The 140,912-nt window shown below is 35.3% G+C and overlaps 5 protein-coding genes across 9 annotated transcripts; all 5 read left to right on the top strand.

Moving 5' to 3' along the window:
- The first annotated feature begins 14,138 nt into the window (after window positions 1-14,138).
- Window positions 14,139-27,329, top strand: LOC121728743 (protein yellow). Its single transcript, XM_042116986.1, has 4 exons — window positions 14,139-14,180; window positions 14,618-14,852; window positions 25,009-25,197; window positions 26,310-27,329. Exons 2-4 carry the CDS (start codon window positions 14,630-14,632, stop codon window positions 27,326-27,328), a joined length of 1,431 nt encoding a protein of 476 aa, XP_041972920.1. The 5' UTR covers window positions 14,139-14,180; window positions 14,618-14,629; the 3' UTR covers window position 27,329.
- Window positions 27,330-28,296: 967 nt separating this feature from the next.
- Window positions 28,297-46,175, top strand: LOC121728744 (proton-coupled amino acid transporter-like protein pathetic). Its single transcript, XM_042116987.1, has 8 exons — window positions 28,297-28,582; window positions 30,126-30,276; window positions 30,528-30,649; window positions 33,556-33,640; window positions 33,960-34,204; window positions 35,211-35,423; window positions 45,267-45,436; window positions 45,923-46,175. Exons 1-8 carry the CDS (start codon window positions 28,500-28,502, stop codon window positions 46,171-46,173), a joined length of 1,320 nt encoding a protein of 439 aa, XP_041972921.1. The 5' UTR covers window positions 28,297-28,499; the 3' UTR covers window positions 46,174-46,175.
- A 1,000-nt stretch (window positions 46,176-47,175) lies between these two features.
- Window positions 47,176-61,919, top strand: LOC121728745 (proton-coupled amino acid transporter-like protein pathetic). 2 transcript variants are annotated; one of them, XM_042116988.1, is made up of 8 exons: window positions 47,176-47,345; window positions 53,669-53,819; window positions 54,713-54,834; window positions 57,750-57,834; window positions 58,248-58,492; window positions 60,121-60,333; window positions 60,732-60,901; window positions 61,611-61,919. In XM_042116988.1, exons 1-8 carry the CDS (start codon window positions 47,272-47,274, stop codon window positions 61,853-61,855), a joined length of 1,305 nt encoding a protein of 434 aa, XP_041972922.1. In that variant the 5' UTR covers window positions 47,176-47,271; the 3' UTR covers window positions 61,856-61,919. The 2 variants fall into 2 exon arrangements, with proteins under 2 accessions (XP_041972922.1, XP_041972923.1); XM_042116989.1 differs by lacking the exon at window positions 60,121-60,333.
- A 5,513-nt stretch (window positions 61,920-67,432) lies between these two features.
- LOC121728636 (NADH-cytochrome b5 reductase 2) lies at window positions 67,433-94,975 on the top strand. Of its 4 annotated transcripts, XM_042116856.1 has the most exons (14): window positions 67,433-67,585; window positions 75,715-75,840; window positions 76,311-76,461; window positions 77,971-78,092; window positions 82,077-82,161; window positions 82,326-82,570; window positions 82,990-83,202; window positions 83,647-83,816; window positions 84,667-84,851; window positions 90,177-90,393; window positions 91,402-91,520; window positions 91,676-91,880; window positions 92,481-92,675; window positions 94,671-94,975. In XM_042116856.1, exons 1-14 carry the CDS (start codon window positions 67,548-67,550, stop codon window positions 94,841-94,843), a joined length of 2,244 nt encoding a protein of 747 aa, XP_041972790.1. In that variant the 5' UTR covers window positions 67,433-67,547; the 3' UTR covers window positions 94,844-94,975. The 4 variants fall into 4 exon arrangements, with proteins under 4 accessions (XP_041972790.1, XP_041972788.1, XP_041972789.1 ...); XM_042116854.1 differs by lacking the exons at window positions 67,433-67,585; window positions 75,715-75,840; window positions 76,311-76,461; ... (4 more) ...; window positions 83,647-83,816; window positions 84,667-84,851 and adding an exon at window positions 89,362-89,603; XM_042116855.1 differs by lacking the exons at window positions 67,433-67,585; window positions 75,715-75,840; window positions 76,311-76,461; ... (4 more) ...; window positions 83,647-83,816; window positions 84,667-84,851 and adding an exon at window positions 89,772-89,816.
- A 20,016-nt stretch (window positions 94,976-114,991) lies between these two features.
- Window positions 114,992-121,424, top strand: LOC121729047. Its single transcript, XM_042117435.1, has 5 exons — window positions 114,992-115,112; window positions 115,478-116,160; window positions 116,195-116,323; window positions 119,551-119,696; window positions 121,070-121,424. The coding sequence occupies exons 1-5, from the start codon at window positions 114,992-114,994 to the stop codon at window positions 121,422-121,424; spliced, it is 1,434 nt and encodes a 477-aa protein (XP_041973369.1).
- Window positions 121,425-140,912: the final 19,488 nt, after the last annotated feature.

Below are 140,912 nucleotides of genomic sequence, written 5' to 3' on the forward strand. Positions count from 1 at the left end.
TGTTTAACGACTTTCTGATAAGGTGCCGGATAGCTTATCCAGCACTCATCAGGAAATGCTGAAACAGGTCTCTGATAATAATTTCCATAAATTGCTTGCGATTTGCGTATGTAAAGCATAACGTCTGATAATTTCCATAAAATATGCTTGCGAATGTAACGCATAACGAGATAACTTATAGGTAACGAAAATCCACATCCTCCTATTAAACCTTAACAATCTTATCAACTTTTGTATTGGTTTCGGAAAATAAAAGTGTTTGCAAGATTGTCCTTTCGTAAGATGAATATAAGCAGCATATATTTTGTTTGTACATTAATAAATCTCAAATATTAAATAAAATGTATATCTGAAAACTAGAAAAATTATTTTCGCAGTAGGTCAAGTTAAAACTGGTGATACTGCATGATAATTTTTATAGTACTTTTACTCTTTAAATATTCATTCTGTACCCACATCCAGCGTCTATCTCGTATTTCTTTCTTATGTGAAATGTTTACAGAATATAAACTTCAAACCTGTTCAATATTATAAGAAAACGTTTACCAAAAAGCAACCTCTTAATATAATATGTACAATCGAGGAAATTGATTCCCAGGCAGTTGACGGACCTACGTCATTTGGTCGGCTTATCTCAATTCAATGTTAGCTGTGATCTGTTGGATGGGTTTGACTTAACGCGACCAAATTACTTAGGCCCGCCATCTGCCTAAGAATCAACTTCCCTGATATTATATAATATTGTACAATTCCGACAAAATCTCATTACATTTAAGTTTTAACTTCACTTTCAAGATCAGTGAGCTCTTTATTTTAAGCTTAATTACGCAAAAATTAATTTGTTCGCCTTTATTGTTAAGAATAAAAAATACCTACTTCTACATTTTCATAACGTGGTGCAACAACTTATATATTATTTAGCTCTGTGTTCGCTGATTCGTCGAACAAAAATTTAAAGTAATTAACCCCAATATACCGACAAAAATTCGGAGGCGGAGCTTAGCACAGACACAATCGTCTATTATGTGGACATATATACCATTAACTAGAGGAAATCGTAATAAAACGGATAGAAAATTACTTATTGATAAAGGCTTTCAGCGAATGGCGTAAGTTTTAAGACAGCGACTAAAGCAAAATTAACGGTTTTATAATTCATTTTTATACTTGAAAATAATCCCCGAATTGTTTAATTTTTTAAACATAATTAATATGCTACATTATATTTCCGAGGGTCCAACCTATCGAAAACACGATATCTTAAAATTCTCTCGATAGAACTCTCCCAAAGATGCATCTAATATTCACGAATTTGTCATATATTCCCAAAACCATGCATTAAACTGAGTTAATATTTTAGCACATTGTATAAAATTTTATCACTAAGGGTAGTTTTAAAACGTTGTATATAATATATATTTATCGAGTTATTAAGAATAAACTAACTTGGCGATGATTCCGCGTCGTCCTTTTTCACCTGGCATATGAAAGACGGCCGTGAGTGTGAACAGAGAAGGACGATGTTTGATCTTTTGCTTTATTCGCCTAATATGAAATATATAATATTAAATATTCCTTAATATTCGCCTAATATTCACTTAATATGAAACGACTTTCATCGAACACCTACCTGTCTATGTTGTAATTAATTATGTCATTACACGAGTGGAATTTTCCACAGTATGAAGGATATTAGTTACTGGTGTTTAATCAAGTAAATATGTATCAAGGATATTAGTTACCACATAAATGCGAAAAATTATGGTTCAAGTTTAATCATTTCACAACTTATACCGCAAGTAAGTGAAAAAAGTAAAGACATGATGAAATAATAATAGTATTTCAAAAATATAAAACCGACTTTAAATGTGTACGTAGTTAATTGAGAATTAAAATTCCCTATCTCAAAAACTACTGAACCGATTTCGATGAAACTTACTGCATTCTCTAAGTTGAACAATACCTAGTACAACAAAAAAAAGAATTACCTAAATCGATCTTGTAGTTCCGGAGATATACGAACACAAACATAAAAACATACAAACATAGTATACACTCTTTAAGATTGACACACTTGTACAGACGCTCATATATACGAAAAATGGGAAGTTCTACAAATATTACATACATAGGGGTCGAATTCATAATCTCCTTTTTTTGAAGTCGGTTACAAAATATAATAGTACCCAAACTACGAGAATATACTTGGAAACGGCTGAATATTTTCATCCTTTTAAATTTCCACTTGGACAATATCACTAAAAAAAGTTTATAACCGTTTTTTTAGAAGTCACATAAAAATGAAATCACACAGTGTGTGATACCCCTTACGAGGATCACAAAAGAGAACCGCCTTAAGACTGATCCGAGTAAATTTAAAACGTTCCCACGTATAATATATTCGGTACATTTCCTCATTCGTCTTCTCTTAAACCTGTAACTATAATAATATATACGAAAAATAATAAGTGTGTCTGACGTCTGTCTCTTTCAAATTAATTTAAGTAAAGTTGTTTATAATACTAATTATTTTATGATAGTAGCCAAGATAAATTATAAATAAAGTATATTACACTTTAGCTGCTGTCTAATAGTTTAAAAAAAACTTATCTTTTTTTTAAGGAGGAGTTTGTCTCTACTCTTTAGACTCTAGAGTCTAGCTAAATCAAAAATGATAGTGAATAAGAAGGGGTTCCGAAATAAAACCCAGTGTACAGAGCCAGTACTCGTGACGACTGAATTCAACGCCACATTCCATTGCTGAGTCATAATATTCTGTCATGTACTATCAAAGAAGTTGATTCATAGGCAAATGGCAGACTTACGTAATTTGGTCGCGTTATGTCAAAACCACTTTCTGTCGCGCACTGTAAAACTCTGGAACAATCTGTCACCAGCAGTATTTCCGGACCTATACGACCTGCAAACCTTCAAAAAAAGAGCGTATTCCCTCAGCAACATACCTGCAGCTCTTCTGATGTTGCGAGTGTCCATGGGCGACGGTAATTGCTTTCAATCAGGCGACCCGTTTGCTCGTTTGCCCATTATTTCATTAAAATAAAAAAAAATAAAAAAAAAAACAGCCGACAGAATACAAATAACACTTAATTGATATACTAGATGATGCTCGCAACGCCAAAAATCGTTTATCGCGCGGGAACCGTACATTTTCCGAGATAAAAAGTATCCTATGTCCTTTCCCGGGACTCAAAGTATCTCCATGCCTATTTTCAGCAAAATCGGTTCAGCGGTTTGGGCGTGAAGAGGTAACAGACAGACAGATAGACAGAAAAACACACTTTCGCATTTATAATATTAGTATGGATTACCCGACCAGATGACGTGGGCCCGCCATCTGCCTATGAATCAACTTGTCTGATTGCTGATATAGTATAGTAGTATATTAGTAGTATATTATGTCATATTTGCAATAATAACATCCCAACAAAGTCATTCGCGTCAATGCACCTGCCAATGGCATCAACAGTGTGTAGACTGTACTCGTAGTTGATTCTTGACGTCTTAAGTATTGGCCAGTATACTGGATTATATTTCAGAAGTTCAGAACTACTGCCATAAAACGTCAGAAACCTGGTAATATTAGCCTTCCTGAGTTGAATTAAAAAATAATTACACCACAGAGTTTGCGGGCAACAACTAGTGTCATATATTATTTTTTTATGTATTTAAATTAATTAAAGTTCACTATCTGTCCACGATCAGTGATTTGACAAACAATAGGGTAAAACCTGGATAGTTGTGAGAATTTAAAATACTCTGAATTAAGCAAATAAAGCGATTGAATTTCTTATTTAAGGGGTTTTTCAAAAATAGGTTTTACGAAGATATAGGTTATTGCGAAAAATTATTGTTTCATAATCTTCGTAAAATATTAGTTTTATATAAATTTAGCTAATTCCGTAAAGCCTAAATTATAATAAATGATTGGGGCATATACTTAGTATTAAGGCAAATATACGGCGGCGGCTACTACCTTAATAATTGTAATTTCGTAATGTTCTTTAAAATGGCAAATTCCAGTACATGTGACTGTTATCCCAATAATTATTATTTGAACGCCTACATGGTTCAGTGTTTGGAGCGCGGCTCTTGACTCGGAGGTTGTGGGTCCGATACCCGCGTTGAAAACGTTTTATTTCCAAGTTTGGTTAGGACAATAGCTGGCTAATCACCTGATTGGCTGACAAGTAAGATGACCCATGCATCGGTTTCTGAAGTGCTCTTGTGTACTGCGCACACACTCAAGCACTATAAAAAAATTAATCCTGCGTAACTGGCCCGATTTCAACGAAACCGGCTACCGTCACTGAAACCTGTGTATGGGTTTTATATTATTTCAAACAAGTTTATTTAACAATAAATTGCCGTTAAGGTGTGGATTAGACGATTTATATGGTACAAACTAAAAACCTATTAACACATAGTTAAAGTTAAAATTTGAAAAATAAACCTAGTTGCCAAGAATACATTCACAAACATACTTGACTATAATAATTGCTGTACAACAATAGTTTGAACGTAATAATTTTAAGGAAAACATGGATTTAAATTTTAAGTGCTTCAAATCGTATCATAGATCTTACTTATTTAATGTTTATATACTAATTCTAAGTAACAGTTTGGTGTTCACAAAATATAATTGCAGTTAATTGGGCTTTTCCTTAATAATGCTACTTGAAATGACTAACTCGTTTCCGGTGCCTTGTAACAATTAATTTAAAGATAAAAGGCAGTAAGATTTGAACCATCACGATATAGTCTAAAGTTAAACTCTCGGTCTTACCCATAAAGTTAATATACCTAGCGGAATAGAGCAACAATCTCGAGCTGTCAAACGAAACCAAAATTGGTTTTCATCTGTGTGAAAAATATGTGTACTTATACACTTACACAAGCATGATTGAACATGAATTCTATGAGATTAAATTGTCAACGTGCGGCACGTGCCGACTGGACGTCAAAAAAAGATTGCTGCTGTCATGTATCACACGTCTCTGTTTACCACGCAGTGTTACTGATAGTGACATCTCTCTTGCTCAGGCCTTTGTTTCTCTATTCCGCTAGGTATATTAACTTTATGGTCTTACCACAAAAGATTTAAACACCTGTTGAACAGTTGATTAGAGAAAAATTCAGTACAAAATGGTCTCAAAACAACTGTTCAACAGATGTTTAGTTTTTGTGGTAAGACCGTCTATCACTAAATAGTTACAACAACATAATATGAACAAATAGGTTGGCAAAGGCTACTTATATTTTTAAGATGGAAGCTTTAGCCTTGATATGAATGTAATGCACAGATATAATTTCTAGACAGTATAGATGTCACAGTCGGATTGTATAGTCCGCCGTATTATAACAGTAGCTAGCTAGCTATAACTATACTACTATCAAAAACAGGGCCACTTCGATGACATACACGTAGATACGTATTATATTACGTAGATATTATGTAGTTATCACACTCCTTGAAATTGCTTAAATTTCAAGGAGTGTGATAACTACATAATATCTACAAGTTTCTAAAGTGTTTGCTTGATTTTAATAAAAACTAGCTGTCCCGGCAAACGTTGTTTTGCCATAAAATGATTTTCCCTGTTTTCCGGTTTTTTTCTTGAAGTTTTTTCTGATTTTTTTTTTCTATAGACCTCACGGAGCCCGAGACCTTTCCAACGAATGCAAAACCGTGGAAATCGGTTCGTGCGTTTTCGAGTTATAGTGTCAGGAAGGAAAACTCAACTTATTTTTATATATTAGATTAGATTTGAGTTTATTTTATAAATATTATTGATCAGTGCGTATAGTAAATTAAATAAACAATTTATTATATTACCATCATCTAGTAGTGATTCAAAGTATCTAAATTTCATTACATCGGTCTAGCCGTTAAAGCGTGATGAGATGACATACAGACAGACAGTACAGTTTCACATTCATAATATTAGTGTCTATTTTGGCCATTTTATACCTATTTTATCAGGACGAGCGAAGGGTGCCCTAGTATATCCCACAGGCCACAACCTTTACATTTTGTGGTACACTTTACGGAAAAAACTATCATGCCTGTTGATTTGTGCTTAAACATTATTTTTTTTAGCCTATTTTAATGCCACTGCTGGGCAAAGGCCTCCCCCAAGGTCTTCCATTGTGCTCGCTCCTGCGCCACCGCTGGCCAGCCTGGCTGGTATGCTTCCAGCTCATCGCGCTATCTTTCCTAGGCCAGCCACGGCGGCGGCGTCCATCTTCCGTTGCCCACTCTGTTGAGATCTTTGTCGACTTTACTCCTACGTCCTTGATTCCCATTTTTGAGCGCTCAGCGCAGTATGCTGTTTCTCATTTTACCGAGAAGTTTAACTCCTAGCATATTGTGCTCCATCGTTCTTTGGCATACCCCGAGTTGGGACTTTTGCAAATCGGTCAATGACCAAGTTTGTGCACCGTAAGTTAGGACGGGCAGAGTGCACATGTCAACTAGTCTTCGCTTCAGGAAGATAGGTAAATCCCCCTTCATTAGCGTCTTCATGGACCAGTAGCTCCTCCAGGCGTTTTCGATTCTGCGATCGACTCCCTTCCCATGTCAATTTTCAAAGGGGACTAACTGGCCCAAGTAGATGTACTCGTCCACATATTGCATATTATCTTGCTCGTCTAATTCGACCCTACGCTTCGTGCTATTGGTCATTATTTTAGTTTTGGACCTATTTATTGCTAGTCCCACCGCAGCGCTCAGCTCGTGGAGCATTCTTTGTAGTTCCGCGGCTGTGGCAGCGAACAAGACAATGTCGTCAGCAAAACGAAGGTTTGTTAACCTTTTCTTGCCAACTGCAATGTCCATTGCCGTTCAGGGACCTTCCAGTTTCCTAAAGACTTCTTCAAGGACGCAGGTAAAAAGTTTGGGACAGAGCGGGTCACCCTGCTTGACGCCCTTGAGTGCTTTAACACAGTAATTTTTATTTAAACGTAGATGTGTTATCATCAGTCAGTCAAGGTGTGATGACGCGAGCCCTCACAAAGCTCGGCTTTTAGCTAGTACAGCTATCGATGGAGGAGTTTTTATACTTACTGGTAAACTACCTAATAAAGTATATCTGTAGTATCTAAACTAAAACAATATATTAACTTTACAAAAAACATATTTTTTTGAGGAGGGGAAATGCATTATGCATCCCCGGCCCCCTCGGGGGAACGGGCAGGAGTTTGGTAGCTGTATGTTCGACTCCCTCCGGCTCAGTGCGCCGGAGGTTTTACCGACTAAAGGAGTGAGCACACTGAGACGGGCCGTGCCGGGGCTCAGCGTGCCGGGGCTCATCGCAAAAATCCGCCTCCATACAATTTGTATGAAAGCGCATGCGCGTATCGCACACTAACAAAATTTTTCACGCGCGTACAATAAATTTTCAACGCCTCGGCTTCTGTGACTAAACGTTCAAAGCCTATTGTAACGAACGCATCATCGGCTACGTCTATGATGTTCAGTAATTAATTATTTTATTTTATTATCAACTTCAGTATTTTTATGCTCCATTCATCAGTTTATCTTTTTCATGACAAATCTTCATTAGTCATGATTCATGAAAAAGATAATAATAATAATAATATCTATGGACGCTTCACACCACGTCTGTCTGGCCCCGTGGTAAGTACCTGAAGGACTTGTGTTACAGGTACCAGACAACGGAAATATATTTAATATTTTTATACTATGCATATATTTAAGATTTTTATTATATGATACACAATTTACACATATTTAATACACATCCATGACCCAGGAACTTTGGAAACTTTTTATTCCGTCGGCGGGATTCGAACCCACGACCCCCGGCTTGAGCTACCAACGCGCTTACCACTGAGCCACAGAGGTCGTCAAATAAGAAGTTTATTTTCGTCATGATTTTCGCCTGTGGACTAAAAGCTCTGATACGTCTATTTAGTTATTATCTAATGAGAAATGTAGCGGGGCCGTAACAAGGCCACGGTAGACAGTCGATCGGATTACTCCATACAACGTGTTGCACGCGATTATGCCCGTGCACACATTGCCATGATAGGTCAGCGAGCACTAGCGTAGGTGGTACTTTTGATTTTAACATAATAATTAATAGGAAAATCACCGGTTACAATTATCGTCAAGCAAAGTTTTTAAAACTAAGGATCAAAGATTTAAATTGTAAAAAAAATTAAAAACTATAATTTTTAACATCAATTATTCAAACCTATACAAGAAAATACTAGAAAATGGTCGCCAAATAACACCCCACCAGAGTTTACGATTATTCGACATCGCGTTCGATATAATATTATAAAAATACTGACTATATATTGTTTCACTTGTATGTGAACATTTGATATATTTATTCAATGAACAGCCTCTCTAATTCAGCTGATTATGATATGATAAAAGGCTGCCGTGACCTCGATGACTAAATATTAGCTACGGCCTGTTCAGAATCGTTTTGCCTAGGAACTTATACTTTGAAAGTGGCCCTTATATCGTTGGTATAGAGGTGCTTTAATATTATACTAGATGTCCCGCGCGGCTTCGCCCGCGTAAATTAGGAATTTTACAGAAACCGTACATTTTCCCTTAAAAATATTTCCCCCGTTTTTCCCACATTTTCCTGAGTTTCATCGGTCGTATTATTAGTCTTAGCGTGATAATATAATATAACCTATAGTCTTACTCGATAAATGATCTATCTAACACTGAGATAAGTTTTTAAATCGGACCTGTAGTTCCTGAGATTGACGCGTTCAAGCAAACATACTCTTCAGGTTTATAATATTAGGTAGGTACCTATAGTTTTTTTTTAATTATCGCTTGACAAACTCGAGTCTCGATCTAAAAGACTATGAAATGGTATAATATGGTAGTGATGATGATGATGATGATGAATGGAATTTGTATAGTAGCATATGCTTTCTGTTCTTAAAACAACGCCGAAACTCCCAAACTTGTATCTATAAAGAATCAGGAGTTCTCTCAGCACCTTCCGAACTACGGTATACAGGTATATCTCGGTGCAAAATCTAACTTCTTGGTAGCATATGCTTAGAATACTTCTCACGAAACCGAAGTCACCACATGTTTCCCTATAAGTTTTGAGGAGTTCCCTCGATTACTTATATATCCTTCATCATATCACCACTTTTGTGAATATTATACCAAATTGGGATGATACCCTATACACCAAAAGAAACATTTTGAAAATCGGTTAACAAACGGCGGAGTAATCGTTGAATATAAGAAAACGAACATAACACCTCCCCCATTTTGAAAGTCGGTTAAAATTGTAGCCTATGTGTTATTCTGATGTATAAGCTATATTATTGTAAAGTTTCATTAAAATCCGTTCAGTAGCTTTTGTGTGAAAGAGTAACAAACATCCATACATCCACACATCCATACATCCAAACAAACTTTCGCCTTTATAATATTAGTAGGATAGGATTAGTAGGATTCGTTTAGAGTAAAGTAATAACCTACCATATAAATACCATGAGCCCGTTTGTTCGCAGTATGTTAATTAAGTTAATCAACTAAGGACATATTTAGGAAAATTACTTTTGTTTTTGTATATTTTATCCTTTACTTCATACTTTATATACATAGTAGTATAATGTATTTATACTATTACAGTAGTATCGATACATTATACTAACTCTACATTTAAGTATGTTGAAGAAGCCATGTAGCACACCATGACAGCTTTATAGTTTTTTTTTTATAATTTTAGAGGATAAAATCAATAATTGACACGCGCGCGCGTTTAAGTCTAAATTATGACACTAAAAATTATCTTCACTAGAGGTACTGTAATGTCCATTGTCCTGTTATATTGAGGCAAATATAATATTTTTGAAGTAACTAATAATAATTGAATACATTTTGTTCCTGTATATACTTTCAATTTGAATTTTCAGTAGTCTTTTCGGTCTTATTTATATATAACTAGCTGTCCTGGTGAACTTCGTGTCACTTTAAAACCTTCCCTGGACATCTACGAATATTTTAAGACTAAAATTAGCCCAATCCGTTCAACCGTTTTCGAGTTTTAGCGTTACTAACACAATTGAAAATCCATTTTTATATATAAAAGTGTTGTTTTTAGACTTTTTGAGGAAATTTAATTAATTTTTTTTTTTAATTTTTCTCTGCGTAAGAACCATCCTCGTACTTCAAGGAATATTTTAAAAAAAGAATTAGCGAAATCGGTCCAACCGTTCTCGAGTTTTGCGCTTAGCAACACATTCAGCGACTCATTTTTATATTAAAGATTGGAATTTTGGAATCGGCTCCAACGATTTTCATGAAATTTAGTATATTTGGTTTAGTAAATTTAGTATATAAGTTTTTTAGTAAATTTAGTATATATGGTTTCGGGGGCGATAAATCGATCAAGCTAGGAATCATTTTTAGAAAATGTCATTTTATTCGTGTTTTATCGAATACCGAGCAAAGCTCGGTCAAATAGCTAGTTATAATAATATGCTAATCAGACTCAAAGGTGACTGATTGACTGACATAGTGATGATCTATCAACACACAGCCCAAACCACTGGACGGATCGGAATGAAATTTTGGCATGCAGGTAGATGTTATGACCAAGGCATCCGCTAAGAAAGGATTTTGATGAATTCCACCCCTAAGGGGATGAAAGATTGTATACAATAATACATCTTAACGCGAGCGAAGCCGCGGGAAAACTAGTGTTATACATTATTTTAAGACTTTTTCTAAATGAACATAATTTAAATGAGTGGAGTCACGTTTTTTAGGGTTCCGTAGCCAAATGGCAAGAAACGGAACCCTTATAGATTCGTCATGTCTGTCTGTGTGTCTGTCTGTCTGTGTGTCTGTCTGTCTGTCTGTCCGTATGTCACAGCCACTTTTCTCCGAAACTAGAGCTATACTATTGAAACTTGGTAAGTAGATGTAGTCTGTGAACCGCATTAAGATTTTGATACAAAAATGGAAAAATTATGAAAAATTTTAGGGGTACCCATAGGTACAACTGTAGCAAACATTTTTTTTTTTCATCTAAGCTATGCGTCTGGGATATCTATGAATAGGTCATAAAAATCACTTTGAGATTTCTAATATAATTTTTTTCTAACCTGAATGGTTTGCGAGAGAGACTCTTCCAAAGTTGTAAAATGTGTCCCCCCCCCCCCCCTCTAACTTCTAAAGTAGGGGCATGATAAGTCTAAAAAAATAATCATATGATATACATTACTATAAATACTACCAACGAAAATTGATTTGAACGAGATCTAGCTAGTAGTTTTTTCTATACGTCATAAATGGTAAACCTTAAATTACTTTCATTAAATCAACTGAAACATAAAAATAAATAAAAAACCTTTTAATTTCACAAAAAATAAACCTTGTCGTTGTTGCGGAATCCTTCATGGGCGAGTCCAACTCGCACTTGGCCGGTTTTATTTATAAATCATTAGTGTATCAATTTTATTTGAAAGGGTTTTGTGGAACTTTTAAATACGATTATAGCTAGGAACTTTTTTTCAATAAACTATGACGCAATAATTTTCTTATACCAATATTTGTATGTATCAGGAATTTATTAATCACTGAGAAATTTTGACATTGATCGAGCGAGACAATGTAAAAGGCTGACAAGTCAAACTGCTCCAAATAAGCGGATTATTTTTAGGAAAGAATATTAGATTAGCTTGAACTGTAATAAGAGATTTTGCTACTGGCGTAAAACGAAATATAATACTGTCATCGGATATATTATACGAGTACAACTCTATAATAAGGCACCATTGGCGCGTGACCAATATATGAAAACTTTAGGCAACATTCATCCACTAATAAATGAACGAAACAAAAGAACGACAGAAAGTGGGACTGAATTTACTGTTCATATTTTGTTGCTGTAAGTTTTTTTTTATAAAGTTGTATTAACTGTACTAAGTCTTTCTCAAGACTCACAAGAAGGATTAGTGTAAAAACGAAAAATTTCATATAGGTAATACAGAGGAAAGGTTTGTTTGTATGCTTATAATAGTCCCCGAAACTAGGGCGTATAATTAAGAAATTTTTCCCAAGTATGGAATAGACTGTGGAGTAAAAAATAGGCTACTTTCTCTGGATTCTTTCGGAAATCGTGCACGATGCATAGATGTATATCTATTAGTTACAGATAAATAATAAAACTATTCTTCATCCTAAACTCTTACCCAAGCGAAGCCGGGGCGAATCAGTAGTGAATGAATACAGAAATTTATTTGGCATTATGTAGAGCAGGCGTCCGTCTTACCTAACAGTAATTGAATATAATAATCATAATGATGTATTCAATGGATTTGCTAATTGATTTTATATTGAACTGTCATTTCCCACACTTCATTATAATGCGTGAATATATCTATAATAAACCTTTTTTTAACCGACTTCCAAAAAGTAGGAGGTTATGTTTATATGTTCGGCTGTGATATTTTTTTATATGTTCAACGATTGCTCCGCCATTTGTGTACCGATTTTCAAAATTTTTGTTTTGTTACATTAGGTTTCACTCCAATTTGGTCCCATTTTCAGAAACGTGGTGATCTGACGATGGGATTCATGAGTAATCGAGGGAACTCCTCAAAATTTATATGGAAACATATTATGGTGATTTTGGTTTTATGAGAAGTATCCTAAGCATATGCTACCAAAACTCAAGATTTTGCACCAAGGTATACTATGGTTCCGAAGATACTAAGAGAATTCCGGATTCCTTATAGATACGAGTTTGGGGGTTTAGGCGCTGTTTTAAGAACTGACAGCATATGCAAATTACATTCATCATCATTACCACGTCAGGGTCAGCAGTTCCAAAAGATTCAAATATTCTGTCAGAGAACTGAAGATTCAGCTATCTGGTACCGACTTCAAAATAATGAAGATTAAGTACAGAAATAGTTGAGGTTTAGCCGAATTGCGAAAAAGGCACTATTAGATAGGAAAAATTATTTAATACTTTTTAGTTCATATTATTATTATAAGGATGTTTTTATTGTTTTTACCTTGGGAGTCGGTTTAAATTTTTTGTTAAAATAATTGTAAAAAACAAGAAACAATTACGTAGTTAATTTGCTGTTTTCAGGGTTCCGTACACGAAATTAAAAAAATAATCAACACACAGACGAATCCAATGAAACTAGTATCTGATCACAGGACTTTGTCATAGGGTTATATGGCTCTAAACAAATGGCTCGTCACACACACACACACTGATAATAATATGATCCTCGCTCCGTTGTCCAAACTTTGCATGTATACCAAAAGCCTACAAGTAAATACTTGTAGGCTTTGGTATAAGTACATAAACTTAATATTTTTTTACAACTAAAATATGTAATATATAAATAATATTAAAAAGATTAAAGACTAGCTGCCCTATAATATAGGGTAGCTAGAGTCTAGTATAATATTATACTAGACTCTAGAGGTAAACTAGTAAATACTCGATACTAAAAAGTAGAATACGATGAGCTATTGTATTTTTATATTTTTACGGAACCTTGCATTTTTTTTAATTCTTGCGATCGCGACTCGCACTTGGACGGCTTTTACAGGTCAGTCTCTAATGTTAATAAAATGTGTTTTTTTCCTCAATAAAAGACGAAGATTATTATGACCGCACTAAAAAAAATAAATTAGCCTGCAAAAATTATAATCACGGATCGAAGACTTTTGGAAAAAGGAAGATGTTATCTTCCTTTTTCCAAAAGTCGATTAAAATATGAGAACGTAAATCGATTAAAAAAAACAAATTCACCTACAAATAACTTACAGTCTGCAAAAAGATTTAAAGTTCATATTGAAAGCAAGTTGACAGAATTTCAGGGTTTTTCATAAAGTGCAGTTCTTTATTTTTAATAATTGAATTCTTCAACCCCCTTTCTACGGCACTGGGGTCATTCTGTTCCCCTAATTATATTAATTAATTGTTATACTTGTTGCACAATATTTACCGATGTGGTGTATCGCGGTTATGTTCGTAATAGTATTCGTGCGATCTCGTAATTTGTTCCTAAACACCGGTATACGAAAGGCGAGTAGGAGGTGGGAGTTTAAAACTGTTAGGGTGAGTTGGTTCAATTCAGTGTTCCTCGGATTATCGACACGCACTTAACGCGGTGCAAGTGTACGTAACTAATAATAATTAAAGCAAACCGAATACATGCTTTAAGCTTTGAATATTAATTAATATAATTCGAACAACTAGAACCATAGAAATGGCTTAGGTTTTCTGAAATAAAATGAGGTTTTATCAATGCGATAGTGCGTTTATCCGTCTGCCCAATTAAGAAGAATTTTGTTATGCAGCATGCTTTGAGCCCCGCAGACCGTAGGAGTGGACTTATCATGGAAAATGTACTGACGATTCCTGCGCAATTTTTAATGCGCGAGTGTTGCGGGCTCAAAACCAAGTTAATAGGATAGTTTTCTTCACAAAAAATACGTTAACCTGCGGGATAAAAAAATGATTCATTACTTAAAACCACTAAAATTAGTCTACCACTAAAAGCATCAACAAATTGACATCGAAGTGAGAAGTGAAATCGTGAATTTTTGTTGCAGATTTTTCACGAGATGAAAGAGTTTCTTGTACTATGTGGGCTGGTAGCTCTGAGCTCGGGGGCCGTCAAGCTAACCGAGCACTACTCCTGGAACATGCTGGACTGGGATTACCCCGATCCGTACTCCAAGCAGCAGGCCTACCAGACCGGGGAGCTCATCCCACAGAACGCCCTTCCAGTCGGGATTGAACGCTGGAGGAACAAGCTATTCGTTAGCGTACCCAGATGGCGTCCAGGTAAGTCATTAACTTTCAATGATAATTGAAGACGTAAGTGGAAGAACAAGACAAGTAACATTTTATAACACACGGACAATAACTAATATTTTCTGTATAATTTTAACTAATCTTGGAACTGACCTACTTCATCATTTGGCTAATATACTGGTCTAAACATAAAATACTCAATTTTTTTTTTATTTCAAATCATTTTCCGGCCCTAATATAATAATGGAGGCTCCATTTATGCAAAAAAAATATTTATTTTATTCGTATTTTTAACTATTATTTACCTGCTTCTTCCACTCACGTCTTTAATTGTGTACCAAATGTCAGGTCTCGGAACTAAGTCAAATCAATTAATGATATTATGTCTCAAGATAAAATCTCGCGAGCAGTTTAGTGTAAATGCCTCAAAAAATATTTAATTGTTATAATTGATTTATTAACATTGACTCTGAAAATTAATGTCATGTCATGTCAAAATAAAATACGATTATGACAGTTTCAAAAAGTTTTAGAAAGGCTAACAAAACACTGAAGAGTAAGCTACAGAGATAATCATTAATTGATGCAAAAATAATTACTACCTTATCTGCGTTTCCTTTTTCCTAATATTTTGTATCTAAAACAACTGATACATGAAAAGCTCTTATGTCCTATTAAAACTGCATTAAATACCTACTAAATGTTACTAGTAATATAGTATTAACTAGTTTTGTTAGCGTGAAGTTTAATTTATCAATAATTTATACGTTTATACTTTCGTACTGCATAATCATGCACACTATACAAAACAGATAGGTATTAACATAAAAATCGGAAGCTTAATTTGTCAAACTATTAACCGGTTTTTCCATGATAAATTATGAGTTTAATATTAATTAAATTTTTCTATTTGTCTCTCTATTTGTCAATATATATTTGTCATACTAGCTGGCTTCAGATCATTAAGAAATAAATGACCATAAAGTAATTACTTTGTACTAGTATGTTTTAAAAAGATTTACAGTTATTATTCTTAATAAAAAAACTTTTTAAATCCTATGCAAAGTTATGAAAAATACATAAAATTAAAATATAATATTACACATGCGAAAATGTGTCTGTTTGTCTGTCTGTCTGTAAGTCTGTTTCCTCTTCACGCCCAAATCGCTCATCCGATTTTGCTGAAATTTGGTATAGAGATACTTTAAGTCCCGAGAAAGGACATAGAATACTTTTTATCCCAGAAAAAAGTACTGTTCTCGCGCAATAAACGAATTTTGGACGCAACGCAGTTGCGGGCGTCACCTAGTTTTAAATAAATAATATAAATTATACGGACGGGAGGCCGTAAGCGCGCGCGCGGTGTCACCGGACCGCAGCCGAACTGCCCTAGTGGACAAGTGGCAAGCGATTATTGGAAACCTAACAAATTAATATATGCGATTTGCCATATTAAGCCATCGCTTCGCTAGCGAATACTAATGTCAAATCCCATGGGCGTGCATAAGGGGGGAGGGGGTCCCCCCCCAATTACTATCCATCTTATACGAGGTACATGTATTTTTTTTTTCTATTTACAATATATTAATTATTATTATATTGTGGAGCGTGTCCGTAGGCAGAGTAGGTATTTAGGCCGCTGCAGAACCCTTCATGGGCGAGTCCAACTCGCACTTGGCCGATTTTTTACGTTAGGGACCCCCCCCCCCCCCCCCTTATCAAAGCTACTCGTATATATACGCCAGTGTCAAATCCCATACATTTTGTGGCGTTGGCGTTTACGATAATCGCTTGCCGCTTGTCTAGGCCCTGTGACGTGCAAGGGACATACTACGAGTAGGTTCAATTCAGCATGCATTTCTAAATTTGCATTGAATTGACAGACATCAATTGCATAAGACGTAACCATAAAGTTAATATACCTATAACTTTATGGACGCAACGCCGTTTATTAATAATTGTCAGACGTGACGCCTGTACGAAAAATCAAAGTGACTTTAATTTAAAGCCGGCCGTGCCTTTAGCCACGTGGACCTACGTTACGTTAACGACTGGTTAATGTAAGTGCTGTGACCTCTAGCCGCCGATAATTACGGAAGTCTGTGATCCAGATACTGATAAGCGATAATAGATCATAGTCACCTATATGATTATGCCATTGTCATATTAATATACTTTCAAATATTGTGCAGATATTGATTTTGGAGGTCATGTGTTTCTTTATCCGTCTTTGTATCTTAAAGTTTCGAATGTGGAAAAACCCGGAACATTAACATTAATATAAAAATTTAAAAAATGAGAGGTGTCAATTATTGACACGGGAAGTTATTTCTTATTTTCAAAAAACCTGTATGTAACATATTATTATACTAATAATTAATAATAAAAATAAAAATATATTAATAATCAAAAATTATTTAAAAAAACACCTATGAATACTAACGCCCAGGAATACTAACAACGCGTCGGTTTATTCTCAAAAAATGTCATCTAGTTGACGCACAGGAATACTATCAACGCCCTCTGCCCCTACCATGCAGGTATTAATAAAAAAGTGTCGAACTCAAATATCGTTCTGTCTAGCCTATCTAGCCTTTACGTCAGGCGCGGTCCGAAGAGGGGGTCACAGGGGACATGAACCCCCCCCCCCCCCCCAAAATCTAAGGTCAAATTGAAAAATTGAAAAATCTTGCCAAATAATAAAAGGTAATTTCTAGCTATCCCCTAACCACCACAGCGTCCAACCTTGACAGCTGTCAACCCAGAACCATCCGAGGGCGCAGATAAAAAATATACAGGTTGTAACAAAAATAAGTGATAATACTTTAGGGTGTACTTTACGTGTTTAGTGTAATGACTAGTGAGTGAAATTTGGGGCCCCCCCAAATTTCAGCCTGCGACTGCGCTTGCTTTACGTCGAACGCGCGATAAGGAATTTCGTTCCAAAAATACTTTCCTAAAGAGACAAAAATGTTCAATGCTAATCCATTTAAAAAACAGAAAAAAAAGCTTTTCAGGAAAATAAAAGCTATTCAATGGATTTATTATTGATCTTTACTAAAACCTAGCTTGTGTGTAGCGGGTTTAAGAGTTTTGTCAATTGCATTAGTTTTTTCAATAGCTTCAAACTTTAGTAAAAATATCCGGACGGATGTGGAAGAGTTTCAGTAAACAAAGTGACTCACGATGAGTCACAGTTATAAATATAGTTTAAAGTTCAATGGCGGTACGTGTGACGTAACAGCCAGCTGTTTCAACCGAGTTCGTGAAAGAACGACGTAACAGTTGCATTGTGCAGTAACAAAATTATTACGCGTACCTTTATGCGTATTCATTAACGAAATAATAATCTCCTTTTTAGGGTTCCGTAGCCAAATGGCAAAAAACGGAACCCTTATAGATTTGTCGTGTCTGTCTGTCCGTTCGTATGTCATAGCCACTTTTCTCCGAAACTATATGAAACTTGGTAAGTAGATCATGTAGTCTGTGAACCGCATTAAGATTTTGATACAAAAATGGAAAAAAATTTAAAAAATTTAGGGGTCCCAATAGGTACAACTGAAACAATTTTTTTTTTCATTTAACCCATGCGTGTGGGGTATCTAATATCATTTTTTTCTAACCTGAATAGTTTGCGAGGAGAGTCTTCCAAAGTGGTAAAATGTGTGTCCGCCCCCTCTAACTTCTAAAGTATATGATAATTATAAAAAAAATATGTGATGTAAATTACTATAAAAACTACAAACGAAAATTGGTTTGAACGAGATCTAGCTAGTCGTTTTTTTTGACGTCATAAATGGTAAGCCTTAATTTAACATTCATTAAATCAACTGAAATATATAAATAAATCAAAAACCTTTTAATTTCATAGAAATAAACGTTATTGCTGCTGCGAAACCCTTCATGGGTGAGTCCAACTCGCACTTGGCCGGTTTTTTATATTTTTTGTCTGTTTTATACGCGAAGTATGAAATCATGCTGGAACCCTATAATATATTACCGTGTCTACTCTCCCTTTAGTCTAATAAAATCAATTACAGACTTAGGAGTTTATGAGACTAATGCCTGTTTTCACCAACTGTCTCCTAACGCTAAGTGTTTTCTACTTAAGATCGAAGAGATATTTGTCAAATACATTTAAAAAAAAAGTAATGTTTTGCAAAAGTTCTTACGCCCTAAGGAGAACGTGACACACAAAAATTCGTGAAATCTTGAAGGATATGTACCCTTAATGGCCGCTACCACTACCACTTAGCGTTAGGAGGCGGTTGGTGAAAACAGGCATTAGAAGACTTTTTCTAATAATTATAATAATATTAGTTTAGATTTAACAAAAAAAAATTACGATTTATATTAAATTAAAATCAGGCATACAAATTTCAAATATTTTCAAAGCTTTTTTTTTTACTTAAATTTTTTGTCTGAACATTTAAGTACGCGCAAAATTTTATCCATTAATTGCATAGACTTTTACATAAAAGCTGTCGGTAGAAAAATGCGATCTCTGCTGAAAAAAACTGTTCATTATTCGTCTGAGAATATGGCTTCATTTACTCTGGTTTTCAATATATGGGCGTTTACCTGTATTTCATAATTTATTACAATACATTAGATGTTTACAGTAAATTATAGGAAATTGTGTAATTTTGCCGCACGAATACACAGACATAACACAGCCCACGCCCGCAAGTAAAATGCCGACACACTTCAGTTTTTCATGTGAATTAGCATACGAAAATACGCGTTAAAAATATAATATAACCTTGTTATCTCTTAGCCTATTTTCTATTTATAATATAATCTCGAATAGATATTATGCTACATCTCTTAGCATACATAATATTTTCACTTTATTAAAATTTCTCAATACTTTGTACAAGAATAGTTTTATTTCAATATTAAAAGTATTAAAATGGAACTTCACATTTTTTTATTGCATACTTTACTTATGAAAATCAATACCTGTTATGATAGTAATTTATTACAATAAATTACGAGTATGTACGGTAAAATATTGTAATTGGCACCCACAATATACACCTACGATCACGGAAAGTACTCTTGCATAACTGGTACTTGACAAAACTTCAGACCATTAAATAGGTTGGCTTAATTTGTAGGTAGTGGCGCTCTTACTACCGGTTTACATAAAATAAAATATATATTGAAACACAAAGGAGTTGACATAAAATCAGTGTGTCGTGCACGTGTGACGTGGAGTACTTAAAACTTATTCAATATTTTCTATCAATTTAAATGTGAAAAGTATGATAGATATTTTGTCACTCTTCAATTAACCTATAAACGAACAATGATGACATTTTGTATGGTATTAGCTTATACATTAAATCAACGAAATTATACCTAAAGTATTCCCTTGGTATGCTCCTACCTACCTACCTACTGCACTCACGCGGGTGCGGCTGTATTTGAAAAGAATGAAAACTATAAAAAAACACTGACCACTACATTTTTAGATGTAGGTTAAAACAAGACGCCGCTTTCGTAACTACTAAACAGAAAATGTGTGAAAACGTTCATTTTTAACCCCCGACAAAAAAGAGGGGTGTTATAAGTTTGACGTGTCTGTCTGTCTGTCTGTCTGTCTGTCTGTCTGTCTGTCTGTTTGTCTGTGGCATCGTAGCATCCAAACGGGTGGACCGATTTTGATCTAGTTTTTTTTTGTATGAAAGCTGACATGATCGAGAGTGTTCTTAGCTATAATTCATCATCATCAGCCTGCTCAGTTCTGGACAATCAGGGTTTATCTGGTTCATGAAAGGCCGTTAGCAACTTGTAGTCGTTTGATAGGTTTTATATTTCATTCTAGTTCGAGATATCTGTGAATATGCAATATACGTATACACATAATAATGGAAAGTTGATCTGGTGCTGCAGCATCACCTGGTAATCAATAGGATATCCAACTCCTCGCCAACTAAGAGCAGAGGTTTCGTGTTTGGGCTCATTTTAATTGTGACAACCAGTAAGAAGTAGATAAAGTATAAACAGTAAATATTTACATGCTGCTGCTGCAGCATCACCTGGATTCTATAGGAACCGAGCTTCGTATGAACCCAAAGTGGAGGTTTCATGTTTGGGCTCATTTTAACGGCCTCATCGAAAAGGATATTGATGAGACAATCATGAGAATATGATTCTGTTGATAGGAATTATTCTGCACTATAGTCTATAACCAACAAAAGTTTAAAAAGTATGAAATAAAATTAAATTAAGAAATTTAAAAAAAACCCCGCCAAAACAACTTTAAAAAGTAATGAAATAATATTTACTGCCTTTAAGTTCAAATAATTCCTAACTTTTGTAAAGTAATATTTTAGTCCATAATTGTTCTAGATGTTTAATTTCACTTAACAAGTTTAAGGATCAATTCACAGCGATCTGAATCGAGATAGGTAATCAGCGACTTGGCGGTTGTAGGTTGCAGTTTACTTGGCGGTCCCCCGACACACCGTGACAACAACTATGGACTAAAATATTACTTTACAAAAGTTAGGAATTATTTGAACTTAAAGGCAGTAAATATTATTTCATTACTTTTTAAAGTTGTTTTAGCGGGGGTTTTTTTAAATTTCTTAATTTAATTTTATTAAATTACATTAATACTATTAAAATCAATTAATATAAATATTAAAGCCCCTTATATTAATAAAGATATTCATATAAATTGAGTGTTTCCTATTTTTATAAGGCGTTCAATATAATTTATATTTCCTGCCTACATAGTAGTTCTTAATGAAAAACTAAATGCAAATTAATTAATGCTTTTAAAGATATATTATTTTAAATGTATTCGTTTACTTTTTTTCAGTTTTTATTTCTCATACTTTTTCCAACGTCTGCCCAAAATTAGAGCTCGTTTAATGATACTTACGAGATTAGACATGAACTCGTAGTTTGAAATGACTAGTGATTGGACAGTACTAGTCATTGGACAGAGCACAAAAACACAATATTTATTAAAGTAGCTTTAAAAATAACCTGTTTTTCTTGCAAATCAGACATTATATTACTTTTAAAACATGTAGTTTTTAGAATAACCTTCATAAATATTATTGTGTTTTTGTGCTTTGTCCAATGACTGGTACTGTCCAATCACTAGTCATTTACCTAACATAAACTTTATGTATATTATATTTATATTTTATATTATACATAAAGTTTATGTAAATGCAAATTACCAAACATTTGAACTGGGGAAGTATCAGGTCTAGATTAATTTTATTTTAATCTTAAAGCTTTTTAAATTATTATATTTATTATTTAAGGTAAATTTACCCAGTGTCTACACATACCATGCCGAAGTTACGCGGCCGAAGTTCCGCATGATTACGTCAGCAATATCTAACGCATACTATTGTTTGCGAAATTACGTCGCGCTATATTTAGCGCGACGTAATTTCGGCATGGTGTGTCATCGGTAATTCAAAATGCATTGCAGGCGTAAACATGCGGAACTTCAGCCGCGTTTTTAGCCTAGTGTGTTTAGACACCATGGGTCGATTAGCACTGCAACGTGACGCGTAGATGCATTTGTATGGATTTAACAGATTTGCAAGCCCTCTCAACTCTCACGCAATTATTGAAGTCTGTCAATTCCAAGTCAATTCAGTACAAATTTAGAAATGCATCTACGCGTCGTGTTGCGATCTAAATTGACCCTGCCACTTATATTATTGCAATAAATAGAGTTCGTCTATGCTATTAATTCGGTTCTGACTTCTGTCCCATTGTTTTTATTTATGTAGCAAGTTTTTTTGTATATTGATATGTTTATTTGTATAAGTCGTAGGATGATTAAATAAATCGAATTATCGCGAAAATTCTAGGGACTTCGCGAAAACACGGATAATTAGACAATTGTGATTACTTTTTCAACTTTACTTACAAAAGGTAGTGTTTTCGCGAAAACGCGAGTCGCCTTAGTAAGATTGCGAAACGAATCGTTAGTTATTATCGAAAAAAATCACTGATTGGTTGGTTTAAGCGCCCCACAGCAACATCTTCTCTGATTGGTTGCAGACTTGACGCTTTAAATGTCAATTCATTGTCACGCGTTGTTTTTGTAAGCGAGCTAGCAGTTTTTAAATTGCAGTTGGACTTGAAAAATAGTGCGAAAAGTTATCTAAAAGTGTGTCTGTAAATACAAAATGACTGATACAAGTGAAATTAGTGCTGAAAGTTCAACTAAGGTTATAGTTGAGATGAGAAAAAGGTTAAATAAAAAGCAAAGTTCCTATGAAGAGGCATTGTCATTCTTACCCTTTAAAATTCTATGGTGTAATACCTCAAAGATACATAGGAAAAGATAGTAACCAATCAGAATAAGAGTTAGCCAGTAAGTAAAAATCAAGCCAATCAGCGATAAGAATGTGCAATGTTACTAAGGCAGCTCGCGTTTTCCCAAAAAACCTAACTTTTTTTAGAAAAATTGAAAAATATAAACAGCATTATCTAATTTTACGTGTTTTTGCGAAATCACTAGAATTTTCCGAAAATCAATAGGTGCGCATTGTAATGCTCGGTTCCCCTCCCTCACTGATGTAATGCTCGACTCTGTAACGTTACATTACAAGCGAATGCTCCCGGTGAGTGAGCACCTTATGATGGCGATTGGCGATAGTTTAGATAACAATTACGTAAGCGTCGATTATAATAAGTGCGGGAAGGAGGAAATAATTACCTGCCTGATGCGGCTGGCGAAATCATCTGACATGCAATAGTTTATCTTTTTCTTCGCTAGACACGCCTATTCAGATTCATTTTACCGCTCACAGGACCTTTATGCTAACAACATATGAGTCACTCTCGTAGAAACCGCGAGGTTCTAAAATGTGATCGGTGGTCTACATTGTATATCACGTGCCTTTAATTGAATAATGTTACCTTTATATTTGTATCAGTACCTATAGATTAATAAAGTATTTAAGTAAAGGGTAAACCCGCTTGAAAAAGTTCGTCAAGACGTAGAAGGTTTTTCCGATGATAACAAAAGAAGGATTTTAACAAAACAGAAGAATAACCGGTATACGATACACAAACCGATGAAACTATTTTATAACCATTCGTTTAGATTTTTTTTCATTTTACTGCTTTAGGTATATTAGAAGTGGTTCCACGAGGATGCTTATAACAAAAACACTTGTTAGGTTGAGTTGCACCAACTAACTTTAACTATAACTGTAACTTTAACTTTAACTACAATGCAAAATGTCAAATCTTTAATTAAAGTTAAAAATGGACGCCATCAAGACGCCATAATTATTTAACCATAACCATAGAGCTCGTCAAGGTTTTAAATGGACGTGGCGAAAAAAGGAACTAACGCTGTCATCATACAAAAACACAATTTTTGACAGTTCTCCTTTACAAGCAGCGCCCCCGCCCACGTTCATTTATAACCTTGTTGGACCAACTGTCATCTGTCAATTTCTCCAGTCAAAGTTGAGGTTAAAGTTAAAGTTAAATTTAGCCTTAACTATAACCATAACTTTAACTTCAACTTTAACCACGCATCTGGTGCAACCCAACCTTAGATTTATGTGACCTTAGTAACTCTAGATTCTAGAATATTGCTTACACAAGTAAATTCTTGTTACTTACCTAAATTCCTAATCCCCTTGAGTAACTCAGCGCAACGCAAGCGCTATTTCACGCGGGTTTGCTATGGAGGCTATTCTTTTATCTGATCAAACCGACCCATCCAGCATTACTTAAGAGGGCGACTAAAGCAAAAAAAATGTTCTTATATTTAATTTTCATACTTGATACTAAGCAATGAATTGTTTCATTTTTTAAACATAGATATTTGCGAGGGTCCGCAGTAGTAAAACACGATATCTTAATTTTTTTTCTCGACGGAAAAAAATTACAAAGGTGCATCTAAATTTCACAAATATTTCTTTTTTTTTTTAAACGGTGTATTTTTTTAAATCGATAATTTAATAAATAATATAAAATTCTATTACCGAGGGACTGTAGGTACTAGCGGATTTTTAAAATATTGTTATCGAGTTATTAAGAAAAACTTACTTGGCGATGATTCCGCGTTGTTCTTTTTCACCTTAAAAAATACGGACGGAAGAATGAAAAGAGAAGGACTACGTTTGAATTTTTTTTATTCGCCTTCTTAAGAGCAAAATAATATGATTGTCCACTATTTCAGGTATTCCCGGGACTTTGAACTACATTCCCCTGGACGCTCCCTACGACCCGTCCCCCAAGCTGATCCCGTACCCGAGCTTCGCGGGCAACCAGCTGGGCGACTGCGACAACGGCCTGACCACCGTCTACCGGATTAAGGCGGACAAGTGTGACCGTCTCTGGGTCCTGGATGTGGGCACCTACGGATATGGTAAATAAATATTATATATTATAAATACTTCCATACAGTGCTCCCAAAGTGATAATGCGCATAGAAATTTTCGTAATTTTTCGGCAACGGTCGTATTTCCCGAGCGTTGGAAGACGTCGCTGCAAGCGCTGTTTTAAACTTAACTTTAAGAAAAACAGCGCTTTTAGCGACGTAGAGGCGCCTGACGTTGCTTGGACGTTACCATGGTAACGCCACGATGGCTTCCCGGTGACCGGCGACAGGGGACAGCCACCGGCTATATGATATTTACTTCTATTTTCTTTGAGCAAGGTGTAAAATGCAAGTTTCATAGATTCGGGTGTTTTCGTGATTACGACAATTAGCGAAGATTTCCATGTGCATTATTAATTTGGGAGTACTGTACTTATATTATATTTGCGAAAGTGTGTCTGTATGTTACCTCTTCACGACCAAACCGCTCAACCGATTCTGCTGTTTCATGTTTGGTATAGTAATTAAACTTTTAGTCCCGGGAAAGGACAGGATACTTTTTATCCAGAAACAATGCACGGTTCCTGTGTGATGAAGGAATTTTTGCGCAAATCAGTTGTGAGCGTTATCTATACAGGTGTTACAAAACTAAGTGACAATACTTTAGGGTGTGTACGTATTCCTCGTAGAGAGTTCACTGTGAAAGTAGCAGCGCTAAAAGGTCATTTTTTTCACTTTTGTATGGGGAAATGATGCTCGGGCCTATGCTCATGCAAAAGTGAAAAAAAATTTAGTCTTTCAGCGCTGCTACTTTCACAGTAAACTCTCTACAAGGAACACGTACACAGTACATACCCTAAAATATTATCACTTAGTTTTGTTACTGTTACTGTATACAGTCGAATTGAGAAACCTTCTCCTTTTTGGAAGTCGGTTATAAAATAAGAATTAAAAAGCACTATAGCAAAGTAGCAGCGCTGAAAGACTAATTTTTTTCACTTTTGTGCAAACTTATGACGCTAGGGCGCTTGCCCATACAAAAGTTATATAAATATAGTTGAGGCTTAAGCCAATTTTAAAAAGGCATTTATATGAATATTAATAATATTGATTTTACTGTGGAAGTCGGTTTTTATTTTTTGATAAATTTTTTTTTTCAGATCCGAACGTTACAAACGTGTGTCCGTATGCGTTAAACGTATACGACCTCAACACCGACACCAGAATACGCAGGTACGTGTTCCGGCCCGAGGACATCGTTCCCGCCACCTTCATAGCCAACATCGCGCTGGACGAGGGCAGCACCTGCGACGACACCTTTGCCTACTTCTCCGACGAGCTGGGCTATGGCCTCATCGCATACTCCTGGGAGCTCAACAGGTCGTGGCGGTTCAAGCACAGCTACTTCATGCCCGACCCCCTCGTCGGAGACTTCAACATCGCCGGCCTCAACTTCCAGTGGGACGCCGAGGGCATCTTCGGGATAACCGCGTCACCCCGCGGCTCGGACGGGTTCAGGAACCTCTACTTCAGCCCTCTGACCAGCCACACCGAGTTCGCGGTGTCGACCCGCGTCCTAAGAAATGAGACCAAGGTCGGCGATTCGTACAAGGACTTCAAGGTCGTGGGCGTCCGCGGCCCCAACTCGCACACGACCGCCAAGGTCATGGACGACAGCGGCGTCCAGCTGTTCAGCTTGATCGACCAGAACGCCATCGGCTGCTGGAACTCGGCCCTGCAGTACAAACCCCAGAACATCGCCGTAGCCGATAAGGACGATGTCGGCCTAATTTTCCCTAGCGACGTCAAAATCGATGAGACTAGAACCGTGTGGGTAATTTCTGATAAGATGCCCGTATTTTTGGAATCCGACCTCGATTACACCGATGTCAACTTTAGAATATTTTCGGCGCCCCTGGATGCACTCGTTCGCGGGACCGTGTGCGAGCCGTCCGTTCCGTTCACTCCACCTCCCCAGTATTCCAACAATTTTGATATCATGTCCGTACTGAATCCCCAGTATCAACAGTTTTCTCTCCCAAACCCGAACCTGCAGCTCTCACAAAACTTGGTGCCGCAGTTCCCGAGCCAATATTTTGCGAGCCAATTCCCGAAGCCTAGCTACATAACCCGAAACAGAAACCGATGGTCGTTAAAGCAGAATTATCTAAAAAAATAATAATTAGTAGCACTCGTACGTATCTACTTAAGAGGATACACCAGGCGTTGTAATAAAAGAACTGAAAATCTTCGATTCGTTGTCCGCTGATTCCTTCTTCAAAACTTAACCGATTTAAGTACTTTTTCATTAAGAATTAAAGCAAGGCTTGAGCTGTGTTCCTATGTTTTATTTTTTTTGTATATTTTAGCCAGTTTTGTTTTCGGGGTGTTTGAACACAGAGGAAAATCTTGCCATTTTTTTAGGTTTTTGGGCGTTCTTATCTTTTTTAATAATAAAATTATGAAAAAAAAGAAAACATAGGGACATGCTAATAGTGGCCATAGATATTCAGGAAAAAAATCATAAGTCTACCGGCATTATCCAGGGAGGAAACAGTGGACAGCGTTTGTATGGAAAAACGGCGGTGTGGACTCCTCTTAAATGTTAGTGAATGTATACTGATACTTAATAGTTAAAACCGTATGAGTATTGAGAAGTCTATTGTGGTAATGTCGTGGTACAATTCCGATTGTAATGTTTTTGTAAGTGATAAAAATAGATATTTAAATGTATGGCGTGTAAGTTATTGTTGAAAAATAAAATAAAACATTTATGACGTAGCAAACATAAAATATCATTTAATTTTTATTTCACCTTGCTTTATTTTTAAACAAAATTTTATTAACCAACACGAAGTATCAAGTAAGCGAACATCGAACAAGTTTGCGTTCGCAGGATGTCAAGGCTTCGCCATTATGATCTCGGATCCTCGTTACAAATTTAAGCCTTAATCCTTAGACGATATGATTCTCTTTTGTATTTTGTGTACAATAAGGCAATGGAAAAAATATATTTTTTGAAGCAAACCTGTTGTCCTTAGAGATTTGAATGCTATGATTTTTGGTAGACGTGTGTTTAACGCCACCGTGTGTCGTCGCTGACGTCGAGGACTACGAACATCTGCAGAAAGGAGGTGGTGTGGAGCCTTATCTGTGTTATCGAGTACACCTCGTATTAACATTGACGAAACAATTAGATCAAGTTAAGTTTTCCGGTTGTGTAACTACGATACAATATATTCTTCATTAAGCCTCTGAATCGGATCTCTAGCGAGCTCCACAAAGTGTTTCCTTTGTTTTGTGATGTTTAAATAGTGCTATATTATAATAAGTTTATATTTTTAATTAAGATGAGTGTTCTTAATAATATGACCGACAAAGATGACAAAGAGTATGAACCCTATGATCATAGGATTGTGGAAAAACCCTGTTCGTAAGTTTTTATTCATTTATTTTATATTTATTGTTTCCCAATAACCGGTATTATCACAAATACAGAATTGTTTAATCTCATTTTAGAGAGAATATCGCATAATCATAGCCACATAGAAGCATAATATCGCACCCACCACTGTAGCACTTTGAGAAATATAATACCAAATGAAAGGGCTTGAAAAGTTGAACATTTTATTTTATGATGATCTAAGCCATGGAAGAAAAAAGTTATTGAGGGTAGAAGGTGAAAAATATACAAAAAACACCCTGTGTTATGCGAATGCAGTACAGGGTGTTTTTTTTTTGGTAAAATAAAAGATCCTGTATTATTGCACCATTCATATATTTAATATTATAAAGCGAAAGAGTATGTTTGTTTGTTTGAACGCACTAATCTCAGGAACTACTGGTTCGATTTGAAAAATTCTTTCAGTGTTAGATATCCCATTTATCGAGGAATAGGCTATAGGCAATATTTTATTACGCTAAGACTAATAGGAGCGAAGAAATAGAGGAAAATGTGGAAAAAACAGAGGAAAATTATTTGGAAGGGCTTAATCTCAGTAACTACTGATCCGAGTTGAAAAACTATTTCATTGTTAGATGCCTATTTATCGAGGAAGGCTATAGGTTATATTTTATTACGCTAAGACTAATAGGAGCGGAGAAATAGAGAAAAATGTGGAAAAAACAGGGGAAATTATTTGAAAGGGCTTATCTCATGAACTACTGCAGCATTTTTTCTGTTATTTGGCACGAATAAGAAGTAGACCACGTGAAGGATCATATGCTATTTTTGTGGACTAATTTGTCTATAAAATATCTAATTTATGCGGGCGAAGCCGCGCGGAACGTATAGTTGCTAATTATTATTATTTACATATTTTCTCAAAAGGGATAATAGTACGGATAGGAGATGGAAATGTTAAATTTTTTGCATTTTATTGTTTTCTAATTTATGTTTTAAAAATATAAAACACGAGACTTTCCTTAAGTTTGCCATATGAAATTAATTTAAAGAAATTATTCCTTGCTACGAACTTTCTGAAGTGGTACAATAACGCAAGCTATTTTTTAATGAAACAATCACTTTAATGGAACAAATTTCCAAACTAATAGTACACGACAAAATCAAGGAAAGGTATTTTCAGCATTATATTATTGTTTCCTCATAAATTATATTTTTTAAACGTATTACAACCTCCTTATGTTTGTCATATATACGAAATGGTTCCTTACTAGCAACACTATAAGTTGACGCAATAACACAGGGTATTTTTATGTAATTTTTTTTACCTTCTGTCCTCATTATCTTTTTCTGCCACGGTTTAGAGATTTTTCATCTACAATAAAATGTTCAACTTTTTAATCCCTTTCATTTGTTATATGGATGTGCTACAGCTTGGGTACGGGTTCCATACAAAAATGCCCCTTCTCCTTTCATTAAATCCTACAATTAAAAATAATAATTCAAAAATAATGGTTTATAAAAAATGAAGTATTAACAAGGAACTCTTAATTTAAATGAGCAATTTTTTTAGAAACGTGAGAGCTACCGCAAATTTAATAAAGGCTTCCCTTGGATCGGGACTTCTGGCGGGACCTCTAGCCTTCTCTAACTCCGGTTGGGGAGTGGGGCTACTTGGTACCATTATAGTTGGCTTCATCTGTGGTCACTGCATACATATATTAGTGAGTATAATATTTAAGTATATAATATAATTGTCATCAAATAATGCAGTAGTAGTATAATATTTAGGTATCTTATAATTGAAAAATTGAATGCAAGAAAATCACCACAACCACACCACGTGGTTGCGACGTGGTGTGGTTGTGGTACGTGTGGGTTGGCCCTTAGATTCAAAAATATGGTCCGAATTCGTTTTCATAAAGTAGTATTTTAGAGTGAATATTTAAAAAAATATTTGATGTAATTTTTTAAGGTTAAAACATCATACGGTTGCTGTAAAATAGAGAGGAAGCCGCAGCTCGGATACGCAGAGACGTGCAAAACAGTTTTTGAGAATGGTCCCCAGTGTTTACGGCGGTTTGCGAATGCAGCAAGGTAAGTTCTTTGTTATGCTTAAAAATATACGGTCTTACCACAAAAGATTAAACATCTGTTGAATAGTTGTTTAGAGACCTTTTTGTACTGAATTTTTCTCTAATCAACTGTTCAACTGGTATTTAAATCTTTTGTAGTAAGAACGATACTGTTTATTCTTAGTCCTTACAAATATCTACATAATATTATATTGTCAACAACTACTGAAAGGCTGCAAGTCCTTGAATGTACCATCATTGTATTTTGGAGGACCGTAGCGTGACAACTGTTTTTTTGTCTGTTTCGTCTTACAAATTTAGCATTTACTAGTTTAGCAACTCTGACTACTATACCCGGTTTGACGACTAGAGACGAGTCTAATTATATCTCTCAAACACAAAATTTAAAAAGAATTTCTAGACATTGTAAAGGAAAACTAACTTACGTACATACAAACTTACGTAAATACATTATAATGTATCTGCATTTTAGTACATACAGAAAAACATAATTCTTGACTGCTGGCGTAGAGTATGATGAGCTTCTACCAGATCTATATATATAAAACTTAGCTCAGGGTGACTGACTGACTGATTGACATAGTGATCTATCAACGCACAGCCCAAACCATTGGACGGATTGGGCTGAAATTTGGCCGGCAGGTAGATGTTATGACGTAGGCATCCGCTAAGAAAGGATTTTGACAAATTCCAACTCCAAGGGGTTAAAATAGGGGATGAAAGTTTGTATAAAATAATCTTTCTAACGCGAGCGAAGCCGTGGGCAAAAGCTCGTTAAGAATAAGATAAAACGAGAAAGCAATGCCGGCATTTTCAATTATTCTTACGAATTCTCCATAAAAAATGACTTTTAAATGTAAACATTTAACACTAACGTAACAGGTATATTATATTTAAAGTAATAGAGTTGTTAAAACCATTTAAAATGTCTTATAATGACGTGTTTAACCTAAGTCTAATATTACTCTGGTAATAGTCACGAATTAGAAGTAGCAAAACAGGTTTGCTTAGATTTTTCCTTATTTAATGTAGAGTGAAAATAAAAAATAAGAAAAAATATGAGCAAACAAAAAAACTATAACTGCATCCATCCATACTACAAAATTTTGTAAGTGTGTAGCTATCTGTTACCTCTTCTCGCCCAAACCGCTGACTCGATTTTGCTGAAATTTTGTATGGAGATATTTTTAGTCACGAGAAAGGACATAGGATACTTTTTATCCCGGAAAATGTACGGTTTCCATGTGATAAACGAATTTTGGTGCAACAGAGTTGCGGATATGTCTAGTAACAATGATAAACCTAAAAATAAAGTTGTAAACTTAGTACTTCTTACTAAATTTTTTTTCTTCTATAAAATCAAAGACGGCTGTAATCTCTTCCTAGATAAACATTAAGTCACTATTATGATAATGTAATCTTTATCTGTATTGCTAATCTATCTGCACAATGTTTAAGTATAGCTGTAATTGTTGTTTATTACACGAACACTGGAAAGTTAGAGCTAGGTTTGGCAGAATTATAATATTCGAAATGACAAAGCTTAGATATTTTATTTGTTATTGACACCAAAACTATAAACTGCTCTTGATTAGCTGACATAACTTTTCAGATCACACGCTTAGACCCGAATAATTTATAAAACCATTTTTAATTTGCAAACATACTTACGTAGTGATCTAAAAAAGTCTAATGTACCTAAATAAAACAAAAAACTTTCGGTCTACAATGTTTGATTTCAGACTAAACCTACCAAACGTACCAAACCAAATTAGTTAACAAAGAGTAAAGCCATTATTACACCACATATTTTCAGAGCTCGTATCGGTGGTTAGGGTAGGTTCCTTGTGAGGATACTTGCATTACTCCCTAAATACACTGGCCCTCAAATTGGGTAAAAATTTCTGAATACAGTCATAATAGGACATGCAGACCGGTTATCTTACAAAAGTGACTCATGCTCAAATAGTTAATTGCCGATTTACCTAAAAGTGTTTTGTATTAACCCTCCGTGTACGAGGTGGGGTATGACATACCCCAGCGCTAAAAAAAATCCAACCCCAAGGGATTAAAATAGGGGATGAAAGTTTGTATATAATAATACTTGTTAACGCGAGTGAAGCCGCGGGCAAAAGCTCGTTAAGTATAATATTAGTATATCAAGGACAGCTAGCAAAACCTTGAAAATAAGAAAGGGGAAGGCTTGTATGAATTTGATTTTTATTACTGCCAGGAATCAAATTAACATAACAACAATCGTGGGATCGGTTTTAGAGAATACAAACTTACCGGACACGTTTTTCATCACGTTTATTCAAATGCTTAGTAATAATCATCTAAATTATAGATACTAATAATAAAGAGGAAAAGTTGCTTATTCAATACGATAAAAAAACTACTAGACTGATTTTGATGAAATTTGTCGTACTTAGATATATTATTATAGAGTAGCCGCTTTTCACGTTTTTACTTTTAGGCGCTTTGCAGACGACGGGGCGGGGCGGGCCGGTCAATTTCGCCGCGAACGATATACACTAAGGGAATCCTTAGATATTACCAACGCACACGGCGGGCAAAAAGACCACACCGCTGGTGCCCGGCGGGCACTGGCGGCGCATGTCCGCGGCTGCCCGCCGTGGATTATTTACACAAACCAGTTTACAGCAGTAACGCAGACAGCGTATGCTTTGTGTACGCGGCGCGGGCAGCCGCAGACATCGACGGGCGTACGCAGCGAAATTGACAGGCCCGCCCCGCCGCGTCTCGCTCGGCGCTTTGCGGACGACGCGTCGTCTGCAAAGCGCCGAGCATTATGTTTTAAAAATCAAATCGATAAACAATAACTTATTAGGGTTGCATGTGGAAACCCATTTGGATTATATTTTTTTATTTGACTGTTTGTTCCAGTATATTCGCCGAATTCGCTCTAATATGCACTTATGTAGGCGTTTGTTGCATTTACACCGTCCTTATATCAGATTCTGTTAAGCAGGTATGTAAATCGACCATAAATTAGTATAATGTTGAATAATTAATTTAAATTTTAAAAAATAGGTCATTGTTGGAAAATATTTAAGAGGGAGTGGTTTCTTGGTATCTAGAATGCTATGTCTAGAAGATTATTTTAGTAATAAAAGATGTAATAATTTTATTACATATCAATGACATTGTTTTGACTTTAACCTTGTTATTTTAAGTAAACAACAAGTAGAAATCAAATAGCTAAAAACAATCGTGTATCAACATCATGCTTATCATACCTCCAATATTATCATAATATATACCCCTAACAAATTAGTTCATGTTTTCAGTTGATGGACACATACGTACCGGGGGTAGAGATTTCTGTGGAACAATACTGCCTCATCATACTGATACCGCTATGTCTGATGTGCCAAATAAAATACTTGAAGTGGCTAGCCATATTCTCTCTCCTGGCGAATGTATTTCTGATGCTAACGTACCTCCTATGCTTGTACTATGCGTTCCAAGGTGACATTACGATTGCAGACAAAAAAATCGCTGGAAGCTTGGCCAGATTTCCGGCATTTATATCGTAAGTATAAAGTATTTCCCAACAGCCATGAATTCCGATCGTGTCACAAATCGTGTAATCGATCACTAGATTTACTTGCTCCGTGATCTAGAGCAAAATTAGACTTAAATGTAGATATATAAATCGAATCTAATATTAAATATTCATGAGTCATGACATTATATTTTACAGTCGTAAACAAGTTCCATTTTTGCTCGTCCGTGTAACCTAGCACCTTTAAAGTCTTCTTAAAAAGAAGACTTTAAAGCAACTAGATTTAGAATTCAATCGATAGAACAGTGGGATGATTTAAGCTAAGGCCAAACCTACGCGACCAGGCGATTGCGAAGCGGAGCGTCAAGTTGTTAAATGTGTTTTTTGTATACAGGGTGTAACAAAATTAGTGATAATACTTTAGGGTGTGTACGTGTTCTTTGTAGAGAGTTAACTGTGAAAGTAGCAGCTCTGAAAGACGAATTTTTTTTTTACTTTTGTATGGGCAAGGGTCCGAGCGTCACGAGTTTCCCCATACAAAAGTAAAAAAAAATTTGGTCTTTCAGCGCTGCTACTTTCACAGTGAACTCTCTACAAGGAACACGTACACACCCTTAAGTATTATCACTTATTTTTGTTACACCTTGTATAGGTCAAACCTACGCGACCAGGCGACTGCGAAGCGACTGCGAGCTGCGTCAAGTTGTCAAATGTGTGTTTTGTATACAAAAAACATATTTAACAACTTGACGCTCCGCTTCGCAGTCGCCTGGTCGCGTAGGTTTGGCCTAAGCTTTACAATTCACAAATCCTATCAGAAATTTAGGCGCGTCCATTGGTTAACGCTAAGCATATTATTTATTGGCTGTCGCGCGGTGAAGATGTCGAATCTTAATCGAATTGTAAATTTTTTAATCAGTCCTTTAAAGGCCTTTGTAGGTATACTAGAGCTTTGGATGAAAAGAGGCGACTAGTTCACGCAAACTAACAAAAAATTAATACAGTCTGCTAACCTAAATTTTGATTCCAATAGGACAGTGATATTCGCCATGGAGGGTATAGGAGTTGTAATGCCAGTGGAAAACGAGATGAAGACGCCCAGGAAATTTTTAGGGTTCCCCAGCGTGCTGGTGGTGGCCATGTCCGTCATAGTGTTCTCCTACAGCACCCTCGGCCTCTTGGGCTACTTGAGATACGGCGATATACTGCGAGGTTCGATCACACTCAACCTGCCTATGGATGAATGGTAAGTGTTATAAGAATTTTTACGTTTTTTTTTTACAATTCCAATTTAAACTTTTTAATCGGGACTTAACGCGACTTATTTAAGTAGTAATGCTACTACGAGTACATACTTTTTCTCGACGTTTCGGCCGTGTTGCAACGGCCGTGGTCACGAGGGGACTGCAGGAGCGCGACGTCTTCGTCTGCACCGGGCGGTCTGTTCTACGACTACCCTCGAGTTGTCCAATATTTGTGTTCCAATACACTGAAAGTCAGTAGGTTCACTGCGACACACAACACTAACTGTATCCGGGTTTACACTTATAGTCGCGTTAAGTCCCGATTAATTTAATTATAATGCAACGCGAAAGTTTAAAATGTTATCAATTCCAATTTGTAAATAATAGGTTTTATTTATTCTCTATAGATTTTCATCTTTAGGCTAGTACGAAAGTTATTGTAGAGTATGACACAGTTACAAGCTTCGTAGTTTTAGGTAGAAGAATCTCCGAGTTGGTTTGGTAGATTTGGAGATTAGCCTTACAAACGTACAGAAAACACAAACTTTATAATATTAGGAGTAAATTACTATAATGTCACTTGTCAAATGACAATTTATGTCAAATTGACATAAGTCAACTTCTTCTTCTGCTAAGATTGGATAACTCAACCATAATGTAATAAGTACTAATAATGTGATAATTAATTGTTTATTAGAAAATAATTTCATATCAATATGTTTAACTATTTTGTCTGTTGAGTTAATTGCTACCTGTGTAATTTTATTTCTTAGTCAGTTGGCGGGTGGTACAGATTCACAAAATTTGTATTTTTTTTTTATTTTAATTTTCTTTATTTAATTATTATTTTTTACACTATAATATTCATATTAATAATATTATCTATTTTATTATATTTATTATTCTTATTTTAAGTGTACATGTCTGATACTGAATCTTATTTTACTGCCAATGAATCAAGTTTTACTTCCTCTGATGACGATAACTCTGTTATTACATTAGGTGATATTATAAGTCATAAGTTTAGCTACCAAAAGAACAGCGTTATTAACATTTGTCACATTAATGCGCAAAGTATTCCAAGTCATTTCAGTGACTTGACTGAAGCGTTCTCTGGTAAAAATGTACACGCTGTCCTGATTTCAGAGACCTGGTTCAAGCCGCATCTTCTCTCCACATCATATGCATTGCCTGGTTACGTTCTGATACGCAACGATCGGATTGATCGGCAAGGCGGTGGTGTTGCCATCTATCTCCGTAGTGATTTCCCCTTTAAAATAATTGCCTCCTCCCCTTCCGTATGCTCTGCTGCTGCAGAATACCTTTTCCTTGAAATCGGCATCAAAGGCACTAAAATAGCTCTTGGTGTAGTCTATTGTCCTCCTTGTTCGAATTATTTCTTACAACTTGAGCCTGTATTGGAAGTTTTGGGTTCGGAATATGCACATCACATCGTCATGGGTGACTTTAACACCGATCTATTAGATCAATCCTCCTTACGTACATCTAAACTTACACAAATAGTCGAATCAGCTAATCTCCATTTTTTACCGCTCTCTCCCACACACCACAACATCAATGGTAGTGACACCTGGCTGGATTTAATTCTTACATCTAATTCCGCCCCGATCCAATCCCATGGCCAATTCCCCGCTCCTGGTTTTTCCCACCATGACCTTATTTATATTTCCTACACTTTAAAACCATATCTAAACGTTGCTTTAAAAACATGGATTTGAGTAAGCTTAGACATGACGCAGCTAACATTAATTGGGAGCCACTACTTAACGCTTCAACCATCGACGACAAAGTTGACATTTTTAATAATATTTTAAATAACCTTTTTGATATTCACGCACCGCTTAAAAAAGTCAAACTAAAACGCAAACCAGCACATTGGCTTACTGCTGAAATTAGAACGGTAATGAGGTGCAGGGATCGTGCCTACGCGAAATTTAGACGTGATCGTTGTGAGGCTAATTGGAATAACTTTAAATTGGCTAGAAATCGTTGCAATCAGATGATACGCAATGCCAAACGCCGCCATATTCTCGAAAACGTTGCTTCTTCATCCCCATCCAATATTTGGAAATTTCTCGAAACAATCGGTGTGGGTAAGTCACAGGATCTTGAACTACCTAGCAACATCAGTCCCGATGATATAAATCTCCATTTTTCCAATACTAATGTTCTGGATGATAATGCAAAATTTCGGTCATTAAGGTACTTAAACAGCTTACCTAGTTCTAATCTTGTGCCACTCCAGTTTTCTCCTGTTACTACGGACGAAATCAACAAGACAATTAATTCTCTAGTGTCTAAAGCTACGGGTTGTGACGACATTAGTCGACGCATGATTACCTCTATCCAAACCCAAATATTACCTATGATCACCCACATTATTAATTTTTCCCTTGAAACTTGTGAATTCCCTTCCTTGTAGCGCAAAGCTCACGTCCTCCCGCTTCCGAAGGTTCCCAATCCCACTCACCCTACACACTTTCGTCCCATATCAATCCTTCCCTATTTATCTAAAGTTCTCGAAGCCTGCGTTCACAAACAGTTGTCCAGGTTTGTCTACCAAAACGATTTACTTTCACCACACCAATCCGGTTTCAGACCTGGACACAGCACAATCTCAGCACTGTTAAAGGTGACAGGCGATATAAGAGCGGGTTTTGAGAACTCTAAGATTACAGTCCTCGTGTTAATAGATTTCTCAAATGCGTTTAATAATATCGATCACGACATTCTATTGGCAGCCCTTTCATGCCTAACGATTTCGTCTGTAGCACTAGTATGGATTTCTTCCTATCTACGGGGACGTCGGCAGTCTGTACGCACAGATAAGTCATTCTCCGATTGGCTAGATCTTGAATCGGGCGTCCCTCAAGGCGGTATTCTTTCTCCACTTCTCTTCTCGATTTTTATAAATCTCATCACCAAAATACTTCGCAGTGCGTATCATCTGTTTGCTGATGATTTGCAAATATACAGTCAAGCCGAAATCGAATACCTACCATCTGCTATCGATATAATAAATCAAGATCTCGATGCTATAAGACATTGGTGTACTAACTTTGGCCTGACAGTTAACCCAGCAAAATGCCAAGCCATTTTAATAGGTAGTGCCAGGAATTTAAGCAAGATTGATCAAGGTGCTCTTCCACCAGTCATCTATAACGGCTCTGTCATTCCATATTGTTCGAACGTTAAGGACCTTGGATTACACATTGATCCTACTCTTACTTGGCAGCCACAAATCTCACACGTCTCTCGCAAAGTCACTGGCATCCTGCGATCCCTGTATCGGTTAAAAAACTTCCTTCCTTCTTCAGTCAAGTTAATGCTCGTTCAGTCACTTATCTTTCCCATCATCGATTACGGTGATGTGTGCTATTTCGACCTAAACGCTGACCAACTTAATAAACTTGATCGCCTACTCAACAACTGTTTAAGATTTATTTTTAATTTACGTAAATTCGATCATGTTTCCACCTTTCGATCTAAACTACACTGGCTACCAATACGACAGCGCCGTTCTACTAGGGCCTTGTATATGCTGTACTCTTATTTATTATACTTAAACTCTTCGCCGCTGCGGTATAGGGCTTATTGACCCAGTAAGGTATCAACCGATATAAATGACTGTAACTATGCGAAAACTTAAAAATTTGGAAATCCAGCAATCAATATCGATCGTAGAAGAGTTAGTGGTCATGGTGCTGGCTTCGCCCTGGATTCCTACTATTTACTTGAGAGATACATGCAAAAATATATATAAGGTCTTGTAACCCGATACCGCACTGAATTGTAGGTTTATTTAAGGGAGTTTTAGTGATGGGAAATGAGTTATCGACATATTATTTTTAATATCATTTATTGAAGAAACAAAAATATCTGGCCTGTTATTTTGAAAAAATAACAGGTCAGTAAGGATTTTGTTGTGACTTATTTCTTTTTGTCATTTTTCAAATAATCTATATCAGAACGTTCACCTTCACGATTTCTTCCTTGCTGAAACAATTATTCAAGCATTTTTCTACATTGTTTATTTGGCCGAGGTATTATTAATGATTTAAGACTAATAAAATATCTCAAAACGTAAACAAATGACTGTGTAAATGCACTACCGTACCACTCCCGATAATTACGTCACAACACTAATATGAAGTAAACAATTCAATTACCTTTACCAGTGCGGAAAGGGGTGGATCGACCCTGTGATCTATAACGAGTCTTTCGACCCGTTACCCGCAAGGAATGGAAAAAAATATCAATCAGTGCGTTATCGGGTCGAAAGACCTTAGCATGATTTTAATGCTTTATCAAGTAGCCCTTAAAGTCCTAATCTCAAACCTATACTTGTCTTCTTTTAACATACAAAAATACTCATTATACAGCCCCCGCACCAGGGGAAGTTCGCCGTTTCTCGCCTCCGCACAGAGCTTTCGTACATGCATCGGGCGTTTAAGCCTTATAACGCAGCGAACGTGTTAACAAATAAAAAGACGATGTCCGTTTTTTGGGCTACAATAAACACTGTGTCACTGAGCTGAAAAGAAAAAATCTATATTATGCGTAGTTTCTGAAATAGCCACATTAAAAATGTCGTATATTACTAAGATAGCCCGCTAACAATGTCGGATAGTCACTGCATACGTTCTTAACGGAACGCGGAAGCGAGTAAGAGCGCACGATGTGCCACATCCGATTATGTTAACGGAGGGAATGGACGTCGCGCTGTCACTTGATTTTTTGCTACCGTAGTTATATTTTTTTACTTTTCGACGCCATTTTCAATGTCTACAAGATCAGCACGGCCAATTAAAACTTGGTACTCAAGGAAATTAAGAAAAATATAGTAAAAGGCAAAAAATGCTGATGGTAATATTATGTCCAAAGCTAACGCTAGTGCGGAAAATGGTATTTACTATTCTTTATAATCTTTTTAAATACTTTTAACGGTATAGCTTATGGTTTTATTGCTTTAGATTTGATTATGAGATAAATTCTTAACTTCATCAACATTAATTTATCGTAGGTAACTTATAATTGTAGGATGTACCACATCCAATGTTCTAACCGGTTTTTCAAATGTGTAAAATGTCGGTAGTACCAGATACGACATTTTTAATCGGTTTTATAAATGGTTAAATTGTCGGTAGTGCCACTTCTGACATTATTATGTGGATTTATAAATTGGTAAAATGTCGGTAGTACTAAATCATAATCATTTCATTTACTTTTCTTATTGATTAAATGGCGCTTGTAGTTTGTACCATATCTGTCGTTGCTTACCGACTTTTAAGAAATTTCAGAAGACTTTAAAATGGGTAATTTTTGTGCGAAAATTAGGTTTTTGTTGGCACATGTCATACATAATGAATTAATATAATTTTTTATTTATTAATCGTATTTTTCATAGTTTTGCGATTTGGTGACTAGTAGCCGCAATAAAGCCAGACTTTCTTGGCATTTTGCTATTAAGCAGGTAGACAACAAACATAAATATTTACTCAAATTATGTAAAAATTCCCAAAAATAAAATCTAAAATGCTATTTAAAATTCCACAATGGATCAGAGAAAATCTCGGATGAAGAAGACTGCTTTTGAATAATTAATCTAATAAATACTAATCTCAATTTTTCATGTAAACAAAGGCTGTGGTGGTACGTAAGTGACCTAAAATGTAGAAATTTTTAACAACTCTTGACTCCGCGAACTTCGTTTCATGGGCCTGCAGAACAGCCAGTCCTTCGTCAGTACTTTCTGTATTCCCCACAAATTTAGGCACTATCATCTCTCCAGCATATTTGGAAGATCTATATGAGATCGAAAGCCGGTCGTTCGACTTGCAAATATAATATTTTCCATTACACATTCGTAGTAGCCGCCGCCGTTGCCGCGTCGGCGCGGGCGCCTTATTTTGAGCTTTAATCAAACTGTCCTTACTTCTAAAATATTTGGCTCATGGTAATAATTTAAAGGACAATTCTATTTTTCACATAATTCCAATTAATATTTTTATATTTATGTAGGTAAGGATTAATAACGAATATGCAAAAAAGTCACGCTAGAAGGAGATGATTTGAAGTAAATTTTTTAATGAAAGTAATGGTTATTATTCGTTAACCATAAAAGATAGACATAAGCTGCCCTGGGCTTTTTTGTAGATAATGATGAGACTATAAACATGTATAACATTATTTTGATGTATCATCAGTATTTTTTGTAGCGGAAGCGAAATAATGAAATTTTTGGCACATTTTTACCACTTTGGGTTACATTTTTGCTATTTTCGGTAGGATCCCTAACATTTTTCAGAATAATACATAGCCTGTGTTCTTTGCAAATGATGTAGCTTTCCAAAAGTAAAATAATTTTTAAAATTAGATTAGTAGTTATTGAGCCCATTCAATACAAACAAAACTTTTTCTCTTTATAATTAATATATTTTTTATTTCAATGTTTTAAGTAAGTTTTCATTTCGGATGAAAATTTGATTTTCCGAATTATTAATTATTACGTGAGAGAGCCTTGCTTCGGCACGAATGGGCCGGCTCGACCGGAGAAATACCACGTTCTCACAGAAAACCGGCGTGAAACAGCACTTGCGCTGTGTTTCGCCGAGTGAGTGAGTTTACCGGAGGCCCAATCCCCTACCCTAATCCCTTCCCTATCCTCCCCTATTCCCTTCCCTTCCCATCCCTACCCTCCCCTATTACCCTATTCCCTCTTAAAAGGCCGGCAACGCACCTGCAGCTCTTCTGATGCTGCGAGTGTCCATGGGCGACGGAAGTTGCTTTCCATCAGGTGACCCGTTTGCTCGTTTGCCCCCTTATTTCATAAAAAAAAAATTAAATCATAAGAAATGTTTTGTATTTTCATACGTACATTGTTTTTACGTTTTATTTGACAGAAGTCCATAAAACTATTTTTTTTTTTCTTTAAATTGTTGTCGTTTTTGTTGGTAATTTCTACATGCGACATATTTTTTAATTAACAGTTATCACTTAACAATGACGTAAATGCCACTTCCGACAAGCAATCGTCGATTTTCTACAAGCAACAATGTCGGTTCTGGCACTTCCGACAAATCAGCATTACTCGTACCCCGTTAAAAAGGTCAGAAGTGACTTTTCTCATATTTAGGCATAAAATACGAGGTACTCATAATAACATATCAAACGTAAATAACTTTTATAGTATTACCCTGAAATTTCATGATCCTACTTGAAATAAGTAAAAAGTTATACACAATTTAGACTTTGAATCGCTCTCCTGTAAAGTTGTCGTTTTTCACATCCGACATTGTTAATAGTCATGGGCGATTTTTTAGAAGAGTCATGAAATGATGCAACAACCACTTTGCTTAAAAACTAACATTTTTAACCGACTTCCAAAAAACGAGGAGGTTATATATTCGGCTGTGGATATATATTTTTTTTAAGAATTAACAAACGGAACCACTAATATAATAATATCATCTAACAAATCGCCCTTCTACATCTAAAAGGTTAGAAGTTTGGTTGCAACTTTTGACCACTTGTCCATACAATTATTTAAAGTCATTAGTTATTAGTTATTACTTACATATATTATGAAATACTGATGCTAAGGTATGTAGGTTGATATCATATTCTAGTTTGTCAGCATTATGTAGGCCTAAGGTTACGAAACAATATTAAAGTAAGTATTAGGAAAGAGTAGCATTAACGCCATTTGCATACACAGAACTACTGGAAAACATATTTTATTATATAACTTTGTGGAGGAAAATTTCCGCGTTACTGTGAAAAGTGATATCTATAGGGTTTGGGTTTGGTACAGATTATATAAAACAATAATTTTAATACTAAGGATTGTTTACCGTCAATAAAATATTATACTCTTTTACTTAATGAGTCACCGTACAACCTCATAGTTGAGTTAATAACTCAACTACGAAAGTTTAACTCGATGATAAACAAGAAGCGCCTGAAGAAAGAGAATGCAATAAAATGACATGTTAGCCACTGATATTGAATATAAAAATTACATATTATCTTGGATACCCACAATATAACGAAAAAAATGGGATACGTTTCTTTCATGTCAGGCCTGGATAAATTTTGTATGTTCCGTGACCAGTCTCCTTTGCCCACAAAAATAGCCTATAATCCTTCACATTTTTCAATTCAATTGCTCCAGTAGTTCGTGAGAAAATCCCTTTCTAATATTTTTCCTATTTTTCCCCGTTTTTTCCACATTTTCCTCTGTTTATTCGCTCCTATAATTAATCTTAGCGTGATAAAATATAGCTTATAGCCTTCCTCGATTAATGAGCTACCTAGCGCGCTCAAACAAACAAAATATTCCGCTTTATAATATTAAAGTATAGAAGTATAGATGACAGACTTTTACGTAACGAATGTAATCGTAACTCTAGCTCTGCAAAGCTTAATCTCAACTTATCAGACGCAACTTATAACACTTGACATATCTAGGTAACCTGCATAATATTATCCAAGTAGTAAGAGTAGATTTGAAAATACTATTTCAAATTTTCTGAAATCGCGCCAAGGAAATTCCGTAATATTTTATCTTTTTTGCGTTATGTAAATTATTGAGAATATTTTATCACATCACATAACAATAAATTTATCACTTAAACTGCTATCTTTAAACTTGTTTTGAAGCGCCAGTTACAAGTACATGGGTTTAGTGATTAATTGCGTGTAATCTGTGAGAGCGTGTCTTGTATTGCTTCCTAATAAAACGATTTATTAACTGTTTGAGCTATGATAAATTTTATCATTAAGTCGGCAATATGTTTTTATGACTATTAGTGAAGTAACTATTTAATAATCCGTTCTAATGACATCTAGCAAAAAGAGTTCCACAAGATTCAAGGAGATAGGTGCCTTCTTTCAATTTTTACCAACGTGTTTTAAAAGGACAATGCGCTTATTGTATGGACCTGACCTAGGATACATTATCGATTACCTAGTTGTCGGTATAAATTATAATACTAAAGGTCTTTTCAATTGGCATAACTATTGCAAAGATAGGCTTTTAATATTTTACTACAGTTACAAATACAAATTTTAATGACGTTAAATCCTGCGAGGGCCTTACCCTCTTCAAACTCTTTAATTTCGATGGGATCTAATCTCTGCCTATAACTCAATCTGTAAAATATTTTAATACTTTTTGTTATTATATTAAAAGTCATTAAAGTAAAATACTAAAAGTACTTTGAAAATGAATATAGATAAAATGTTTCTAATAACAGGTATGTTTTATAGTTCAAATGTAAAGACAAAAACAATTTTATGTATTTTATGTAGGAAAAGTTATAAACGTCTACAAACATTTTTATTCGGTAAATATTATGTTCCTTAGCCCAGCAGTGGGACACTAACGACTGTTAATAATAATAATATGTTCAGTTACGTTAAACACCCTAACTTAATCTAACTGTAAGGTTAGAACCTAAGCTCTAAATATAAGGAGTGATTGGGTCCTTCGTCCCAAAAATCCTCGTCCCAATGGGACGAACGACTAGATATGAATTTTTAACATTTTTTATCTAGCCCTTCGGCCCAAGTAATTATTTTTATGACTTTCAGGTCTTAGATTTGAATAAAAAACAAACTAAATAATTAAGTTTGTATGAAAATATTTATTGAGATCAGTCAAGTCTAAAGACAAATTAAAACTCGAAAACATTAGTAAAAAAATAGGAATGAAACATTATTTGGCCAATAATTATATAAATTGTTATAAAAGCGAATAACATTAAGATTCCAAGTATTTATTTTATTAGAGCCTAGAAAACCTAACAAGGGTTTTGTTTCAGGCCCGCGATCTGCGCGAAGGTTTTCATCGCTCTGTCCATCTTCTTCACCTACCCGCTCCAGTTCTACGTGGTATTCGACATATTCCAGCGGTACTCCGACACTCATGGCAAGGAGAAATATCGGACCCCACTTCAGATTCTTGCGAGGGTGCTGGGAGTCTGTTTTTGCGGTGAGTTTATACAGAAACCTAATCAATAAAGATTAGGTTTCTGTATATCCAACAACAGACACACTTTCGCATTAAAAATGCGAAAGTGTGTCTGTCTGATCTGTCTCAAAATATTAAAATATTTCAATCAACAAATTCTGATTATTGTACGATTACAGTATAAAGAAAAATTAATGATAATATATTATAAGCATGTATTTTGTGGACCTATAATGTAGGTCTACTCGGCGAAACATGGCGATAGCGTTCATTGACTTCCTGTCAAAATCTTGTCATTTTCCATATAACTCGCGATTGACAATGAAGTGTCAGATGTTGTCAATCACGGTTTATATAGAAAATGACAAGTTTATTGACAGGGAGTCAATGACCGCTACCGCCATGTTTCGCCGAGTACAGTAGATATAGGTTATTTGGCTATTTATCCCTGTCTATCCCATTGCTCTTTAGTACCTAGTGGTTTACTATAGTTTTCTTTTGTTTCAGTCGCCATCGGCATGGCTCTACCACTCCTGGAGCAGATCATCAACATCGTCGGTGCCTGCTTCTACTCCATCCTCGGCCTGGTCATCCCCAGTGTGATAGAGACAGTGTTCCGATGGGAGAACCTGGGACGTTTCAAGTGGATCCTCTGGAAGAACATCTTTATAATGCTCTTTGGCCTTTTCGCTGTCTTCGCCGGCTGCACTGTGACTATTTTAGACATAATAAAGATTTTAAACAATCGACAACCTTAGATTTCTGTAGCTAGATATATTATGATTTATAATAAATACTATTAAGAGATATATGACTTTTCTTTTAATATACTTAACTTTTTAAAGTAGAGCGAAGTAACCACTCTTCAAATACTGTAGTGAATGAGACAAGATTTTAAATGTCCGTATGGTTGCCCAAGTACATACGGCATTCTCGCAACATAGTCGGCAACCAATGATTATAAAAGGCCTAATTAGGTCCACTTGCGCAGATCTGGGTTATTGCAAACCATGGATTAGACATTATGTCATTTATATCATTTGTGTTTATAAAAATTAAATAATACAAATGAATTTTAATCCGAGGTTAATTTTAATCTTTTTCTCGCAAACTGGCCTTGTTTAGCCTTCTTATCTTACTAACATTACCTAGCACCATCTAGTATCATGAAAAGGTATTAAATATATTAAGTAACGTAATATTAGAAACTTAGAACTTGTCCAGGAAACCCGGACAACTAATGGTATGTTTTCTCCTCTCCCGAACGCCCTTTAAGCGGGTGTGTCTTCCGGACAGCCGGTTACGGGCAGGCCGATCGTTGTGGTCGGACTGATTGTAGACCGACCTGACGGGACACGTGTTCACACCGGGAATATACCAACGAAGAAATTGATTCCTAGGCAGTTGACAGACCAACGTCATTTGGTCGGATCATGTCAATTCAATGTTAATTGTAATCTATTGCTGGCTGGGTTTGACGCGACCAAACTACGTAGGTCCCCAATCTGCCTAGGAATCAACTTCTCTAATAGTACAAGACAAGAGTCAGTCACTCATATTACATTATATTATTATCGTCTAGAATAGTCTAAATGCTGGTTAAAACAACAAGAATTTGTGAATACGTTCTATCCAAGTATATCTTCAAGGAATGCGTGCTATTTACACTATGACGATTGTTCAGTTTATCTCCCTCTTATCAAAGTGTTAAATACAGTGATTATGATCATAAAACGTTAATATTAAATTACATCTTTATCACAAGAGTTATGTTTACTTACTTTACCGAGTAAAAAAGAAGACAATATTCATCATTGCACCAAACAGCGTTTCGCAAGGGCGGAATAATTTGCTATATGGACACCGAAAAAGATGTTTCGTCGCAAAAATATAATCCGTTTGATCATAGAGATGTAAAGAAACCGAATTCGTGAGTACTTTTATTTAAAAAATTGTATTTTATAATATTTTACTAGATGTCCCTGTGAACTTTGTGTCACTCATAAACCTTTCCTGGAATTCTACGATTATTTTTCGACTAAAATTAGGCAAAAAGTATCTATAAGTCATAAAGTATATATAAGTCTCAACAATGTAAAGTAAGTCATTTAAATAGACGAGAAAAAGAAATAGGGCCAAAATAGATCCCTGTGGGACACCTAATTCTATTTTGGTTCCATTGAGCCTTTTACTCTTTACTTCAACCCTTTGAGTCCTATTTGTACGGTAAGATCCATTGATCTATTAGGAATGGAGAACTGTGTTGAGCATGCTACATTAGCATGCTCAACACTTAAGAGTTCTCCATTCCTAAACGAAAATATAATTTGCAAGATTCTTACTACCGTCATGATTGTTTGTATAACAAATAGCTACTAACATGCGAACACAATCATCACTTGAAGCACCAGTTTTTATTCAATCATCGATTGAATGCATGCGAACATAATATTATGACTAATGAAGATTTTTTGTGGCCTTACAGAGGCTAATAGTGTGTAACTCTGACGATTTGCTGTATGTAGCATTAATTTTGTTAACTTCACTACGCCTACCAGCATACCCCACCGGGTCCTAATTATTTTTATTTCTGACTTAACAAAGAGGGTTTAAATTAGAGTAACATCGTATTGATTTTTTGCATTATCAAGGGTTCTGGCTTTGCACTTATTCCTGGAAACTAGAGGAACAAAGCTTAAAGAATCGATTATAAAACTAAACTTTACACTTCAACAGAAGTGTACCCTAGGCTAGATACAGTGATTTGCGGGCTTATGAATAGTTAATTAGTATATTATCTAACACGTCTTGGTATCAAAAGAAACCAACAAAAGATTTCTCTATCGCAATTTAAGGCTTTTTAGGATTCCGTACCCAAAGGGTAAAAACGGGACCCTATTACTGAGTCTTTGTTGTCTGTCCGTCTGTTCGTCTGTCTGTCTCCAGGCTGTATCTTAAGAACCGCTATAGCTAGACTTATGAATTATATAACTACTTAAATAATTTATAATAATATTAAAATTAAATAAAAATTTAAGGGGGGCTCCCATACAAAAACACAATTTTGGCCTATTTTTGCGCGAGTCTGCCTCGCACTTGGCCAATTTATTATTTAAAAATTATTCTTAACGGCAGGCTGTCGTTTAAGTTTTAACTTTTAACACAAAGAGCAATTACGGTTGGCATGCACGCGCGGAACCGGATCCGACTCTATCGGTATGATGAGCTATTCCGCGGGCGTGTGCGGATGACCTAAATCGGTATAATATCTGACTAACTTAATTAAAACATTAATGTTCTTCTACACTTTTATTTACCTGCCTTCTATTGGCCTTCATTTAAATTTACTTTAATTCAATATAATTACTTGAGGTAGAATAATTAAGACTTCTCCTTAACATTCCCATGGTTTTTGTTGTTTGTTTGTTTGTTACAATATTCTTTTATGAACTTTGAAAGTACAATGATAAAGCCTTCTATTCTCGAAAATCTAAGACTAACCAAACATGGATTTTAACATGAAATACCTAAGATCCCTTAAGGGCGCTTTAATCTTAGATTAGTTATTGGGTAATAACTAATAATTATTATTATAGTGTACAAACTATTATGCATCACATGAATATTAGTTTATCTGTCAAAACGCGTTTAGCGCGTGCCGCATAATTGTCGCACCTAATCGAATGATCGTTCGCTAAAGTAAATCGTTAGTCTCTAATAATTAGGGCTACCTGAGCGAGTTTTTCTCCAAAGAAACGCTTTTGGTAAATTATTCTGAATGCAAATATTGTAGAACTAGCTTTTGCCCGCGGCTTCGCTCGCGTGAAATTCGAAAATCGTGTACAATACGAATATTCTTGCAAATCTCCTTTAGAAACATGATGTTTTTCCAAGACCAAAAGTAGCCTATGTTACTCTCTATCCTTTCAACTAAGTCGATGCCAAAAATCAAGTCAATTGGTTGCTTCGTTAGGCTGCGAAGAAAGGAAAAACAAACAAATACACTTTCGCATTTATAATATTAGTATGGATAGCTATTTCCCGCGACTTCGTAGGCGTTACCATAGTATAATAACGGAAATGGATAATTCTCTCCTTTTTATGGTCCCTTACTCAAATGGTAAAAAACGTCTGTCCATATCCAGGCAAAGCCTCCCTCATATTAATCAAATGACACTCGAAATCTGTATGTTTCACTATTAATTAATAACTTAGTTTGTTCCTAAGGAATAAGAATTAAAACTCAACACTAACGACGCAACATGTTTTTGCTTGGCAACATTACCAGGAGGGGGGGGGGGGGGGGTATGGGGGGGCGCAGCCCCCCCAAGTACCGGCCGGAGGCATAGCCTCCCGCATGTTAATCAAACGACACGCAAAATCTGCATGTTTAGTTTTGGTTAGATTAATTTCACTTTTAATGAATAACTTACTTTGATTCTAAAGAAGGAGAAGTAAAACTCAACACTAACGACGCAACACCATTTTGCTTAGCAACATTACCAGGAGCGGGGGGTTTGGGGAAGCGCAGCCCCCACAAGTAAGGGCAGGGGCAAAGCCTCCCGCATATTAAACAAACGACACGCAAAATCTGCATGTTTAGTTTTGGTTAGATTAATTTCACTTTTAATAAATAACTTACTTTGATTCTAAAGAAGGAGACGTAAAACTCAACACTAACGACGCAACACCATTTTGCTGAGCAACATTACCAGGAGGGGGGGGGGTTTGGGGGGGCGCTGCCCCACCAAGTAGGGGCAGGGGCAAAGCCTCCCGCATATTAAACAAACGACACGCAAAATCTGCATGTTTAGTTTTGGTTAGATTAATTTCACTTTTAATAAATAACTTACTTTGATTCTAAAGAAGGAGACGTAAAACTCAACACTAACGACGCAACACCATTTTGCTTGGCAACATTACCAGGTGGGGGGGGGTATGGGGGGGCGCAGATGTTAAGTTGGAAGAAGATAAATATATCTGCGAAAACCGTATTCAAATCGGATCAGTAGTTTTCGTGTTAAAGAATAAAATTTGCTACAAAATCTTACCCCCTCTTTTGACCCCTTGGAGAGGTGGGGGGAAAAATTTTTGTACACCAGATGTTAAGTTGGGAGAAGACAAATATATCTGCGAAAACCGCATTCAAATCGGATCAGTAGTTTTCATGTGATGCTGGAACAAACATACAGACAGACAGACAGACAGACAGACAGACAAAAAACTAACCACAGTTTTGGCTTCTATAGCGATGTAGTAACAGCCCCCGCTTATTATTTTTTGGATATCTTTAATGTACTGAATTGTCATTTCTACAGTTTTATTATATGTATAGATACTGTGTATTTTATTTACGCTTGTCTTGTACGTAATCATATTTCCAAAAATTAAATCATAATATTATAACTAGCTGTGCCCCGCGGTGTTACCCGCGGCTTAAGTGAAATGTAATAAGACTATGATAAGTACCAATAATAAGGTCAAAATGGGCCGATGCATAATGGATGCGATGATATAATGGTTTGTGATAGTGATAATGATGAATATAATATGCATGGTAGCACATTCCTATAAAGGGGTGACAGACGTGCGAGTAAGTACACGGGCTTATGGTAATCCAGTGTGAGCGATTCTCGTGTGCCATCGACGCGAGCCGAGTAAGTTCGCGAACTAAAAACCCGCGTACTTTAAGTTTGTACGTCTATCAGGCACTTTAAACAACGCAGAAACTCCCTAAATTGTATCTACATAGATTCAGCAGTTCTCTTAGCACCTTCCAAACCTTGGTATACCTACCTCGGTGCAAAATATTACTTGTTGGTAGCATATTATGCTTAGAATACTTCTCACGAAAATGAAGTCACCACAAGTTCCCATATAAATTTTGAGGAGTTCCTCGATTACTTATCGATCCTTTCATCAGGTTACCACTTTTGTGAACATGGTACCAAATTGGGATGATATCCTATACACAAAATGAAAAAGTTTTAAATACAATTTTACTTACTTACTTAGGACGCCGTTACTGAAACAGTTGAAACGTTAAAAGTCTTAAATTTATTATAAAAATAGACCCAGAAAAAATCCTCTTATTTAAGGATTTACTCTTAAAATAGATAACCATTTTAAAGGAAAATTGTTTTTACCCAATGTAGGGTAAAACGGCTATTATTATTTCATGAGTTCAATAGGCCGACTACTGTACTTTTAATCACACAGCTGTTTATCCTCGATATTTTTGAGACTAAAGTCCTAACCGCCGAAGGGGAGAGGGGGGCTAGATTTAACAGGGGTAAGTATTAACAAGTCTATAACTACTAAATTAAATGATAATACGGTAAGACGTTAAATGTTATAATATCCTAAGATCCGACCGTCAAATCCTGCATGAATCGTTTTTTTTCGATCAAATATATTTTAAAATAATCTTTAGAACGTATAGAATGGATTAATGTTGGGTTGCCTTGTTAAAAGTAGCCGCAAGTACCTCTAATTGAGTAAAATGAAAGCCCGTAATACAAACTTGCGTGTATTCAATGGAAAAATAAGAACTAAGAAGGAATGACATTGAGGAATGACAGGACACTACGCATAAAAATAAAAACGCCTGTTAAATAAAAATTGCAATCTTGCGGGTTCTCGACGTCCTCAAATTCTCCCAGGCATAATAATTGTAGGCCTGAACATTTGTCTTAAACAAAAGTGATGGCAACCCCAGTTTGCGGCTATCGTGCAACTGGCAACCATGGATATTCATGCACAAAATGCATAAAACTTTAATTTTGTATCAAAATTATTAAAAAAATCGATGCTTCAATTTTGATGATGAACTATGTCTGTTTACGGGCTGGCAACCCTAGGTTGCGGCCGACTTAGAGCTGGCAACCATTTATACCTTATTTTGTCTCGTCATTTTCTTTCAAATGATGTAAAATTTACTGAAAAAAATATTCAAACAAATTATGCATTCATCTCATGAACATTAAACTTAATTAGAGGTACTTGCGGCTACTTTTAACAAGGCAACCCAACATTAATCCATTATATACGTTCTAAAGATTATTTTAAAATAAATTTGATCGAAAAAAACGATTCCTGCAGGATTTTACGGTCGGATCCAATACTATAAGTTCGGGTGACGTCGGCGAACGATTTGCGACAAGTGTGTTGCCCACCGGCCGCCATGTTGTGAAGTTATGGTATGTCGGTACAAAAATACAGGTAAACAAACATTTTTACGTCTCGAATTTTTTGATTCATTCTTTAATTATTTGGTTTTGCGATTGCAGATTTTTATATAATTAATGGTTATTTAGTTGTTTATTACATTTCCGTGTTATTTTATTAAAAATACCTATAGTTTTCTTTAAATAATTAGTTATATCCAAAAAGTTCATCGGGGGCTAGTTTTAACAAAAGGAACGGGGTAAGTATTAACCGTTAATATTTGGTATTACAAGCAAGTTGGAGCTGCCACATCTGCCGAAAGAGGTACGTCTATAACTCTGGCGGCACTCCGGCAACACCAAATCCACCGATGTCCGAATCCGAGGATCACATTCAATTTTTGTTGCAAGTAGAATCCATAACGGCTGGAAACAGCTCAGGTTGGATAACTTAAAAGGAAATTTATGTTATTTGACAGAAGATCTTATTGTTTTTTAACATTTGTATGTCAAAAAATAAATAAATAACCAATTTATTATTATGGTGTTCTTTTACTTCCATGGTTACATGAAATTCTAACAAGTTTACTAGCGTTAATACTTACCCCGTCACTGTTAATATTTGCCCCCGAAACGGGACAAGTTTTAACCGCTGACTTTTTTTTTTAAAATGCGTCTCCCTTCGAATCCAAGTAATTTAGATGAATTTTTAGCTTAGTATATGCAAGTCATATAAATTTTCGTTACTCTGGTATAAAAATAATAACATAAAGTTTTCAAATTAAGAAGATAAATGACAATATTCAAAATCTGTTAGTACTAGCCCCCCTCTCCCCTACTCAAAGACATTTAATTACGATTAACCTTGAATTTAATGAAGAGTTTGACAGATAATGTATGGGTCTTATGTCAAAATTTTGAATTAATTACAATTAAGTAAATAATGTTCCACTCTAAGTGCGGCAGTATTAGGCCTCCAGCAGAAATTTCCATGTAAAATTTCAGAATTTATTTGAAATTCGGGCCGCTTTTTATGTTTAGTCGACTAGTGTATTCTGAATCACCCAGTGTGTTCGCTATGTTTCAGAGATATACGGTCTTTGGCGAACTTGCTGAAGGCGTCGCTGGGATCGGGCATCCTCGCTATTCCTCTGGCCTTCGCCAACGCAGGATGGGGCGTCGGCATTGTTGCAACTATAATTATTGCTATTATATGCGCACATTGCGTTGATATTTTCGTAAGTATAATCAATCACCACATTACCCTACAACTTTAGTTACCCTACAATTATTGTAATATGTAGCTAAATTAATAATTTATTCAAGAGGCCACTTCCTCTTTAACATTTTTTTATCTATTATCAATTGCAATGACCGAAAAAAGTCCTTGGGATCGAGAATTTTGGCGGGGAATCAATAGTATTGTGACAGTTCAAGGGCCAGGCCACAACAATGCGTTGCGGCGCCGCATCGTAAAAATCTACGACTTCAATTCGATGCTTCAACATTTCCGATGAAATTTTTGCGTTGTGATAACGCATCGCATTTCCGTGCGATGTTATTTTTGCGATACGACGCCGCAACGCATTGTTGTGGCCTAGCCTGAGGACATGAGTATATGAAGTGCGTATTGTAACAATTTGAAAACTGACGTTTTGAAATCAAAAAATGAGGATTTTTGTATAGCCAGATATTATATTAGCTAGATGATAAAGCAGGTAAGTTACAAGATTCGTTCAAATTATTAGGGGAAAAATGAGTGATTGCCCTTATGTTTCAAAATTTTAGTTACACGGCACTTCATACACTTACAGTACTCCAAAATTAATAATGCGCATGAATGACCGTGTTACAAAAGCTACAGGAATATCACGACGAACTTTGACTAATTTAATACATGTATGTTAAACGCAATGCAATTAGAAAATGCAATATCGTCTACCGTCGCTCTGGAAATACGACCGTTGCCGAAAAATTACGAAAATTTCTATGCATGCGCATAGAAGTCATCACTTTGGGAGCTCTGTTATATGTCTTTAGTTATTTTCGGCCAACGTTTCCGTCATATTACTGTATCGATAAACTTCAAAAGTAACATAATCCACCTAATAATTATTAGTGATGTTTGTAGGTGAGTGTGTCTAGAGGATGCTGTGTGGCGCTGCAAAAACCTGTCCTTAATTATGCAGACACATGTGAAGCAGCCTTCTCCATTGGACCCAAAAGATTTAGATCACTTTCAAGATTTGCTAAGTGAGTTACTTTATCATCTATGCTACTCTATGAACACGCTAAACGCCTTTATTAGGCATCTCATCGGTACAGACTCTATATTAGTCTTATTTACGGTGTCATTAGTATGGGCGAGTGCTTTAGCTTAAACTTATTAATCGGGACTTAACGCGACTTATTCAAATAATAATGCTACTACGAGTACATACTTGTCGACTACTACGAGTGCTTTAGCGTCATGACTTTCCCCATACAAAAGTTAAAAAGTTACTCTTTCAGCGATGCTATTTTCACAGTGAGATCTATACACAAGGTACACATACACTCCCTAAAGTATTATTACTATGTATTATATCTTTATACCTATATAAGAAGATCCTCAGAATGTATGCAGGCGTTTTTTGTCATTTTTTAGTTAGTGACCTTTCTAATAGGTCAGACAAGAATAAAACCTTTTAAGTTTTATTACTAAGCAACTTTGGAAAGATGCAGGTGTACCTACTATCACAGAATAGATATCCTGTGATATTATAATAGAATAGTACAATTACTACCTACTACGAGTATGTGGAAATTTTCAATATTTTTCCTTAAGTTATTCTTTGATTCCACTTGAATGAACTTATTGTAATTATTAGCTATGTTCAAATTTCAAGATGTAGGGATGTCGATTATCATGCAGAAGATCAGCCAATGACCAGGTTCAAAAGGATCAGTCAAGTAAACAATGTCAAAAACGTTGCATCACTTGCACACAAGTTCTTTTTGTTCAATGACTGATTTGTAAATAATATTATAACTAAAATAAAAAAAAAAGCTCTTGATGAACGGAAAATAAACACACCGGCAAAATTAGAGGAACATAACAAAATTTTCAATTTTTTTTTAATTGTTCACTGATTTTTATATATTTATTTATTTATTTACTAATTGATTATTAAAAAATAAATTTATTATAAATTTAGGGCATAAAAACGTGAAAAATAGAAAAAAATCAGCAAAAATAAAAAAATTAAGAAAATCTTATAAATTTCAGTAGTAAGTTTTTGAGATAAATTCTTCATTTTTATTAAAGAAATGCCATGTTAAAAGCGTGTAATGCTGGTGTAATGCCTTCTATGGATCTCAAGAGGGCCTGGATACGCCATTCCATGCTTGCATTTTAATTGTCAATCATTTCCTGTGGGATATTCTCCTACTCCTCCAGTAGCGCCAACTCGAGCTCCTGGACACATTTTGGAGCTGGAGTTTTAACTCGTACCGTTCACCCATTGATGTGCCACACGTCTTCAATCGGATCCACATCCGTAGACCACGCTGGCCTCTCCACCTGGGCTACGCCAGCATCGTTTAGGTAATAATGCCCGATTTTCTTACTCTATGGACGCACATAAAATTGAAAATAACTACCTAAAACTGTGTAAAAGGCACACCATGCAGTTCCAGGATGTCGGTGCTATAGCTCTGTACTGTCAAAGTACCATCATCTATAATCATCAGCTCCATGCGGGCTCCAAATCATATGCAACTCCAAACCATTACGAAGCCTGCATCATAGGCCACTGTTTCCGGTAAGTTTGATGGCCTGTAGCTTTCCTTATGATTTATCCACATTCTTTATCGCCTGTCAATACAATGTACACAGAATTTGCTCCCATCACTGTACAGCACAAGATTTCACTCACTTGTCTAATTTTGATGTTCACGCGCAAATCTTAGCCTGGCTCTTCGGTGTCCTGTCTCAAGTTTTGGTGCCCTTGCTGGCACTTTTGAGTTTAATTTAACTTATTTGAGTCTTCTTCTTACTGTACAATCACTTACACGTTCATCTTGGACCTGTTCCGACAGGTTTCGTGTCTGCATAGCAGTTTGAGGTCGATTTCTTAAGTTTTGTTTCCTTACAAAATGGTCATTCTGAACCATTGTCACCCGATATCTGCCTTGTTCTCGTCTCCGAACGTAAGATCCAGTCTCTCTGAAGCCTTGAAAGTTACGATGAACCACGGAAGCCGACACACCTAAGGCCTGACTGACCGAACGGTAGGTGTGACCTTTCTCTATCGTGGTTACAGCTCTAGCTGTCGCAGATGCTGGGAAATCACTAATTTTGTATCTAAGCAATGTGTTCTTCCAAAAACCAAACAATCAAATGAGCTGAGCATACCTTGCACCCCGCTAAAACGCCATTCTTATCAGGAACACTTACAACGTCAATAATCGAAAAACACTTATTAGGGTATAATTGCTATAAAAACCTGTCAACTTGCCAGTTTTGTTCAATATTTTATTTCTTGAATGAGCTTAGAAGCTATAAAAAAGGCTTTCAGACAGCCCGGCCCAGTTGAGTTCAAGTTTTGGCCCTTTTTACCAATGTTCCGCTAATTTTGCCAGTGTGTGTATTTTTATGTAAGTATATGCATTCTCTAATTTTTTTTCTAAGTAGGTATCTACTGTTCTAATGGTAGGTAACTGTAGTAACATATTATTACTAACTAGATATTTGTACTAACAAATACATTAATTCCTCTTCAAAAACGAAAACTAAAATCAAACAATATAATGTTTGGTTAATTTTCTATGCTATGGTAAATAGCATTGTTTTTTTTTACTGATAGTCTATCAGTTTATTAGCTTTTGATTAGCTAACGTTAACATATTGGCCAATCAACACCAATATTGACCATTGATAAACCCCTGGTAAAGAACCTTAGAAACTGGACAATTGTGACGTCATTGGTGCCGTAAGAATATTATGTATGTATAATGTATATACCTCAGACTAAATAAAAAGTCGTATCTACATAATATTCTACAAGCAAGATTACTAAAAATTGTCTTAGATGAATACGAAAATTCCTTAAGTCTATACAGAACTCTATGCGCAATTTTTATATCCGAATTTTATATATTAAACTGCTGTTAATCTTATATTACAGGTTGTTCGCGGAATTTGCACTGCTATTTACATATTTGGGTGTCTGCTGCATATTCACTGTATTAATATCGGACTCGGTCAAACAGGTTTGTAACGCGCCTCGACTTAGTGATTAATAACACCAAATGACCTAATTTCAAGTTGCTATTAATGCCATAAGTTAGAATTTAATAAAAATAAGTAAAATTACTGCGCTACAATATATAAGCTAATGAACAAAGTGCAAGAAAATATTATCTTGCGTCGTTACTACAATTAACAATTCCAAATTCTGAGATTCTCAAAAATTAGTGATTAGTAGTGCCTCTATCTCTTATATTGCCTTATTGATAAAGATAACAGTATTATCTTTTGTTGTTTGAAAAAGCTTTGAAGAAAAGATTAGTAATAAAAGAAGAGATATAAAAGTAATTCGCAATAACAAACAGAATATATGTAAGAAGTTATGAATATAATTTTTCCGAATTCCGATAGCTATAACTGAAGTAATTATTTTCAGCTTCTTGACCAATATGTCCAGGCTTTTATACTACCAGTCCAGTATTATTGTCTAATATTTTTGGTGCCTCTGAGTTTGCTGGTTCAAATACGTTACCTAAAATGGCTGGCTCCTTTCTCCCTGCTGGCTAACCTATTGCTCGTGGCGGTTTTCTTCATATGCCTCTACTACATCTTCAGAGATCCAATCGTTATTAGCGACAAGAGGATAACAGGAGATATTGCTAGGTTTCCTGCGTTTTTGTCGTAAGTATAAACTTTCATGATTTTGTATAGTTACTAGTTCGATATAGTAGTAGTATATTTAATCAGAGAGCCTGAAAACTATAGTTACTGTCAAATTAAAAAAAAAACAATATTTTAATTTAAGGGACAATAATTTATTATCACTCTTTTTAGGGTTCCGTAGTCAAAAAGGAATCCATAGTTTCGGTCTGTCCGTCCGTCTGTCCGTCCGTCTGTCTGTCCGTCTGTCTGTCCGTTTGTCTGTCCGTCCGCCTGTCTGTGTTTGCTCACAGACTAATTAGTTAGTTAGCTTTAAACTTGTGGACTACGCTGGATATGCGTGGACCTTTTTATGGCTCCGTACCCAAAAGGTAAAAACGGGACCCTATTACTAAGACTTCGATGTCTGTCTGTCCCAGGCTGTATCTCAAGAAATCCTATAGCTAGACTTTTAAAAATGTCACAGATTGTGTATATCTGTTGCCGCTAGGTATAACAACAATTAATACTAAAAACAAAATAAATTAAATATTTAAGGTGGGGGGGAGGGGGCTCCCATACAACAAACTTATTTTTTTTAATACTTAGTTAAATTTTTACTTTAATAATTAAATTCAATTAAAATAAATAATTAAGGGGGCTCCCATACAGTAAAAACACTTGTTATACCTATTTTTGCTCTATAATGTTACGGAGCCCTTCGCGCGCGAGTCCAACTCGCACTTGGCCGATTATTTATCTGTAAAGGATATTTACATGAAGTATTGGTCAGATTAGTGATAAAACCTGAGAAAAGCTAAAATGGCTGCCATTTTACAACCGTGAAAGAGAGAAAACATTGAGAGCCAATTTGTCAATAAAATATGCCATACATCATGCTATTAAAGGATCAGACACTGGTGTCGGGACTCAATATACTTAATATATTTATTTTAATTCTTAGGGTTTGTTTCACCACTTCCTGATAAGTGCCGGATAGGCTATCCACAACTTGACTTGACAGATAGAGTATGGAGCATCTGTCAAATAAGTTGTGGATAGCCTATCCGACACCTTATCAGGAAGCAAACGTAGTTCATTAACCGCCTGGATTACTTAAATAGCAATAAATAATTTACAACTTTGCTAGGAGTTTTCCAAAATATAAACAGATAGTTTTTAGGGTTCCGTACTCAAAGGGTAAAAATGGGACCCTATTACTGAAACTTCAACGACTGTCCATCTGTCTGTCCGTCTGTCTGTCTGTCTGTCTGTCTGTCTTCAGGCTGTACTAATGTGTACTCAATAACCGCTATAGCTAGACTTCTGAAATTTTCACAGATTGTGTATTTCTGTTGTATTGCCGCTACGAGTATAACAACAAAATAACCCCCATACAACAAACATTATTGTTTGGCCTTTTTTGCTCGTAATCAATAATGGCAACAGCTAGCTACTTGAAATTTTCATAAAGACCTTAATAATTATATGTCTACTTTAATACTTAATATTAATATTATAATATTTAAGAATAAAATTAAAATTCAAAGGGGGCCCATACAAAAACACAATTTAAGGCCTTTGTTTCGTCTACAACGGCACGGAACCCTTCGTGCGCGAGTCCGACTCGCACTTGGCCGATTATTTATCTTGCTTACAATATTATTTAGCACAGTAATATTTGCGATGGAAGGTATAGGCGTGGTGATGCCAGTTGAGAATAACATGAAGAAACCTCAGCACTTCCTGGGTTGTCCGGGGGTGATGGTAATCGCCATGGGGTTTATCACAGTACTGTACACCACCCTGGGCATATTCGGCTACTTCAGATATGGTGAAGCGCTCCGTGGTACCATCACACTGAATCTGCCTATCGATGAATGGTGAGTTTAAATTTTTGCTGTTGATAAGTTTGTGGAGAGGGGAATCATCATCACATCGCTGTTTGTGCATGAATTAGTGACGATAATATTGATGAATAAAATTTAACCTTCATAATATTGATCATTAAAAAAGTTAAAACGATTGACGTAGTCGCTAAGCCTATTTTATGCGTAGGACAAAAATATTCAATCTACAACAACAATTTTGTTTAACTCAATTTTATGAAACATAAATAGATTTGTGTTTCATAAAATTGGATGGATCTAGAGAGATAGATATGATGCAATGAAGGCGTTCTTAAATTGAGTTCATTTTAAACCATACGAGTAGGACAATGTCACCAAAATGACCAATTTGAAAATTAAAGAAGTTGTAAACTTTTTTTTCTACCTTCCAGGCCAGCTATTTGTGGGAAAGTGTTCATAGCGGTGTCCATATTCTTCACCTACCCTCTACATTTCTACGTGGTAGTGGATGTACTGACGCGATACGTAGAGCCCCACGTCAAGGAGTCATACAGGGAACTCACGCAGACGTTGCTGAGAATCGCTATCGTTTGGTTCTGTGGTCAGTATATTTTAGTAGTAGCCCTATACTCTATGGCAGCCATTCTCTATGCTCCGCAAAGCCATGGGGCTCCGGAAAGCCTTTATAAGGGCTCCGCGAGCGATACTTACATGAATCGTTTTCAGAAATGTCACCAGACACCAGCATGGACTAAAACTCCGTGATGAACATCCACTTCTTGAGGCAGGGGCTCAAAGTTTTTCTTTTATTTTGGGTTTCCGTCAAGAATTTTGCTTTTTAAAAGGGTTCCAAAAAAGTTTGAGAACCGCGGCCTTGTGGTATATGTTTCGGATCGCTTAGTAAAATTTAGATCATTCCTAAAGTATTCAACAGCTATTGTAGCAGTGTAACTAAATGTAAAAGTGCAAGAGTACGGTCATTCTTAACTCGGATGCATTCTTCAGATGTGAGGGGCATGTTTGATAAAGATTATTAAGTAGTTCATCATTGGCCTCTTCGTCAGTTACTGATGATTTAGGTAGGGGTCATATGGGTGCAGACTGCAAGCTTATTAAGTAGTAAATTATTAAAAAATAGGTTTAATTACTGCAACCTACATAATATGTAGGTTTGTTGTAAAATTAGAAATAATATTATTATTTCTAATTTCGATGAGCTCTATACTTTGGAAGATATCCAGGTTTTCTCAGTGACTTTTGCTCGTCAGTTTACTTGAAACGTTATACAAATTTTGACTATTTTGTTGCAGGCGGCATAGCGGTAGCTCTACCGATGTTGGAGCAAATCATTAACATCGTGGGAGCACTCTTCTATTCTATTTTGGGACTGATCATTCCGGGAGTTATTGAAACTATTTTCCGATGGGAAAACCTCGGAAAATATAAGTGGGTGCTATGGAAAAACATACTTATTGTGTTATTCGGTTTTCTGTGTTTACTATCCGGATGTGCTGTGACGATTATGGATATTCTTAAGAACCTCAAGAAGAGTTGATCGATGTAAAACAAAACCATTAAGTGTAAGAATTAGTCTTAGTAAATAAATTATTAAATAGAAGTTGACAGTGTTTTATTTACGCAGTATAATGATCTCTAATTTCTCTGATACATAATTATAGGGTTAAATCAGACCGCAACGTGACGCGTAGATATGAATTTCTAAATATTATGTATGGATTTAACAAATATTTCAATTGCGTGAGACCTCGTGCAAAATCTTTGGCCGTTTCCGCATTATGCCGCTGCAGCGCCAACGGCGCGGCGCATCTACGCTAGTCCCCCTTGGATTTGTAATTTGTATGGATGGAGCCCTAAATACCAATGTAAGCGGTATACCAAAATAGCGGTAACGGCGAGCGGTTTTGTATGTGTCGCTGGCTCTGCGGTAAAACGCCGCAGCTCCTGTGACTCCGCGGCGAAGAACGCTGCCACCACGGTGTCGTGTGAAAGCTCCCTTTTACCCATACTCGAACACAAAAATAAGTTAAAAATATAGTCCTGCGCAAAAACGACCAAATGACAAGTCGAAATGGTAACTGATAATAAGTTTAAAATCGTACAGGTAGTCGTCAACCCTGAGTAAGTAATCGTATAACTATTTTGATGATTCCTCTATGACAAACGAGGTTCACGATTATCTATGGTAGAGATTGCTTTACTCATAGACTTATTTATATTACATGGCTTTACTTCAGTAAAGTGATACACAATATAACTAATCTAGGAAAAGATAGTTATTTCGTTTTATATGCATTGAATCTACTCAAAAATTCTTCCAGGGCCTAGAGACAAGTGTCAAGCGATTATAGTAAACGCCAACAAAATGTATGGGATTTGACATTAGTATTCGCTAGCGAAGCGATGACTTATGTCAAATCGCATACATTTTTTGGCGTTTACGATAATCGCTTGACACTTGTCTAGTAGGACAGATATTATATTAGAAAATATCAAAACAGTGAAGAAGAAACCTGTTGTTATTGCTTTTTATAGCGGAAATGTTCCCGCCAGTTATCCCAACTATATTCAGAATATGAATTCGTATAATATAATTTATACAATACCTTGTTCCATTTAAATGTTACAGCACAAGCCCTAAACTAGAATAAAAGCCACTGAAAGAGGAAGTGTCTCGATTGTCCACGCATCACACACGCTAGATCTTTGACATGATGTCAATTAGAAGATTGAGCCAAGTGCGCAGAATACACTTATGTAATATTGATCTGTATTGATTTGTATGGTTAATGACACGAGAGCAATGATCAGTGCTATTCATGTTTATAAACTTAGCTATAATATGCTGAAACATTGATAACTAGATATTTCCTACATGTTAATATTAAAAAGTAATTTTATCACACGGAAACCGTATTTATCACGATAACAACTATCCTATGCACAGATCGTATGTCCTTAAATTTCGTCTACATCTGATCAGCTGTTTAAGCGTAAAGTGATATAGGCATACAAAAATTAGGCACTTTTAACACCTACTTTTACTTCACCATAAGTTCGGCTGGCCAAATACTGGTTAATATAATAATAAACTGGTTTTTTCAGTATTCTACGAATTACTACGAATAATTATAAAATAAGTATAGCATCTGTCATATATATTTTGTTTTAAAACACGCATAATATGTTGATTTATTTTTAGTATCTAGATAGTAGGGTAATTAGGAGTTCTCACGTGCCCTTGGTACATTTACAATGTAAAAGCTGAAAATATTTGACACAATCGCATGTAAAGTATTTATAGAGTGTGCCATACATTTGTCCGATAGTCCAGTTCGCGCTTGTAGAAATAAAATCAAGACGCACATGTAGTTAGAGTCAAATACGTGAAATAGTTCTTCAATGTTTATTCTAAAGTAGGACGAGCATGGTATTTTGGTGATTTTAAAATGTAAGTCTTTATTTTCCATTCTTATGTTATCAGTATTTACAAGGGTTTATAAAACCACAAAGCTAGTCTCATCATAAAAATCTTAACATTAAATATTTGTAACTCGCGTGATTCTGACCATTTACAAAACTTAAATTTGATCAGCAGGTATCTTAAATTTAAAATGAATCTGCTTGTAATTCATGAATTACAAGCAGGCACTTCGGAGTGGATTAAAACCCATGGGTTTTAATCATGTATTCAGGTAAAATATTTATCCAGGACGAAACGTTTTACAACTCTGTTACAAATTTTAAATATACAGGCGTTTGAAACAAAACTCTATCTACTCAATTATATTTTATTCTTATGTGTGTAATGTGATTATTAGACACGTTTATTTTTATATTCATACAAAACATTTATTCCCTGAAAAAGAATATTTTAGTGTAGATAGGTATAATGGAAATAGGATAACTCATGAGTCATGAGTCATGACTCATCCCTACCACAAAAGGAACACGTGTGCCAAATTCTAGTTTCTAGCTCTAAATTATCTGTTTTTTTTTAATTTTGTCTGATTTTAAGAAATATAATTAAATGATTATTTATGGGTGGCGCTAGTGCTAACACTAGCGGATAGGCCCATAAATTATGCCAAAAGGCTCTGTATGTAACTGAATAATTCTTAATATATATTAATACATGAGAGAAAAACTTTGTAACCCTTTTTACGAAAAATGGGGAAACGTAGGCGCATGAAATTTTGCACAGTTATAGTTTATATGGTGAAGGAGTGCATAGAGCTAATATTATTTTAAAATTATGCTTTTATCATATATATTTTAACAAATAAAACGTTACACACACTACGACAATACTACTAGGAAAAATGACAGATTTTTGAGTGACAAGCCTATTCATATGAATTATATTTATGGTAAGTCTGTTGACAACAAGTTGACAAATTGAAAATGTTTGGTTTTTTTTTTATTTAATTTTAGATACTAATTAGACCATAGACATAATAATTAGACAATGCTTAAACGGCCAGTCTGAGATCAGCTGAGTCCCAGAGACAAGACTATGATGAAGTTACTATTTTTTACAAAATATAGGTAGTAGTCCTAATGTCGTTGCAAGTAAGGTCGAATTTCGACCATTGGGCGATCTCTAGTAATTATTAATTACGGTTTCTATCATCAACATTAAACTACGGCATTGTTTTAAAGACATTAGTGTTTAACCAATATTATAAGTTTAAATTAAATATTAAGTAAATAATATGAGGCTATCTCATGTGCTAGTGAGGCAGCCTGCGATCAAAGGGACATTCGATAATTGAAAATGAAAATCAGGAGGTCCACTCCGAAGTGCAGTTGAATGATCGGACCGTTTCCTACTCAAAAATAATTTCGTTCGAAAGTTCGGGGCTCGGGCCAACGTTTGTCACATGCCTCCGAAGTTTGACAAACGAGCGCTTTATTAATTATGGACGTGGCGGTAATATCGTGGACATCCGCGGTAAAACCATAACATAGGAAAGTAAAATGTATGGAAATATAATATGAAGACGCTTTTAAATATCGGTCGATGATAAATTTTTAACGTGCACGTTAGAGGACATCACGACTTCTACACTCTTCTGAACCGCACAAAACGTCCGCGGTGCGTAAAATCAAAAGGGCATATAACGTACCCAACGTTTTATTGTGGACGTCACGATAGCACGTGACGTCCGGATTTATAAAAGCGCACAATGTGTGCTTTTACACGTCACGTTTCTTCACGTCACGTTATCGTGGATTCGTGGACGCCGACTTCCACGATAAAACATTGGACACGTTAAATGTCCTTTTAATTTTAAGCACCGCGGACGTTTTGTGCGGTTCAGAAGAGTGTAGACGTCGTCAAGGCCTCTAACGTGCACGTTATAACTTTATCGTCGACGAATAATAATACACTAGCTATTTGACCGAGCTTTGCTCGGTGTTCGATAAAACACGAATAAAATTACATTTTCTAAAAATGATTTCTAGCTAGATCGATTTATCGCCCCCGAAACCCACTATATACTAAATAAAGATTTACAGTTATATCGTTTTACCACGGACGTCCACGATATTACCGCCACGTCCAAAATTATAAAAGCTACTAATAAATTAACTTCAGGGTACGGTAATTCGGTGGGCTTTCAGTCGGATTCGAAGATTTGAATGAACCGTTGCAGAGTAGGCCTCCAGAATCGAGTCCTTAAGTGAAAGTGAAAGTGACATTAATTACCCGCCACTTGTTCGGTCAAATTAATATTCAAAACGAGGTATAGATTAATCATGTCATCTTAAAGAAATCAAAAATAAATACAATGAAATAGGCTACTTTAATCATTAATAAAAAAGAAGAAGAAGAAGGCTACTTTTATACCGAAAAATGTAATGTTTACACGTAGATTGCGTGTACTAACTTGTGGGTAAAATCTAGTTACTTTGGGTCATATGAATTTTTAAGTGAAAACCATTTTTTGGGTTCCGTACCCAAAGGGTAAAAACGGGACCCTATTACTGAGACTTCAATGTCTGTCCGTCTGTCTCCAGGCTATAACTCAAGAACCGCTATAGCTAGACTACTGAAAATTTCACAGATTGTGTATATCTGTTGCCGCTAGAACAGCAAATACTAAAAACAAAATAAAAATAATATTTAATAAAGCTCCCATAAAGCAAACGTGATTTTTTGGCCCTTTTTGCTCTATATCAATGGCAACAGGTAAGTGCTTGATTTTTTCTCAAAGTCTTTAGTTATATGTATTCTTTATATTTAATAATAATATTAAAATAAAATAGAAAATTAAAAAACAAAAAACCCAATTTTTGCCCTAATTTTTCTCTATAATGGTACGGAACCGTTCGTGCGCGAGTCCGACTAGCACTTGGCCGATTATTAAATACTTACTACGACCTTAAAATATGATGATAATATAGGGAAAAATAATATACAATCACTAACGCAATATGAAAACATTATACAGTATGTAATTAATTTTTTCCCATTGAAAGAGAATTGCAACTGCCAACTTCACTTATTAATTTAGAAGTGAGTATTTTTTTAAAAACTAGATAAGTAGTTGATAATTACTATAAAAGGTAATATGACACATGAGAAATTGGTGAAAACTAAAGACACAAATTCAAAATAATTAGGTGATCATGATTCTACTACACTTAAGACTGAGTTTTGTTAGCAGGTTGCATAAAATTAGGTACACCAAACCAAACAGGTTTAGTTGTAAACCTGTATGCAATTGTGAAATTTTAACATTTAAGTGACCACGTGAAATGACAAACTGTAATATTATATTATCTACATTTACTCATTTACCTTATACCTGAGCATATTAAGAATTTGTAATATAAGAATAAATATTGTTTGCTACAAGTATATAATCTAAAATAGGGAAAATGTGAAAGCAATTTTTAAGTTTTGACCTCAATGCCTAATTTATTCAGAACCGTAAAAAAACAACTTAATACAGCATCCAGAAATGTATCTACAATAATGAATAGTGTCCCTTTGAACGTGCGACACAATTAAAATGTAAGTACTTATAACACAATTTTATGGCTCATTATGTTGGTACCAAACTGCAAAGCGTGCCAAAACTGAAACACCTTTTATACGAGTCGTCGCAAACTGGTTGTGAGATCGCGTACCACATTACACGGTCCGCGGAGAGCCGACAATGATGTAGTGTCGACTCATGTAAATACAAACATAAATAAAAACAGTGACAACACTGAAAATGGCGAACAGCTACAACATGAAGGAGTTCAGTTCGACGTAAGTACAATTTTCATCAGGGTATCAGAAATTAAATTTTAAATTTGCTTTATTTTAATTTTATGACTTTGTGATTTGATTAGTTTCTGATGTATATTTTGAAATACTTACACTTAGTTTTGGTTGGGGAACAAAATACAAATAAGAATAATATTGACATAAGTATTTAGGTAAGCTATAATTCGTTATCTTAATCATATTATTATCAGTTTGTTTTGCTGGGTCGTGTGATGCGGTGAATTTCATCTCACTTTCTTCTTAATGAAAATCTTCCGGAACTTTCACGAATATTTTAATACAAAAATTATTGAAATCCTTTCAGCCGATCTAGAGTCTTAGCAAGACTAACAAACTTTAAATTATTTTTTTTAATAATAGATTTATACTTAATAGATAGTGTCCTCAGCGGGACCAAAATGGTCACTTTGGAGAATCATATTATTATTATTAATCATAATTCATAATATAATTAATTTTTTTTTAATCGCAAAATGGTCACTCTGCGTGCAATTCATAATTTATCTCTAGGTACTGTCTAGTAATTCGCGCAATTCATACTAATTTGACATTCGTCAGTTTCACAGTTTTGACACTTCATTTTCTGAATTGATTCGAGAGGAATTGCAGAATGTGACCATTTTAGGTCCGCTGATGTCAGTGCGTCCTACGATCCTCTTACTATACGGTCTACATTATACAAGCCTCCTTCGCAACCTGCTGGTCTAAAATGGGCAAAATGAGTGAATCGTGCTATAAAACATTATAATTTACTGTTTTACTAACAATTATTACTTAAATTATAAATTATGTATAATTCTGTACGTTAGTCGTTACATTACTTAAGCTTCTTCTATGTATAGAAAGTTATATAATATTACTATCTGTCCGGCAAACATTTTGCCGTTTATAGTATTTTAATTTTCGCCCATATTATTTTATTGCACAATGGTCGCCGTCAGTCTCGAGTTGTAATAATTTACTATTATTTATTCAACAAATGCACTTATCAATACAAAAAGTAGATGTTGTCCGATTCTCAACCCTAGCCGATGTGCTCGCTAAGATTCACGAAAATCGGTCGAGCCGTTTCAGAGGAGTATAACCACGCACCCCGTGACACGAGAATTTTATATATTAGATAAAAGAATAATATAATATTTATAAAGGGTTTTCCAATAGGGGCTTGACAATTTTGAATTTAGTTTGTGGACTTTTTACTTAACATCGAACTTTTACTGTCATTTTACTCATTAGACATAAAAATTTTATCATGGTCTTCACCATGATAAAAATGTTATGTCTACTACACGAACGAACAACGTCTGTTTGCAGACGTTTAAAAATTTAAGTACTACAGAAATTCGGAGTCGGTGGCCTTAACTTTCGATCGTTATTCTCGCCCTAGCAGAAAGACAGATTGGCCAATTACGGATTATTTTGGCCCGAATTAGAAGAGATGGACTTGGACAACATGAGGTTTCAATAGGACGGCACCACAAGCCACACATCAAACGTTACAATCGCACAATTGAAGAGCAAGTTTGATGAGCGTGTTATCTCAAAATATGGACCAGTCGATTAACCGCCTCTTTCGTGCGATTTAACGCCTCTAGATTTTTTTTCTTAGGGGTTGCGTCAAGTCGTTGGATAAGCCGACGCCGTTGGAAGAGCTCAGAGCCAAAATTAAACGCGAAATAGCCGAAACGTACGGCAAAGTCATAGAAAATTGGGTTCAAAGAATCATCGCTGCAAATGGGCCTGCGGTGACTATATTATGAGCGAAGTCGAGTTCCATTAAAAAATGTTTTTATTGTAACTACTTCAATTCGATACTAAAATTTTTGAAATATCTCAAATGGTTTTAATTTTATTAAAACCATCCTTATTGGAAAACCCCTTATTTCACTTTAAAGTTGTACCTACTTAATTAAATTTTAAAAATTATAAAACTCAACAGATTGGTTAACGTTTCAATGGTGTCACCAAAACTTATAGTCTAAAATATAAAAAAAATCAAGAACATAATATTAATATTTTATTGCCATGGTTTCAGGTTCCATAATTTTTTGTCCATGATTCTTTCCTATATTTTCATAGGATAGGATCAGTCAAAACGGTCGGCTCGGGACCATTTTCTGTAACTTGTCTGTTGCCATAATAATATATTAATAATGGATCGCAATCACTAAGGTAATAAAGTCGCTTGCACATGTGAATGGCGCCAAATTATTATTTAAAAGTCAGAAGGAATTTGGCCCAAGATCACGGAGGTATTGCGAATGCATCAGACGCATAAACACGCCTACGGTGTCTGTAAATAGTTCGCCGACCCGTCTAACGATCAACTAATTCATGCGTCTTACAGAACGTTCACGTTATTTTAACTATAATAACTAATATCTCTGAATAATAATCGTTTAATTTTTTTTAATATAACAAACTAGCGACTCGACCCGGCGTCGCACGGGTATAAAATATATAGCCACTGAAAAAATGATGAAAATCGATAGCCTATGATCCTTTACGTAGGTAGTCTACTTCTTATCTGTGCCAAATAACATAAAAATTAAATAATTTCCCCCGTCTTTTCCACATTCTCCTATTAGTCTTAGCGTGATAAAATATAGCCTATAGCCTTCCTCAATAAATGGGCTATCTAACACTGAAATAATTTTTAAATTCGGACCAGTAGTTCCTCAGATTAGCGCGTTCAAGTTGGCTAACTTGAACGCGCTAATCTTTCAAATAATTTTCCCCGTTTTTTCTACATTTTCCTCTATTACTTCGCTCCTATTAGTTTCAGCGTGATAAAATATAGCCTATAGCCTTCCTCGAAAAATGGGCTATCTAACACTGAAAGAATCATCAAAATCCGTTGCGTTGTTTTAAAGATTAAAGGGAACAAAGGGACATGAGGGGAAAAAAAGCGACTTTGTTTTATAATATGTATAGATTATTGCATTGTTGTTAGCTCTTAATACGCATGCAAAGTTTCGAATTAATAATTAGATTACTGGAGATAGGTAAGAATCGAGCTCAAAGATTCCGTTACATACATACAGCCCAAGCTTATAAAAGCGTGAATGATGAAACTTTTAGAGTTTTGCCAATCAGATTAAATTATTAAACCTTGGGTTAAACGAGCGAAAGAAAATAATATTTTTAGCGTAAACTTTAACCCAGACTGGTGCTAATGGCCCTTAGAGGTTTTAGATGGAAATAACTCGTATCGTTATATATCTTTAACATAACGCACACCCAGAACAACACTGTATTAAGTCAAAAAACCGCAAAATTGACTTATCTACATATTTAAATAGCCCACAATATGCCGCATATACCACGAAAACAGGTTTATTTATATTTAAAAAACTGCCAGAGAGATGGCGTTGTAAGTCTGTGTTGGTCAAGACGCACTGCCAAGGCCATACCACGAACATGCAACTATTTCGAGTTGCAACTTGTCCGTCATAGGTAACGGTACGCCACGCCCTCACGCAACAGTGAATTATTTGGAGATAATACGGTGTATCCAAATAGTTGCTAAACCTTTGTTAAATTATTTCGTTTTAATTCTGTGTTGATGACTGCAGTAATGCAGTAATACGACGTGTTTGATACTATTTCGAAATAGTTCTGTGTTGTTGACGAAGGTATGTATTAATTTTTGTATTTTTAAAAAATGTTTCATTATTGTCCGAAAAAGGTGAAAATCTATGAAATAATGCACTATTGATGGTAGTTACAAATTAGGACCTAATTATCTTTTTAATCATAATAAATAGTTTTTTTGTTCTAAGGATTATTGCTTACATTATATATTGTTAGTACAACGAATTTAATTTCAAGTTATTGATACTGAGATTAAAAACTTTTATAAAATAATACACTATTGTTGAATCATCCAAATTCTTTATTGCCATTTTCCAGATGTCTAGGAATCATGCTCTTTTAATACTTTAAGGGGCCACAGAAGAACCTCAGGACGAACCTACACCATCTGAGCATTCAGGAAGCATGGAAGAGGATATCAAAAATACAGCCGTTGCCGCAACTGACGAGACATCAGTGCAGGTATCAGCATCTTATGAATCATCAAAAAGATATGTACCCGTTTCTATTATATCTGATCGTAGCGATGAATTTATAGATCATTCTAACACGGATCCAACTTTTATTTTACCTGCTAAATATGTCAGTCGGCCTCCAGTAATTCCTAGAAGAGTATATTCTTCCTCGTCGAGTTCGTCATCAGACTCTAGCACATCATCGTCAAGCTCCAACAGCTCGAGTACTTAGTACATCTGTTGATGAATCCTTAATAGACCTAAGCCTTCTACAGCAGATACTCAAAGGAAGTCTAATACTACTCCGACTAACGTAGCCTCTACTTCTGTCGCTATAGCTGTGTCATCAGTGAGTAAACCCAAAAGAAGTAGAAAAGGAGTACGAAATTCTGCTGGTTGGAAGTCTAAGGTTGCTAAAATTTTGCGGAATACAGGAAAATCTTATGTTTCTTTAAAAAACCCTACAAAATTCATACCTGAACGTAAAATTCGTTCGCATTGTGGTGATAAATGCAGGATGAGCTGTAAAACTAAAATATAAATGAAACAATAAGACTAGCTATACATTTTATTAAAATTTGGCAGTAATGAGTGATTTGGAAAAGCAAAGAGAATACATTGTAAGACATACTCACGAGATCAAACCAAAATAAAACTGAGGGCTTTGAATTCTGCTATGCTATTCTAGAAAAAGAAAAAAATAGAGTTTGCAAAGAATTTTTAAGGCTACATTGAGTATTTGTGATAGGTACATAAATACAGCAATTTCGAAGAAGACAGAGGATGGTTTTGTAAAATCTGATGCACGTGGCAAGCATGGTAATCACAAGTTTTATTGTTGTCCCATAATATTATATTATTTTATGTTTATTTAAAAAGCTTTTATTTTCATTTTTGCAGTAGGCATTGCAAACATGCAAAATAAAAAAAAAGATATTAAAGCAATGTTACTTAACAATGTGCCATTGCTTTAATATCTTATTTTGTTATTTTAATAATTATTTGTAAGCATTAATTTAAAAGTGATGCTACTTTTGTAATGTTGATTAAGTACCTACTTATTTTGGAAGAATTTTTTAAATTTATATAATATATCTACTTACCTAATTATGTGCTTAAGTATTCAAGTAAGTAATAATTTTGATTTTGAACATAAAAACCTACTGGGTATTTTAAACCATTGTGTATTGTCTCAATTTTGTTAGTCCTATTCCTTAATAAAATAAAATGGATCGTTATTGTATATTACAACTAAGTAAAAAAATTGTGGGATAATAGTGCATTATTTCAACTTCAATCAGCAAAAAGCAATTAACTCAAAATAATATTTTTTTGCTTAATACGATCATTCACTAATAACGGATTAAGTAAAAAAAAGTATTTTTTTGCTTTATTGATGAATATTGAACAAACTAAACTACATATTTCTAATATGAACTTAAGTCTTTACATAAATTTGCTACAACTTTTAAACTATAAAAGATAATGGTTTTTCGTCGTTTCTGAAAAATGAGCTTTTTTGACTTAGTGCAGTGTTGTATTGGGTGTGCGATAAGTTCTATAGAAGTGTTTGTTTGACTAGGGTCTAGGGGTCAAAAAAACGTTGCGCCAACAAATTTTGGCGCAACGGAGTTGCGGGCGTCATCTAGTTTACCTTAAGAGGATACACCAGTAGCCCTAGCACGGCCACCAGTAGAAATGCGAAAGTATGGACAAGCTGTGGACATAAACTAAAGGTGCCGTTCCGATCTTTACCGCGGCCAATCGCGACCGACAAAAATTTAATTAAAATGCCATTTTATAACAGACTATAGTATATGTCATGGAGTAGGACATTATTTTAATTTTTAGGACTATAGTCTGTCATAAAGTGGCATTTTAATTGAATTTTTGGAACGAAAAAAGATCGGAACGCTATTTTAAGTTTATCTCCACAGTTTGTCCATACTTTCGCATTTCTACTGGTGGCCGTGCTAGGGCTACTGGGGCTAGAGAAATGAAATAAAAGTACGTGTAATATAAATATAGCTGTCTCCCTTACCTCAAGCCTATACCGCAGAACGCGATAGAGACAACTGCAGAAAATCAACGATTCGTTGTCCCCTGATTCCTTCTCCAAAACTTAACCGATTTAAGTACTTTTTTCATTAAAGATTAAAGAAAGCCTTGAGTAGCAGCTGTGTTCCTATGTTTTATTTTTTTTGTATAATCTAGCCAAATCAGTTTTCTGGATGTTTGAACACAGCGGAAAATTTGGCCATTTTTTTAGTTTTTAAACGTTCATATTTTATTTATTGATTAAATTATGAAACAATAGAAAACATAGAGACATTGTATTAGTGGCCGTAGATATACAGGAAAAAATTATAACTCTACTAGCATTATCCAGGGGGGAAATGGGGACAACGTTTGTATGGAAAAAAGGGCGGTGTGGCCTCCTTTTAAAGGTAACAATTTAAATATTAACATAGGGCGAAGCAATAATGATTTAAAAAAATTTAAAAAATCATTACTCTTAAAATTACGCTCGTGTGAATCAAATTTCAAATAGGACTTTTGTATGATTTATGAAACTGAATGCAGCAGAATTTCTGCCAGCCGAAATTCTGCGGCTCACAACTCACAAATTACGCTCACCCTAAGTGATTGAGAGATCTTGGTCTTTGTTTTATTTTATTATGGTTATATTCACGTTTTCCTCGTGTGATGTAGTTTACTGCTGACACATATGCATTACAATTAAGGACAAAAAGTCGGTTCAAGATATTTTAGGCTGAGATAAGATAACATTACAATTTAATAACCAAATAAGTTACCACTTATAATCGCAAAAAATGGGGATATATTTAGTAAGGTTAAGGTTACATTTGCCTGAAAAATTCTTAGTATAAGAAAAACGTACGGTACGCTTAAGCGCTGCTACTTTTACTGTAAAATATGTATATTATGGGACACATACACACCCTAAGGTATTATCACTTAGTTTTGTTACGGTCTGTATAATTAACACTACTAACTTTTTTTCTTCAAAACTTTCTTATATAAATGTAAAATGTTTCATACTAGGAGTTGAAGTGTTTTGAAGTGTTTAATAGCGCCATATAAAGAATTAACTATTTAAATAAATCAGTAATATAAAAAAAACAATTAAACATATGGCTTTAAAGTGGAAGTATGCCTTTATGGCTAATTACCTTCATCGAGGTTCATTGATAAGGATTGACAAGGGCTCCAATTACTAAACATGTGGCCTTTTTTTACATGGGGAAATGCTTTACGCATCTCCGGCAAATTAGGGATATCGGCCGGGGTATGTGAGACTCCTGCAGTCTAATACCCACTAAAACCCCATGGTGCTCCACTCATCGCTTAAGGCAGATTTAGAACGATAGAACCTTCCGCAACTCTACCAGCGATCGTCCACATTGCGCAGACCCGTCACCACCCGCTACACGGGGATTAAACACAAGGCTCAAAAGCTATATTTCGTGCTAAAATAACTATTATTTCCATTGACTTAAGCACACAAAGAAGATTTACAGAAACTGTACATTTTACTACGTACTTTCTACGTACTAATATAATTAAGACCGCAAAACTTTACTTTTTCATGTGGGCCTTGACTGTATAAAGAATTCTTTGAAGTTTAGTCTGGATTTCTACTTATTACAGGATATGACAAAACAAGGCCAGGTGATAATACCACGGAGCTTTGTATTAGCTCCGTGGATAATACTGTAGGGTCTGTATCTTGAGTTGGAGCTTAAGTTTATGTGTCCCTTACATAGAGTTCACTGTGAAATTAGTAGCGCTGAAAGAGTTACTTTTTTACATTTTTGTATAGGGAAATTCATGACGCTGAGGCGTATATTTAATGTGCAAATTAATAATTTTAAGGGCCTGTTTCACCACTTCCAGATAAGTGCCAGATAGGCTATCCACAAATTGACTTGACAGATCAAGTATGGAGAATCTGTCAAAAAAGTTATGAATAGCCTTATAAAATTACTTATATATATTTTATTAATGTCATGAGTTTTATAATATTATAATGTTTTTCAGGGCAGTAATAACTACACATGGAGACTTCCCGTCGACGATATCAATAAACACAATCAACACAAAATGTAAAGACAACATAGAGGACTACGATCCGTTTCAAAATAGAAAACTTGAACACCCTAATTCGTGAGTATAATACCTGTTAAGTTTCTTTTTAATAATATTATCCATACAAATAATATAAGTGCGAAAGTGTGTCTGTCTTTTGGTTTGTCTGTCTGTCTGTATACTACGCTTAAACCGCAGAAACCGATAATATTGTTAGTTTTTAGAAAATATGTAACGTACGATATTATCTGTTTTTAATTAAAGTTAGGTTAGGGGACATTATAAAGTATTTAACTTACCATTACGGGGTTGCTATTTAAAATTTTCCTTCTTGAATATAATTGCTTATTACTTAATTTTGTATCTTTAAAGTTAGTGTAATAAATTACCAAAAAGTAATATTAAGTAACTTTCTTTTATCTTGCTTAGTTTTTATAGTTCCGTAACCAAAGGATAAAAACGGCAAGCTTTTTTGCTCGATTTATGGTACGGACACCTTCGTGCGCGAGTCCGACTCGCACTTGCCCAATCCTTGACTTTTTTTTCAGGGACGTGCGATCGTTTGCAAATCTTCTCAAGTCATCTCTAGGGTCAGGTATCCTAGCCATGCCTGCCGCGTTTAAGAACGCCGGTACGGTTGTAGGAATATTCGGAACAATCATACTCGGATACATTTGTACACATTGCGTCTTCTTACTGGTAATTATCTTTCCTGATATATCTATTCCTGATGATATATAATCTATAATTAATGAGCTTATTCAATAATGAATAAGTAAGTATGTCACTCAGTAACAAAAAAAAACAATTAACAATTATAAGGATGACGACAAGGTCAAAGATTAGCTGATTTTTTTAAATAATATATAGACATAGCGATAAAAATAGGTATTCCCAAAATTTCAGCTTCATAACTTATGTTTTTTTTTTCTTATGAGCCTTAAAGTTGGATAGTCAAGTCGATTTTTTATAAAGTTCCCTAATTTTTGTATATCATTCGATAAGTTATGCAATTTATAATAATTTTTCTTATGAAACCACTTTCATAAACGCAATATTTAACATAGCTATCGAACAAACTAGCTAGGCGTGACGTCACAGTTAGCTGACATATATTTGTATCCATGGAGCGTTTTAGGAAAGTCTATTTTATGTGAGTTTTAAATTGTGATATCTTGGAGAGTATTTAAGCTATCAGAGTCATTTTTTCAACGATATTTCTATTATTATTGAATGGTCCTTCACTTAACAACAAGAAAAAAAAAATTTCGTCATGCCTATTATAATTATGTTCCCTGATATTATGTTAACTTATAAGGACGTGATTTTAATTTGTTCTTAAGCTGCTGAACCTTTTGATAAAAATTTAACAGATGTAGAGTCGCCACGCCAAAGAGAGCTTATTATCGCAATATTTATATATATTTTTTGATGATTTTTTTAAGGTCTCCACTCTCCATCTAATGCAAAGCAAATGGGAAAGATCTAGTTTATCATATAAGTATTCGCTACGATTGAGATCTTGTAGAACTTATCTTACAAAATCCGTTTAATCCTGTCATTGTTAGTACATTACACCTTGCTGCTTTATATATGAATGTCATTCTTATTAACACTTAAAATCATAGATTAGCTTAATCTCAAAAAATGATAATGGCATTTTAGTTTGTAAATAAGGAAAAACATACTTACTTCATAATAAATATACTAGGTTTTACTGGCTGTGGCTCTGATTTCATAAATCAACATCCTATTAGAACAAAACATATTGAAAAACTACTACCATACAAAAAAAAAATCAAAATCTGTTCAAAAGCTTTTGTACAAGTTACAAGCATAAAATAACGTGTATAATATTATACACGTTTTGATACACGTTAGTATAATGTAATGACGACCTCTGTGGCTCAGCTGGTGGTCTGCTGGTAGCTCAAGCCGGGGGTCGCGGGTTCGAATCCCGCCGACGGAACAAAAAGTTTTCAAAGTTCCTGGGTCATGGATGTGTGTTAAATTTGTGTATAGTGTAATAAAATTATTAAATTATGTATAAGTAGTTTAAAAGTATTAAATATATTTCCGTTGTCTGATACCCGTAACACAAATCCTTCAGGTACTTAGCACGGGGGCAGACTGACGTGGTGTGAAGCGTCCATAAATATTATTATTATTTATTATTATTATTAATGATTTCATTACTACTGATTTCAGGTGAAAACTTCACAAGAAGTGTCAAGAGTGAGTCGAGTCCCGTCTCTGGGCTACGCGGAGACTGTGGAAGCAGTTTTCGCCACTGGCCCACCCAGATTACGGGGGATGGCTAAAGCCATGAGGTACTAAAAAATATTTAAATAACATTTAGTTAGTGTTACAAGATTTGTATGTCTGTCTATAGGTTTTTCCGGAGAACGTTCCCGCGTCATGTTTTCCGCAATTTTTATGATAGAATTTAAATGTTATTTTTTTATACAGGATGTAACAAAACTAATTGATAATACTTTACCAAAAAATTTGCTCTTTCAGCGCTGTCACCTTTACAGTGAACTCTATAATTTAAGGAACACACACGAAAGTATTATCACTTAGTTTAGTTTTGTTACACTCTGTATAGGTAAGTTGCGAGAACCATAATTTAGTTTGCAATAATACAAAAGGTTTTAACCCTTAACCACCTGTCATACGTCTCACAGACCCCGCTATATTATTTTTGTTAATATTTTTGCGCCGGAGTGTTGTATTGACTCGTTGGCTTTTGTACCTTTTTCCTGCGCCTAACGGTTCGAAGAGGTTAGGCATGCATGCTCTTATAAAGACTTGCGGGAGTCTGAGAGACCCCTGTCAGGAGGTTACGTAAGTTTTTTCGATTGTAATTTTTTTATTGTTTTGGAAATAATGGCTCTTAATTAAGTTCTTATTGAGCGTTGGTTGGACCCAAGGCCTGACAAATAATGAAAACATACCGAACGACGAATGCAGCGATGTGGAGCCGGTCAAAATTAATCATATTGTATTGGAAGATAGTTCATAGTGGAGCGTCTGATTCCGAATGCAAAGATCCAACTGCAGTGCAAAGAAGCTATACATCACAAAGTTATATTCCTTCGGAAAGTGACCAAGAGTTTTCATTTTAGGATGATGTACTAATTCGCGGAATCTAGACCTAGGAAGAATGATTATTTAGCCAAAAATCACTTTAGTTGGTCATCTGCTCTGCCTGAAATTGCATTCTAGTGAACTTATCTGTGCAGTTACATAGACAAAAGGTTGAAAGTAGTTACATGTTTATGGAGAAACTGGCTAAACAGTTTACGATATCGCTTAGGGCACATTGTGAAAGCAATGTGAAACTGTAACGTGATACGAAGAATCCTTCAGATTAACTTGACCCTCCAGCAGATATCCCATGCTGCAGCACTGATGAAGAGTGATTGGCAATTTGTAAAAATTATTCCACTTAAGAGTATTAAAAAATCATAAAACACAACACATGTATTTTAAATGCTAAGCTCCTATTTGCCTCGAATGCTCAGACAAGATCTGTCTTTACGGCCATAAAAAGCTCTAAGTTTGGAGCCTGCAATTTATTAGAATTAGTAACTATAATGAGTTTTATTATTTTTTTAAAGTTACTTGTTAATTTAATTATATAACTTAATTATATAAAAAACGTAAGAATAATTTCCTATCAATTTAATCATTTTTTTTAGTAATTATTTTCTGAAAGTGTTAGTGAGTAAGCCAAAAACACGAGATTGTACCAAATATGCTGTATTATTTGAAAAATGTTGTTGATATTCAAGTTTTTATTTTTTAAACAAAGAGTTTAATAGTGCCTAAATATATTTTTTTAAATTAATATTTGCCTCCCCCTTTTTATTTATAGTTATCGTATGTTTTATAGCCGGGGGTCCCACAGACGTATGGCAATTGGCAGGTGGTTGTGTGACAGTTATAATATGTGCTAGGTGGTTAAGGGTTAAATTCATTTTATAGTAGGGGAGGGGAAGGTGCTAATTTTGTAGTCACTCGAGCGTCATAGAGACCTAGTAGGTTTTTTAGTAGGTTTTTATTAGGTAAAACTGATAAAAAAATAATAAGACCGTTTTTTATTTTAGCGGTGGGTTCAGAAACTGCAGCCATTTTAAATGTTTTGAAAAAGAAAATATATCCAGAAAATTGCTTATTTAAGTTAATTAAAAATATTTTTTCACAACAAGGACTAAATCATTTAGTTTAGTGCATAATAAAATATCTGCGAAGCTTAGTTAGGAAAATATGAAGCTTTATTTTTTAATATTTTAAAATGTCTCTACAGGCTTACCTAACCTTCGAATCGTCAGTGCTTTATATGGAAGCTTCTTTGGGGTATACTAAACATCCCCTATTTTAATCTGACAGATCCGATGACAATATTTAAAAATTTTTTTTTTTTACCCACCATATTGTGAGAAATCTGATTTCTATACCATGATAACTAGACAATGTCATGAGCCTATACAAGCTTAATCTGACACGCTCGAGCTTATCCAATTCCCTCTTCCCCTCCCCAACTATTAGGATTAATTTATTTTTCGAACCATATTGATGGCAATTCCGTTTTTAGGGTTCCGTACCCAAAGGGTAAAAACGGGACCCTATTATTAAGACTTCGATGTCTGTCCGTCTGTCTGTCTGTCTCCAGTATCTCAAGAACCGCTATAGCTTGACTTTTAAAATTTTGTCAGATTGTGTATTTCTGTTGCCGCTATATTACAAAAAATATTAAAAACGCAATAAAATTAATATTTAAGGGTACAAAAAACTTAATTTTTTTGGTATTTAATACTCGATATCGATAATGGCAACAAGTAGGCATTTGAAATTTTCATTAAATTCTGAATTGTATGTGAACTTTAATGATTAATAATAAAATTAAAATTAAATTATGATTTTAGGAGGGCTCACATACCAAAAAAACCCAATTTTTTAGCTCGATAACGGTACGGAACCCTTCGTGCGCGAGTCCGACTCGCATTGGGCCAATTTCTTTATAAGACAAAATGTGGCCGATATTTTTAACAAGCCCAATGTAACCGAAATTTGTTCAATGCCATTTTAATTGAGTGTCAATTCATTCTGCCAAATTTTAACTGATACAAGCAATTGCGATAGTAATCTTAGCGAAAGTACTTACCTACTTAATTTACATCATTAAAGTAATATTATAACAATAAATAGTAATAAGAAATATAATAATAAATAGTTTTAATTTCTACAAAAGTTTCATGTCACAACTCAAATAATAATCTTATCTTATATCTTATCGATCTAGCTAGGAATCATTTTTATAAAATTTTATTCGTGTTTTATCGAATACCGAGCAAAGTTCGGTCAAAGAGCTAGTAATATTATTATGATGAGCTATTTCAACATATTATTTTCAATTTCTTACCACCAAAAATAATAATTACTTATAGCCTACTAGATGATGCCCGCAACCGCCAAAATTCGTTTATCGCGCGGGAACCGTACATTTTTCAGGGATAAAAAGTATCCTATGTCCTTTTCTGGGACTCAAAGTATCTCCATACCAAATTTCAGCACAATTGGTTCAGCGGTTTAGGCGTGAATAGGTAACAAACAGACAGACAGGCAGACACAGACATAACCCTAGTAAGTATATCCTACACATGTAATTTTGTAGTACACTTTACGGAAAAACTATCACGCCTATTGATTTTTATTTATATATTATGTAACTAGACTAACTTTTAAGTTTTTTTTAAGAAAAGTCTTAAAAAAAACTTAAAAGGCCGGCAACGCACCTGCAGCTCTTCTGATGCTGCAAGTGTCCATGGGCGACGGAAGTTGCTTTCCATCAGGTGACCCGTTTGCTCGTCTGCCCCCTTATTTCATAAAAAAAATTGTTATCAGTTTATCACTTATCATCAGTCAGTCAAGGTGTGACAATGCAAGCCCCAAAGCTCGGCTTTTAGCTATACTGTACCTACTCGGCGAAACATGGCGGTAGCGGTCATTGACTCCCTGTCAAAAAACTTGTCATTTTCTATATAAATCGCGATTGACAATGGACTAGGAACATCTGGCCCTTATTGTTAATCGCGGCTTATATAGAAAATGACAAGTTTTTGACAGGGAGTTAATGACCGCTACCGCTATGTTTCTCCGAGTACAGTATAGTAATATCCCATCAATCCCCAAGCGGCACCCGGCTGTCGCATAACAATTGAAAATCTATTGTGTCTGCGATTTCCACGAACTAGGTATTAATAATGAGCATGAATTTACTATTCTAAATTGTTTGTGTTTTTTTACAGGATATTCGTGGACTGGGCAATGGCCATAACTATCCTTGGCGCCTGTGCTGTTTATGTCATTTTGCTCGTGGACTCTGTTAAACAGGTACAAAATATAAATTTCCCGACACCGACAAAAACATCTAACGTTTTTCAAGTTAATTCATATTCCTCGGCCATAATATGGAACTCTAGAATAGAGCGAGATGGGTCGTAGAATCATCGTTAGCTATTTGTGGCAGTCAGTAAGATTTTTTCTTTTTTTTTCAGATAGTCGATCACTTTAACCCCGACAACGGAATCACCACAACTATGTATTGTCTGATGTTCTTGGCCCCCGTGCTGATATTCACACAAATCAAGAACCTCAAATACCTCGCGCCGTTCTCTGGTTTCGCTAATGTGTTGCTGGTTCTGACGTTTCTGATCTGTCTCTACTACATTTGCGCCGAGTTTCCCACTTTCGACTCGAGACCGATGTCCGTAGATATTGGACGGCTACCGTTATATATCGGGTATGTTTATTTACCAAAACCCAGACTAATATTATAAAATGCGAAAGTTTGTCTGTCTGTTACCTCTTCACGCCCAAACCGCTAAACCGATTTTGCTGAAATTTAGCATGGAGAATGGAGATACTTTGAGTCCCGGAATGGACAAAGTATAGTTTAGAACGGAGTTGCGAATCCCATCTAGTTTCTTATATACCGAAAATTAATTGAAAATTAATTATAATGTAAATCTCTAATAGTTAAGACCAACTTAATATGTAGAGATTTTTTTTCTTCCTAGATGAAAGCTATTATGCCGATTGCCGATGCCGATAGATGCCGATGCCGATTCGCATAGTTAATTAATTAACGTAACAAATAATTTATGTTATACGATGTTGAATAATTTAAATAACAGTTTAAACAACATACATTTCTTTCAGTACAGTTATATTTGCTATGGAGGGTATCGGCGTTGTTCTACCCGTGGAGAACACCATGGCTAAGCCCCAACACTTCCTGGGTTGTCCCGGGGTGCTCAACCTGACCATGAGCATCGTGGTCCTCCTGTACATGATCATGGGCATGCTGGGATACTTGCGGTACGGTGAGACCGCGGAAGGCAGTATCACTTTGAATTTGCCCACTGAGGAAATGTAAGTATTCATTCGTTAAACTACTTGAGGTCAATTCAGACCGCATCGCGACGCGTAGATGCATTATTGTGTGAATTTAACAGATTTGCAAGACGTCTCACGCTCAAAAAATCTGTCAATTCAGTACTAGAAATGCTACGCGTCGCGTTGCGGTCTGAATTGACCCTTAGTATAGAATCCAATCAAAATATACGTCTCGACAATACTCGAAGACGCTACAACATTAGAAAGCGAACGAGAGATCGAGCGTGAATTTAATCCGCATTTCTCAATATAACTTTCGTCACATTAAATAAATTTCTTAGAAAAAAAGTTACAGAAACTTAGACAAACGCACTTGGAAACGCAAAACATACCGTTCAGTTTTAATTTTGCAACAAAACAAAGATTACCTTAGGAATTCCGAGGTAAAATAAACCTGCAAGGCACATTTCGATTTTCCAGCCCGGCTCTACTAGCGAAGGTTATGATTATCTTCGCCATTTTCTTCACATACACGCTTCAGTTTTACGTCCCCATGGAGATCGTGTGGCGGAATGTGAGGGGGCGAGTGCCCCAACGGTACCACAACCACGGCCAGGCGGTTATGAGGGCCGTCTTCTCCACACTAACCGGTTGGTATCATCCATTAGAATAACATATTATATAGTCGAGCAACCACGATTATACAATCAAGGCGTACTTTGGTTGGTTGATATACTATTTTCGTTCGCTATAATCACAATAGACATAACTTTCTGTCTACTCTGCTATAATAGTGATATCAGCAAGTCTTGTCCGCAGAGGTCATTGAGCTTTTAGTCTAGGAGCTATATGAAGAAAAATAGTCGCGATATTTTCAATTAAGTACCTCAAAAAAAATTAACTCTTTGAAAGTCACTATTAAAGATTTGACTTAAACCTCTTGGTAACTCTTAGAATGATAATCAACTTCTTATGAGTTCGAAGTGATGGTATCCTTATAATACTCAGTTCTCATCGAGTATGCAAAATACGATAGGTATCGCCTATGACACATCTGTCACTTCATTTTTAATCGCGGTTTGTAATAGGCACGCGTTCACAGTTAACTAGAGCCTTAATAATTGGGCGGTCAATTTAATATGAGTGCTATCGTTCTATACTGTATTTTATTTCAATGGTATCATCCAGTTATTTGTCATCAAAAATACTGCAGTTACCTTGGGCTAATGATGCTTAAAAAGTCATCAAAGCTACAATAACAAAAAACGTTAATCGTGTTCAAAGTTAAAATATATGTTTCCTCTTTACTTCCTTTTCTCTAGAACTCAGAGAACAAACCACTATAGCCCTTAAAACTATTGAATAGAGAAAAAACCAAAAAAACAGTAGTAAAAAAACAGTAGTAACTAGTGTTTTTTGGCAAGTTCGCATCTAATCAAAATTTTAACGCTATAATTCTGTCTCTATTCTCTACATAAGTCTTAAAATATATTTTTTCAGTCATTGCTGCAGCGTCTTTGCCTCGTCTTGAACAAGTGATTGGCTTGGAAGGAGCGTTCTTCTATTCATTTCTTGGCCTGATCACCCCATCTCTATTGGACCTGATATTCAGATGGGACAGAGACTTGGGCAAATACAATTACCACCTCATCAAAGATGTGGTGCTAGCCGTATTCGGATCGTTTGTACTGGTGACAGGAGTTTCACAAAGTATTAGAGAAATTATAAAGACTAGTGGTGATGCTTAATTTGTGATTAAAACGTACCTTTGAATATTTTTATTGTAAAATAATATAATAATATTTTAAGTACTTAAAGAAAATAAAAAAATATTGATATTCAATTGATAATGCCTTTTATTATTAGCAATTAACCTATTTAAATATTTATACAACGTCACCGTGCTATAGGCCTCTTGGATATCGTTGCTAAGCTACGGCAACGCCGCGGGTCGGTTGACGGCGGAAACTCACGGGCGCTTTTCTCATATGATTCTCATACAAGTCACTGCACTTTTTTGGTAATTGTTTATATTTTTAGCACAATAAAAAGTAATGAGCCAAATTATTAGTGATTGTGGACTTAATAATATTTCCGCAGACTTTTTCCGCGGAAAATCAGTACTTATCGAAAGCTATATTTACAAATATACACGATCATGAAATATTTTTTCAAATTCATTGAATATGATTTTTTACTTTGTATTTATTTATTTGTAAGATCATCTTCTTAGTTACTACTTATTACTAAAAACAGGTTGTTAACCTAATTAAAAATGGGGATTGTCCATTTTTTTTTTAATTTTGCTCATTACAAAAACATTTCGAGGAATAAGGTCAGTGATCGTTTTTCTGTATATAAACGAAAAAAATACCCATTAGTTACTTATATTTTTGAACAAATATGTTTAACCTTAGTTTGACCTTCAATGGCGTTAAATTAGCAATAAATTCGACCAACATTACGTTTCGAACTTTTGGTAAGCTTCTCGTATCAGCTTTCACATAATGAGAACTTGCATTTGACGAACCAGCCATTATAAATAAGATTGAAAGGAAATTTAAAACACTGCAGAGGTCAATTAGCCGCCGATGATGACGTCAGAGCGAAACTTTAAAAAATTATTGAGAAAAAACTAGCCAATGAATTTCAAAATTATTTAATTTGTATTCTTAAAATACCCTATTTTAACGAAAAAAAATATAAAAAGTACATGTGATTTTTTTTGGACAATGCCCATTATAGAGCACAAACTAATTCCAAAGCAATCATGTTCATGAAGTCTTCGAAATCCATGATGATGGAGAACGAATTTGTGTAAAAGTAATACCACAGACCAGAGTAGGTAATCGACTGTACGACGTGAAAGTGGAGCTATGTATTGAATAATCTAAACAAATATATTTTCAGCAACTTCTCAACCATACATGCAAAATAAAAATGGAAAATGCAGATGTATTTCATTATCAAAGAAATTTTTGTTTGATTTTTATGATTAATATGTAATAAGTATAATTTTACTAGATGACGCCCGTAACTCCGTTGTGCCATAACTCTTGCACAACGGAGTAATCGCGCGGGATTCGGGAACCGTACATTTTCCCGAGACAAAAAGTATCCTATGTCCAGTGGCGTAAATATAGGGCTGGCAAAATGCCACGGGCCTTCGACCCAAATGGGCAAAAATTTTTAAGTACATAATATTGTTTATTATACACGTGACGATTTTTACTGATAGAGCCCCATCAATTTGCCACGGGCCCCGGATCTTATAGTTACGCCACTGTCTATGTCCTTTTTCGGGACTCTTAAGAATATATTATGGAGTTATCCATGCCAAACAGCAAAATCTGTTCAGCAGTTTAGGCGTTAAGAGGTAACAGACAGACACACTTTCGCACTTATAATATTATTAGTAAATTAGTAATATCAGTAATTAGTATATTAGTATTATCCTACTATCCTACTAATATTATAAAGGCGAAAGTTTGTTTGGATTTATGGATGTATGGATGTGTGGATGTATGGATGTTTGTTACTCTTTCACGCCAAAACTACAGAACGGATTTTAATGAAACTTTACAATAATATAGCTTATACATAGGCTACAATTTTGACCGACTTTCAAAATGGGGGAGGTGTTATGTTCGTTTTCTTATGTTCAACGATTACTCCGCCGTTTGTTAACCGATTTTCAAAATTTTTCTTTCGGTATATAGGGTATCATCCCAATTTGGTATTATATTCACAAAAGTGGTGATCTGATGAAGGATGCATAAGTAATCGAGGGAACTCCTCAAAATGTATATGGAAACATGTGGTGACCTCGGTTTCGTGAGAAGTATTCTAAGCATATGCTACCAACAAGTAAGATTTTGCACCGAGGTATACCTGGTATACCGTGGTTCGGAAGGTGCTGAGAGAACTCCTGATTCTTTATAGATACAAGTTTGGGAGTTTCGGCGTTGTTTTAAGAACGGAAAGGATATGCTGCTATGCAAATTACATTTATCATCATCATCATCATCACTACCATAATATTATACTATACATCGTCCCATGGTTATGACTTATGAGTTATGAGCCTATAATGACCCTGTTATTGGTACTTTTTATAGTCTTTTAGATCGAGACTCGAGTTTGTCAAGCGATAATTGAAAAAAATCTATACTTAATATTATAAACCTGAAGAGTATGTTTGCATGGACGCGCTAATCTCAGGAACTACTGGTCCGATGTAAAAACTTATTTCAGTGTTAGATAGCTAATTTATTAAGCAAGACTATAAGGCTGTATATTATCACTTTAAGACTTATACGACCGAAGAAACTCAGGAAAATGTGGGAAAAACGGGGGAAATATTAGAAATTACGAACTATTGGAGCAATTTTTATGGTAATAATTGACACAGATATATCTGTGTCAAATATTGCCATAAAAATTGCTCCAGTATTGGTTTACTCTATAGAGTAAACCAAGTGAAGGGAGTAGGGACACAAGAGTTATTTTTATGGGAAAATGTTCGGTTTCCGTAAAATTCCTAATTTACGCGGGCGAAGCCGCGTGGGACATCTAGTAATATTATAAATGCGAAAGTGTATATTGAAGGAATTGAAGGAATTAGTAATAAATATTGAACCGACAATAATTTTATTTATATCGTTTTTTCAATTACAATATATTATATATTATTATACATAAAACAATGGTACTTATTAAAAATAACTTGCACGTGATATTTTAGAAATATTCATGCGAGATTTAGATTTAAGCATGATTAATAATCGGCATGTTGATTTTGAAACGTTTCCCAATTCCGTCTCAGAAACGAATAAAACGTTAATTTACGAATCCGAGATTGGGAATTTTTGCACCCTACAACACAACAGTACCTCGTACCGCCCATATTTTCCTTATTCAGAGCACTTTTTAACGTTTTCAACGTGTTTTCATTTTTAACTAGTAAACCGTATTTCACAGCTGATCGCACTCTGACACCCACGTGTTGCCTGAATCTGCCACTCGCCGCGCCACTTGAGATATCCAAGAGGCCTATATTGTACTCGGCCAAACATGGCGCGGCGGCAGCGGCCATTGCCCTTTTTAGTCTAGGCGCTAAATGAAAAATGCTCGCACTGTATTTAGAATATATTTTAAGAATAAAATTGACAATATCTTAGCCGAGAAGTATCACCGAGCTACTCGTTCTAAATAAAGTTAACATATATTTTTCACAGTAATAACATACACTTCATGCACTTTTTCCACTTTTATTAATTTGGAATCTTCTTAACGATCAGACATGCCTCTCAAATTCTATATTATTACAGGATACTTAACATATTATTAGACATAATTTTATTTTAAGTTTGACATTTAATTTAGTTATTAGAAATTTTATATAATATTGACATTGGCATTACTTTGACATGATTTATATGAATTTATTATTTTATGACATGATTTATATAAATATTGACATTTAATGAATTGTTATTATAATATTATTATTTATGAATTATAGTAACTATAAAAAAAATTCAATTTAAATGTCATTTAACTGTTAAAGGACATTTAAATTGAATTTTTGACATAAGCGTGGGCAAGTGATACATCTTCAAGAAACGTGCCATTTTGTGTTTCTTCCAAAACTCTATCGAAAGTTTTAGTAAAGGGTCTACCGCTTTACTAAAACAACTTACTTGACTCGTAGCCTTTACTGACTACTTTTTTAGACTTTTACTAGACTTTCGACTTGGCGATCATCTGGAAAAACGACTTTAAATTTTGCAAACTTTTCACGATTATTTTTTTATCCTGTCATATTTTACTTGACACTGGCCATGGTTAAAAAGCCGAGCGCCATATGAAAAAAAAAACATCTGTCACGTGGCTGTCACTGTCATTGTCAGTATATAATAAAGTACCTACTCTGTGGTCATTGTTTTAACTTCAGCGCCAAATTTTAAATAGTTGAATTTTAAGGTAATAATATTTACAAATATTTTTAATTATTGTACGCTGCTAATGTGATTATCTGATAGATTATAAATTAATAAGGAATGGAATACCATACATAATAATATTGAGGTTACGTTTCCAGTTTTATTTAATATCGATTGGCACAAAGCCATATTTTCTCACTTTTTGAAAGGTAAAATAATATTCCCTACTGTTGAACTAAAACAAATTTCATTATCGTATTCTCTGTGAATATTTCATGCTCGGTAGTCGGAGGAGCTCGAGTTTACTAACCTCGTTTCATAAGTCAAGCCAATGGTGTAATGTCTTAAATAAGATCATAAATCATTATGCAAGAAACAGTGCTGTTTTAGAGATTCTTCTGATTTACGTGTACCTACTTATCTAGTGTTTCAACGTGAAGATAAACCTAGGAAAGCAAAATGTTGGGAGACTTCAAACTTAACCCCAAAATTGTAAGTGTACACCGATTTCATACAAAAATATGAGTGTTTGATTAAGTTTTATCAATACACAAGGCAAATCGTAAGTATCTGATAAATACATATCTGATAATTATGTGATCGGCGATCGACGAGGTAAAAGAAATTTTCGTTATCAATTCAGTTTGGATCACAGTTATGTTAGCTTGTGTTTCGTTGTTATTTACATAACACGAAATGATTGCTGTAAGTACAGTTTATACGGTGAAGAACAACGCAATCATTTTACATAAATTTCAAGTTTTTGCTGCTGTTCTCTCTGATAAACCGATGATTTAATTCATACGGTACCGCAGCGCAGTTATCTCTAGCTCGCCTCATTAACAATACGCGATAGGAGCAGTGTAGTATTTCGCCTCACTGAGCTCGGAGGTTTCTTGAAGGTCAATTAAGTTAAATGCTAAGAAGTTAGTGCAAAGATGAATAATTTAGAAGTAGCATTGTCAGAAGTTTTTGGTCGATTGCCTGTACGTTATTTGACGAAAACGAAACCGTAAACTTAACTTTTTTACTTAACAACCACATAACCTATTTTTCTTGTGCCAGGTACTGCCAATTTTGATAGGTGTTGGTTCAGTTGTGGCCATATCAACAGTGGTAGCCAACTGCTTGTGGGGTAAAAAATCTAAGAGCAAGAGTAAGAAATTGGTAGCTTTAGTCGACCCCAATGTGAAATATGCTCTGCCCCTCATCGAACGAGAGGAAATAAATCATGACACCAGAAGATTCAGATTTGGATTACCATCTGCTGAACATGTTTTGGGTAAGTTACTGCTGTTTCAAAGTTTTTATTTCTCAGTAAAAATTTATATTATCATGATGAATACAAAATCTGTGCCTTTCTAGACCTGTAAAATTGTAAATCTTTTAGGGAACCATACTCTAAAGTTTCAGTGAATATTGGTACATAAAGTGATACCCTGCCCTATAAAGTATTATTGTACTAAGTAAAAGGAAAATGTTGTCCCGAAATAGCAGTGCCTAATGTAAATACCTTCATTGTTCTCATAGGGCATTGGATCAAAAACAATAAGTTGTAGAGATAATGAAATAGACAAGTAAACAACGAAACATATTACATAACATTCAATAAGGATGACATCAATTTATGAAATTGAATAAATTAATAATATAATATTAAGTCTAGTTGAAGTCTGGCTTAAATTCTATTATAAATCTTAAAGAAGACAGATCCCATTCCATACAAAATTGCCCTATAACAAAGTGACATAATATCTTATTTTTTATCCAAAAAAATAAAAATACAACCCGTGCAAGTGAACCAAGCAGTGTTCACACTGCTGAAACCCTTGCAAGCGTTAAGCGGCGCCACCATAATGATGTCACAGCAACACAATTAAAATTGATGATAAAAACTGGGATTATGAATGAATGCCATCGAAATTCAATTTATTTGTCTTGAATTCTACTGTAGTCAAATTGAATAATACTACTTCAATTTGATGTGAATTAATTTGAATATAAATATGTACCTCCTTGCACCTATTACACCTTGTTAGTTGAATATAATTATTTGGGAGATAGCTACAAAAAATATGCATCTGAACACAAAACCCCACACTTCACAAAATGGTCACTCAATGGTTGGTCAAAGCATTATTTATAAAATCAATAGAATCGTTTTATTACGTCAATAGAATCATAGAATAATATATTTTTTATTTTCTCTATTTGTGTTGTTAATGTGTAACCAATAAAATTATGACCACCTGTAACTGCTAATTATCATATTATTGCTGTTAATTTTCAGGTCTACCCATTGGTCAGCACATACATTTATCGGTGAAATTGAATGATGATCTTGTCATTAGAGCGTACACACCTGTCTCAAGCGATGAAGATAAAGGCTATGTTGACTTGGTCATTAAGGTAATTTATAATTACAATAATAACTTCACCTTGACTTTACATAATTAGATTTATATAGTCATACATAACCATTCATTTATTTTTTCTACGCACCTATGATATTTTACTGTTATTTAAAAAAATCATCACAATATTATATCTAATATTGCTTTCAGGTATACTTTAAAAATGTCCACCCCAAATTTCCTGAAGGTGGTAAAATGTCACAGTATTTGGAAAATATGAAGATAGGAGATACTATTGATGTGAGGGGACCTTCAGGGAGACTGCAGTATACAGGAAACGGTACATTCCTTATCAAGAAACTCCGCAAAGACCCACCTGTCAAAGTTGTGGTGAAGAAACTGAATATGATTGCTGGTGAGTAAACACTCAGGAAAAATAGGATAGAATAAGTACTTTAGAAAATGCCACAAGGCATTAAGCCCGCCTTTGTACCACAACATGCAAAAAGTTTTTAAATAAATAAATAAATAAGTACTTAAAACGTCAGGTAGATGGTACAAAGTCTATATGTAGGTACTCTTTTACCCTACTTTTGTACGCGACGGTATGCAATCAATAAAATGTACTTAATCCATAGATACTTTTACTTTTATAAATAAATATATTATATTAAGAATGTGTCTGTCTGTCTGTTACCTTTTGCGTAAATTTGGTATGGAGATACTTTGAGTCCCGGGAATGGACATGGATAGTTTTTATCCCGGGAAAATGTATGGTTCTAGCACGCACGCGATAAACGAATTTGATACACGGTATTAATAATAACTAGCTGTTTGACCGAGCTTTGCTTTCATATTACACTTGGATTATACAATAGATACATGAATACTTGTACCCACATTTTGTCATTAGCTATGCCAGCAGAGCAAAACAAACAATAATTATTCTATTGAGAGCAAGCAACAGCCCTGCCAACTGTTAATAAGATGTAAGCTTTGCTAATTGCTTTCACAGGTGGCACTGGCATCACTCCAATGCTCCAACTCATCAGACACATATGCAAGGATGCCAACGACCCCACCGAGTTGAGACTGCTCTTCGCAAACCAGTCCGAGCAAGACATACTGTTGAGGGACGAACTGGAGAAGTACCAAACAGAATATCCCAACCAATTCAAGCTATGGTACACTATCGACAGAGCGAACGAAGGTAAGTTAGTAAACTTTATACATATTATAGTAGAATAATACATGTAATATAATATTATTAATGTGATGGTTTAAAACTTTTGGTTTTATAAAAAATAAAAATCTATATTTAGACACTCTGTCACCCGCGTGACTAGACAATAATTATCATATGAGACGACCTTAAAAATCCTATATAAGATATTTGTGTCCAAAGAGGCGGTGCAAGACCACAATTTGGTGTGGGCAAGAATATGTTTTCTAAGCTCCCGATTTGTTGAAAGAATTTTTGGAATAAAGTTCCATGTCGCGCGTTGCGAAAGGGGGCAGAAAAAATTAAGACGAAAAGTTTTAACGACTCAAGTGTCGTTACTGCACGGCTTACAACTAGGTATAGCAAAAACGCTATAGTTGTAAGCCGATAGTTTCGGTAGCGCGTGTTTCTCTCTCTGTCTCTCTCTCGCATTTTTTTTTAGTGTATAGATACAGGTTTTTTGTATACAAGAAATAATAAACTGGAACTTCGTTCCATCCTGCAGGCGTAGCATGGTTACCATAGAAACGGTTTCTTTCTACGGAAGAATTGACAAAGTGACAGTTAGATAATGGAAATCCGCGATTTTGTCGATAAAATCGGTCACTATGTCGATTCTTTCCCATGTCTACTGTTGTTATGCTAGCCCTGCTGGTGTCCCTTGACACATCTCAAGTTTTTTTAATATAAAAATTTGAGAATCGAAACTCGTAAATCCTAAAATCATCGTGGCCTAAGGGGCGCGAGGCGGGTGCCCCTTATAGCCCCGACGCAAAAGGACGGATTTTGTTAAAATAATTTTTTTATAAGCTAACCTACTCAAATTTTTATTTATGTATAAAAATATGAGTAAGTACTAGTATATTTTCTGCCGATTCAGCTACCGGTGGCACTATGTTAATGTACATTATGATTAATTTCGTTTTGTGTCTATATGTGAATTGTTATTTAGAGTTTTTTATCACATTTTGCTCATAATATTGAGTCATGAATGATTGTTCAAATTTGGTTTACGTAACATGATCTACAATACGTTACAAACAATTTCCATATTAGCACAGTGATATTATCTAATATATAAAATTCTCGTGTCACAGTGTTTGTGCGCGAACTCCTCCAAAACGGGTCAACCGATTTTAATGAAATTTTGTATGTACTACCATCGAGGAAATTGATTCCTATGGGCAGTTGTCGACTACATGACGTAGGTACGTCATGTAGTCGGCTTATGTCAATTCAATGTTAGCTGTGATCGGTCTGATGGGTTTGTCTTAAGGCGACCAAATTACTTAGGTACGCCATATGACTAGGAATCAACTTCTCTGATAGTACATTCGTTATAGTCCGTGCAATCCACGAAGACGCGCCCCACCAATAATTTTTGGGTGCGCATATTTCCCTTTGACCATGACGCTTTTTCTTAATTGGTCTATTTATTGTAGTGTGCGCGTGCACTCATATGTAATTTGTGTATACCGATAACACTCAACATTGGCTAAAGCTTGCACACATATACTATAAACGATTAGGAGGAATAGTGGGACGCATCTTCGTGGATTGCACGGACTATAGGCCTGAGAATAGGGTTTTTTTTTTATGAATTAAGGGGGCAAACGAGCAAACGGGTCACCTGATGGAAAGCAACTTCCGTCGCCCATGGACACTCGCAGCATCAGAAGAGCTGCAGGTGCGTTGCCGGCCTTTTAAGAGGGAATAGGGTAATAGGAGAGGGTAGGGATGGGAAGGGAATAGGGGAGGGTAGGGAAGGGAATAGGATAGGGGATTGGGCCTCCGGTAAACTCACTCAGCGAAACACAGTGCAAGCGCTGTTTCACGCCGATTTTCTGTGAGAACGTGGTATTTTTCCGGTCGAGCCGGCCCATTCGTGCCGAAGCATGGCTCTCCCACGTTAGGGTTTTTTTATCTTATTTTTAGCAAAACATATTGGTCTGTGAATAAATCATTGATCTTATATTTTTTCAGGCTGGAAATACAGCACGGGTTTCATCAATGAGGACATGGTGAAGGAGCACTTGTTCCCGGCGGGCGATGACGTCATTGTGCTCATGTGCGGCCCCCCGCCCATGATCAACTTCGCCTGCAACCCCGCGCTTGAGAAGCTGGGCTTCTCCGAGAACATGCGCTTCGCATACTAATGCAACACATCTTATGAAGTTATGACTGTGTGCGTGAGTTTTGAAATATAACCCAGTGTACTGGCCAGTGCTAGTGAAACGACGCCAAACTGTTGATTCTTTCCCAAATTTACGGGAATGTGCATTGACGTATAATATAGCATATAATATAGCATGTGCATTGACGTATAATACTATGACCAGATGACTTTATTTAGATGTCATTATTGCAAAATAAATAAATTATGTAAAGTGCGACAAGGCTTTAAATGAAGGTGTGCGGGGGCGCTGCTGGTAAAGGAGAACTGTCAAAAATGGCGTTTTTGTATGATGGCAGCGTTAGTTCCTTTTGCGCCACGTTCATTTAAAGCCTTGTTATACAAATCCATTTGCCATGCATAAGGTTTAAGGACTTGTATTATAATGGCATTCCACATGCCATTATAATACAAATCCTTATACTTGTCTTAAGTCTAATATGGCGCCAGATTCGTGATGTTCCATGAACACTGACTTGTATAATGTATACTGAGTTGTATTTCGAAACGCACCTAATACTTTTGATATCTTTGACGCGAATAGACTATAGAACGAAATTAGTTGATATTTTTGTAAGGCTTTTGTGTCTGCATTTGTAATATTATGGGTTATATATTTATAAATATAGAACTTTATTTTACTCGCGTTGTTTTGTATTGGACTACAAATCAAGTAGTTGTACCTAGGTAGGTAAATATTGGTACTGGGTAGGTACCCAGTACCAATATTGCATAATATAATAATAATAATAATGTGTGCCTAGTAGTTTTTATTAACTTAGTTAATTTATCTTTCAATTAGTTCCGCTATTACTAACTATTATCTATTTTTCAACATTTGTGGATCAGTAAAGTGAGATAACGTATTATTTTAGTCTTCTGTTGTTATCTAGCTATGATTTACATTAATTATGATATAATAATAAGTACATCTATTATCATATCCTAAATTTTATGCTATGCTGCGGCTATTTTTTTTCGAAAAAATGTACGATTCCCGCGTAATTTGTAATTTAAGTAGATTTTAAAGTGCAATAAATACAAATACAGTTATCTTGAAAACTACGAAATAACGACCACGACTGTCACAAGTCACAACTCACAAGACGTGTTTAGTCAAAACCCTGCACTGTTGCAAAACCTAAAAGACTTATCGTCGGAAACACTTATTACCTGGGCGTTATTGCCGAAATTGATACGATTTCTTTTACGTGTCTAAAGTGTACTCGGCGAATCGAGGCGGTAGCGGTCATTGACCTTTTTAGTTTAGGCGCTACCTACATAAAAAATGTTCGCACTGTATTTAGGATATTTAGAATAATATTGGCCTCTAATAAAGACACAGATTATTTTAGATTCATCGGAAACCCCTACTATTAGAATGATAATCTCCAACTTTTTAAGAGTTCAAAGTGATATGCTTCATATTCAGTTCACATCGAGTATGCAAAATATCGCCTTCTGACACTTCATTGTCAATCGCGGTTTTAAATATAGAAAATGATGCAATATGACAAGTTTTTTTGACAGGGGGTCAATGACCGCTACCGCCTCGATTCGCCGAGTACACCTTTGTGACCAGTCCGATGTCGATTTTGACGTGATTTTGACTTTTTATTGACCGCGATCCCGAACGTACTCGAATCAAGATCGACATTGCTGGAGTTTATGTACGAGAAGTGCATGTCATGCTGAATTACCGTCTACGAAGCGCTTAACGCAGAACGCTGCCATCATACGAAAACGCCATTTTTGATAGTTCTCCTTTACCAGCAGCGCCCCCGCCCACCTTCATTACTTGCGTTCCCCCTACGGATATACCGTAATTTAGCATATTTAGAGCCTTATAACTCATAATTTGGAAGCTACAAAATTATAATAAAAATACAGCAATAATCTTCAGTAAGTATATCAGCATTTCTTTCCCCGTTATTAATTTCCTATTTTCGTTTATTATACTCATAAAATTAGCTTCCAAAGTAATACTAATTTATTATAATTCAAGTGTACTTTCAGTATCTCCCTAATATTTACAATTTACTTTTATTCGAAACACATGACAATAGAATATCTAAGACAATTTCATTTGACATAATATTATATTCTGCGTTAGAATTTTTTAAAGGTCAATTTTGAACTAAGATACTTAAGTAAATAAATAGGATTTTGGTGTGATCTCGGCAACGCGTCAAATGTATGGTCAGGTCACAGAAATGGATCTAGTGGTCAGGTCGTTAGCTCGGGGGATGGCCTTAAAGCATTGTCGCACTCTAATATCTGTTTACCGGGTAAAAGTGAGGGTAAGATAAACTTAGCCGCTCACCGTTCGTACATCACAATAGGAGCATGTTTACGATATACGCCACCAGATGGCGATCTATGTAATAAATACATATTCCTTAAGTAAATAAAAATTAAATTTATTAAGTCTATTCGAACATAAAATATCTACTAAACTCATTTAAGCCGTGTCCAAAAACACTCATGGTGGACTTATTTATTTGCATATTTTGTACGTCTAGTCTTGGTGCAGTTCTAGTTTTGTGCGTCTTATACCGCGGCCGCACATGCGTCTATCGTACCGCGTACGAAGCTTCGTCCTATGAGACGATACCATTGGACGATACACGCAGATAGTCCAATCGTATGGTTTTAAGCACAAAGCACTACGCATGTGCGGCCCGGGCATTAGGATGGCGGCAGAGTTCGTACATAAGGGCGGCAAAATTAAGGTGGCCTACACTCTTAAAAAATATTTAAAATCTGGCCCTGCAAGTACTAAGACTAATTATTATGTTTAAAATTTGAGAATTGTAGTATAATGACAGTGTAGGATATCAATTGCGACACAAACTGAAAGAACAGCTTGAAATCCAAATGCAGCATCCCACCGATCTGGGTGGTCGGGGGCCGCTCACTCAACAGGTACAGAACGGCGTCAGCCAACTCTTTCAATTCACCTACAAACGAAAACAAATGTTTTAGTAACTCATAAAATTTAAAAAGGCTCATGATTATGGATTATAGCTTAGGACACTGTCGGTATTCAAATAAAAAAATATTACCGTTTTAACTTTTACCCGTATGAAATATTTAAGCTTAGGCCAAACCTACGCGACCAGGCGACTGCGAAGCGGAGCGTCAAGTTGTCAATTGTGTGTTTTGTATACAAAAAACACATTTGACAACTTGACGCAACTTGACGCTCCGTCACTGACGCGTAGGTTTGTTCTAAGCTTAATTCGACGCCCCCACCGAATAATCAGACAATGTGCTATTGTGGGGTTTTTGCTGTTATGCGATTTTTGTCATCTAGAAGTCAAAATACATCATGTGAATTTTTTTCAGAATTTTTCTGTGGATATTTACAAAGATATAAAAAATTATGTGTTTATTCCATAACAATACTTAAAATTGTATTTTACACCAAAAACTGGGCAATAGGCTATTGCGAAAAAATATGTCAAAACGAATTGACGATTAACGACTATTGCATGACTATTCGGGTAAATAAATTGCTGCCCACTGCACACTTCCAGTCCTGCGCATCTCACTTTCACACTCCTTCGACTCAGGTAGCCGCTGATCACCCGCCTCAGGTTCCCCAGACACCTAACTTCAGCTTACCGAACCTTTACAGCTGGCCACCAAGCATTGTCGCAGGCCCTCTATGTGTCCAGCGATACCACAACAGAAATTTTCTCCTTCTCTCTCTTCTTTCTGCTGTGGTTCAATAACCTACAGAGGGCGTCTTCGGTGCACCTTTGGGGCATAAAGGCATATTGGTTGGGTTTTATTTTGGACAACTTGTAGAATCTGAGTCGGACGACCATCATGTCGCGGTGATCATCTCAGTCCACTCACCTCCAGCCTCCAGTCTCAGACCAGCATCAGATCAGTCATCGCAGAGGACAGGACCCAAGAGTCAGGAATTATCAGACTTTCTTCATTAAAAAAAATAAGAATGTCTGACTGTCCCTGACTAGCTTTTTTGGATGTCTTAAGTCGTCATAGACGTAAGAACGACCAGCGGTCGTTTTGGAAGACACCAAGTGGTAAAACCTTCCTAATATTCGTTAAATTATGTACATTGGTCATATTTTTATTTTATACTTTACGGGTATTGTAGGAATCCGTCTTCTTCAGTTTTCAGGATATATAATCATAATCTGTTTCGATTTTTGTAATCCACATGAGGGTTTTGCTTGCTACAAAATAAACTAATTGTGACCGGTAAGCAGCGAGATCTGTCACAAATTAACGAGAACGTATTTAGATATCTTCTTCTTTCGCAAATACTCCTAAGAAGTGCTTAAAACTGTCACGACAGCACTTGTTACAGTTTCACGCCTGCAAGCAGCTGTCAGACAGTCAAACATTATTCGTGGAAGTTGTCCTGCAGGTCCTAATGGGACCCAATTCAGTATTTAATTAGAAATGCGATTGCTAGCTACTATAAAATGTGCTGTTATAGTGTGTTGTGTGAATATTGTATTGTATTGTAACTTGAGAAGTTTTTAACATAGTTTTGATCCTGATTACATTGATCTGTATTACGATGTAGACAGAAGTCGACGATTAAAGCACAGTCATATATGAAAGGCCTATGATGCTCTCGGAAGACTATCTAAAGCAATTTCCTGCCATTATCATTCATTTTATTAGAACATAATATGATATTGATTATTGAGACACCAACTCTGGTACTCCGGTGGCGATGAGGGTTATGATTAACATTTTAATTAACTGCAATGATTATAAGTACTATTAAAATGATAGAACCAGTCTCCAGAGTGTATTTTTTTGAACGAAGAGCTGTTTCGATTGCAAGAATGTCATTTATGTCATCAAATAATGAATGTATTAAAACAAAAATGCATATTATTTTTATTTTACCTATAGTACAAATTCATTGGAATAAACGACAATGACTATAATTATAAAGTGTACAATATTTTTTGATCACCGAATAGTAAAGTAATAGGTGTTTACCAATATTCTTATCCCAAACAATTTTCCCGAATAATATTGCAATGAGATATTATATGTGCATTTTATTGAAGTCGAAACGCAAAATTACCAGAATAATCATGCAATAGACAATAATGTTCAGAGCTTGACCTACTCCAGAACGATAAGTTGCGTTTTGCTTTATTTAAAAAAAACCTTCGGTGGTAATTAAATATTGTTAAGATAGCAAGATAGGCAAAAAAATTAGCTTTCATTTGAGATAAAAAAAGTCTTTGGTGCTTGACGGAGTTACTAACAAAAATCAGTTTTTCGGCTCTCCTGAACATTTTCATTTTTACGATTGTCCGATTATTCGGTGGGGGCGTCGATTATTTAAAAATATATTAAGAGCGGGCTGCCAAATTTTGCTCTGTTTTCTAATAAGTATTACGATCTCGGGACTCGGAAGACGATTGACTTAAATTAAATTGAGATTTATTTAAGTAATCATTGTATATTTATCTGATATTAGCCTAACGGAAAACCTCATTCACTTATTTTGACTCGATAGTTATATTTGTCGAAATTATGAATACATTTCTGGGCTTTTCAACAAATATCTGTTACACTTATTGAGTTACTATCTATACATAATATAATAAAATCGTAAGAGACTCAATTCTGTACATTGAATATTTTTGAAAAATAATACTTGGAACGTGATCTACAATCGATATGGAAGCCAAAAATATAGTTTTTAGAATTTTTGTCTGTTTGTCTGTATGTATGTCCGGGATAAACTCAGAAAGTACTGGAAAGTCAACACATAGGCTATATATTATTACGATATCGCCTAGGGTGGGGGGGAGGGGCTCAAGTTTCAATATTTTTAGTTTTTTGCTCATATCGCTAAAACAGTGCGTCGTAGAGAAAAAAAGTTCTGTACATAATGAAAGCTCATAAAATTTCCTACAAATTTCTCCTTTACACTTTGTATCTATCTCCACTCCTTGCCTTGCTATGAGCTTTTATCTATCTTATCTATACAGATTTCGAGTGTCGTTTGATTTATATGCAGCGAGCTTCGGCGCCGGTCGTTTCTTGGGGGGGGGGGGGGGGGGCTGCTAGAAATAGGGCGTGTCTACCTTTGTTATGGTTTTCCAAAATATCATAGCAGGTCTGTTCAATATCTTCGCACACTTTCATGAACATTTCTGTGGTGCAGCTTATCGCTGCAATGAACACCATTTTCTTCAAAAACGTATACGCGATAACATCCCATTCGTTAGTCTAAAACAAAGGCAGAATAATTACTTAGACTTGAAGCACACCCACGTGTGTTATTTTCCTCTATGAGCACACCTGATGCTCACCGTGGTCACAATAAAAGTCGAAAGTAGTAGGCTTGTCGAATAAATATCGATACATCGATATATCGATATTTTTGGGCGATATATTTTGTTACGATATATCGATATCAAATATCCAATATCGAAATTGTATCAAAAACGATATTTTCTGCTTTTTAATTTGGTATTTAAGTTGATTTTTAAGTTGGCAACAAAAATAATTCATATTTTTTATCGTTGTTCTTGATTTATTAAAAATGTTTTCTATTGATTAGTATTTATCTAGTAATGTACCTAAGATGACTGAAGTAGGTTAGACCTTTTTTTCATATCGTACCGATATATCGATATTTTTTAATAAAGATATCGATATCGGTATTGATATTTCAAAAATATCGATATCGATATGTATCGATACTTTATTGCATTTCCGACCACCCTAGAAAGTAGAATGAAAGTCTAATGTATGAAATACTTACGTATCCTGCTGCAGTTTGGTTTCGAAATGCAGTAATTGTCCAAATCAAAAAATTTGCATAGAATAATATTATCTGCAAGAAATCGTTTAATGAATGAAGTCTATGGAAATAGGTCACGTCCACTGACCTCCATTATACAAGTACGTACTTGTATAATGGAGATCAGTGGTCACGTCTTATTATATGAAACGAATGTCGAATAGACCAGTGGTACTCAACCTTTTTTTATACGTGCCTCAGACATTTTTTGGTTGCTGCCCGCAACCAAATTTTAGGGGATAAAATACCGTTCTTCAAAATTAGCTATTTATAGGGGGGAAAATGTTCACGATGACATTGTCCTGTTTTCTCGGTGGGCGTGATCATGGCATGATTTTGAAAGATCGGCCAAGTACGAGTCGGACTCGCGCACGAAGGGTTCCGTACCATTATAGAGCAAAATTAGGCCAAAAATTGTGTTTTTTGTACGGGAGTCCCCTTATTTTTTTAATTTTATTTTAATATTATTATTCAATACAAAAGTACAAATATAACTGAACTTTGAGAAAAAATCATGTACATGCCATTATTGATATAGAGCAAAAAGGCAAAAAATCACGTTTGTTGTATGGGAGCCCCCCTTAAATTAATTGTATTTTATTTTTAGTACTTATTTGTTGTTATAGCGGCAATTGATATACATAATCTGTGTCAACTCTCTAACTATTACCGTTCTCGAGTTACAGTCTGGAGACAGACAGACGGACAGATAACGAAGTCTTAGTAATAGGGTCCCGTTTTTACCCTTTGGGTACAGAACCCTAAAAATGGTTAAACTCACGCGGGCCACTGAATAAGACTCGGTCGTAGATTGAGTACCTATAGCTGGAACATGCTGGAATAGACGAATAGTTGTACTCACGGGCCACCTGTACAACTTGAGGACGTAGATGAAACAGAATGTACATCTCTCGAAAATGAACAAATATTTTTGCCCGTTGAAATCGTGGCTGTAGGTACATTTCAACTTTTCTCGCAGGACCACGTTCATATTTCGCAAATGTTCTCTCAGATAATCGCAAATCTTAACCCACATGAGGACATCCAGCTCGCTCAAATAGGAAACGAACGCGTTGAAACCATATTTCATGGTGTTCGAGTAGACATAGGAAGCGATACTGTAGCCTCGTACGAGGTAATGTATTATTGCGAACGCCGTGATGTACGTGAACCAATCCTTGTAGAAGTTCGTCTTTAGTTTTGGGAAGCTGCTGCCGATGTCCTGGCAGATCTTCATGAGGTATACCGTGTCGTCGCTGGTGGCGATGATGATGAACACTTCGCAGTAGAAAAAGAAGGCGGAGAGGCAGACGTTGACGGCTACGTTGCTGAAGTTAATCGTGGGTTCGTCGATCGTGAGCGCCAAGTAGTAGAAACCGGTGGCTACACAGGCCCAGCAGAACAGTCCGATGTTCTGCACCAAACATCTCGTGCGAACGTCGCTCCCTCGTACGGACACGCGGCAGGCGCCGAAAAAGTTTTGACAGATTCGAATCACCCTTATAGATTCCAAAAAATCGTTGCTTTGTAGCGCGTGCACTTTTGCGCCGCGTAACATTTTCTGATGTGTACGACACTTCTTGGGTATAATAGACACTATATTCTATTAGAGAAGACTGTTGGATATATTATATGAAAAAAAATCTCCTGTTAAAGCACCCTATAACCTGATGCTATATTAGCATTAAGTATTTTACTCTGTGAATAACAATTGTACTCGATCGACCAAAAGCATGACACGAACTTATTAGTTAGGTACAATCCCATATAGTTATTAGTTTTTCATAGAAATGAAAAACGTTTTAGTCAGGGTTCCCTAGAACATTTTTTTATTACCTACTATCAAGCAAATTTCTGAGAGTAGAGCTTCATTTTGATAAGACGAACAACATTTTCATCTGCGAAAAATCTTGAAAGTGGTAGCTAACAGAGATAGAAAGGATTTCATACTTTGATTTGATGGTCCTAAAATATTATTATGTAGTCAACCAAGTTTTGTAGATTACAGAACCCTACAACGAAACCCTAACCACTAACCAGCTGTTTTTTGTATAATGATTATTGATAGATTATTTATTATGTATTGATTATTGATAGATTATTAATAATATAATTTAAGAGTAACATTGTCCTAAAAATTACAAATAGAACAATCCATATGGACCATCAAATCAAAGTATGAAATCCTTTCTATCTCTGTTATTTTTCGAGATTTTTTGCAGATAAAAATGTTGTTCGTCTTATCAAAATGAAGCTACTCACAAAAAATTGCTTGACATTGGGATATAAGTAGTACGTAATACTTATATGTCAATGTAGCTAATGGTGCGCTTAGTACGGGCAACTAAAATTGCTCAACTCCAGTCAATTCTCGTCAACTTTGACGTCACGACTACATCAAGCAATTTGCGGCAACAAGCAGCAATATTGCGCAATACAATATTGAGGGATGTGGCTATCGAATATTTGAGCGATATGACATTGAGTGATATGAAATAAATTGTTCCTTATTACTCGATCGCTCCATTCGTGTCGCCGAGCGTTGCCCGTGTAAGCGCTTCTTAATAGCTTGATAGTAATAAAAAAATGGTTCTAGGGAACCCTGACTATTTATAATTTATTGAAAAACCGATAAAGTTGTCTAATGTCCATAAAGGGCCTCCGTTATTTACGATGACATGTTTATTTCAGTAAAACACAACTTTCTAGAGAACTTTAATTTACTAATGTTCCTCATCAAAGATAATTTAATGGATCAAAGTTTACGTTTAATCGTTAAGAAATTTTAACATTATTCTTTGTAGGTAGTAGGTACCAGTGGCGAAAAGTCCATATAACCCGATTCCCGTCGGCTTCCCTTTTGGAAAATCGAATCTATGGGCCAAATACATTTTTATCTAATAAATATTTTACATACTTAAAAAACTTTGAATTCACTAAACGCCTACAAAATTTTATAAGCAATAAATTTTTCTCTCACTTCAAATAGTTTGAATAACTAATCGCCTACAAATTTATATAGGCAATGCAACGTGCAGGCCATCTCCGATAGAAGCCGATAAATTAGCGGGTTATTTCTTCATGTTCATACAACGATATTTCATATAAGCATCTGTCCTTTTCATTCCTGTGAACTGATCGTCATGTTCTGTCTCGTTCTACCACGCGCCAATATACTCGGAAATATATAGCTTTTTATTGTTAATCTGTTGTATTTTCGAAGGGGAATGTGAATTTTCTGAAAATTATAATATCATGGTTTTCATTAAAATTTGAAAGCGCCTCGTGTAATTTACTTATTTACATTTAAATATTTTATATTTTATTAAGAAAATATCATGGACAGTCGCCAATTTCTCGGTGAACATTGCCAAGTGTGACTTAGGGCCATTATAAGTAATATTGGTTCTATATTGGCAAGTGTTAAAATCGAAGATTCGCCATATTGTTACCAATTAGGGTTCCACATTGCCCAGATAAAAACCAACTATGTTGATATTTATACATTTTCAAGTTAAAGGAATATTATAAGGTTTTGTTATGCGTCCTAGGTTAAAAATATAATAAAAGCTATAATAATTCCTTCCATTTCCTAAAATATTGAACATTTTATCCTACTGCGTGCTGTTATAATCTAAGTGATTTTATTATAATTAAGTAAATATAGTATAATATTACATACTAAAATTATATAATAATTATCACTTCTAAAGTTATGTAAAATCAGACAAGAAATATAAATATTTTTCAGTACTTACTTTAACTAAGAATTTAAATGTTCCTAAGATGTTATCCTATATTATATTTAGCTCAAATTATAGGATTAAACGTACTGAAGTAAAAACGACATTCATTTATGCTAATAAAAGCGCAGTAGTAAATACCAAAACCACCCAACTAACATTACCGTTGCAAATATAGCTTAGTTTAGAACCTGAAGTGTTATAAAGGTTGACTTGGAGCTGTAATTATAGATTGTGGCGACAAAACATAGTAATAAAATATAACACTTATAGTGACAAAACGAGTCTATAAGAGCAGAGTATGAAGACTAAAGTCGAACTGCAGCGATTATTATCCCTACGGTACAGACCAGAGCTTCTGTGTTATAGCTTTGTGCGAATCTTACCACTATAAGATCGATATCTTATATTATGATCTTCTATTAACTCCTTAAGTTCTAGGAAAGCTTCTGTATACTCCTTTAGAGCGCTTTTAGTTGCACAAAGGAAGCTTAACGCTACTAGCTCTACAAGGCTTTTTTTTAACTCTTTTGCAAAACCAAGCTCCTAAAGGAATGCAAAACTCCTCTATGTTATTTAGGGCTGTATATTAGAGTTACTTTTCCCTATTAATAGAACCTATAGTGTCAACAATAGTTTCTATATTACATAAGGTTGCATTTTAAAGTTCATTACCACCCTAAATTCAAGTCCACCATTTTTTGAGTACAAACTTAATTCACAAAAATAATAAAAAGAAAGTACAAAATTAAAACTTATTACAATGAAGTTACTTGTCTTTGTAGTGTTTTGATGCCTGAGTCACGAAACTTTTAAGACAATAGGTAAAACATTAAAACAATTTTATCAATAAAATATGATTTGCTTTATTTGAAGCGACACTTTTTTATTTAAAATACACAACAAAGAGTGGGCCCCTTCATTATTTGCTTATAATATATAGTCACATTCACAGTAAACTCATCTTCGCAAAGAAAATTCCTCTTCAGCCTTCCACTAATAAGTTAAAATATTATTTCACTACCCAACTCCGTCATTATATTTTCATAAAAATCATTGGTTATAGTGTAAGTATATGTGTAACATATACATAAACACAATATTGTTAAGCCGGTTAGAAATAAAGTTAAAAACATATCATAATTACGTTACAATACCCTATTGTAGATTTTAATTGTAACTCAAAGTAATACAATTTACCGTATTGCCACCCTTTAACCGCTTAAGGAGTTAGTAAGATAAAGGGTTAATATTCGTGAATTTGCCTCTTTTGTAGCACTCAAAGTAACGTTAGGAAGCCTGTAGCTCTATTATACCGCTAGAAGAGTCACTAGTGACTTAAATACTTCACTTAGAACGCTTTAAGACTCAGTTATCGCTATTGTACATCCACAATAACTTTACTGTATCTCTAAAATTCATTCTATATCTCTACTATATCATCATAGTGCAACCTAAGGTAATAAAAATTTGTGCCCAATTCAAGGGTACAGTAGACTTATAGCGAGCTATAACTCCATGTGATAGCACTTATTAAACACCATTGGATGTGTTTAGCTCTCTTGTAGATCTGTTCTAACTCTTATGTTAGCGCCTAATGTTAGTTGGGCATCATCGGAGCTATATAAGTCCAAACAGCATTATCAAATCGCATTCCAGGATTACCTTGCTGGTTGGGTCCGCTCTACTTTGCAAATGTGTTAATGACGCTAAATTGATTAACTATTAGATGACCCCCGCAACTCCGTCGCGCCAAAATTCGTTTATCGGGATTTTCGGGATAAAAAGTATCCTATGTCTTTTCTTGGGACTCAATGTATCTCTATACTAAATATTATCAAATTCGGTTCAGTGGCTTAAGTGTGAAGGAGTAACAAATAGACCAACACACTTTCGCATATGTGTTTTTTGTATGGGAGCCCCCTTAATTATTTATTTTATTAAAATTTAATTATTAATTATTACATATATAATTGAGGATTCTGTGAAAATTTCAAGTGCCTACATGTTGCCATTATTGACATCGATTATTACTAAATTTATCGATAAAAAATATTAAATAATTTTTCCTATCTAATAGTGCCTTTTTCCGAATTCGGCTAAACCTCAACTATTTCTGTAAGTACTCAATCTTCATAATTTTGAAGTCGGTACCAGTTCCAAAAGTTTCAAATACCTATTCTGTCCGAGAACTGAAGATTCAGCTATCTGGTACCGATTTCGAAATGATGAACATTGGGTACAGAAATTGTTGAGGTTCAGCCGAATTCAGAAAAAGGCACTATTAGATAGGAAATATTATTTAATACTTTTTAGTTTATATTTTAAGGATGTTATTATTTTTTTTTACCTTGGAAGTCGGTTTTAATTTTTTGTTTAAAATAACATTTTTTTTTTATGAACTAAAGGGGCAAACGAGCAAACGGGTCACCTGATGGAAAGCAACTTCCGTCGCCCATGGACACTCGCAGCATCAGAAGAGCTGCAGGTGCGTTGCCGGCCTTTTAAGAGGGAATAGGGTAACAGAGGAAGGTAGGGATGGAAAGGGAACAGAATAAGGGAAAGTAGGGAAGGGAATAGGGTAGGGGATTGGGCCTCCGGTAAACTCACTCACTCGGCGAAACACAGCGCAAGCGCTGTTTCACGCCGGTTTTCTGGGAGGACGTGGTATTTCTCCGGTCGAGCCGGGCCATTCGTGCCGAAGCATGGCTCTCCCACGTCAATAAGTACCTACATTCAAAGTTTTCTTGTTCCTTATAGTGTCTACTGTCTACCATTAGTGCTTTTACCTTAATATCTGCCAAATATTATCTATATATTAATACGTGAGAGAAAAACTTTGTAACCCTTTTTACGAAAAATGGGGAAACGTAGGTGCATGAAATTTCGCACAGTTATAGTTTATATGGTGAAGGAGTGCATCGAGCTAATATTATTTTAAAATCATGCTTTTATCATATATATATTTTTAACAAATAAAACGTTACACACACTACGACACTACTACTAGGAAAAATGACAGATTTTTGAGTGACAAGCCTATACATACGAATTATACTCTTTTATTTATGGTTGTAGTCTGTTGACAACAAGTTGACAAATTGAAAATGGATTATTGTTTTTTTTATTTAATTTTAGATACTATTAGACAATGCTTAAACGGCCAGTCTGAGATCAGCTGAGTCCCAGAGACAAGAATTGAAAAAAACTATAGAGAAGTTAATATTTTTTACAAAATATAGGTAGCAGTCCTAATGTCGTTGCAAGTAAGGTCGAATTTCGACCATTGGCCGATCTCTAGTACATAATTAATAAAGTTATAAAAAGCTATAGCGGTTCTTGAGATACAGCCTGGAGACAGACATACCGACGGACAGACATCGAAGTCTTAGTAATAGGGTTCCCGTTTTTACCTTTTAGGTACGGACCTCTAAAACAGTTCAACTCACAGGAAGAAGAACTGTAGCAAGGTTACGATGAAGTTGGTTACGATGTTGATGATGCTAAATACAGTGGAGAAGTCCATCCGCCATAGATCGTACACGGAGAAGTGTTTCGGACCGTTCTCGATCATCTTGAGAGTTTTCCGCGCCTTCGCTCTCAATGGTCCTGTGAAAAAAATATACTTACCATTGAAAAAATTGATTCAGCAGTTGGCGGACCTACGTCATTTGGTCTGTAGGCCTACTATGAAACCGTTTTGAGACTCAAACAATCGAACGAGAATGCAGCGTCCTGCTCTAACAACGTCATTACACGTTTGTTGGAGTAGGACGCGGCATTCTCGTACGATTGTTCAAGTCTCAAAATAGTTTCGGGGTACGGCCCCTGTTACGTAGTTTATATCCTCTTTGATTTGATCGCATTATGTCAACAAAATGGTAGTCTCATTTGACATAACGCAACCAAATTATACAATTACAAGCTCTACTAGACAAGTGGCAAGCGATTATCGTAAACGCCAACAAAATGTATACGATTTGATAAGTCATCGCTTCACAATGGAATACTAATGTCAAATATACATTTTGTTGGCATTTAGGATAATACGAGGTATTCACCTCCTACGTTTTTGAAAGTCGGATTAAAAATTCCCTTAACAACTGTCAATATTGTACCTACCTTTAAAATAAATTGACATGATTGTGGTGCACAAATATTTCGTATTTCTAATATTACCGAAAAGTATTTCAAAGTTAACACAGATCAATATCAAAATGCATGCATCGGAGACTCCGGACATAGGCACTACGAATCGTTCGATTGGTTTCATTACCTGCAAACAAGAAAAATTAAAAAAAAATCAGCCAAATACGAGTTGCACTCGCGCAAGAAGGGTTCTGTACCACTACAAAGCAAAAATAGGCTAAAAATTGTGTTTTTTTTGTGAGCCCCTTAGTTGTTTAATTTATTTAAATTTTATTGTTAATTATAAAGTATTTTGTGAACATTTATAGCAAAGAAATCACGTTTGTTGTATGGGAGCCCCCCTTAAATAATTTATTTATTTTGTTTTTAGTATTTGTTGTCATAGCGGCAACAGATATACGCAACCTGTCAAAATTTCAGAAGTCTAGCTATAGCGATTCTTGAGTTACAGCCAAATGACAGACAGACGGACAGACATCGAAGTCTTAGTAATAGGGTCCCGTTTTTACCCTTTGGGTACGGCACGTTATATTTAATTATCTTTTGTGAGAATGTAAAAAAAAATAAGTATTAGGTAAGTTAGAAGTACTATAAAGTATAAAAGAAATCATATTACTATAGGAGAAGACATTAAATTTTAAATAAAAGTCAAAATTATGAAAAGTTTTTCAATAGTAAGATTTCGTTTTTGCATGGAGCACCAAGGTGTTATACTTAAGTATTTTTATATTGTTTTTTGAACAAACTTACCGTACTAGAAATTCCCAACAGAGCCCATTCTACGACCACACAGTAGTTCAGAACTAGTTTGACACAAAACAGGAACATCTGGAAAATAGATTAAATAGAGTTAAAACTAAATACAAGTTAGTTTTAACTATTTTACAATGTTTTATTCAATCATTGTCACGTTTTTAATAAGTAAATGACTAAAGTACCTGGAAGCGATACAATAGTTGAAACAATTTGAAGTCGGCAAAGAAATTTTTCACGTATAAATCAATTTTCGCCGTTGCGAAATCGTGTCCGTCCGACGCTTCGAACTCTTCTATTCCTTTTAACGAAAATATTATCTTATTCACTGGCCACATTTCTTTATTCGTTTTCAAATGATTAAATATAATTCCGTTTATAAAACGCACGCGATTATTAAAATATTTAATGAGATTACAGAAAAACAGCCATTCCATCGTACACACAGACTGCGTGTAGGCTAGACAGATGTAGGTCCAAAACGTTATATCCTGGGTCAGAGCGATGATATAAAGGATAATGACAATCCCAGAATATATGACGGCGATGCACACGTTTTCCATGTATATAGCCCGGTCGACGAACAACCTGTCGTGGATTTTCAAGATGCGATCGTGGCGCTGGAGATCTCTGTAAAACTGTACATTCTCCTCGTTCCTCGAGAACGTCACGTGTAACACGTTGAAAAAGCACGCCCCGTAGTTGAGAATGACGATTAAAACCGCCAGAATCAGTATGTTGGTGTTCTGAATGAATTGCAACAGAAATAGTGTGTATCTGAAGAGAAATGCGTTTATACACAGTAGCAGGCAAAAGAGCGTGTATATCTTTTGATACGCTTCCCGCGGAGTCACAAAGCGGTTCCGTATGTCAACCCTACAGGAGCCCAATATTGTCTGCAAAACTCGCAGAGGTGCAAAAACTTTTGTCAGTTCTTCGTCTAGTATGTCCTTCGAAATAAATTCCGACATTTTTCTTACTTTTCGTTGTCTCTACTTTTTCTGTATTTATTGCTATATGTACTTAATTGATTTGTTAACTACACTACTACTTAATTTAATAATCAGTAGTTAAGCTAGGATCTATCATTGATTTTTTGAGCTTAGAATATATTTTTTTCTTGTGCAGCAGCTGTAATGAAATGGTGATAATTAGTCTTATTTAAAAACAAATTTGAACAAAAAATACCCGGAAAATCTTTGTTACCTTGTGTAATAGTTTACAGCATTGCGAATTGTAGTAGAATTATGGTATAGGAGGCGATGATAGCAAACAGCTGAAACGGCAGACGTGTACTCAGCGTGTAAACATTGTAAACTGTCAATTTGCTGTCGACTTCCAGCAATTGCAGTATCCGTTTTCCGTATATTATCTTGGACCCACCTGAAAAAAATATTGTTCGTCGAACACTATTCGAACTGTGGTCGACTACACGGTCGATTCATTTTAATTACGATTATGGTGAAATAGTTAGAAATAGATTATCGGTAATTAGTATAATCATTAAAAGCTCCGTTCCATAAATAAAAAATTGTAATCATCAATTACTAGACCCTAATGTATTTTCCTCCATAACAAAATACGTTTAAATTTTTATAAGGCACAAGGAGATTATTAGGGCGCTTTTAGATTAGTGTACTTGTTTGCGTGCGTAGTTGATTAGTGTAGTGCACGTTTTCCCAAACGATATAATATAGCAATTTGAGGTTCTATGCTACGTTACATAAAGCTTATTTTCATACAATATATTTTCCACAAACCACGTACGCGCAGAAAACGCGCACGTCTGAACTCTGAAGGCGCAGGCGTTATTATCTACATTTACTAGCGATATAGCGCGATATAATCTAGACGTTTAATATTAGTTCTAGTACTCCTACCTTGACTACTAGACCGCATGTTCGAGCAAGTCTTCTTAATATTGTCAATTCTGCAGTACACCATCTCACACAAGCGGCACAAAACGATCATTATCGATCCTATCGACGTCATTGTCAGCAGCACAAAAACTGCCGAAGACGTTGAGACGTGTATCTGGAAAAAGACAGAACTTTGAATTTCTACAAGTATTATGTATTCGCGTTCTCACAAATCAGTTTAAATTAGATTATAATGATATGCAATGGATGGAAACTAGACAGGCGTTTCTTACTTGATACTTGAATTTGTGAATAACACACTGCACCGTCAGTATCAGCCATAACAATAGCTGGCAAGTGAAACCCAGTATCTGCCGACATAATATAAACGATTATTATTGTAACAAAATATTACAAAGTTGCCAAAGAAACAAAATTCTTACCTGAAATTGGAATAAGTCTACAAAGTCAAATAAAGATTTAGTCGTCAACTGTAATCCATCCAGCATCATTCCCCAACTACAATCTAGACGTTTAACGTTAAGATCCGTGATCCCCATGAGTGATATTTGATACTCCATGTACTCTAGTCTTTTGAGGATGAAGTATAACATAACATAGCAGGTTAGCATGTCCAGTACGTGGTTGATCGTCGGCAGAAGAGTGAGATAGGTGTACCAGTACCCGGTCTCCATGAGGAACCGGTCGTACAGAATAATCCAAATTGCGGTGTTTAATGTCGTAGCCGCTGACAGAAGAAGACACCCTCGTGCTATGCTTCTATTCATCGCTTGGCTTTTTAGCAGTATTATTCTGTCAATCTTTTGCAATTGCACGTAAAAGGCGCTCATTCTATTCCTGTTACAAATGAAATGGTGCAGGAACGTAACGAAAATCGTAGTGATATAGATGACGTGGCCAATTTTTAAGGAAACGTTTTCAAATACAGCGTCACTTGCTAAATCACACTTTGCGACGAATCGCACGGTCGCGAATATTATTAGCGCCCAAAGGGACAAACTGTACGAGATATAAATATTAGAGGAGCGTGTTATGAATCCATACTTTATGTTAACTTTGAGGCAGCCGAAAACCATCTGCAGCTTGTGAATGGGTTGAAACATTTTGACAAAGTCGTCGTCCAGTCTTTCCACCGTGAGTATCTCCAGCCATTTCTCCATAACGACGGGGATACCATACGATACCATCTAAGCTACTAAATCACTATCATAGTCACTATAGTGAATAGTCGCGTCCACCTTAAGGGCTCTATCAGACAGAGAGCGGTAACGCGGTCTAGCGAGTAGCGTTGAAGCGGTTAGTTTTGCTTTGTGTTATATTATTACGTTATATGTATAGAGATATGAGTATCTTAAGTGTGAGCACCAGGGCCCGAGCTAAGGGAGGGTGAGCCGGGCATTTACCCAGACTAGCAAAAAATGAGGGGCGTCAAAATCGTCTTATTCCTATCTACAACGTAACTATTAGCTATCCACTGAGAATTTTACCTTTCAACCAAATTCAGGTTGGATAATGGAAATATTTTAAGTATTTCACTTAAATGTTCACCCAATTATCTCCCAACAAAACTTGCTCATGACTTATGTGGTTTTCTGTATGTTAAGAGCGCCGAAAATGGTCTTTGCCTGGGCGGCTAAATAGCTAGATCGGCCCCTGGTGAGCATAGAGGGTGTTCTGACTTCTGACCGCCTCAGAATTGCTGTGTGACTGACCGCTCGAAGGCAGAATGCGAACGCAGAACGCTCTAACGCATGACCGCGTCTCTGTCTGATGGGTCCCTACGTCAGGCCAGGCAATCAGTGCTATCGATAAATTAATATCCGTAATTGAATGCCCTAATTCAGTGAGTTAAATTGTGTTTTAATATTTTAAGGACCTATCCGATTATTTATTCGATATAAATACAATAATTTAAGGTCTAACAAGACAAAAATTATGACGATAAACTAGCGCGAGCGGTCGCCCGCGGCTCGTGGATGTCGGTTACCGCTGCAAAAAGCCTACCCAGGAATGACACGGTTAGCAAAATGATTCCCAGGTCAATTCACAGACACCGACACTAACATCGGTGACGCAGTCATTATCCGCAGGCTTCATAGAATGTCTTTCTGTGGATGTTAAAGTAATAGTTAGAGGATTCGATAACTGAAATATGACCGGGATCCCGGTCATATTTTAGTCCCGAAAATTTCGGGATTGTAATTTAATAAATCCCGGGATTTTCGGGACTGACAAATATTTTCAATTAAGTTGATAAAAATCTGCGTGAAGCAAAATGCACATACACTTTTTTTTGACGTTATGTCGGCCATCTTGTTAATACACTTAATTTCATTTGTTTTTGCTTACGACTGGTATCGTTTTATGTGTAAAATTGAGGTGAAATTGTGTAAGAACCCTACTTTGCGTCATGTAGGTATTGATATTTTAGTGAAAATCAATGAATGCGAGTCAGACTCGCGCACGAAGTGTTCCGAACCGTCGTAAGATAAAAAGTAGTTAGGAAGTAGGCAAAAAATTGAGTTTTTTTTTTTTATGTAAGTCGTACTCAAATTATATTTCGTCGCTTCATTCTTCAGATACAGTGATTAACAATGTAGTCCTTTAACCTAACAGGCATTAATTCGCATGTTTAGAGACTCGATTATGAGGGTAATCGAGAAAAAAAAATAACTATTCACTTTGCTTACCGCCATACTGTAAGTACCGGCCGGTTTGACCTCATTCTTTTTCCGAGCGTGGCAGCAATCGCATGTATTTTCAATAGTGGTTTATTTAATAATATCGTCATGCCGAAAAGAAGCAATGAAGATAAGATACGTCGCTACAAGCGTAAGCTTCGAAAACTCGAAGAAAAATGTAACAAAAGTTACAAGAGAATAATTATGTCCGAGGATTCGGAACAATCAGGTCAGTATTTCGATTTTATCATTACAATCTTTATGCAGTGGTACTACCGTACATTCAAAAGTGTTCAAAAATTAGCTTGGAGGTCGACCGTGTGTCGTCACGAAAGCTTATTTTAGCCCGTGAGGTTAACCGAGTGTTAACACATTGGGTATTTAAACTATCATAATAGTGTTACTATTATGATAAAATGAAATTTTCACGCCGAGAGAAGGATCGTGTATCCTTACACTGGCTATATAATTTGTAAAATACGTAGATAACATAATTTAATAAAAACATGGTTATTTTTTGAAATATTATAATGCTATTTTAAGCATCATAACTGTAACGATTGTTACAATAATTTATTTGTCTAATATTTTCAGACAAAAATGAGATTGATGAGCCTGAGGCTGTTTCGTTACAACCCGCACCTCTTGACCAAAATATTCAAGATGCGATTGAAGGTACCGACCAAAATTTAACAAATGGTTTAGAACCTGTCACCTTACAACTAGATTCAGCTATTCTGACCGCTTTAGGCGAATCTACCGAGATAGCTCCTAAATTCGGGCCAAAAATACATGATAAGCTATCATGTCTTTGGTTGCCAATACTGAAGAAAGGCCTAAATAAGGATCAAAAAGAAAAACTCCTCAAAGAGTATTTGATTCCCGAGAATTGTGCGCTGTTACAGCCGCCTAAACTAAACCCAGAAATTTTGGCGGCAGTTTCTGAAGGTACCCGCATTCGAGACAAAAGAGTAGAAGCGGTACAGAAACAACTAGGACAAGGTATTGTGGCACTCAATAAGGGTTTAGAGCTCCTGTTAGACGAAGGCAGCGATAGAATCTCAGCCATAAAATTTTTGAGCGACAGTTGCCGCATATTGTGCGACTTACACTTTCTCGAGACGAATTCTCGCAAAAAATTTATCACACCCGGACTAGACAGGAACTTCCTAAGCTTAATGCAAGACGTCGAACACGACGAGTTATTATTTGGAAATCAACTTCCCGAAAAAATCAAAGCCTCTAAGACGATAGAAAAACAAGGCTTACGGATAGAAGCCCCTGCCAAACCCCAAGGCGACGCCTTCCCAGTCTACGTCTACGTCCTACGTTTACCAGCCTTCGACGAGCCGCTCCCGCCAGCCGGGAAACTGGGCCGGCCCTCCTCGCTTCCCGTCGACCAGGGGGGGGAGGGGAGGGCAGAGGACGAGAGGGACTCCAGTGAGCCGCCGATCACAAGTTTCCGTTCCAGCTCACCAGAGACCTGCTCAGAACAAACAGTCGCGTGCAACGGCGCAGCAATAGAGGTACATGCTGGACGAATCCAGCATTTTATTAACTGTTGGCCTAAAATTACAGATAATTCCGAAATACTTAATTGGGTCGCAAAAGGTTTCTCTATACCTTTTTCTAAAGATATTAAGCAATTTTCAGTTCCTTTAAATAATAATTTGTCAATTAATGAGCTACCACTTATGTTAGAATCCATACAAAAACTTCTAGACCTAGGCGCAATTTCACCTTGCCAAATACTTTGTAACGATTACTGTTCTAGTATATTTTTAGCCCCCAAACCTAATGGGGATAAAAGATTTATTTTAAATCTTAAAAGTTTAAATAATTTTATTCAAAAATTTCATTTTAAGATGAAGGATCATAGAACAGCAGCCAGGCTCGTACCTAGATCTGGTTTTATGGCTAACATCGATTTAAAGGAGGCTTATTTTTTAGTTCCTATTATTAAATCACACCGTAAATATTTACGTTTTCATTTTGACGGTATTTTTTACGAATTTAATGTCATGCCGTATGGATTATGTATCGCGCATAGGGTCTTCACAAAATTAATGAAAGAAGTTATGAATTATTTACGTAATCTAGGTTATATGTCGGTTATATACTTGGACGATATATTATGTACTAGCTGTTGCCCGCGACTTCGTCCGCGTGGACTTTAGTTTATAGCGCGCGGTGTCAACAAAATTTGTGTCAAATTTAAAAACTTTTTAAAACCCTGGTAAGTGGTACCCCTCTTAGGGCCGCGCAGCGCGCTACACCGGAATGGCAGCGCTGAAAGTGCTCGCCTCGCCTCAATCAAAATACCCAAAAACAGCTGTGCAGTGTGCACATAATCTATACTAATATTATAAATGCGAAAGTATCTCTGTCTGTCTGTCTGTCAGTCTCGCTTTCACGCCAAACGCCAAAACTACCGAACCGATTGTAATGAAATTTTGTATACAGATAGTCTAAAGCCTGAGAAAGGACATAGGCTACTTTTTTACTGGAAAAAAGGGTTGTCAGGGGGTGAAAATGCGTAAATTTGTTCAAATTAAGTTAGTTCCAAAAATTCATAATAGATGGCGCCGTGCGTCTTCTACATCGCGCTGACGCTTGCTCAAAAGTCTTTCTATAAGAGGTGGTATCATCTTACATTTAAGTTTCGATTTTTTTCGATTGTTATATCTATTCTACGGTATTAAATAACTCAGTAGGTACTTTATCTGTGCAGTGACGTAACCTTAAACCTATCAATGATAAATAGTTTATGGGTAAAGTTGTGTAATTGGGGGCTAAATAAGCTTTAAAATTTGGCATAAAATATAAAGTTTAATATAAAAAAATGAAATACTTATTGTGTGCACACTGCACAGTTGTATTGATTTAAGGGGTACCAGGGTTTTTCTTATAAAAGTTTTTGACACCAATTTTGTTGACATCGCGCTTTATAAACTGAAGTCCACGCGGACGAAGTCGCGGGCAACAGCTAGTAACTAATAAGTATGATTAGTTCTATGTTACAATGAAGTAAAAAATAAAACGCCATCTGTTGAATCGTATTAGAACTAAAATGTTCATTGCATCGATATATTCCTGGATTTTTTATATTATTATACATCAAATATATTTAAGATTTTTGAAATTTTATTTTAATACACATCCAAGACCCAGGAATATTTAAAACTTTTTGTTCCGCCTGCGGGACTCGAACCCAGGACCCCCGGGATGAGCGCTGGCCACGCGTAATGCGAATTCATTTTCATCGATATTTTCATGGAAATAAGATATTTTCCCACATTAAAATGTAGCCTATGTCCTTTCTCAGACTCTAGAATAACTGTGTACAAAATTTCATTGCAATCGGTTCAGTAGTTTTGGCGTGAAAGCGAGACAGACAGACAGACAGACAGACAGACAGACAGACAGACAGACAGAGATACTTTCGCATTTATAATATTAGTATGGATAGGACAACCATATACGGAATGTAAAACAAATGTTCAGAAAACTATAAGTTTATTGCAGTGTCTGGGATTCGTTATCAATAAATATAAAAGTAATCTCGAGCCCCGCCAAGTCTGTCGGTTCTTAGGTTTTAATTTCAACACGATAGATATGTCCTTAAGTTTACCAGTCGATAAACGTAACAAAATTTTGCAGTTAGTAAATAAGTTTATCTTATTACCCAGATGTTCTATACGAGAACTTTCACAATTTATCGGGACCCTTGTCGCCGCTTGCCCAGCGGTTAAATATGGTTGGCTTTATACAAAAACCTTAGAATACTATACATTTTTAGCATTGCAAAAATATAAAGACTTTGACGTAAAAATTAACTTAACGAATATTATATTACCAGACCTACTTTGGTGGTAACAAAACATTTTGTCTACAAAAAATTTATTAAGATTAGATACCTCCTATAAATTAGAAATTTTTACCGATGCATCTCGAAATTGTTGGGGCGCTTTTTGTGATGGTAAACGAGCCTACGGTGGATGGAAAGCAGATGAATTAACTCATCACATAAATTATTTAGAACTGTTAGCCGTTTTCTTAGGTCTAAAATTTTTCGCTAGCGCTTGTTTCAACTGCTCAATTCTTCTAAGAATTGATAATACGACGGCCATATGCTACTCGTATATCAACCGAATGGGCGGAACTCAGTTCCCTCATCTAAAAAATCTAGCAAAAGAAATTTGGCAGTGGTGTGAGATGCGACAGATATTTTTGTTCGCATCCTACATTAGCACGAGAGAAAACGTCGAAGCAGATCAAGAATCCCGGAGGATAAATATGGACACAGAGTGGGAACTATCCGAGGAGGCCTTCCTGAAGATAGTTCAAACTCTGGGTCAACCGCAAATCGATCTGTTCGCATCTCGCATCAATGCCAAATGTTCTCAATTCGTCTCCTGGAAACCGGACCCGGATGCGTTTTCAGTCGACGCTTTTACAATAAGTTGGCACCCTTCCTTCTTTTACGCTTTCCCTCCCTTTAGTCTCATTTTAAAATGTTTGAGGAAAATTATCCAAGACCGAGCGACTGGAATTTTAGTTTTTCCTTACTGGCCCGGGCAAGCTTGGTTTCCACTTCTCCGAAGACTGCTCATATCAGATATAATTGTATTTGAACCTAAAGATGACCTCTTGCGTTCAAATTACAGATCCAGTCACCCGCTCTGTCGCAGCCTTTTCCTGGGGGCCGCGACGCTCTCAGGGAAGCATTCACTAGACTGAATACTCCCGCTATAGCATTAGACCTTATGCTAGCTTCGGTGTCAGATAACACCATGAAACAGTACTCGGTGACGTATAAATTGTGGTGGTCTTTTTGCGCAGAAAACTCCGTAAATACCTTCGAGGCGTCAATATCTGCGGTTATAAAGTTTCTCGTCGATAATTTTAACAAAGGTGCATCGTATGGCACTCTCAATAATCATCGGTCTGCCCTAGGGTTGCTGAGGATTCCTCTTCCTCTTCCTCATAATGAGGAAGTTCCGCAATATTTTGGGTTCCTCAACCGTTACCGCATCCTCATAAATAAAAATAAAAAAATCCTCCTCCGCTATCGCTTCCTCAAAATTTAGGAGGAATTTATGAGGAATTTTACTGCGCATGCGCGTCGCGTATCCGATGATGGCAACGCACACGCCAGAGCGCGATGCCGGACCGAACGGGCGAGCGAGACCTCCCCTCTCGCCACCCGCGCTGAGCAAGCTTGCTTGTTTGTTTTAATTTTATTGACATAGCCACAGAATATATATTAGTAGTACCAAACATAGCAAGTGTTGTTTTGTTTACGCGTGTACGCAGCTACGCAGTGCGAATAATCTAATAATTTGATTTCTTTTATCGAAAATCGAAATGAGACCGAAGTGTAGTGCTATACGAGCAGGGGTTCCCAGACTTTTTTTGTCCACTGCCCACTTTGAGAACAAAATATGTTTTAACACCCCCATTGTTTCACCTACTTTCTTTTCCTAATTTAAATTAAGGAGCTCTTGCCACAAAGTCGGTAATAAGCCCCCCCCCCCCCCCCCCAGCCTCTACAAAACACCGACATTTTTTCTGAGTTTCACACCGCCACCCTTTAGACCTTCAGCGCCCACAAGGGAGCGTTATCGCCTACATTGGGAAACGCTGTACTATATGGACGTACTTCCTCTTCCGCTTCCTCATCCGCATCCTCTTCCTCAAAAAAATATCCTCTTCCTCATCCGCATCCTCTAAATTTGCGCGTGACAATTCCTCTTCCTCCTCCTCTTCCTCATAATCACTTCCTCAACAACCCTAGTCTGCCCTATCGTTACTCCTAGGGAATAATGTCGGTTCAGACGAAAGGATTAAACGGCTCCTCAAAGGTATTTACAGAAAAAAGCCTTCTCTCCCTAAATACAGTTCTACGTGGGACCCGAAAATTGTTCTCGACTATGTATCCTCGTGGTTCCCACATAGTGATTTAAGCTTAGTTCAAATAACTAAAAAATTAACAACTCTGTTAGCTATTTGTACCTCCCATCGAGTTCAAACTTTGGCATCGATTAAAATATCTAATATCCGTACGACAGATTCAGGTATAAGAATACTGATAACCGACATCATTACGACTTCGGGAGCTAACCGAGACCAACCTATTTTATTCTTACCTTACTTTACTAGTAACCCCAGAATATGTCCGGCTAGAATCCTAGAAGATTATCTGCAGACCACATCTAACTTGAGAACCGACGAGACCGCAGATAATCTTTTGCCCAGTTATAAGAAACCTCACAAGAGGGTAACCTCACAAACGATCAGCAGGTGGATAAAACAGACGCTCGCGGAGAGCGGCGTGGACGTGGGGGTGTTCTGTGCTCACAGCACCCGGCACGCCTCCACCTCGGCGGCGGCCTCCGCTGGCGTCTGCGTCGACACTATCAGGAGGACGGCCGGCTGGACCAGCTCGTCCGCCGTGTTCGCACGGTTCTACAACCGCCCCGTACTCGACGAAGGAGCATATGCTCGATCCGTTTGTGGGGTTACCGATAACACCAATTGAGTGTTATGATCGTTAATTCATCATATTATAAGACTGATTATAATAAATATTGTACATCAAATTATTATGTTGATTTATGTCTAAAAAGAATAAACAGTTTTTTCCTACTTTGTATCTTACCACTCTCTGAACATCTACATTGTTAATCACTGTATCTGAAGAATGAAGCGACGAAATATAATATAAGATCAAACGAACTTCTTGAAGTGAAGTTCGATCATTATTATATGAGTCGCTTCATTCGAAGATACAAAGTTCCCACCCACCCACAGCCAAAAGGGAAAAAATTCAGTTCTCTAAAAGAATGAGGTCAAACCGGCCGGTACTTACAGTATGGCGGTAAGCAAAGTGAATAGTTATTTTTTTTTCTCGATTACCCTCATAATTGAGTCTCTAAACATGCGAATTAATGCCTGTTAGGTTAAAGGACTACATTGTTAATCACTGTATCTTCGAATGAAGCGACTCATATAATAATGATCGAACTTCACTTCAAGAAGTTCGTTTGATCTTATATAATAATTTTATTTTAATTGAATTATAACTTATTAAATTACAAAAATAATTTGGCACATTGTGAATATTTCAAATTCCTACCTGTTGCCAATATTAATTACGAGCAAAAAAGGTCAAAAAATCACATTTGTTGAATGAGAGCTCCCTCAAATATTAACTTTATTTTAAAATTCACACTCTGTGTAAATTTCAGAAGACTAGCTATAGCTGTTCTTGAGATACAGCCTGGAGACAGACATAGGTACACCGTACAGATGGACAGACGGACAGATACTGAAGTCTCAGTTTTAAGGTCCCGTTTTTACCGTTTAGGTACAGAACCCTAAAAATATGAGTGTATGAGTCTTAGACAATATAGATCTAAAACGACGAGTATTAGTTGTCATTACATTACCAATATAATCCCGGTATTATCCTGGGATCCCGGGATTCATTGAAGATAATCCCGAAATCCCGGGAGTCACGTCAATCTATGTTACAAATACATAAAAAAATTCATTAAAATTTCGTGAAAATAAATAAACTTATAATTTTTTAAATTGTTTTTTTTTTTTCAATATATTCACATAATATTATTATTATTTGAAATAAAAACACACAAAACTGCTAATATCTCGAGATCTCGAAAATGGATTTTCATAAAGTAGCGAGGTCTCGCTTGAGCCCAAACTTGCGAGATTTGCATATTATCACATTTTCTGTGCATATTATACAATAAAATATACATATTGCAATCCCTAACGCGAGCGTAGCGTCGTTATTTTGTTAAAATAACAAGTTAGTCAGTTAAAATGTTGAGGGATTTGCTTCTATCGGAAAACCTTAGACTCCCAGGGGGTCGAATTCGAATGAATCCGCGATCGAAGGATTAATAATCATGAATTAATATAAACTATGGACTAAATTTCAAAGCAGTGCAGACTGAAATAGAGTTATAATGATAGTCGTCATTATGTTAAACATTTTCAACAGCAGACTTGCGTCCATGTTCCACATATCGTAGACGGAGAATACAGGAGGTGTTTCTTCTATAATTTTAATAATTCTAGCAGCTTTTTTCCTTAATGCTCCTAAAATTAAACAAAAATAATATTATAATAATTCCAATTATAACAATAGTATCCAGCATAATATCATAATAATTAGACATCGGATTATATACATTTGCATACTTGCATAATTATATGCAAATGCATATATTTTGACAGTTTAGGTGATAGTGCATATTTTAGCAATTTTTCGTTGATAGTGCATATTTCGGTAGTTTTATGCCCTCGTAGTCTCCAAACTAGCTATCAGGACACACACCGAGGATCAATCAAACAGAGAATCAAAACACTTCAAATATGTGGCTCCATCCGCATTTAAAGAATGCAATACACCCAATAGGTACAATATCTTTTTAGAAACAATTTTTTTCTTTGTAGTTGGCAACATTAGTAAAAAATTTGAACAAAGTAGTTAACGATTAATAAACTTCCATGGACATTAAGATTGCAATCGAAAAATGTTGGTAGAAAATTATTATTAGTGCTGTACCCATACTATATGAAATGAAAAATAATGGAAATAATAATATTTTATTATTAAGTGACTTTTGATTGTGCATATTTTGTGCACATTTCGGCCATTTTTCGTGCATATTTGCATGCATATTTCGGCACTTTGATCGTGCATATAATCCGATGTCTAATCATAATACAATTACTGACCTTCATGAGTCGCAAGAACTTTAGTGCATAAATGTTTCGTATCTTCTACTTCACAGAAAAACGCATGCCATCTCACACAAATGAATGTCATAATAAGCACGTTGGTCAACCATTTCACGGACACATAGAGAACTTCTTGTTCTACCTTCACCTAAAAGGCGAAAATTACATATTTATTATTAATAATAATAATTAAAATTAATAGCAATCTATTTGCTAATTACTTATAATTGAAGACATCAGTGGATGAAGAGGGTAACTAATAACAATTTGGAAATTGTCATTTTTTGCATAAAATAGATGTTTTAGGACCGACCGAAATGATCTGAAATAAAAAAATGTGAATTTGATGATCTAGTAGTAATTTAACAAAGTTTGTTAAAAGAATAAGAAAAAAAAAATTGTAATAATAATTGTCCTTATGTTATGAAATATTAGTTACCCTCTTTATCCACTAATTTTTTCAAATACTTATAAATAGTATTGTTTTTAAAATTATTATCATACGTTCATTAATAAACGTTATACAGGACCAACTGTTTCTATAGAGGTACACAATCAATACTACATACTTTGGCGTATTTTCGGCCTAGTGTGTTTAGACACCTAGACCAAAATAAATGAACTTCTGTTCTAAGAATCAATTCTGAAGTCATTGAGATGTATGAAGTTAACTTTTTATTGAGAATTTTGTTTCATTGCAAACACGTTTGTTTTTTTCTCGTTTTTCCTGTTCCGTGAGTGCAAATACATTCGAGTCTAATGTGATAAAAAAATTAAATTGAACTAACTTGTAATGTTGAAAACTTTTAGGGAAAAAGAAGTTTTGGGGGTAGCTGAATCGATTCCTGTGGTCCGTTTCTTTGTATCTCTTTCGGTTCCAAAGCTAGTTTTTGCATTTACACACACCCTGATTATTCTATCTACTATCTCCACGCTCAATTGTTTAATGACGGTAACTAATTATCACAATCTAATGCTCGCCTCGGCGTCCTATTGTTCCAAATGAGGGTCCCCTAATCACTACCCGCTTGTCACTTACGTCACCTTACTTTCTTACGACATGAGTAAAACAAAAAATATTTCTTTTATTTCATTCATTTAAACAGGTATTGAAAATACTGTATGATATTATATCGTTACATAAAGTATTGCTACTAAATAACTTTTGAAACTCTAATAGATTTTTCCCATTGAATTTGTATTATAATATTACAAACATAACATTATAAACTATACTCTCCACAAACTGATGTGAATAATATTCACACATGTTACATTACACATACCTACTAAGTTACTTTAGTCTACACTTACATTACGGTTTTTACCTATTTCTGTAACATTATAAAACTGCAATCTGCACATACAGTACAGTTAATCGTCGTGTTTGATGATAAACCAGGGATATGTAATAAACAAAATGAATTCATACCATAATTTTCATGATTGAAAGGATTCTTACTAATGCTCCATTACTTAAATGCTTCGTTATTTACAAATCCTAAATACATCTTTTGGGTACTTGCCCCAGGAATATATTATCAATTATTTTCCTTCTCATCCGTGGAATGTCGCAATATCATTAACCATTATTCACAAATATTGAGTCATACTTCCATTTAAGTGGTAAAGCATACAATAGATAGACTTTAACATTCTTTACTAATTATTCCTATGAGTCGTGAAAAGAACAGGATAACTTAACGGTTGGGGCATTAGATAAGATTGCATTCCTAACTATTCAAATGTTTACTATAATTTATAAGCCCTCGGTTTTCTCATTGTAGATATCATTACTGTGCGATAAGTGAGTGGGTGAAGTCAGTGTTGTGATTAGTGTAAAACGCTTGTGTAATTTCTGAGTACATCTCAATGGAGGTATGTTATTAATTTGTAAGTTAAGGGCCTTCCCTACGGAGATACCGTAATTTACCGTATTTAAAGCCTTATAAACTCATAATTTGAAAGCTACAAAGTTATAATAAAAATACAGCAATAATCTTTAGTATATCAACATTCCTTTCCCCGTTTTAAATTTTCTATTTTTGTTTATTAGGTATACTCATGATATCAGCTTCCAAAGTAAAACCAATTTATTAAAATTCAAGCATACATTCAGCATTCTCCTAACTATTTACAAACTACTTTTATTTAAAACACACGCCAATATATCGACAATATCATAAACTACATATTCCCAGTTTTAATTTTTTTAAAGATAATTTTGAACTAAGAAAAGTAAAACAAATAGGGTTTTGGTACGATCGCGGCAATGCAACGCGGCAAATGTATGGTCAAGGTACGATTGCTCAGGGGACGACCTTAATACATTTTATTCTATTTATATGAAGTGAAAGTCTTGATAAATTTCTTGACACTTTACGAAAAAACAGCAACAGAAACAACCCTCAAACATGAAAAATGTGAACTATGTATTTGACCCGATCTACGACAAGGAGCTCATCAGTATTTGTGCTTACTGCTGCGTTTAAGACATCAATAAAATTAAGTAAGTGCACTGAAATAAATATGACTATTTTTATCATAGTTTAAGTAAATTATACGTAACGAGCTTTTGCCCGCGGCTTCGCTCGCGTTAAGAAGTATTATTATATACAAACTTACATCCCCTATTTTAACCCCTTGGAGGTGGAATAGGGATGATGACAAGGTCAAAGATTAGCGAATTTTTTTAATAAAATAAAGAAATCACGGTAAAAAATAAGTGTTCCCAAAATTTCAGCTTGATAGCATTTGTATTTTTTTTTGTTATGCGCCTTCAAAGTTGGATATTCAAGTCGAATTTTTTTTCAATTAAATTTCTTAATATTTGTATACAATTCGATAACTTATGCAATTAAAAGCAACTTTTGTTATGAAACCACTTTCATAAACGCGATATACCTGTCGAACAAAGTTGTCTCCCGATGCAGACAAACTACGAAAGACTGACGTCATACTTTCGTAGCACTTTGAATTGTCATATCTTGGTGAATTTTTAAGCTACCAGAGTCATTCTTTCAACGATGTTTCTATTTTTTAAGTGTCTTTGAATTACCGATAAGAAAAAAAAATAGTCATCATGCCGATCAAAATCCTTTCTTAGCGGATGCCTACGTCATAATATCTACGTGCATGCCAAATTTCAGCCCGATCGGTCCAGTGGTTTGGGCTGTACGTCGATAGATCACCATGTCAGTCAGTCACCTTTGAGTTTTATATATAAAATTAAATTAAAAAAACCCACGCCAAACAAGTTTAAAAAGTAATGAAATAATATTTACTGCCTTTAAGTTCAAATATTTCCCAACTTGTGTAAAGTAATATTTTAGTCCATAATTGTTGTCACGGTGTGTCGGGGGACCGCCAAGTAAACTACAACCTACAACCGCCAAGTCACTGATTGTCTCGATTCGGTTCGCTGTCTGTGATAGATCCTTAAACTATAATGATAAGTGAAAACAAACATCTACATTAGCGGTCCCCCGACACACCTTGACAACAATTATGGACTAAAATATTACTTTACACAAGTTGGGGAATATTTGAACTTAAAGGCAGTAAATATTATTTCATTACTTTTTAAAGTTGTTTGGCGGGGTTTTTTTTAAATTTCTTAATTTAATTTTATTTCATACTTTTTAAACTTGTGTTGGTTATAGTGCAGAATATTGTTGTCACGGTGTGTCGGTGGACCGCCAAGTAAACTACAACCTACAACCGTCAAGTCGCTGATAACCTATCTCGATTCAGATCGCTGTGAATTGATCCTTAAACTTGTTATGCGAAATCAAACATCTACATTAGCGGTCCCCCGACACACCTTGACAACAATTATGGACTAAAATATTACTTAACACAAGTTAGGAATTATTTGAACTTATAGATAGTAAATATTATTTCATTACTTTTTAAAGTTGTTTTGGCGGGGTTTTTTTTTAAATTTCTTAATTTAATTTTATTAAACTTGTGTTGGTTATAGTGCAGAATAATTCCTATCAACAGAATCATATTATTCTCATGATTACTATCTATCAATGTCCTTTTCGATGAGGCCGTTAATATGAGCCCAAATATGAAACCTCCACTTTGGGTTCATACGAAGCTCGGTTCCTATAGAATCCAGGTGATACTGCAGCAGCAGCATGTAAATATTTACAGTCTATCTACTTCTTACTGGTTGTCGCAATTAAAATGAGCCCAAACACGAAACCTTTGCTCTAAGTTGGCGAGGAGTTGGATATCCTATTGATTACCAGGTGCTGCTGCAGCACCAGGTCAACTTTCTAATAATATGTGTATACGTATATTGTATATTCACAAATGTCACGAACTAGAATGAAATATAAAACCCAGCAAACGACTACAAGTTGCTAACGGCCTTTCATGAACCAGATAAACCCTGATTGTCCAGCACTGAGCAGGCTGATGATGATGAATTATAGCTAAGAACACTCTCGATCAGGTCAGCTTTCAAACAAAAAAAACTAGATCAAAATCGGTCCACCCGTTTGGATGCTACGATGCCACGGACAGATACACACACAGACAAACAGACAGACAGACACGTTAAACTTATAACACCCCTCTTTTTTGTCGGGGGTTAAAAATAACGCGACCAAATTACATAGATCTGCCATCTATATACCTATGAATCAACTTCTCTGATAGTACATGTTATAGATTTTACTCAACTTATTTTTAATTTTGTCTCACAGACAATCGTTAAAATAATATGGAGGAACTTTAAAGCGAGCTAAGTAAGCAAAAGGTTAATGTGATTTTTAACCCCCGACAAAAAAGAGAGGTGTTATAAGTTTGACGTGTCTGTCTGTCTGTCTGTCTGTCTGTCTGTCTGTCTGTTTGTCTGTGTGTGTATCTGTCCGTGGCATCGTAGCATCCAAACGGGTGGACCGATTTTGATCCAGTTTTTTTTGTTTGAAAGCTGACATGATCGAGAGTGTTCTTAGCTATAATTCATCATCATCAACCTGCTCAGTGCTGGACAATCAGGGTTTATCTGGTTCATGAAAGGCCGTTAGCAACTTGTAGTCGTTTGATGGGTTTTATATTTCATTCTAGTTCGTGACATTTGTGAATATACAATATACGTATACACATAATAATGGAAAGTTGACCTGGTGCTGCAGCATCACCTGGTTATCAATAGGATATCCAATTCCTCGCCAACTTAGAGCAGAGGTTTCGTGTTTGGGCTCATTTTAATTGCGACAACCAGTAAGAAGTAGATAAAGTATAAACAGTAAATATTCACATGCTGCTTCTGCAGCATCACCTGGATTCTATAGGAACCGAGCTTCGTATGAACTCAAAGTGGAGGTTTCATGTTTGGGCTCATATTAACGGCCTCATCGAAAAGGACATTGATAGATGGTAATCATGAGAATATGATTCTGTTGATAGGAATTATTCTGCACTATAACCAACACAAGTTTAAAAGGTATGAAATAAAATTAAATTAAGAAATTTAAAAAAACCCCCGCCAAAACAACTTTAAAAAGTAATGAAATAATATTTACTGCCTTTAAGTTCAAATAATTCCTAACTTGTGTAAAGTAATATTTTAGTCCATAATTGTTGTCAAGGTGTGTCGGGGGACCGCTAATGTAGATGTTTGATTTCACATAACAAGTTTAAGGATCAATTCACAGCAATCTGAATCGAGATAGGTAACCAGCGACTTTTCGGTTGTAGGTTGTAGTTTACTTGGTGGTCCCCCGACACACCGTGACAACAATTATGGACTAAAATATTACTTTACACAAGTTAGGAATTATTTGAACTTAAAGGCAGTAAATATTATTTCATTACTTTTTAAAGTTGTTTTGGCGGGGGTTTTTTTTAAATTTCTTAATTGTTTCAGTCAATCAACACAACAAACTGGAGAGCTAAAGCGAGTTAACAAAGACAAAGGCCAACCTGCAAAGAGGAGAAAATACACAGATTGTAATGCATCTACTTCGAGAACTGTGGAGGTAGATTAAGGTGACGCCGCGTTATAGTTAAAAAAATTGTTGGATTTGTTTTAGATTGCTTGTTTTTTTATGAGAGGCCGGCCTGGCCGCTCATAGAAAACAAGCAATGGAATAGCAAATAATTTAAAAGCCCTAAAGGGCGTAAGCGACAAAATTGTTTTTGTCGCGTAATTTAAAAACCATAAATACACAAATTACAAATTACATAGTACACATTTTGGAATCTTAAATCACTCTCCTCTGTTGGCAAAATATGGAGAATGGAGCTACAAACACAATTTTGTTTAGTTTCTCTATTAAATTCCAATCCATAAACGTTGATACATTTATGTTATTAAAATTTTCAACTTTTTGGATATCGGTTAATTTCATTGGATTAGATAAACCATCAAACTTTAATTTATCTGCATGTGCACTGTATGAAGATACTCGTCCAACATTATTATTGACTGGGTATAAAGCTGAAAGCAATGCCCACTTAAAACACTCAATATAGTCGGCATTTTGTACATTAACAACAGCCTTCTTTGCTTTAATGCCCTGAGGTAAATCAATATATTATGTACCACGAAGGGGATTAAACTTATTAACATTCATGTCTTAGCTTATAATTCGTTTAAGACTCCATCGCTGTCTTTTCTCTCAAAACTACTTACTTTATTCGTATAAAAAAGAATATCTTAGTCATCTCCGTAAAAAATTATAAAATTCGTTTGAAAATCAAAAGTATTGTGTAAGTACATCATTTTTGCTTTGTTGAATGAATTCAGCATGTAAAATAAAATTTATTTTAATTAAAAATGTTATGAGTTACAAAGTTACAATTGAACGTTCAATTAATTGAAATGTAACGTTTTTGATAAAATTCATAATTATTTTAGGAGTTTGGAAAGTTGTTTCAAAAGTTTGATTAGATTTATCACAAATCCGTGATAAATCACGGATTTGAAATATCACAAATCGTGATAATTCTTTGACCGAAAGTAGATTCAACGGAAACATTGATTGTATTTTTATTGATTTGTATAAACGCTGCCGACATCAATACAATTTTTGTGCTGCAGAAGCGAGCTATACGCTCAATTTATAAAATGTCAGCTTTTGAATCTCTGAGAGAAAAGTTTAAAGAAATTGGTATTCTAACTGTTGCTTCTCAATACATTTTGGATAATGTATTGTATGTTAGAAAGAATTTAACTAAATTTAAAACTAAAAGTGATAGTCACGGTAGAAACACTAGAAATAGGCACAAGCTGGAAATACCAGTGATCAGACTTAGCAAAATAAGTAAATCTTTTAAAGGTCAATGTATACGCCTTTACAATAAAATCCCGGAAAACGTTCAAAATCTATCAATTAATAAATTTAAAAAAGTAATTAAAGAACGTTTGTGTGCCAAAGCCTACTATACGGTCAAAGATTTCCTAAACGATAGCACATCTTGGGAGTAGGATGGCTGCTTGCAAGGCTGCTTCTACATTTATTATATGTGACTTACAATTGTGTATTCATATTGTATAGATTAAGTTATTTACATTGTAAATTTTATTTTTTTAAAAGACAAATTTTCCACTTTTTTACTAAAAAGTGGCCCCGTGCGAGTTTCTTACGCCGGTTCTTCTCGCCGGGTTAGTTCCCGAACCGGTGGTAGGCAACATGTAGTTCAACATTCTGAAAATATTTGATTCAAATTTATTCAGAAATAAAACAATTTTTATTTTATTTATTTTTTGCAATTTTCAGTTCTACAAATCTCTTTTGTTAAATCAAAAATAATCTTTGAATAAGTTCAAAGTTTTTGTTTGTTTTAGAAGTGAATAATTTTATACAGGTTTCAGTATTTTTCCAATGTTCATTCATGGGGTTCTTTAATATTTTCTTCAAATCGTAAACCTCAAGTTTTATTAAATGTAAGGAATTTTGTTTATCATATCTGCATTAGTAGAGACGATTGCTTTGCTTCCATTCTTTTGCACCCGTGAAACTGATAGCTTTTTCTTTTCCTTTTCTGGACGTTAAATAGATCAGGCTAGATAGCCTTGCAAGCGGTGATGCTGATCTTTTTTTACTCGGATTGGATAGTATTTCTAAGTCGGTAGTTTTACTATCAAGAGATGTGAGGTAGAAGTCTTTGTAAGTATTTTCTTCAAAATTGTTCTGTATAATTATATCTGTTAGAATACTAAAATTAAAAAATGCATTCAGAGTCATATTATGAAACAAAGAAAAATAATATTATCTTCCCTCCATATTTATGAACACTAAAATTCACAGACACTGAGGATAAAGTGTAATACTTGTAAACAGTAGCTTCAGTACACTGCACTTAAATGTATCGTTTTAAAAATTATTTATCTCTTACATATGTATACCACAAAATGTATTGTATAACAATCAAGTTCAAACGACATTAAGTATCAAGTTTCAACAGCCACAACTATTATATACTTATTATGTCAATGTAGATAGTTAACACATTACTTTAACGATTAATTGTCTAGTTTCCATTGAGATATTATCTATACGTGGTACTTATAATATCTCAATGCTAATTTCTATAACCATGACATACCTAGTTCTAAGAACCCAAAATACTATAAGTTTATTTTTGTCTGTGGTTCCTCCCATGTAAATACGATATCCCAATGTAATAGTGCATTTTTCGTGATCATTGAGTTAAGTATCTAAAGATATGTTTTGAATATAAAAGTATTAAATACGATAACTACCAAATAAACATTACAGATGCGACTCTCCTTGTTCTAAGGACAAAAATGAACCATTCCGTCTTACTTGCCCATCAAAAAGTTTTAGCCACCACAACTGCAAAAATATATCCAATAACTCGAGCCGAAGTAAAAAAATCTAACGATACCGTCAGGGGTCCAAGGCAAGTCATTAGACAATATATTTTTGGGTCAAGTACCTAAGAGATGTATAGTTGGATTATAATAATTCAGCATATTTTAATGGTGTTTGTCTAAAAATCCGTTTAATTTTGAGAACTATCAAATGAATTCCTTTTGTTTAAGTATAATATATTGACGGTCAGCAAATTCCTTCAAAAACTTTACAACCATCTCTTCATCTCTCATACATTATTCTCAGGAAACAGGAATACAATATTTTCTTAACGAAGGGAATGGTATAATATCTCACGATAAGTATTCGAAAGGTTTGATTATATTTTGGTTATTGTTTGCTTAAGCATTTGATCTCACACCTGATTTATCAGCCAATTCTTCTGGTCATTGGAATCTTATTAGACTGTTTAAACATGGTAGTGTTAGATGAGAAGTTCGCTTTGAATCTGCTCTAACTCAAACGATAAATTGCGTTGTCTATGCAGAATTTTCGTTAAAGTTAAAAATCGTAATGTAAACGTTGACTATAATAGCTAAAAAATAAACATTGTATTAAGTTCTTAATCTTTAATATGTTTTTAATGTACAAATAAATGATTATTTAAAGTTGCGCTTTCATTTTTATTTAAAACCCCAGTCAATAATGTCTTACCTTATTTATTTCACTTGCATGTGAATCGTATGATAGAGTGAATGAATAAGAAAAAGATTCATCCGAGCCTAAAACATAGCGTGTATGCTGCGAATCGATTGCCAATGCATATAACGGCTCCCACATAACTTATAACTCTTATAAGCAATTTGGACCCGGACTCAAAACCAGGATCTCACTGGGTAGCCATTCACATAGACAAGCATGGCATTGGTGAATATTTTGATACATATGGTCGCTTCTCTACGGGAATGCACAATTTTTTTTAAATAGAAATGCAAGGAAATAGCGTTATAATACAATCAGGCTACAAAATGATTGGACTTCCGTGTGAGGAGACTGGAGAGTACTATAATGTACTTGTTAAGGTATAAGCCATAAGTACTAGTGTCATAACAAGTCATTGTCAGAGTTTCAGACTGAATGCGACACACTTAAAAATGATAATATGTTTTTGAATAAAATGATTAAATAACACCCCTCTTTTTTGTCGGGGGTTAAAAATCATGCAGAGTCCAACTAGCACAGTACTGCGACAGTTATGTTGAGCGAAAGTGATAGGAATTCAAGCAAGACAGCTCGCTCATCATCATATTATTTTGTTATTTAGTATGTGTAAATATACATAAATGTTGCTGCGTATTTAAATGAATAAAATATTTTTATTTTTTGTACACCTAAATCTTACAAAAGGCTTTGTGTGCGCCGAGGCGAGCATTATATTTAGAGGCAAAACCGGCGAATCTCTAACTTATAAGAGTAATGTTTAATTTGAATTCGTAAAAAATATATTTTTTTATAAACCTTTTTAGGTGTAGTCTTATTATTTAGATACAAAAAAAAATATGTAAATGAATAGTGTATTTTTTGTACCAGAAAAGACTCGAACCCTAGCAGGTCAAATAAAAAATATTACAAGTAACGTGACGTCACATTTTAATCGATATTACCGTAAAAGTGTTTTCGTCAGTACAAATTAAAAAATATAAAATCATATTTTTAAACGACTTTCGAATCATAAGCTTTTATTTAATGAATAAGGTAAAATACGAATTAGGCCAAGATCAACTAGAAATTCGTATTTGTTCAATGAAATTCGATATTATTTAAAGTCAAGTAGCCTATTACAGTTGACGAGTTGCTATTTGCTAATGTAATACAAAAACATTTTAAATTCTACAAAAACAGTCGGTCGCATCTCGCACCAGGACTTACATTGTTTTGCGCTGACAAAATGAAAAACTGTATCAAAAAAAATGTGTATAACACAGTTTTAAGACAAAACAGGAACATCTGAAAGGAATAATAATATTATATTCGTTTCATTTATGTTTCAAAAATGTATAAAAATGCTCTTTAAACTTAATAATTATAATGGTTTCTGAATTTATTCAAAATTAAGATAAACTCTCAAGAAATTATTTGTAGTCTGCATATATTGAATGAATGAATGAATGAATATACTTTATTGCATTTACACATAGGTACATAATATATAGAAATTCAAACTTATTAAGTACTAATAACTAAATAAACACAAAGGGCGGCTTTATTGCTATGCAGCAATTTCTTCCAAGCAACCGAAAAGCAGGAAATTATTATTTTATATAAAAAACAAATAGGCAATGTGCAAAAACAAACTACAACTAATTACATCTATAAAATTAGAAAATTACAAAACATAACTATAATAAGTAATACTAATAACAATCATAACTAAGTATTTCTAAACCTACCTAAACAAGTAAATATGAAGCTAATAATATATATACACACATACACATATATTATATACATATATACACACACATACATACATACATGTGTGCATATATTATTTTGAGGCAAGGGTCATTGAACAAAGTTTCATATTGGACAAAAATGTTTGATCCGTGCTTGCAATTAGCTTTATATCGGCATCAAAATTTTGGACTAGACTCCGAAGTAATGAAAAACCATTATCACCTTTTATCTAGTAAGTGGTAATACACTACTGTTTGTGTGAACTTACCTGAAACCTGTACAACACGGTGAACATTCTCAAAGCGATAAATACTTCTTTAAAGCAGTCCACGATGTCGCTGCGACGGAAATCATTCGTTTCTGTTGCCAAATTTTGTATAGTCTCCCAGAATTTGTTGGTATTCACATCGAACGTCTTTACATACGAATTTCGATCGAGCTTCAAATGGTTCATAACGATCGTGTTTATAAAGTATATGCGCGCGTATAAAAACACAATTATATTGGAGTAATGTATCCACTCGATCAAGCATGTAACTTGCGTTACAAAATTACCTAAGCCAATCAAGGTGGCTCGGTAGTTTCGGTACACGGAGATCAGGAACTGGATCAAATCGATGCTCAACGACAGCGCGAGCGCCGCTATGTTCCTCTTGAATACGAAATCATCCAAGTAGCTGGACTTCTCGATGTTCAATTTGCGATCGATCTCCTGCAGTTTGACATAAAACTTCGCGTTCGCCTCGTTGTTGCAGAAACGAGCGTTGAACGTGCTGGAGCAGTACACGGCGTAGTTTAATACCACCCCGAAGAGGCACAGATTAAATAAATGTTTGTTTTCAAAGACGGGGACGAGGTAGAAGTTGACGAGAAATATGTACAAGACGAGCATAACTATAAACACGAAGACGGAGTAGATTTTCTGGCGGACGGTAAGGGGGGTGACGAAGGAGTATCGAACGTCGACACGACAGGATCCTAGCACGGCCTGCAAGACGCGAAACGGAGCAAATGACCGCACGTAGCTCGCCTCTAGGATATCCCTGGACAGGTATTCACTCATCGTTAATAATTATCTCCAAAACAGGTGACAAGAGTAATCCAAGAAAATGGTACTTATATTATTTGTCGAACCCAATTTTATCATTCAATATTTCTAAAGATTTTGGTTCCTCTGGTGTGTCATCAGCCGAGATGTATAAAGAACGTGTTATTTCATTTGGTACCTAATGTTAAAGATAAAACAAATTTCTGTCTTCAAATGTTATATGCTATCCCTAAGTAATTGTTATAAATGATTAAGTGTCTATGTAAATAAAATATGTCCTTACTAATTTTATAGATAAAATTAATCAATTAGATACTTATATCATTATCGACACAATAATCATAATGAATGTTCCATTTGCATTATTAAAAATGACTTAACAACATGACGTAGTGCTAATCGCACGATCACGAACACTATGAAACTGGACTGCAATGTTTTTAACCTGTGGGTCACGAATCACGACCCCCTGGGGGGTCACAAAGCTTCTGTGGGGGGTCCCCAGAGGTTGAGAGAGAACTTTTTCAATTATAATAATATAATATTAAGGTGACGCCACGTTTAAGTAAAAAACCGTGTTGGATAGGTTTTAGATTGTTTGTTTTCTATGAGAGGCTGGCCCAGCCACTCATAGAAAACAAGCAATGGAACAGCAAAGAATGGAAAGGGCGTAAGCGACAAAATGGTTTTTGTCACGTAAATTAAAAACCATAAATACATTTCATTTAAGCTATGGGCAAATTAAAGTGTATGCTTGAACCAATCTATGTACAAACTGTGGAAGCTTAAATCACTCTCCTCTGTTGGCAAAATAAGAATCCCTTTTTTTACAGAGGTCTTTTTGATTGATTATTCTGTGTTATAAAAGTTGACCAATCGTGTTATGCTATGGGTAATTCAAAGACAAAGACATGATGAATACTGACAATAAACTTTAATTTCTTAGCTATAGTCATTGCTGAGAAAAATCGATATCGCTACGGCCAAATTATCAAGGCGTCGCCTTAATCCTTTGATCGTGGATTCTTGGAAATCTATTGTTATTATACTGTGTCTCGCTCACCGGTGAGCTTATAGGGCTTGATGGGTTAAGTAGGAGAATTTTAAGAAAAGGATGTGTATTATATTCCTAAATATTACATATACATACTTACCTGCTTATTAAAAAAGCAATGAGTAGATTTTTTTCATCCATCATAATGTAATAACGACTACCATAGCATCATAAATAAATAATCGGCCAAGTGCGAGTTGGACTCGCGCACGAAGGGTTCGTACCATAGAACAAAAATAGGAAAAAAATGTGTTTTTTTGAATGGGAGCCCCCTTAATTATTTATTTTATATAAATTTTAATATGAATTATTAAAATATAAATACAATTTAGTATTTTGTGAATATTTCAGGTGCCTATCTATTGCCATCAACTACGGAACCCTAAAAACCGGTCAATATAGGGTTCCGTAGTACCGCCAGTTTTTGATAATTTTTGTAAAGACAATGAATATACATTTATAACGTGTTTTACACTACTAACAACATTATCTCAGTTACGTTCAAAGGAATTATAACGAAAAGTTCCTTTATACTTCGCCGAATACATTTTTTTTAGTTGATCGACTACCTAATATTACTCAATAATTTATGAAGTCTTCTTAGCATGACAATTTTCCTTTTAAATTCAGCATATTTCCTACTCCCGTTAATTGTTTCACATTTTCAGAAGCGCCCGTTTAGCTGGTAGAAGGGGGGGACACTGGACTCTAACGATTTTATTCCACTTTAAAACTTCATATTTCACAAATGGATCCCTAAATCGAAAAATGATCTGAGAATACTCATAATATTTTTTTAAAACCTATCCAACGATACCCCACACGATGGGGTGGACGCGAAAAAAACCATCCCTGCTTCATGTGTAGGGTAGGTACCATAAAAAATATTTTTTAAGATTGTATGTACCATTTTGTTGGCATCATTAATATGTACTATCAGAGAAGTTGATTCCTATGCAAATCGGGGACCTAAGTAGTTTGGTCGCGTTACGTCAAACCCAGCTGACAGATCACAATTAACATTGAATTGACATATTCGACCAAATAACGTTGTAGACTAGGACGAGTCGGCGCATGAGTACCGAAAACTATTCCACCTCAATTTTTTTATGCGATCCTCTTCAAATTGCCCTCCTGCATAGCTAGCACAAGCACGTAGACAAACGAAAGAAACTAAATTTTGACAGTTTTACCGGAAAAACATTGGAGTAAAAGTTTCTTTCGTATCTCGATATCTTTCGCTTTTCAAAATCTATATGTCAAGCATGACGATCCGTTATTGACATTTAGTTTCTTGATTCTGTTTTTATTTTTATTATGGCACTTGGCTATAAAACCATGGCCAGTGTCGAGTAAATGGCGGCAAATTCAAAAAATCAATGTATAGCAACCCTGTCTATAGCCGGAATTATAGTTTTGATCTACAAACTACGAATAATAAAGTTCCTTAGTTTTTATTATTCGTATTTCGTAGATCAAAACTATACTACACGTCGATTTTTTGAATTTGCCGCCATTTACTCGACACTGGCCATGGTTTTATAGCCGAGGTGCCATAATTAAAAAAAAAAGAACCAAGAAACTAAATGTCAAAAAAAAATAATTGCCGTTGCTTTAATGGTTGCTATGGAAAGAGTTTCTTGTCTTTGTCCACTGAAACTCAAGTCGATGGGTGGTGCCATGCTCGGGAATAAGATATGTAGACATGGGAAAGAAACTGCCATTACTTTCTTCCGAAGAATCGACTGGGAAACCCCGTGCTGGCTACGCTGATGATATAAATGCATGTTGCCAGGGCGCAACCCGGTGCCATATTGTTTAAACAAACATTGTTTAAACAATTGCAAGGAATTGTTATTTTTCAACCGAACAAATTTTTTTTATATTCTTTATTGAAATCATTGAAATACCAATAAAAAAGGTCCTATGACTTTTTACGATAAAGTTAATATTTTTAAAGATATGAATTTTTAAAGGTTCGAAAAACCTCAAATTTGGGTACTTTCGACCGATGAAAAATATATTTAAAAAAATAATATATATTATTATTGTAAATTTAATGTAATCATATTCGTGCACGTCCTATCTGCTGTTTTAATCCTATCTCTCTCCGTAGGGCTGCTGGAAGAGATTTCTTTTAGAAATAAGCAGATCCTTTGTGTCGTCTTTCTGTGTAAACTGTTATATTGTTATATTTCCTGTGCACAATAAATTATAAATAAAATAAAAAATAAAAAAAATAATAATGTCAAAGTAATATATATTTTTTTTAATTCTATATACAATAGTTAATAATATTGTTATTAGAGATTTCTAAAAATTTCATTGTTTATATATTTTTTTATCTTAGCAAAAGTAGACAAAAATTGTGTTTTTTGTATGGAAGCCCCCCTTAAACAATTACTTTATTTTAATTTTATTATTAATTATTAAAGTGCATATATAATAAAGGATTTCGTAAAATTTTCAAGTGCCTCGCTGTTACTATTATTGATTACGAGCAAAAGAGGCCAAAAAAATCACGTTTCTTGTATGGGAGCCCCCCTTAAATATTAACTTTATTTTATTTTTAGTATTTGTTCTTATAGCGGCAACAGACATACACAATCTGTAAAAATGTCAGAAGTCTAGCTATAGCGGTTCTTGAGATACAGCCTGGAGACATATAGACAAACAGGCAGACGGACAGACAACGAAGTCTTAGTAAACCCTATTATTAAGACTTCTGAAATTTTCACAGATTGTGTATATCTATTGCCGCTATAACAACAAATACTAAAAATAAAATAAAGTATATTATTTAAGGGGGGCTCTCATACAAGAAACGTGATTTTTTTGGTCTTTTTTGCTCGTAATCAATAATAGTAAAAGTTAGGCACTTGAAATTTTCATATAATCTTTAATTATATTTGTACTTTAATAATTAATAATAAAATTGAAATAAAGTAATTGTTTAAGGGGGGCTCCCATACAAAAAACACAATTTTTGTCTACTTTTGCTAAGATAAAAAAAAGATATAAACAATGAAATTTTTAGAAATCTCTAATAACAATATTATTAACTATCTATACTAATATTATAAAGCGGAAGAGTTTGTTAGTTTGTTTGTTTGTTTGTTTGTTTGAACGCGCTAATCTCAGGAACTACTGGTCCGATTTGAAAAATTCTTTCAGTGTTAGTCCATTTATCGAGGAAGGCTATAGGCTATATTTTATCACGCTAAATATAATAGGAGCGAAGAAATAGAGGAAAATGTGGGGAAAACGGGGGAAAATTATTTGAAAGGGCTTATTTAAACGCGCTAGTCTCAGGAACTACTGGTCCGATTTGAAAAATTCTTTCAGTGTTAGATAGCCCATTTATCGAGGAAGGCTATAGGCTATATTTTATCACGCTAAGACTAATAGTAGCGAAGAAATAGAGGAAAATGTGGGAAAAACGGGGAAAATTATTTGAAAGGGCTTATCTCGCGAACTACTGGCGCAATTTTTTATGTTATCTGGCACAGATAAGAAGTAGACTATGTGAAGGATCATAGGCTATTTTTTGTGGACTAATTTGTCTGTGAAATATCCAATTTACGCGGGCGAAGCCGCGCGGAATGTCTAGTTGTATATAGAATTTAAAAAAATGTATTACTTTGACATTATTATTTTTTTAAATATATTTTTCATCGGTCGAAAGTACCCAAATTTGAGGTTTTTTGAACCTTTAAAAATTCATATCTTTAAAAAGATTAACTTTATCGTAAAAAGTCATAGGACCTTTTTATTGGTATTTCAATAAAGAATATAAAAAAAATTGTTCGGTTGAAAAATAACAATTCCTAGCAATTGTTTAAACAATGTTTGTTTAAACAATATGGCACCGGGTTGCGCCCTGGCAACATGCATTTATAT

The sequence above is a fragment of the Aricia agestis genome, chromosome 7, assembly GCF_905147365.1.
Source record: "Aricia agestis chromosome 7, ilAriAges1.1, whole genome shotgun sequence".
Taxonomy (NCBI): Eukaryota; Metazoa; Arthropoda; class Insecta; order Lepidoptera; family Lycaenidae; genus Aricia; species Aricia agestis.

What these genes read in the sequence shown, in the direction of transcription:
- LOC121728745 (XM_042116988.1), top strand. Translation starts at nt 47,272, where the DNA reads ATGGACACCGAAAAAGATGTTTCGTCGCAAAAATATAATCCGTTTGAT. An exon ending in TCACTTTCAAGATTTGCTAA is followed by an intron (nt 54,835 to 57,749) that starts GTGAGTTACTTT and finishes CTTATATTACAG; the next exon opens with GTTGTTCGCGGAATTTGCAC. An exon ending in AGGTTTCCTGCGTTTTTGTC is followed by an intron (nt 58,493 to 60,120) that starts GTAAGTATAAAC and finishes AATATTATTTAG; the next exon opens with CACAGTAATATTTGCGATGG.
- LOC121728636 (XM_042116856.1), top strand. Translation starts at nt 67,548, where the DNA reads ATGGCGAACAGCTACAACATGAAGGAGTTCAGTTCGAC. An exon ending in AAACTTGAACACCCTAATTC is followed by an intron (nt 75,841 to 76,310) that starts GTGAGTATAATA and finishes CTTTTTTTTCAG; the next exon opens with GGACGTGCGATCGTTTGCAA. An exon ending in CGGCTACCGTTATATATCGG is followed by an intron (nt 82,571 to 82,989) that starts GTATGTTTATTT and finishes CATTTCTTTCAG; the next exon opens with TACAGTTATATTTGCTATGG.
- LOC121728744 (XM_042116987.1), top strand. Translation starts at nt 28,500, where the DNA reads ATGAGTGTTCTTAATAATATGACCGACAAAGATGACAAAGAGTATGAA. An exon ending in CGGTTTGCGAATGCAGCAAG is followed by an intron (nt 30,650 to 33,555) that starts GTAAGTTCTTTG and finishes TGTTTGTTCCAG; the next exon opens with TATATTCGCCGAATTCGCTC. An exon ending in AACCTGCCTATGGATGAATG is followed by an intron (nt 35,424 to 45,266) that starts GTAAGTGTTATA and finishes GTTTTGTTTCAG; the next exon opens with GCCCGCGATCTGCGCGAAGG.
- LOC121728743 (XM_042116986.1), top strand. Translation starts at nt 14,630, where the DNA reads ATGAAAGAGTTTCTTGTACTATGTGGGCTGGTAGCTCTGAGCTCGGGG. An exon ending in CGTACCCAGATGGCGTCCAG is followed by an intron (nt 14,853 to 25,008) that starts GTAAGTCATTAA and finishes CCACTATTTCAG; the next exon opens with GTATTCCCGGGACTTTGAAC. An exon ending in TGTGGGCACCTACGGATATG is followed by an intron (nt 25,198 to 26,309) that starts GTAAATAAATAT and finishes TTTTTTTTTCAG; the next exon opens with ATCCGAACGTTACAAACGTG.
- LOC121729047 (XM_042117435.1), top strand. Translation starts at nt 114,992, where the DNA reads ATGCCGAAAAGAAGCAATGAAGATAAGATACGTCGCTACAAGCGTAAG. An exon ending in CGAGGATTCGGAACAATCAG is followed by an intron (nt 115,113 to 115,477) that starts GTCAGTATTTCG and finishes TAATATTTTCAG; the next exon opens with ACAAAAATGAGATTGATGAG. An exon ending in AGAGGACGAGAGGGACTCCA is followed by an intron (nt 116,324 to 119,550) that starts GTGAGCCGCCGA and finishes TTCAAATTACAG; the next exon opens with ATCCAGTCACCCGCTCTGTC.